At 46.0% G+C, this 144,179-nt stretch overlaps 1 protein-coding gene across 1 annotated transcript; it reads left to right on the top strand.

The window, feature by feature from the left end:
• The first annotated feature begins 67,284 nt into the window (after positions 1-67,284).
• LOC119431986 (ribose-5-phosphate isomerase-like) lies at positions 67,285-117,722 on the top strand. The gene is made up of 8 exons (XM_037699430.2): positions 67,285-67,496; positions 70,204-70,264; positions 72,379-72,434; positions 73,470-73,529; positions 76,902-77,035; positions 92,720-92,861; positions 112,976-113,075; positions 117,393-117,722. The coding sequence occupies exons 1-8, from the start codon at positions 67,434-67,436 to the stop codon at positions 117,482-117,484; spliced, it is 708 nt and encodes a 235-aa protein (XP_037555358.1). The 5' UTR covers positions 67,285-67,433; the 3' UTR covers positions 117,485-117,722.
• Positions 117,723-144,179: the final 26,457 nt, after the last annotated feature.

Here is a 144,179-nt window from a genome sequence, read left to right as displayed (position 1 = left end):
TGAATTGCGGTTTCAGATGATGATAACTCAGCAAAAAAAGTGCTCAGTCACGGTCTGAGTTTGGGGAATAAAGTATGACTTGCAAAATTGACTTCGCAAAATATCGGGTCGGAGTGAAGATGACTCAGCAAAATGTGGTCGTCGTACGTGTCATTGAGATAGCGGCGCTCGGGCTTTCGCCTTCAAGTCGTCTTAGTTGTGACCCCTAGTAATTTTTTAGCTGCACCAAATTTTTTGTAAATTGTCTGTGACATAGCACAATTCTAAACCCTTGATCTAAATTACTCGATGAGGTGGCCATTACTACTACGACAAATAAAAATGCTAAAAAATGATTGACATAATTACGCTAACTTACTTTTTAATTAATTATTTTACTGTACATAATTTAACCTACGAATTGTAGCTAGTGGGCTCGAAAGGCGTATCCACTTAGAATTCTCTGGACTGCACCAGTTTAAACTTTCGTGCTTCAATGCATAAAACAGCGATTTCTTTTAAAAAAGTAACTGGATCGCCAATCCATTTGGTTGGAAACTTTGAGAATTATTATCTCGAAACTGGTGCAGACCTGAGAATTTGTTTGACTAATTTGCTTGAGAATTTGTCCTCAGAATATGTTTGACTTACTTTGTTTCGCCACCATTAGAATGGACTAAATTATTTCAAGTTGCATGTTAAATACATGTAATCGTCAGCTAATGAGGCTGCTGCGGCAATGATCGGAGACATGAAAATAGGTTAATATAATGGGTGATCATTTTTAAGTTCAATGGAATTTTTAAAGATCGCTTGCTTTTTTTAGCGAAATTCTTGTCCTTGAGCTAAATTATTCGAAGAGGCGGATATTACTAGCACGAGAAATCGAAATAGATATTCAGCTAATTATCACAAATTCATTTATTAACTTCTTGATTAGTTACATTACGGCACATATTGCAATTTACGAATTGCAACCGGTGAGCTTGCAAGACGTATCCACTTGAAATTAATTTCCAGGATGACACCAGTTTCGAGATATTATTTCCAAAGTGTGGAACAAAATACTTGGGCGTTCCCGTTACTTTTGTGCTTTAAGGCATAAAAGTGCGTTTTGTTAAAAAAGTAAGTGGAACAAGTGCATTTTTACGGCAAGTTTGATGGCACATATCTCCAAACTGGCGTCATTATGGAAATTCATTACAAGTGGATACGCCTTGCAAGCTCACCGGATACAGTTCGTAAATTGCAATGCGTGCCTTAAATTAATTACTTTAAAAGTTAATTAGTTAATGTTTGTTAATTAGTTTAATATGTGTTGTTTCGATTTCTCGTGCTAGTAATGTCCGCCTCAATGAATAATCCAGGTCAATGACAAGAATTTTGGTATCTGCCACAGGCGATCTTTAAAAATTCAATAAAGCCGAAAAATGATCACACTGTAGAGATTTCTAGTTCTTTGCGGTGCAGTATTAAAAACAGAACGTTGCCATTTTATTCGGACGCTTCTTCCAGCACTATTCAACGCCCTCAGTTTATAGCTGGTCTACGGAAGGTAAAAAAAAAAAGAAAAAAAAAGCAATTGCGCTTTTTATGCTGGCATTGAGATCGGGCCGCCGAGTTCTGAACAGAAGCTTAAGCGATGATGCGTATAGGCCAGAGAACATAACTTTGCGACTCCCTATTGTATTAGTGTGTAATATTCGGCAATGTAGCCCATTTATTCTATAAAGCATCGTTCAATCTGGAACAGCAGAGCTCGCCGAATTCCGTTCGAGTCGACAAAGAAAGCGAAAATACATTACGCCGTATCTTCAGAGTTCCTGGGGTTCCTCGCGGTTACTCCCCGTATCTTCACGCATGTATGTTATGCACTTATTATACATGCGGGCGTGGACTTGCTTGCAAGCTTTCCCTGATGTTCGTAATGATAACGGCGCACGAAATGTTTCTTTCCTGTTTCCCTGAGTAGTGAGAGTGCTCAAGCGAAAGCCGGAACTTCTTTGCAAGACAAAGGGCCGTAAAAGGCGAAAAGACAAAGCAGGCATGCGAATCAAAACAACGCAAAACGTAACGCCGCTCGAAAAGCCTTCTGGCCGCTGATGCAAGGGCGCAAGACACGCACTCACCAGCGAGCACACGGGCGCACTTTTTTTTTTTTTTTTTTTTTTTTTTTTTGCAGCGTTCACTGCTTTTGAGGAAGTGTGTGGATACATTCCTGTTTGATCAACTGCGCGCATCGAAGCAACCCTTATGGCAAGCAGCGGTGTTTTGGGTCGTGTAAGGAAGTGCCCCCGGGTGCTACACGGTTGGCCGAAAGTGGCGTGAACTTAAATACAGAAAAAAATTAGAACTTAAATACAGAAAAAAAAGAATACTTTGTTTAGCGAACGTATTCATACAACTCATGTCGATATTACCACCCCATTGTATCATGTTTATTTCACCCTTTGCGAAACGCCTCCCGGCAGGTCAGGATTTAGGTCAGATGGCCATCGTTGGAAAATTCCACCCAGCAACTCAAATAACCGCGCCCGTGCGCTACTCTTATCACGTGCCTCATATGGTAAATACATAGCGCCCTAAGGACGCACTTATGTTCTTCCAGTTCCGCTACCATCTGCCGTTCACGAAACTCGCTACACAGCAAAGCAGCAAGCAAGCTGGATGCCATTCTCGGCATGGGCAAGAAGTTAGCCCCTTTGTCTCTCCGTTTGTTCAAGTAAAGGCGTCTCCTCCCGCAAATGTGATGCCACAAACAGTAACCAAACTCGTGGTATAGTTCATAAACGTCGACGGAAAACGTATCTTGCTCGTACCTTATAGGGTCGCCACATTCTCAAGCGGCTATATCACCGCATCCCATATCACCTTATCGCTCCCTGCCACTACTAGCGATATCTTGGTCATGGCTTCCCTTCCCAGACATCTGCACCCCGAACGACTAAAGGCCAGACGAGAACAGGCCGTCGCCGACTACTTTCAACGCGTCACGCCTCGCCAGCCCAACAGCATTTTCATTGATACGAGCACTGCGGATGTAGGCTCGGCAATCGCTGCAGCGGACAACCACCCCCAAGAACTACATGCATCTTTTATACCCTTAACCACAGAGCTGCACCACAGAACTCTACGCCATTTCCACAGCCATCACTTACCTACCCTAACAGCAACCCACAGGCCTGTGATTTTCGCAGATTCAATGGATACGTGAAGACACCTTCTGCTCGACGATCTCCCAGCTGCTATCTTATCGCAAATACACAAAAACGTACACTGTCTCGTAGACATTGCGTGGATATCGGACTGTGAAGGGATGACGGCCAGTGAAGGAGCGAATCTGCTCGCTCGCCGAACACTACTCCGGGCATTCAGCATCACACCCACACTTCAGCCCTGTCGCTAAGATCAACGCGTTACTCCACTTAAATTGCCCGCAACAACAAGGCATGCCGCATCCGTCGAACATAAAGAAACATTCTTCCTGTACCCTCATGTCCTACCTCCTATACGAAACCTCATCGCAGAGTGCCAAGTTGAACTGGTTGGTTGAGTAACATCTCGGAAAAAAGAAAAAAAATAAACCCTCAGCGTGGTCACGCAGATTTCCCTTTTTTATGTTTATGATGCATAAAGGATCCGCCGCACTGCCCTCACGGTAGCGGACACTAAACTCCAATACAAAACAGATACATGGGGGTGAAAACAACACAGACCGTGCCAGCGTCTCACAACGTTGACGTGATGAGGAGAGCCGCTACCGGCGTTGCAGGCGTCGGGATGCACGATGCGTCGGAATAGCGCGCGAGATGAGACCCAAGGAAAACCGTCAGCGTTTGCACCTTGAAGTGTACTGACCGTTCCGCTCAGAACACTGTTGCGCACCGCGGTTTGGCATACAGGAACACAGCTGCTCAGCAAGAACGCTAGTGTCCTTGCGCACCGCGCTCGTGCCAGCAGTTGGGGGCAACGCGGTACCCTGGCTTCGCTGCAGAGCCGATTAAGCGGAACGTGAGTCCACTGAGCTTCCTCCTTTTGTAGCGAGAGCTACATTGGCCGTATCCTCGCCGTTTCGCTGTGGTCGGTGGCCGCACCACAAGCTGAGCCGTTGCCTAGCAACCGCCGCAGCTGGCAGCGCCGCTCGCCGCGCCATCTGGCATGAGGTCAGAGGAGAAGTCTGTGAAACCGCGAGATGAGCCGTTGCCTAGCAAGCGCCGGCGTTGCATCGTATATATAGAAGGGGCGGCTCGGTGGGATTCGTCGGCAGATAAGGAAAGTGAGTCGGAGAGACTGAAAGAAGCCAGGCTTCGTCGTCGGAACGAATCCAAGAGGAGGCAGCGAGCCGAGGAGGAGGAAGAACGAGCCGCACGCCTCGAGAAGCGTCGTAAGTACGAAGCGGCCAGGCGAGTGCATTCAGATGAGGATGGTTCGTCGTCTAGTTCAACATCTCGTGCCAGGACCGCGGATCAATGACGGAATGAAACCAGGAGGAGGCAACGAGCTGCGGGGACAGAAGAAGAATGTGCTCGGCGTATCGAACAGAGACGGCAGAGTGATGCAGCTCGGAGAGCGCCGCGCCTAGCCGCCGATACAACGCAGTTGGAGGACGTGAAGGCTCGCTGTGTGACGGACCATGTGATTCGGCTGGCTCAAAGTTCAAGTGCGACGCGCATGTTCCAAACGTACTTTACAGACAATCCGTTTGGATTTGCGTGTGACGTTTGCGAAAGACTTTGACCTCTCGCTACGCACACCCAGGCATAACTGAGTTAAGCCACAGCCAATTTTTTTCCAACCAAGCGCACGGTATACGCGACCTTCTAAGCCTCCACGCTGGGGCCGCGAATGCGCCGTCGATAATTTGACAGAACGGCGGCATGAACGTCCTTCGACTGTTCATATATAATTGCTATCGCAATAAATATAATATACCGACCACCGACTAACTGAAGTTTGTAACCCGGTATCTTTGAACAGTGTAACTCGTGAGTGCTCTTGTAGGCACAGAAAAAAGAACGAAATAATACGCGTACTTCTTCTTTCTGGGGTTTTACGTGCCAAAGCCAACTCTGATTATGAGGCACGCCTTAGTGGAGGGCTCCGGATTAATTTTGACCACCTGGGGTTCTTTAACGTGCACTAAAACGCAAGCACACAGGCATTTTTGCATTTCGCCGATACGCGTACGAATTGCTTAAATTTCATTCCTTTAAAGTTTCTATTTTCGTAGCCAAAGCTTCTTTTTTTTTCATTTATTGCTATCACTGATTCTTTCCTTAATATAACAAAATAACGCCAGAGGCTTTTCGCCGTTTATCGATTTGACAACGTTTGGCAATTCTTTTTCTCTCGTCGTCTCTGTCCTAATAGCCGCCTCTGAGCCCATTAAGTTCTTGATGCAAATGTAGGGTGATAAGTTGGGTGGGGCTGAAGCAAACAAAAGACGAAAGGAATCGTGCCTTGACACGCATGCTGCTATGCACCTCGGTATACAAGGACGAATGAGGCGCTCGTCGAAGGAGTAACGAAAAGCAATAGTCAGCGAAAGCATTCAAGGGGGAAAAAAATGAAGTTCTAAGCATTCACGTTTTGCGCTCTCCTAACTGACTACATTTCGTGGATGGTATACATATAAGGCTGTAGAAAATAAAGCTTTAATGTTCTAAACTGCTATTCGCGCATCACAAGAAGAAAAGAATAGGTGCAAGAAAGGTCAAATAACAAATGAGGTAAAAAAAAATTAGATATGTGTTGACCGACATTTGTGCAAGCAAGTATAGCAGCCAGGTCAGAACATGCAAGCGGATTTATGACGGAAAGGCGGTGATTAGACTAACAGAACATGTTTTCGTACACTGGCCATGTGGCTGGCAATGACAAAATATACATGTATTTGCTACTTAATATAGGAGAGGTGTTGCATCGATGTATAATAAAAGCATTCCGTCTCAAGAGCAGTACTCACTGTCACGGTCCTTTTTTTAATCATGAAATATTACATAAAAACGTTACACGTACTCTGCCTAATAACAGTGTCTCAACACTACGGCACATGTAAAGAGATCATTTTCATTTCATGTGGGCCCTACTATAATTGGAAGTATAATTTTGAAAAAACACCAGCGATAGCTGGAAACTCGCGGTCATACTTCCTTGACATTGCTATAAAACACCACTTGGACATAGATATTGATTTAAAAAAAACTCAATTGTGGGATTTTACGTGCCAAAACTACGATCTGATTATGAGGCACGCCGTAGTGGGGGACTCCGGAATAATTTGGACCACCTGGGGTTCTATAACGTGCACCTAAAACTAAGTACACGGGTGTTTTCGCATTTGCCCCCATCGAAATACGGCCGCCGTGGCCGAGATTCCATCCCGTGATCTCGTGCTTAGCAGCCCAACACCATAGCCACTAAGCAACCACAGCGGGTGACGTATTGTTTGAAATCTGTGTCGTGGCAATATTATCTTTAATTTATCATTCATTCATTCATTTTGCTATAGGACTGAAAGAAATTGAGTCGCCCAAATATTCCACCCCCAACAGAACAGAAAAGAACCACTTCAACATGCGAGCTTAGAAATGCAAAGCGTACCGCTCACTATAATTCGTAGCTGCTTATTAGATAGATGATGATGATTATTGGATTTTATTGGCGCAAGGGCTTATTAGATCGTCTGCCATTATGGCGCAAGCATGCGTTCAGGAAAGTGCTGCCAAGCAAGCTTTGTATTCGTTTGCCTAGTGATTACGTAAAGTCTGGCAAATGTACACACTTCGAGCCATGCTGCTGGTGCCACCGTGGGTGAGCCGCATTTCGCGTTACGTAACTTTTGAGTGCTCGCAAGGCAGCGAGACAGACATTTCAAATGAAATGCTCTTGTGTTTGCTTTCTTTTTCTTGCGCATTCGGTCACGCCTTGTCAAAGAGCCGCGCTTTCATCGGTGGGACTTTGCATTTCGCAGTCGGCCTATAATGTTGCCCGCGGAAGTTCTTACATCCACCTCGCTCCTCACTGAACTTCAGGCGCCGAATAACGCGTTCGAAAGCCGGCTACATCAAAGAAGAGTTCCGTTTTCCATTTTTGTCCCGACGGTCGCGCTCATCAAAAGAAGACGGATGTCCGGCCGCGTTGTGCCGCCGCCACAGTAGCTGAACGGCCGCGCCTCTCTGAGAGCAGACACCGACCTCCTCACCACCTCTCCCCTGCGGTCACCTCAGTGAAACAAGTATCAAACTGAAGCTTAGGAACGGAAGAGAAGGGGATGAGGCGTGCCACGATGCTCCCTCGAGAAAGATAAAGCAGCGATTTTTCTCGCCGCTTCCAGGGACGTAACGAGGCGGAGGAACTGCGGCCGAGCACCCGGAAGCCGTCAACTCAATTCCACGCGTTTCGAGTCTGTTCTGCCTGCAGAAACGGCGCGCTCTATTCGATTAACATGTCGGGTTTCGTGGGCGAAATACCAGACGAACGTCACAGCCTTCGCGTCGTTCTCTGGGCCTACCAGGCGTGCTTAGCCCGAGCTGAGAAATGGACCTTGCACTCCTGTGACGCACGGTGGTCTCGTGAGGCCCCCGAGGCGGCTCCTGTCTATACCAAGCGGTCGGCTTCCGGTTAACTTTAAGTGAGCCCTCGTCCGAGGGCTTTGGTAATCCTATGGTGACTTGTCGAACTCTTCCAAGAGTGGGCAGCTGTCAGATGGCAATAGTTTTCAACGGCGGTCAGTAAATATACAACCAATAAAGTGGTGTGACGAAATTGGGATATGTAGTGACTTGGTCGACAAGCAGGAACGACGAGAAATGATGACGGACAGCCGCATTCTCCAAATAGGTAAGCGTGAACGCAGGCTTTGTGCTGTTGCACTTATACGAAACAAACGAGTTTGGGTAACAGGGAACGCGTAATCCCAGGAGCTTGGGTCGGTATAGGCTAAAAAAGCACTATTTCTAACCTCCATGTCTAAAGCGAGAACGACTTCTCCATGGATCATTGTTTTTATGACCCGCTACATCTGTGATATAGCTCCAGAAATGTGAAAGTAGAAGCGTCAAACGGTGCCAAGCAGTTTCCACGTTCACCTGTGTTTAGAACCCGTTGTTACAACTTTCTCTGTGATACAGGGAATTCTAAGAACTGACCACATGTTGGCGTCGGAAAGGGCATTTAGTCTTGCAGCTCTCGACGTATCTGTGTGTCTATCAGGCGTGCCACAAATACAGTATCCTTACACAACCTCCGTTGTTGCATCGGCTGCTTGCGTGTGGGTATTCTGAACGTTTATTCAAACCTCGAATCACTCGCAGATCACTAACTGTACTGACAAATAATTATAGATAAAGCGTATTTCAAGTGCCGTTACACGTGTGGCATCCCTCCAGAAATGCCTTGTTGCACGTGCGGTCATTCATGGGAGAGCGTAAAATACGTTCTTATAAGCTGTTCTAAATTCGAACAGCAAATAGGTGATTTGAAGGCAACAATGATGACTTTTGATAATCGTTGTTTCAGCACCGAAAAGTTGCTTGGGTCATGGGATAACGCATCATTCCAGCGATCAGCTCTGAAAGCTTCAATAACCTTTTTCACTGAAAGTGACATTGTATGTATGTATTAACACTTTGTATGTCCTGGTGTGTTATTAACAGTGGAGCTATTTAAGGCCGAGGTTGAACCGTGCCGGGCGTTGATCAGTTTTGCGAAGCGCGCGCCAGCCACAGGTGGTCGGTGAGTGGCGAGGATGAGAGAGGGAGAGTGCGCGCCAAGCGACAGGTGGGCGAAGCCAAGGAGAGATAGACGGCGGCGTAGCGGCGGCGCGACGCTTTCCGGGGATCCCTTCCCCCTACTCTGAGGCCTCAGGATTTGGACGCCTGGCGCCTTCCCACTGGTCCCCCCGAGAGACGGCGCCGCATATTCCAGTCGTTACTACAATTTTACAAGAGTAAAAAATGATGAAATATATTTGAACCTCCTCCTTTACCCCTCCCTCCGCCCTGATGGATTCATTTCCTGGGGGCGGAAACTTTTTATGATTATTTTAATAAACGTTTTAACAACCGGGGAGAGATTGTCTCCGGAAGAAGAAGCGGCGCGGCAGGAAAGACGACGGGAAGCTGCTCGAGCACGGGCCCGATGACGACGGGCCGACCCAGAGTTCCGAGCAAGGGAAGCCGAGGCTAAACGGCCGTGAAGATCCGAAGACCCCGAGTTTCGAGTGAGGGAGGCGGCGTCGCGGCAACGGTACGAAGAGACTCACCGGGAAATAAAAGCCGAGCCGAGACCATCACCTCCACTGCTTCATCAGTCTTCGCGACGTTAAGTCAGTGAAGCTGCGCTGATTTTTTTTTATGTCGCAGCATCCTGTGTGGGTTATAGGTTGATTTGTGCGCGTTTTTTTTTTTTTCTATATTGACTGTTGTTATTTGAGCATGTTTAAGAAATGTGCCTTATTGCCGGACCGTCTCTTTGTTTTTTTTTTTTTTTTTTCATATCACCTCTTGTAATCATCGTTTGCTCACTGGAACACTACCGTTTGTGGAGAAGCCTGCGATACAACTGTTGCCAAAATTCCAATGTCGTCAGAATAAATCACCCACTCACTCACACTGCTTTAACCTGATATTGCCGTTGCACAATTGCCGTCACTGCTTTTATTTTCGATACTGTAGCAGCATTGTCGTAGTAAAACTTATCCCAAAGGAGCACTAACGGGTGATACCAAGATAGCCGGGCCAGAAACCAATTTCAACAGAAGCGAACATACATGCCCATCTTGCAAATATATGAGGGTGCGAATATGTTGCTTTAGTTGTTCCAGCGACACCCCTTGTGCAGTTGCTGCTAGAGCACTGCACGGGCCGGATTTATCAGCCCGAGCCCGGCCCGGGCCCGCGTTACAAGGCCCGAGCCCAGCCCGGCCCGGGCGTACATGATCGAGACCAGCCCGGGCCCGGTCCGGGCCCGGGCTTTCATTACTAAGCTTAGCTAGGGCCCGCGTGTGCATGACCAGGCCCGGCCTGTAAGAGAAAAAAAAAAAAACTTTTTTTTTTCTTTTCTTTTTTTTTTTTTTTACTTACAGATTGTACCGTATCTTTCACCCTCACGTTCCGAGGTTTAATCAGCTGCAGTATATAAGCAATAAAAGGCCGAAATCTTTGTTTCTCCCACGGGAACATCAGTAATCCGGCCCATTGCCTGTGCTGCTATTTTTCCGCTGGTGCGCATGCACTTACCTTCATTTGTACGATATGGTTCTATGATGTCATTTAGTATGCAAATATACAGGGTGTTTCATTTTAGCTCAACCAAATTTTAAAAAATTGCCTGTTGCAGATTGCACAATTATATAATTATCCTTGATCTAAACTACTCGATGAGGCGGTCATTACTTCCACGAGAAAACAAAACGAATAATTGAAGAATTAACATAATTACGCTAATTAACTTTTTCATTAATTATTTTATGGCACATCTTTCAATCTACGAATTATAGCCGCTGAGTTCGCAGGCGTATCCTCTTGGAATGAATTCTCAGGACTGAACCAGTTTCGAGATAATCATTTTCAAAGTGTCCGACGAAATCAATCAAATCAATTTATTCTCCAATTTACATGCTGGACGGTCATTTTGGACTAAAAGCTACATACGTAGCTTGACGTGACCCAAAACACCAGGCAAGGCAACAGTACGTCAGTGAACAGTGTGCGCACATGTACATTATTCCACATATATTTCCAGCTGTCATTGGAATTCCTCACGGACGAAATAGCTTTGAACGGAAAAACAGAGAATATTTCCGTCACGGCGAGTTAAGAGAATTGGGGAAATTTTTAACAGAATGCATTTTAAACAACACTACAATAGCAATCATCATCATCATCAGCCTATATAAAATATACAATAGCAATACTAGCTATACAAAACAACGCAACACCAGCTATGCAACATAGCATGAGACTGAATTTTACAAGATTAACATTTGCTAAGATAACGAAACAGGATGTACATTATATACTCAGAGCCATACACGAAGGCAGAAGGCAGAATAATAATCACATCAGATACATTACAAGCTACCAACGTATGGGCTGAGTTCTTTCTTACTGAAATTATCGACATTTTTGTATTTGTTCAAAGTGAATGGTAGGTGATGTATTAGCGACTGATGCTTATAGAGTGTTCTGAAGTATGGAATTGACCATATCTCAGGATTTCTTGTGTTCGCATTAATGCGATGACGCTTTAAGGAGGCTAATTGTTTTATGTAGTTCCAAGCTAATTCTGACATAGATGGCCTAATGGATGGTCAAAACGCCTAATTGAATATTCAACATAATTACGCTAATTAACTTTTTAATTAATTATTTTACGACACATCTTTCAATATTCGAATTATAGCCTCTGAGTTTGCAAGGCGTATCCACTTGGAACGAATTCTCAGGACTGAATCAGTTTCGAGATATTAATTTTCAAAATATCCGACGAAATGCGTGGGTGTTCCAGTTAACTTTTTGAGGAAAACGCTGTTTTATGCATTGAAGAACAGAAGTAACTGGCCTTAGCGCTAAAATAATGCAATAGTATCGACACTGGTAATAGTGCAATCGCAAAAGCGGTAACATGGAAATGGTTTGAGGAGTGGTTCTTCGTATAATTTATTTTTCCTTACGCGGAAACAATGTTTGTTTTTGTGGGGAAAAAATAGCGTAGCTTGCACTGCCGGCGCAATGCTAAAGAGACAGCGGAGCTGATGGGCACCTAGCTAGTCCTGGCTTTTGGGCTAGGCTAAGCACTACCAAGTCATCCCCAGCATTTCCCGTAATTTATTTATAATTGATTGATTATCGATTAGCTATTGATTGGCTTTCGATTGTCTATCGCAAGATATTGGCCACGTATTTGGGCTAGGCTAAGCACTACCAAGTCACCCACAGAATTTTCCGGAATTTATTGGTTATTGATCGATTATCGACTAGCTATTGATTGGCTATCAATTGCCTATCGATGACTGACTAAGTTTAAGTAGTCCCCACCATTCTTAGCTAGAATTATCCAGGCTCAGCTTCGCTAGTTCACAGGTGTATGTGTCATTGCGCTTGGATCCTTTCTACACTGCTACCAGGATCGGCACCCTTTTTTGGATTCAGCAGACACATTGAGCCCGGCTGGAACAGCTCGGCTGTTAAAATGAGAACATCATCTGTTTTAATATTTTCTTCGATAAGATATACAGTCATCCGATAAGATATACAGTCAAGAGAGCGGTGTGAATCAGAGAACGGGGATAACCGATATTTTAGTTGACATTAAGCGGGAAAAATGAAGCTGGGCAGGCCAAGTAATGCGTAGGATGGATAACCGATGGACCATTAGAGCTACAGAATGTATACGAAGAGAAGGGAAGCGCAGTCGAGGACGGCAGAAAACTAGGTGGGGAGATGAAGTTAGAAAATTCGCAGGCGCAAATTGGAATCACCTATTGCAAGACAGGGTTAATGGTAGATCGCAGGGAGAGGCCTTCGTCCTGCAGTGGACATAAATATAGGCTGATGATGATGATGACAGTCATTTTGCACGTGTCACTTCAGCTTGGCACAGAATGCATTGAACCATGCAATGCATAACGGTTGCGTGTGCTCGAAGGCCTACTTAGGTCCTTTAATGAGCGGGCCCGAGTTTGGCCCGGCCCCGTGGCTTCAAGCCCGAGTCCGGCCCGGACCCGCGGCCTCAAGCCCGAGCCCGCCAAAAAAACGCTTCGGACGACCCGGCCCGGGCCCGTGCAGAGCTCTAGTTGCTGCCATGGCGAAGATAAGCTTCCTTGTCGAAACATTGCCTCCAGCGGCAATCCTTGTTCGAACCTAGTTTATCACTTGTAACTTAACATTCTTTTTTTCCCCTTTTTAACCACGACAGCACTTAAAAGCTCGAAACTAAATTTGCAGAGTCTGTCCTTTCCGTTACGCTCACGTCAGCTAGTGTTATTGTGTCGCTGTCAAGCCATCCCCTCATCCTTAGCTTCCCCCCACCATACGGCTATGAAAAACAAAACTTCGACCACCACTGGATGTTAATGGTGGCACAGCTGGGAGCTGGACGCGCTAACCACTGAGCTATATCGCGCAACATTCACGCCGGGTAATTCGTGCGTGCGCCACGCAGACTTTGATAGCGCTCGCGTCAGTGCATGTATACTTCGGAGGGAACAGCAGGCAATCATGTAGCGGACGATCACGACATTTGTCGAATCACAAAAAAAGTTGTTCTTGATAAGATGCTGGTGGCCGCTGCGCGAACCTGCTCATGTCGGAGTACGTCAGTTCAGAACCGGATTAATTGCTGTTATGTTTATTTATTTATTTATTTATTTATTTATTTATTTATTTATTTATTTATTTACTTGGACAAAAGTCAGACTAATGGCCTGCAGCGAGGGTTTGCAGACAGTTCCTGAAGAAAGTGCTCAGCTGCGCAGTAGGCTAGATAATTTTGATGGTAGTGGCGAGGATGTTGCTGCAGGCTGGGGGCTAGCCTGGCGGAGTTGGCCGCCACTCGCTCCATTTGAGTGTCTCTTTCTGCGTCAAATATGTCACTATGAATCGACAAGTTCAGTCTCCTGCATAAATATGAGAAGAGAGTACGGAACATAAGAAAAAATCTTTGGGTTAGCAGCAAGACAAACAGAGATAGACAAGAAAAGGTTACGCTACACTTCGATAAAATTAAAATCAATGATGAGTTATTCGCTTGGGATGAGGAGACGAACACCAGAGTAGCAGTCACAAAAAACTAAGCAAAGCAAGTAACCTCTCACCCTACGAGTCATATGATAACTTTACCGTCATTAATATCAATGCCAGAAGTGTCGTAAACAAGGTGGTCGAACTGGAAGCATTCCTTCTTGAGCATAGTCCTGATGTCGTCACTATCACCGAAACATGGCTTTCCCCACTTATATCAAACAGCGATATCTTTCCACCGGGCTACGTAGTACTACGCAGCGACAGAAGTACACGTGGCGGCGGAGTTGCAATTTTAGTGAAGGATGACATTCAGGTAACGCCCCTACCACAAATCGACGGCGCCGAGGCACTTTGGTGTAAGATTAAGAAGGCGAACTTATCTGCTGCGGTTGGAACATTGTATCGCGCACCTAACTCAGGAGTAGATGGGTTACAAGCTTTGTCCGAATATATGCAAATTCATCTTAAAAACGCAAAACAAATCATTCTTACTGGAGATTACAATCTTCCTGACATAGACTGGAATTCGAATTGCAGTGGGCACACAGAAGTAGCCTCTGCAGAAACACTGCTCGAGATAGCATTCAACTTCGGTTTACGACAGATAATTCGACAACCCACTCGCGTAACTTCCACAAGCTGCAGTGTTCTGGATTTGATATTTATAAGTGACAATGTCCTTTCAGACAGTGCCACGTGGGAAGTATTGGACGGCGTATCAGACCATAAAGCAACTAAATGTTCTATGTTATTGCAGTCACCAAAGCGTAAGGATGAGCGTTTCACGAATGTTTTAGACTGGTCAAATGCTGATGACGTCAGCACTATTGATTTCCTTGAAAACTGTTATTCGGCTTTTCTTAATGATTACCAAAACGATTCAGTTCGAGCAGATGACTTATGGCTATCTTTTAAGAACATTGTTCAAAACTGTTTGACATCATTTGTACCCGTAAGGAAAAAGAGAGTGCATAAAAAGAACCCGTGGATAACCCGTGATATAATACACATGAAACGTCGGGTTACAAGGCTAAGAAAAGCTAAAAATAAGTCTGACGAATCCCACTTAACTGAACTAATCCGCAAGCTCTCCCATTCTCTAAAAGCAAATATAAGAGCAGCTAAAGATAGATACCTTAATGTTACTTTAAATAACTTTATCAAAACGGCTCCTCATAAATTCTGGAGATATTTGAACTCCCGAATTCATAAAGAAAACAACCTACCTCACACTGAAGCTTTAAAGAAAGCGAAAATGTTTAATGACTATTTCAACTCTGTTTTTACCATTGATAATGGTGTTTTACCCCCAATAGGAATTGATGAAGGGACTAGAAGGGAACCAATGGGTGAGATAATTATTACGGAACCAGGGATCTTTTCACTACTTCTTAACATTGACGAGAAAAAATCCAGTGGGCCTGATGGCATTCCGAATACTTTTCTGAAAAGATACGCCGAGTGGATAGCCAAATACCTTTCACTTATTTATCAAAAATCTATGAACACTGGTGAATTACCGCGTGAATGGAAAACTGCTAAGATTATACCGATCCATAAATCTGGAGATGCTACAAATCCCTCTAACTATCGTCCAGTTTCCTTAACTTGTACTGTCTGCAAAATATTTGAACATATCATACTTAAACACATTATGCAGTTCACAGACGACAACAAACTTCTATGTGAAAATCAACATGGGTTTAGAAAAGGCCGGTCAACGACAACGCAACTAATTGAAACAATCCATGACCTCGCAACTTCCATTAATAACCGTGGACAAACTGACGTTATCTTTCTTGATCTATCGAAAGCCTTTGACCGGGTATCGCACACTAAGTTATTCTGGAAACTTGATAACTTATTTGGTAATTGCAAGGTCACAAAATGGATTAAAAATTACCTTTCAGACAGGACCCAGTATACTCACTGCAACGGCTACTCATCCGAACACTCACCTGTTTTATCAGGAGTACCGCAAGGCACAGTACTAGCTCCTATTCTTTTCCTCATTTTTATTAATGAATTAGCTGAGAACTCGGATGTGACAGTCCGCATGTTCGCAGACGATTGCATAATATATAAAGAAGTCAACAATACTACAGACCAAGTTACTCTGAACAATGCACTTAGAAACGTTATGAACTGGTGCCGATCATGGCAGATGAATATTAATCTAGATAAATCTGTCTGTATGACAATATCAAGAAAAAAGCAGCCTCTGTCGTTCACCTATGTAATAGATCAAGTACCGTTAAAAGTCGTTGACCAATACAAGTACCTCGGAGTAATTATTTCCTCAGACTTAAAATGGGATAAACAGGTGTCATATATTTCATGTAAAGCCTTTTCCGCTCTTTGCTCGCTAAAACGGTCACTCCGGACTGCTTCACCAAGTACAAAACTATTAGCATATACATCATTAGTTCGCTCAATTCTTGAATATGGTATTATAGCTTGGTTTCCACACACGAAAAGATGTATTGATAAATTAGAAGCAGTACAAAGAAAAGCAATTAGATTTGTATACAACAAGTATCGACGCCGTGATTCGCCTTCTGAACTCCTTGCAAGAGCAGGTCTTTTTACAATAAACAAACGAGCAAAGCTTCTACGACTCAAGTTCGCATTCCAGCTATTAAATAATGAAGTAAACGGAAATAGCCGCCGACTTCTGTCGTTCTCAGAGACCAGGCCCACTAGAACAAAACATAGTAAACACTTGAAAGAGTATAGATTCCACAATGACACATTTAAGTTCTCATTTTTTCCACGGGCAATAACAGAATGGAATGCACTACCAGAAGACGTCGTTGGTAGCAGTTCAAGTGATATGTTTGTCTCAAGACTAACTAATTATATTTCTCTACTGCCTTAGCTTGAAAGATTAAAAGTATATATCAGTGTTTTTCAAGTGTTTTTCATGCCAGTGATTGTTTGTGAAAAGGTTTCTTTTTTATGTTTACAGTGTTATTATTACCTTTGTGTATATGAATTGCATACATTTATATGACTTGCAGGAAAGTGTCTGTACTGCCTTTATTACTTGTCCACAATATTTGGAATTGTTATTAACAGAAACTGTTTGGTAATGTTATTAACGGAAACTGTTAACCAAGTTTGATACCACTCTCACAGTTGTATTTGTGTCCCGACCCTGCTACAGCCTTACATATAAGGCTAGCAGTATGTATTAAATAAATAAATAAATGCGCGACACTTACTTGGGCACTATCCGCGCTCCTTCCGGGAAAAGTAACTGTTCTGCAAGTTCACGAGGAAACCCCTTCTTCCAATGCTGTCCAGAAGCCTCCTCCTTTTGAAAGAGAAGCACTTTCAGGTCCAAATGATGTGCTCCACTCGCCAACTTCGTTGCAGAGAGAGAGAGAAAGTAAGAAGAGGAAAAGCAGGGAGGTCAACAATACCGGCGTCCAGTTTGCTGCCCTACACTGTGGGTAAGGGAAGCGGGGAATAGAAAATAGAAAAGAGGAAGAGAGTGAGCACTGAGTGCATCTGGGAGGATGCAACAGGAGCACTATAAGCGGTCTCTCAAACCGGTGTACTTCTAGAACTGTACTAGTGCACGGATCGCTTTTTGTGCTAGTGACGTATGTGGCCACGGTCCAAATATATTTGTCTCAGAGGATGATCTCGAGTCCAATCAGTTTAAAGTTGTCCGGCGAGAGAGGCATTGGACGTCGCAGTGAGGACAGATACACAATGCATGCTCGATGGTTTCCTCGCACGTACAGGAGTCGCACGTTGGGCTCTCGGCCATTCCCATACGATAGGAATCAGCGTTCGTAAACGCCACTCCCAGCCAGAAGCGGCACAGCAAGGTTGCTTCGTCGCGCAAGGGGCTAGATGGCATTTGTAGCCGTAGCAAGGAGTACAGCTTATGCAGTCGGCAATGGAAAGTACTTGAACTCCAAAAAGCGCGTGTCTCTTTGCGTGCAAGCAGATTAAGTTCCCTGGCAGCGTCTGTCTTCGCCAGAGTTATTGGACGCGTCTGAGTGTCTTCGTGGCCCAGACCAGGCAGCCCTGTCAGCAAAGTCATTGCCGGTGATGCCACAGTGAGCAAGAATTTTTAAAAATATATATTTTTAATGAAAAAAAAGAAGTCCAGGGGCGTCGTGAGAGTAAGGGGGAACAGAAGTTGAACCCACCCCTCCATGAGTCTCCGATGTGGGACTGTATAAACAAGGGTGGTTGCTTGGGCTAGTTGGTAATTCATGGTAAAAACGACGTACAGCGCGAAGGACAAGGACTGAGAGAGACGACAAACATTGCGGTGTGTTTGTTGTCTCTCTCAGTCCTCTCAGCGCAGTGTTTGTCGTCTCTCTTAGTCCTTGTCCTTCGCGCATTACGTCGTTTTTACCATGTATAAACAATTTCGATGCGCTGCGTATATGGTTGTCCCATGCACGCTGGTGCGAGCATTCACACGAAAATGTCATCAGAGTGCATTTAAGTGTATGTGCTGACAGCATACTTCTCATGAATATGCAAATGATAAAACGCAATGACATTTGCGAGCTCGAAAACGATGACGCCATATGCTCAAATAGCGTAATATGCATTATCATATGCTAAACCTGTCGATAACTTCACATACAACGACAAATTTTTGTGAAAGCATCACGAGGGTAAGCTGATTAAGAGGTTTATTTGTTTGATTTGTTGATAAAAACGGTGTCGGTCGGTATGACCGTGATAAAAAAGAAAACTAGCCCAGTTGTAGATGCAACATAGGGTGTCACGGGTTGCCCAGGCGGTGCTGAGGAAACGCAGGTCAACACAGCCTTCCATACCACGCTTATCACTTTCGGGTAGTACAATTCGCGAGGCCCTGCTGGTGAATGCAAGGCGCCGAGGTACATCTATTCGTCTGAGCTCCGCTGCGGCGGAAATTTTGAAGATATTTGTGCATGGGTAGCAAGCCTTCCGTTGCCAAGGAAGCAAAGCGCTGTGACGAATGCGTGTACTGCGCACGAGAAGTCGCATGCAGACGCAGTTACCGACTCCCTTACGGCGGCTGCAGGAAAGGGGTGATCTCCTCAGAGGCAGCCGCGATATTAACGAAGAAAAGGGCACCGGAGCGAGCCGTAGAGCTCGTATGGGTGCCTGCCCACACAGCGGTAGCCGGCAACGTCATAGCCGATTACCATGCCCGAGCGATGACCCTCCGGGCAGGGCAGGACACCGACACCACCAACCCGGTGCTCACGTACAGAGAGATTACCTCCGACTCCCGAGTATAGGGAGGATCGGCGCACCTTCCCTGAGCCGCACCGCACCCTGAGCAGGGAACAACAAACAATCATCTGGCGCATTCAGGCGGGTTCACTTACCCACCCTGCCCTGATGAATAAATCCTACCGAGAAACCGAAGAGGACATTTGTCCATTTTGCAAAAACAACACAGGCACCCTCGCACACATCCTGATGGAGTGCACGTCACTGAAATCCCCTCAAATCGCTTGTCTTCTCAGCAACGTACATTTTCTGGAACGGTTTACCCGCTGTATGATATTTCGCTTATTTACTTGGGTCGCTTCAGCATCAGGGTGCTTCGCAGTCACCTTCAAATCACAAAACGAGCGAAATTTGTGTTACTATATAGGGGGTCGCGTCTTTTGTGTACATGCCCAGCCAACTTTGTAGACCGCCACCATGTCGCGCCACAGTTAGTTCGAAACTCAAGCCCGTCAGCCACTTAGTGTGTCTCGTAAGCGGGGCGTCAGTGCGAGCGAACGACGGTATATGTATGCTCACGGGGCGAATTCTTTCGGCGACGTGGCGGGAGAGAGAAAGGCCGGAAGTGTGAAAGCGGACCCGCGCTCTTTTGACATTCATTGTTAACGCAGGGTCCCAGGATGGCGTGGGCTCAAAGGGCACACTCCGTTTCAACAAGCCTGTACAGTGCCAGACAAAGCTACGGCCGGGGTGCTAAGTAAGGCACGCAAATACGTGTGCGCAAACGTGCAGTTCCGGCATTTCGCCCGCAATTATGTTGCGGTTACATCGTTGGAGCGCAGTTGTGCCTCTGGCATACCCGTTGTATTACGTCATTAAATTCTAAATAGGTGTTTGCAATCTCGCCGCCACTATAGAACAACACTACAGCAAACCACGCCTATCGTCCGCCATAGTGACGGCGGGTCAAGTGTACGCTGGGCGTCAGCGTCTGTTGAGAAAGTGCAAGCGGGCTAACAACGACCGACGTAAACTTTTTATGAGACGCGGCACAGTTTTCTCGTGTGGTTGCCACAAGCGATTTCCTACTCCCGTACTCAGTCAATGCGAATGTGCGTTGTCGCGCCGCAGCCGCCCTTTTGGCTCCGCAGCAAGGGTTCGATCGTATATACGGAGTCGTATCCACCGTGTTCGAAGTGTGGTCGGATCCTTGCCGCCACTTTGGCGCCGACGGCCGCGTTCAGTTAAAAAGCAGTGAAATTTATACACATAAACTGACAGATGACGTCAACGTGGCCTTGATGGAGGGATTCAAATTAGTGCCGTATCTCAGTTCTACGTCATCACGTGGATTTCCGCAAGAAGTGAACATTACTTGCATAACACAAGTTCACAAGTGTTGTATCATTCTTTATTGTTTCAGTTTCGTTTGTTCAGTGTACATATCGTCATCATCATTAAATATGTTTTGGTATATAAGCGGTCTGTCTGTGACGAATAAAGGTGGGTGTACATACTGCGCTTGCGTGGTCCAGTGTCATGCGTCCGGCCTGAGTCGGACACCACAACAAGTTCTTTATTGCACGAAGGATTATACATTGGGCATTGTACAAATGTGGGACCCCCGTAACCCTCGTAGAAGTTGTAAGGGGGGTCCCTAGACTGGATGATTTTATATAAACATATATGAGCGTGTGAAACAAAAATAAAAATCAGAAAGGAAATAGTGTTATCGACAGTAGAAATCTATTTCGTTGAGTGACGGAAGCACGAAAGAACGAATATTAGTTTAAGGTTTAGTTTTAACAGATCGCAATGTTCAATTGGCTAACTATCAAGTTTCAATTATAAAATGTTGATTATTCACCTCGGAGCGCATGTTGCAATTGCAGAAATGAAGCCGAGTGATAATGGAAGTCGTACACACTTAGCAGAAATCATTTGATGATGATGATGATGATGATGATGATGATGATGATGATGATGATGATGATATGTGGTTTTTTGTAGCGCAAGGGCCAGGTATGGCCAAAAAGCACCATGACTGATAATGATGTGTTAAGCGCTGATTGATTAGTTGCGATGATAAGATGTAACATGGCTGTAAAGTGGCCTAAAATCAATCGCTGTCGTAGAAGCATAAAACGATATATAGTATAAATTATGACAGTGATATGTGGGGTAGTCTATGGGTACAGTACGAATGACAAGTGATCATGAGGCTAAAATGCGAGAATATGGAAATATATCACGTATGCCTCCTTAAGGCCTTTGAGCCCAAAGGCTGGGAGGCAGGTGCTTTTTTTAATGCAGCTACCGCAGCAGAAACCTCTGTGCTACGGATTTCCTGGGGCTATAACATGAAAACTGTGTACTTCTTTTAAAAATTCCAACAAGGATTGATATTTAAAGAGAGGTTCTATACCTAAGTTCATTAGAGGATGAAGTGGAATTTGCTGCCGGTGTGGTAATGAAAAATGCTTTTTCGGATTAGCGTTTAATTCAGGGCATTGCAGCAGGATGTGAAGCACAGTAAGTGGCTCACCACATTTATCACACGTGGGTGGATCACCACCGGACAAGAGGTATGCGTGTGTACTGTGTGTGTGTCCTATCCTAAGTCTGCAAAGTGTTACTTCTGTGCGGCGGTTCTTTGATACCAGCGGCCAGTTGCCAAGATACGGCTTGATAACATGTAGTTTATTTTCTGTTTCTTTATCCCACAACCGCTGCTAATCCCTGAGCTTTTTCTTTAGGGCGGGCTTGAGGTCTATTACAGGGACAGTCGTGGAAGAGTTGGCAACGTTCGCGTGGACGGATGTGGCTAGCTGGTCAGCCAAGACGTTACCTTCAATATCTCGGTGCCCCGGCACCCAGCATACCACGATATGTTGCTTGGACGCATAGGTGGTGCATAGTACTGAGTAAATGGATAGAATTACAGGGTTTTTATATTTTTTGACAGTTTTTAAAGCGTTTACGACGCTCAAAGAGTCTGTGTACATAACTGCCTTTGGGATATTAAATTCTTTAACGTGTTTAACGGCGGCCAATATCGCGTAGGCCTCTGCTGTGAAAATACTTGTGTTAGGGTGCAGAACACCTCACTTCTTGCACATTTTCTTTCTAACTTGTGTTGTTCTATTCGCGTTTTGTACTTTCGGAAGGCTTTAGAGTAGTGTCAGGAGCTAGATATCTGTTCGAAATGTGCACCAAGAAAGTTTGCTTGATCTTCCAGGCTTTCTCCGTGGCTGTTTACTAAAGGCAGGGAATACGTTTGTTGCCCGTTAACTTTCTTCACTCTATTCCAGACTTTTCTCTCATCTGTGTAAGAGTTTATGCTTGATATAAACTTTTCTCAACTCTCTCGTCTTGCTCGTCGACGCGTTCTCCTTGCCTGGGATTTGACATGCTTAATGTTTTCCAGGTTTCCTGCTGTTTGAGAATCGCGAAGCAGCACCCACGCTTTGTTCTGGTTCCTCCGTGCTTGCCTACATGCATCGTTCCACCAGGGAACACGCCGCTTGGAGCCCATGCCGCTCGCTTGAGTAATACATTTACAGGCGGCATCAAGTATAAAAGCTGTAAAATATGTAACAGCATCATCTATGGTTAGACCGGACATCTCAGTCCACGTTATGTAAGTAAGAGTTCGGTACCGTTCCCAATCGGCTGAGTCAACCTTCCACCGAGGGACCTGCGGGGGAAATTGATCTTGTTTCGGCGTACTCAGGATATTGGGAAGTGGTCACTCCTATACGGGCTATTAGGCACATTCCATTTAAAATAGGGCAAAAGCGTCGGTGATAAAATGCTAAGATCTATGGCAGAGTATGACATGTTAGCCAGGTTAAAATGCGTGGGCTCCTTCGTATTCAAGAGACATGATCAAGAGGGAAAAAGCAGCTGTTCAATAAGGCGACCTCGCGCATCACGGCGTGAACCGCCCCACAAGCTACTGTGTGCATTAAAATCACCAAGAATCAGATAGGGCGCTTGGAGCTCATCTATTAATGATTCTAAGTCGCGTCTGTGAAGCTGATAATGTGGTGGCATATACAGCGAGCAGATGGTAATGAGTTTGTTTAAAAGTACGGCTCAAACGGCCACTGCCTCAAGGGCCGTTTGGAGTTTCAAATGCTGACACGCTACACTTCTATTAGCAATGATGGCTACACCACCAGATGATGCGACAGCATCCTCGCGGTCTTTTCGTAAAGTCATGTATTGTCGGAGAAAGTTGGTGTGTTTGGAAGTTAGATGTGTTTCTTGCACACACAGCACTTTACGATTAAACTTACAGAGAATTTCTTGGACGTCATCTAGGTTTCTTAATAGTCCTCTAATATTCCACTGTATAATGTTGTCCATGTTAAAAAGAAAAAAAATTGTGCTGTGTGTCCTCAAAAGCGAGAAGAGTGACTTACTTTACAGAGCCCTTGTTAGGCCCTGTAATTGGTGGTTTGTCTTTTTTGGAGCGGTCAAGAGAGCCTCGCCGCTCCTTCGACGCTACTAGCGCCGTTTGGCTTGGACTAGTGTCCATAGCCTCTTGCGAGGCACTGGACACCCGCTCCAGAGAGCGATGTGTGCATCGCGTATATTTCATCTCGAGCGACGAAGTCTTCGCCCCCACCGGGCCGGAGGTCGACAGGACCCCTGTGGCCTCTGCGGTGCCCTGGCTGCTGCCGGAGCTTGTAGAGGCCACTGATGTGGACACTTTGAGAGATGGCAGGGCAGCGTTGGCTTCTCCCTACCTTAGGGGAGGGTGGCGTTAGCCTCGGCACGCTAGGCGTGGTCCAGGCTGCCGCCAGAGGCCGTTGTGGTGCCGCCCCCCAGTTGCACCACTTCGGCGAAAGATGTTTTCAGCAAGAATAACGAGGAGATGCGTTGAAGTGCTTCACGGAATGTTATACTCTCCTTCACTTTTACAGTAATTATTTCCTTTTCTTTCTTCCAGGCTGGACAAGCTCTGGAGTATGCAGGGTGACTGCCATCGCAGTTCGCACAATGTATGTCGTCATTATTGCAATCATCAGAAGAGTGACCGGTTGCGCCGCACTTTGCGCACATAAGCTGCCCTCGGCAGCTCTGGGATGCGTGACTAAATCTTTGGCATTTGAAGCAGCGTCGCGGGGTCGGAATGTAAGGTCGAACATGAAGTTTTACATAGCCGGTTTCAAGAGTCTCGGGTAATGTAGTTGAACTGAAAGTGAGTATTAAATGCTTTGTTGGGATTTTGTTGTCATTCCGTCTGATTGTGATGTGCTGCACATGGACTACGCCTTGGTCCTTCCATCCATCCAGGAGTTCTTCATTCAATGTCATGAAGTCTTCATCTGATACTACGCCTTTGACTGTGTTCATAGTTCGATGTGCGCTCACAGAAACAGGGATGTTGCCAAAGGCTACGAGGTGTGCGAGTCTGTTGTATTGTTCCTTGTCTTTTAGTTCGAGGAGCAAATCTCCACTTGCCATCTTTGTTACCTTATAACCAGTTCCAATGGTCTCTTTTAGGCACTTGACCACAAGAAATGGTGAAATTGCTCTAGCTTTTGTAGGTGATTGTTCACAGTGAAGGACGTGGAATTTTGGGAAACCTTCTTTGTTTTTGGGTGAGAATAGCGAGGTTGCGTCGGTGCGTGCCTTTTTCGAGGCACGATCGGTTGAGAAAGGGTTCGAGAATCCCATGGAAAGAAATTATTTATTGGGCAACGGCGCCTGCCACCCACCACGGAGCCCAACAAGGGGACGTGGCAGAACATGAAAACAAGTCTGCACAGCGCCCGCAGTATGCCGTTACTATAACCCAATATGGTAAACCCAAGGTAGGACAGCCACACCAGGTTAACCTGGTGGCAGTTCCGCCAGGAAAAGTCGAAGTGAATGGAAAAGATGAGAGGACAGGACAGATTAAAAGCGGAAGGGAAAGACGAAGATGAGGGTAGAGAGAGATAGGAAAAGACGACTATCGGTTCCCCCGGGCGGGTCAGTCCGGGGGTGCCGTCTACGTGAAGCAGAGGCCAAAAGGCCGTGTTGCCTCCGCCGAGGGGCCGTAAAGGTCCAAACACCCGGCATCGGCTCAGCCCCCAGGATCCCCTTTTCCCCAGACACGGCTAAGCCGCGCACGGTTAACGCGGTATGGTCCAACCCTTGTGTGCTCGGGTCCGTCGTGTCGCCCCACACCAAACGTCTTCTGACGCAGACGCTCCTGCGGGGAGAAATCCTTTGAATAACGCCAGTTCCTACATTTCCGTCCCCCAAGGTATGCTAAAACATTCATAGGCATTCGTCTTTCAAGTTCGTTCCCAAGCGCGCAAAGGACGTTTTCTACGAACTTTTAATTCTAATTTATTTCTCAGCACATTTTGGAGAAGAATATGTTCATACTGACAGCTATGACTTTACTCATTCCCGGCTTCAAAGCCGCAGTTTCAACATGTGCTCTAATAGTGACCAATGTGTTAAGTGTTTGGAGTTTTTTTTTTAATTAGCTATCCGAATATTGCTATTTGTACAGGGAACGTACGCTGCTTCATGCAATCCACCTGAAAAAGCGGAATACGGCTATACTCCCCAGGCGGTCTTTAAAAATTTTGCTCGAAGTGATAAACAAAATAACTATTAAGTATATTTTTCAGGCTTGACGCTGTATAAATCTTCTGACAGCCTCAAAGGCTGCCTAGTAGCTGCAGACCAAGGCTCACATGCCAACTGAACTTGGCTAACCGGGGATCTAGTGGCAGGCCAAGCATGGGACGAGTCAGAAAGTAAAAAAAAAATTATGCTGATCCCACGCACTGTTGGAATGTATGTAAGCGAAGCTTTCTGCGCTGTTTGCTTTGACTGACGACAATTAGCGGTGATGTTGACGGCGAATGTTTAATTTCTTCAACGTTTTGTCCAATACAAGAATGGCGAGTTGATGTTAAACGTTACCTTGCGTACACCACTGGTGTTTGTCTGCGTAGTGCACAGAACACACAGGGAGACGTGTTTGCTTGAGGCGTTGCTCTGAGATGGTTGAGCATTGTCATTGACTCACACGACACATCGCATCGTGGTGGAAGTGTTAAACTTTAATTGAATTTATTTATTTATTTATTTATTTATTTATTTATTTATTTATTTATTTATTTATTTATTTATTTATTTATTTATTTATTTATTTGCATACTCTCAGGGCCCGAGGGCATTACATAGAGGAGTGTTCTAACAATAAATTGTTAATCGCAACTTTGAAGGCTGCAGGGTCTTCGGTTGCAGCGACGGAGGCGGGAAGGGGGTTCCAGTCACTGCTTGTTTGCGGCAAAAAACAGGCATGGCAAGTGTTAGTGCGACATAACGGAATTTTAACCTTGAGTTTATGATCGATCCGTGAGATCATGTCATCTGGGGGAGGAAAATGTTGGGTCAGAAGTGTTGGGTTAGTGTAAAAAAAATTTGGAAAGAGGTTTAAGCGGAAGCACTTGCGGTGTGGCTTAAGTGTCGGTAGACCTAAATTAGCTTTCATTGAAAGCAAGAGTAAGAGTAGCAAGAATAATTAGATAGAACATATCGGGCAGCGCGGTTCTGAATGAATTCAAGGGCAGTGATTAATGCGGAGCTAGATGGATCCCAAACAGAGCAAGCATATTGTGTTTTTAATCTAACTAGAGCTGTGTGCAATTTAATCTTTAAATCGGAGGGAATGGATGAAAAATTTCGGCGTGGAAATCCAAGCCTGCGATTAGCGTTGTTAATTACATGTTCAACGTGCATATTCCATGAGAGGTTGTGAGTTATATGTACGCCATGATGGCGGTAACTAATCACGGGGGTTAAAGCAGAGTTATTAAGGGTGTAAGCAAAGTTGTCATTAGCTTTATTGTGACGCATTACTCTTATGACCTTACATTTAGAAGTATTTATTTATTTATTTATTTATTTATTTATTTATTTATTTATTTATTTATTTATTTATTTATTTATTTATTTAAAAATACCTTACAGGCCCAAAGGGCATTGAGTAAGGGGGGTTTACTTAATACAATGAAAGCACAAGCAAAATAGTATAGAACATGGTTACAATGCAAGTGAACATCAAAACGCAACGCAACAGAGTAAATTGCAAAACGTAAAACAAGTTTCCAACGCACATGAAAAAAAAAATGCAGCACAACAGAATACGTTTTCGAAATAAGCACTAAAAGAGCCTTTGAGTGCAAGTGAAGAAAAAAAAACGCAGCACATCGAAAATCAACAAAAGAACTTAAACGACAAGACCATGTTACAGCACTATTTAACAAAAGATATGTACCTCAAACTTGTGGCGAAATGTGCTAAGGTTGTTATCACAGGCGATATCATCTGGAAGATCATTCCACATGCGGATGGCTTGTGGAAATGCGAATGTGTTAAAATCGTTCGTATTGCCAAAGATGCGCGTGGAGCTGAGGCGATTATGTAGCTTGCATGACGTGAAAAGGGGGCGTTCAAGGTGTAACGAGGCTATTTTATTGCTGTAGACGTACTTGTGAAACAGGCATAGTTTCATAAGCCACTTGTCGCACCAGTTAGAAATAGCGTCAATGTCGGATTGCCATATAGAAACGTCCTGTGGGTTATCAATTATACGATAAAGTACGCAATCATCAGCAAAGAGCTTAATGCTAGATATAATACCCACAGGCAAGTCATTAATATAAATAAGAAATAGTAATGGGCCCAAAACCGATCCCTGCGGTACACTTGAAGTAACAAGAACAGTAGGCGAGTCATAATCATTAGCGTGAACGTACTGTAAGCGGTTGGTAAGAAAGCATTGAATCCAGTCAAGGGTATTAGGATCTATATTCAGCTTGATCAGTTTTAAAAGGAGGAGATTGTGAGATACAGTGTCGAAGGCTTTAGCGTCGTCTAGAAAGATGCAATCGGTTATCAAATTTTTTGTCGAAAGCTCCAAAAAGGTCGTTAGTAAAAAAAAAGTTACTGCGTTTCACAAGACAAGCGCTTCGTGAAACCGTGTTGACAAGGGGGAAAAACATATTTGATTCAAGGAAAGATACAAAGTTTGAATAAATGATGTGCTCGAGAAGTGTACATGGTGCACTGGTTAAAGATATTGGCCTGTAGTTTAGGGGAGAATGGGTGTTACCTGATTTGTGAAGTGGAACCACCTTATCAACCTTCCAATCATCTGGCAAAGTAGAAGTCTGTAAAGACTGCGAATAGAGTTCTGCAAGTATAATGGAACAGTAAACTTTTGTATTTTTTAAAAACATCGAATTTATATATTCATTACCAGCAGAGCTGTCATTACCAGCTAAAGGAGCTGTCTTACAGTAAGACGGCTGTGCTACCATTTACCAGAGGATGCCTAAAAGACTTTCAGCTGTGCCTTAAGGGGCAACGTTTAGACATAGTAAAACAACACAAATTTCTGGGGGTTATACTAGACAGACAACTTTCTTGGAATGCTCACATTAAAGCACTCGAAGAACAAATAAACTCAACAATAAATGTTCTTCGCCGCGTAGCAGGCACGACATGGGGAGAGTCGGTTTCTTCTCTACTGAAAGTGCATAATGCACTTATAAAGCAAAAAATAGCTTATTCTTCACCTGTTCTGCATGGAATCTCCCGTTCATCTGAAGAGCGACTTCAACGGTTAATAGCTAGGAGCCTTAGAGTATGCTTAGGTGTTCCCCGAGCAACCTCAAGTTCCTTAGTAATTGCAGAGGCACGTCATCCTCCATTCCCAATTATGAGGACGGTTGAAACCTGTCGACACTACTTTCGCGTTTCAGTGCAGCACAAAAGGCACCCACTAGCAATTACACTTATTGAGAGAGACAGGGCGAACATCAATACTGTGATTCAGGTGCAAAAAAATCTACTACCACACAACGAATTTTGGATCTCAGATATTTCCTACCCTCCATGGCGATTTGTCGCCCCAAAAATTGAACTTTCGGTTGACGGAATTATTCGCAAACGAGACATGTTTATGCTAGCAGCCCAACAACTGGCGCTGTAAAAGATATACTTTCGCTACCCTGGTTATATTCAAGCGTATACAGATGGTTCTTGTCAACCAAATTCTTCTACAGCTGCCTTTGTCGTTCCAGAATGGAACCGAATACAGACGTTTAAACTTTCTCACACGACATCATCAACTACAGCAGAGCTTTTTGCTATATTGTCTGTGTTACGATACATAAACTCAACGCAAAAAGGGAACCAATGGGTCATCCTTTGTGACTCACAAGCAGCTTTGTCGTCACTTCGTGGTGGCATCAGCAATTCCCAAAACATGGCGTTAGTTTATGAGACACTAAAGGAGCTCACAAAGGCAAGTGAAAAATCTCGCACAATACTGTTCCAATGGATACCTGGGCACTGCAATATCCCTGGGAATGTTGCAGCAGACATGGCTGCTAGACAACCGAATATTAATACCGACACACACGGTCTCCCTCTAACGCAAGGAGAATTGCGGCACATACTAAGACAGATCTCAGTCCGCGGTTGCAAAGCGACATGGTTTGATCAGAACTCGAAATCTTCAGATTTATTTCACATTGACCCTGCACTTCAATTCAAAATCCCGTCCACATTAAATACAACCAGAGCCTTCGAAACACTCATTCACCGTCTGCGGCTCGGTACCGCGTACACAAAACATTTTCTCCAAAAAATTTCGAGAGCTGATATAGTCCGGAATGTACTTGTGGCCACGCGGATGAGGATGTACAGCATCTTCTGTTAGAATGTCCGCGACACGATACACACAGACAGCGTTTAGCACGTTATTTAGAGACATTAGACCACAGGCCCTTCAGCCTCAGGAAGATATTAGATCCTTGGCCAACATATTCGTTGCAAAGACGAGCGTTAATGGCCCTCCAAAGATTTCTAGAAGCGAGCAATATTCTCGGAAACAATTGAAAAGAGTGTTTATCTGTGATAAACTCACTCTATGGTCAATTCGACACCTGGGCTCATGTAGTTTCCTTTAAATCGAATCCATGCTATCTTATGTGCCGTAATTTTAGTATAATTAGTGATTTTATCCTTAGTGATTTAGTATAATTAAATAATTTGTGATTTTAGTATAATTAGTGATTATTTTAGTGATTTTAGTATAATTACGTGACCGGGCTTTGTGTTTACTTCAGTGCAGCTATGTGACTGAACTTTGTGTTGCTGTGTTTCTGAGTTGACTTTCAGTATTAGTGTGGTATTAGTGCACTTATGTGACTGGACTTTGTGTTATTGTTATAACACAAAGCCGCGGCGGCGGCGACGGCGGCTGAAAAGTCGAAGAAAGACTCAAGGATAGCTTCGCTTTAAAAATTCTTGTTTTATTGCGTGATGCGTATACAAGTACAAAAATATCTGCAAGCTATAGATAGTACACTGGCAGAGAGTTCGGTGCATCTGTGGAAGCCCCTGGCTATCTAGGCGGGGAAGGCGTCCTATTGGCTATGTACAGGAGATGCTGAACCAGCACGCCAGGAGTGATTTGGAGTTGACATTTAATTTTAATGCGTGTAGGTTCATTCTTTCTTTCTTTTTTTTTCATACCTCTATGTGAAAAGAAGTAGCCCGCGCCAATTAAAGGCGCCAACATCTCCTAAAAACCATATAATAATAATAATAATAATAATAATAATAATAATAATAATAATAATAATAATAATAATAATAATAATAATACCAGCAGAGCTAGACAGCTTTAAATTTTTTATCAGTCGGCACACACCAGACGGCACACAGCTGAATTATGGGGCTGTGTGTGCCAAAACCACAATCGGGTTATGAGACACGCCGTAGTGGCGGACTCCGGATGAAATTTGACACCCTGGAGTTCTTTAACGTGCACCTAAATCTAAGTGCACGAGCCTGTTTGTATTTCGCTCCCGTCGAAATGCGGCTGCCGCGGTCAGCATCGAACCCGCGACCTCGAGCAATGCTATAGCAGCAAAGCTACCGCGGTGGGCACAGAAGTGTTGACGTGCGACCGCTTCCGTAGTGTCACCTATAGGCGTTGCGGTGATTTAATGCGGCCTTGCACCTACACACCCTGCGTCAGTTGTCCGCTTGACAAATATACATGTCGATTTTTCAGATATAGCAGAAACGTACTGTGCCGTACTCTCAGTTTGCCCGCAACTGCTGTCGTGTTTCCTTGCCATTCACGTCACCTTTTCCCTCTCCCGCCCTCTCATCCTGTATAGAACTGCGAGCGAAGAATGGCAAAGCTAGGGTGGCTAGAATTCTAGCCACCCTAGCAAGGTTCTTTTTTACTCGTTTCGTCACTGCGTTGGTTCTAACAAGTTTCTGCCTCCTCTCTACCATTCTATCTATCTCCACTTTGGATAACAACAACGAAAACAAAAAACAATAACAGCAGCAGCAGCAGCGGCGGCGGCGGCGGCGGCGGCGGCGGCGACGGCGGCTGAAAAGTCGAAGAAAGACTACAAGGATAACTTCGCTTTAAAAATTCTTGTTTTATTGCGTGATGCGTATACAAGTACAAAAATATCTGCAAGCTATAGATAGTACACTGGCAGAGAATTCGGTGCAACTCTGGAATCCCCTGGCTCCCTAGGCGGGGAAGGCGTCCTTGTCTGGTTATGTACAGGAGATGCTGAAGCAGCATGCCAGGACTTGATCGCAGCAGTCGAGGCGTCGGGTGTCTGCGGCGAACTCGAGCTGCATGCCCGGAGTTGCCGCGCGCTGCTGCCATGGTGCGTGGAAAAATGCGGCAGCGGAGACGACACCGGCTCCCGTGTTGACTCGTGTGCTCAGGCGAACAGATCGTGGAATAAACTCGAACTGGATTGGCCTTCGTCCAACGAGCACGTATTTTGAAGGCGAGCCCCAACAACAGGACGCTGACAGTCAACATGCTTAGCGAATTCAATAACTTCATATCCGATAATAATTTCCCGAATAAGGGTAGTGCTGACACATTCCTTCCTTTGAAAAGGAACAACTGAGATGCTCTGGAAGGATTGCACCAGGCTCTCTTACCTTACTTGGGGCCGTATTTTGTAAACGTCATTTTCATCTCATTCTATTCGTTTTTAATAACCCTGCCCCCGCTGATTGACGATCCCAACGATAGCCTGGGCGTGGCTTCGTGCGAACCAGTGGCGAAGGGCAAGAAGAAGGGAACATGAAAAGAATTGGTAGAAAAATTATGGACACCGAGGTACATTTATTTACTCTTTCTCTACTGAATTTACTCTACAACGGGGACTATTACTGTGGCACTTGTGCGGAGAGTAGCTCACGAACGAATCACACACTCTCTTGTCTCGATTTGATCGTTTACAACTTTAAAAAAAAATTGTTCCTCCGTACATCCTACACGAGGTCAAATCGTTGATTACCATTAGAGACTTCGTCAAAGCCTTACGGTTCGATAATCTGTTGCGGCAAGGGGCAGATCCAGCTTTTTTCTCAGAGGGTGGTCAGCGAGCAGGGGGAGGGTTGTTAATGATGTTGATAGGATGTTTCAATTTGGAAGAAAAACGCATACTTCATTGACACGGCCTTTGTAGGAAATTCTAAGTGCGAAAAAGAATGCTTTCTTCTTGGTCTGCAGGCAGCTCACAAATACGGACACAAGCAATTTTAGTAATTGTCCGTATTTGTTTCTCTTTAATGCCTAAAGCCCTGATCTTGTCACATCTCCCACCATTTTAAATACCGCCACATTGGCCGACCGCAGCCTTGTATGCTTTTCCAGCTTCTACATGGATAGATACATCCTGTACTTACTTACCCATTAAACTGAGTATGCCGATTGGATGGTTCATTGCAAGGTTGTGGGGACAAAGTCCTTCGGCAATATCCTGCAGTGCTTCGAAAGGCACGGTTCTCGTAGCTGACGAACGAAGAAGATATATACAAAAGTGAAGATATGGTACACCTCAAAACAGCATAAATTGAATATAATATGAAAAAAAAAGGAACAACTGAATAGGCTATTTGCAAAAATATGCCGTGCATGCTCGAGAAACGTATTTTCCAGCCAAAGTACTGTCGACGACCGAGTATTAGAACAAAGTACTGCTTCCGTTCAACGTCCTTTACCACTATCGAACCCCCTCTATTCTGCGGTGCTTCGGCGGTGGATGGCAACAATAGGTTCCTTCTTGGTGGTCAGGTGTGGGTAGGGAAACTATGACGACATTCAAACTTTCGGAGTAATTTTTCGGAAAGCCCTTGTGCTCACGCTTCCTCCCCGGATGTAAACAATTCCAAAAATTCGGTCCGTTTCGATGAGGCATCGAAAAACAGAATACGTAGACCATTTGCAAAATTTGTGAAAGCCTGCTTGCGCAAGGCAATTTTCCAGCCGAAAACACTTGTTCTCTGACTACATTGCTCCCTCTAAGCGCGGTCCTCCCAGAGAGAGAGAGAGTATAAACATATTTAATGTCTAAATGCAGCTTTGGAGAGGCGTCCTCATTCCAGAATGCCTTGAGCTCGGGCCGCGTCCTGGGCCCTCGCAATCAGCCGTTGCTGATCTTCGAGGTCGGAGCTGGCCAAGGCTCTCTCCCAAAGCTCGCTGGTGTGGTAAGGGTTTCGGAGGATTGAGTGGTGCCTCTCTGCAGCCCCCTACTATGTGCCTGAGGGACCCGGGCTCTGCGCAGAAGCAGCATTGCGGAGAGAATTGTGTAGGGGCTATGAGGTGGTTTCTGGTTGGGTGGGGGAATGTGTTAACCTGTAGAGCTCGGAGGAATCGCTCCTGCTCTCTAGGTAGTGACTTGTGTGGGGGTGCATATGTTCTGCGGGTTAGCTTGTAGTGTTGTGTGATGTCTTGGTATGAGACTAGAGGGTGCATACGCTCCGGTTCAGATTCCTCGGCGTCGGCTCGGTGGGTCAAATCTCGAGCCACGTGGTTGGCGACCTCGTTGCCAGGAATGCCGTGATGAGCTGGCGCCCAGATGATTATGACTGATCTGGTTGGCGGCTTTTGATTTATTATCTTGAGCGTAGTGGCATGAATTCTGCCGCTAGCGAAGTTGCGGCACGCCTGTTGGGAGTCGGTAACTATGACTTCAACCTGTGTTTGGGAGAGCGCGAGGGCTATGGCCGCTTCCTCGGCTTGGAGGGGATTGTATCCGGTGAGCGAAATGCTGCTCCGATGTTTTTTGTTGACGATTACGGTGGCTGTTGTGGCTGCGCGTCTGGGGTAAGACCCCGCATCCGTGTAGGCTGTAGAGGGCAAAGTCCCGTATCGCTTGTGTATGGCCCGAGCCCGGGCCTCCCTTCGCTGTGCGTGGTGCACTGGGTCCTCCCAGAAAGCACGTAGTTTCCCCCTGAAACATTTACCACCACCGTACCTCCGCAGAGTAGACAGATGTGACCGGGTTAGATGGTGGTAAAAGCGACTGTTGCAAGCAAAAAATTTATTGTTCTTCTAGTCTGTGGATGATATATAGTTTTTTTTTAAAAACATCCTTTCTCGCGCATGCGCAACATATATATATATATATATATATATATATATATATATATATATTGTCGTTATGTGTCAAGGGCAATTTGACACTCGTAAGTAGGCATGCAGCAGCAACGCACGGGATGTGCCCTATAGTGCACCGACTCGTGCTGCATGATATTGCTGATCCGCCATCATACGAATTCCTCCGCTGCAACGCTGACTAAATTCACTGTTACGTTGCATTCAACTGGTGTTTCGACGAAGAGGTTATGATGTTAAACTCAATTTGTGAACTTTTATGACCATACGGGGAATGGCGTACGCACCTAGCTGCGCATCCGCTTTAACTCACTGTCGGATGTCCAGGTTCTAGACCAAGAGCCGAAGAGAAAAAGATCACTATATTCGACAAAGAGTTTTTCTCCTCTCCCGTAATCAGTACGCGCCTGCCATACGCGTCTTGCAAGGGGATACGCGCGAGTGCCGCACAGGCACACCGTACATGCCAGATATCGGCGAATGCATCTGGGAGGTGGGGGGAAAACACGGGAATTTGCGTGTCTACTTTGAAAATACTTCAACACTCGTTCGTGAACGGTGCCGCCTGCAAATGACCCGCAAATTTCTAGAATCTAATTCGATCTAAAATGATCGGCTCAATTGCCTTTTTATATATACAGTCACATACTGTCCCGCGCTTAAGAGGAGATATCGCTGAGTGAATTGCGCTAATAATCGCTATTGTGGATACTGCAGGCATTGAAAATGGCCTCTCTTTTCTTGCCTCCCCTGGCTATCTATATAATTTTTCCTATTCTGCTCCCCTTATACTGTAACCCTCATTGCTGGCCGATGTTCAGGTGTCGGTCAGCCGTCAGCGAGCCAGTTGAAGTGCAGCCAGCCGAATTACGTACTTCTTTTTGCACAGCCACACTGGACGGACGCGTAGCCAGGTGCGCGGTGCGTGGTGCATCCTGCAGACGGCGTTCGAGCAAAGGGACGTGGTCGGGAATAGCCAAGAAAGTTCCCTTGTTTCTACACAAGAGGATAGGATAAATTTTTGAAAAATGGAGAGGGGGGTCAGGACATCCCGACATACCACCTGGACCCACGCCTGGCTGCGGCGGCCGTATAAGCAGCGTTTATGTAGTACATAAACACTGATTTCCGGCTGCCGCAGCACATTATCGAACTACACGTGCTGCCGTACGACTTTACTATAGTCTCTAATGGTAATAAACGAGTTGACCTCGAGTACAACCTACAGAGGAACTATCCTTTGTTAAGTTGTAAACGATCAAAGCGAGACAAGAGAGTGTGTGATCTTTTCGTAAGCTACTCTCCGCACAACTGCCACAGTAATGGTCCCCATTGTAGAGTAAATTAAGTAGATCAAGAGTGAATAAATGTACCTCGGTGTCCGTAATTTTTCTACCATTTCTTTTCATGTTCCCTTCTTCTTGTCCTTCGCCACTGGTTCGCACGAAGCCACGCCCAGGCTATCGCTGGGATCGTCCAGTGGGCGGGTCAGGGTGATTAAAAACGAATAGAATGGAATGAAATGACGTTTACAAAATACGGCCCCAAGTAAGATAAGAGAGCTTGGTGAAATCCTTCCAGAGCATCCCAGTTGTTCCTTTTCAAAGGAAGGAATGTGTCAGCACTACCCTTATTCGGGAAATTATCGGATATGAAGTTATTGAATTCGCTAAGCATGCTGACTGTCAGCGTCGTGTTGTTGCGGCTTGCTTTCAAATATATACGTGCTCGTTGGACGAAGGCCAATCCCCAGCTCGAGTTTATTCCACGATCTCTTCGCTTGAGCACACGAGTCAACACGGGAGCCGGTGTCGTCTCCGCTGCCGCATTTTTCCACGCACCATGGCAGCAGCGCGCGGCAACTCCGGGCATGCAGCTCGAGTTCGCCGCAGACACCCGACGCCTCGACTGCTGCGATCAAGTCCTGGCATGCTGCTTCAGCATCTCCTGTACATAACCAGACAAGGACGCCTTCTCCGCCTAGGGAGCCAGGGGATTCCAGAGTTGCACCGAATTCTCTCCCAGGATACCATTTATAGTTTGCAGATCTTTTTGTACTTCTTGTATACGCATGTCAGGCGATAAAGTTTATAATCTGTTTCACTCACACGGCCCCGTCGCCATGCAAGACTGAGGACTCACTGAAATCGGGTTGATACATTTTTGTTGACATCTACGTAATGCCCTTTTTTTTTTCGTATTTTCACTGTATTTGAAATGGTGAGTATGCTATCAGGCCTGTTTGTCTCCGACTGCTGAGCGACATGTGAAGCGTGCCCGTGAGCAAAAGCATGTGGAGCACAGATGTCGCGATAGAACTCAACCTATTTGTACAGCCTCCCGCATTTTTAACTATATCGCGCGAGAGCACTATAATACGGTAGTACGTCGTCCTGAAGGGAACATCGCATTAGACGACTCTTGTTCAGGAGAGTGCTTAGTGTACTTGAGTACTTCTGCCGGTCTCGCTGATTATCGCCACTTAAAGGCGCTAAAATGACGCGTGATGGACGCTCGCGCGAAATAGTAAAAAATGCCGGAGGCTGTACTTTATACGCACAGCATAAATTTACGAAAGCACTGCTGTGTTCCAGCGGTCCAGCTTGGTCTTCGATACTCAACTACAGGCTATATACGTATACGTGCCTAATGTATACAAAGAAATTGGGCTTTTTCTCGAAGTCCTTGTTCCGCATACTTTTTCAAACAGCTGTATGCACATGACAAGTGATTGAGCTGTTTAGCCTTTTGCTGTGCTTCGCTAACATTTCCCAGCCACTCTAGATCAGCTCATGGCCCTTTTTGGCGAATGTTGCGATACTTTACAATTAACGGACGAAACTCCAGAAGATGGTGTTTTATGGTTTCTTGATTTGAAGCTAAAATTCACTAAGAATCATGTGTGCTGGGAGTATCATCCAAGGGCATTTAAACCCCCGTTACCTTATCTGTCATTCCATTCGAAACTTGTTATAAGAGCAATAGCTGGGCAGTGCTTAGATAACGCTCTGAAGAAATCCTGTTTTCATTCCATGCATGGCAAGAAGTTTACAAAGGCAAGTGACACGACTTGTGTCAGCAGGGTATCCTGACAGTGTTCTAGTATCTATAGCTGAGGGGAAGTTGAAAAAATAAACAGGAAAGGAAAGATGCTTTCAAGAAGGACATGGATTCCGCACTGTAGTAATTCCGTACATGCACAATACCTCGCACCGCCTAAAGAAGATATGAAGTCAAATCAATGTCAGAGTGGTGCTTTCCGCCTCCGCTAAACTAGAGAAACTTTGCGAAATAAGTAATCCTTTCCAAAAAGAGCCTTGCACTATTAAACATCGTGATCCTTTTTTTTTTATCAGGTGTGGCTCGCGTGGTATATGAAATTCCCTTATCGTGTGGTTCCAGCTATATCGGTCAGACTGCTAGGTGTCTGAAGTGAAAGACTTCTAGAACACAGGAGGAAGGTGGGGAATTACCGTGCTGAGAATCTTTGTGCATTGTCATGAGTATGGAATAAAGAGCAAGAAGCTGTGTAAAATGAAATTATGGGGTTTTACGTGTCAAAACCACGATCTGATTATGAGGCACGCCGTAGTGGGGGAACTTCGGGAAATTTAGACCACCTGGGGTTCTTCAACGTGCACCTAAATCTAAGTACACGAGTGGCAAGATGGGCTTGTTGGTTCATCATAAGGCAGTATTACAGCGCTTAGTGAGGACGAGGACAAAGAAGGAGACGTACGAACACACAGGCGCTACTCACAACAATGAAGTTTATTGCCTTGACCAGAGGGAGAGAGAGAATAAACTTTAATCAAAAGAGCACGCGAGCGTAGGTAGCTCCTCCGCTCTGCAGTGGGTGGTCCCCTCAGTCCAGGAGTCCAGCGGCCTTAGCTGCCCTTCTCGCTCGGTTGACCAGGTTGAGCTGGTCCGTCGAGTCGGAGCTGGACAGCGCTGCCTCCCATTGCCGTGTGGTGGGGTGTGTTATGGGTGTGAGCTGTGGTGTGTTTGCGCAAGCCCATACCATGTGGTAAAGCGTTGCACATTGATCGCAGTGTGGACATTTATAGGAATACAGCGCAGGGTGTATGGCCTGGTAAAGACTCAAATGTGGATATGTGTTTGTTTGGAGTTTTCGCCATGTGACGGCTTTCTCTCGCGTCAGAGCATTATGCGGTGGGGGTAGTGTTCTTCGTGAAAGGCAATAGTGTTGTAGGATGTGCGTGTAAGTTAATGGTATGGGCTCTGGTTGGAACTGCTCGGCGCGGTCGTCTCGCGGCTCCCGGTGTGTATGCGCTCGGGCGTAGGCGTGTGCCTGCTGATTGCCGCGTAAGGACTCATGGCCCGGAGTCCACACGATTTGTATGTATGGTGGCAGCTGGTGCGCTCCGTTCAGAATGCGTTGTGCGGCCCTCGAAATTTTGGCCCTGGAATAATTTCTGCATGCCGTCTGAGAGTCCGTCAGAACTATGACGCAATCCCAGTGCGGTCTCGTCGTGACGGCTAACGCTATCGCTAGTTCCTCTGCCTCCGCAGCGCTCACTCTGGAAACCGACGACGCATTTATTTCTGTCCCGTGATTGTCGACTACGCTGGTGACGAATGCAGTGCTTCTTGCGGTGCTGGCCGCGTCTACGTACAAGACATTGGGGTGGTTTCCATACTTTCTCGCGAGCACCTGCGCTCGGGCTTGTCTCCGTCCGATGTGGAAGTTCGGGTGCATGTTCCTGGGAATCGGTGAGACGTGCATAGTTTCCTGTATTCGTATTGGGATTTTGGTCAGTGCGCTGGTCTTCCGTACGGAGTATCCAAGACGCTCCAAGACGCAGCGTCCCGCTATTGTGCGTAGTAGTCTTTCCTTCTGGCTTACCAGGTGGGCCTCTATGATTTCCAGTGCGTTCTTGTACACCCCTGTCTCCTCGAGGCGAAAAGTAGCCGTTCCGGGTGGGAGTCCGAGCGCTTGCTTATACGCCTTGCGTATCAGCCGGTCGAGTACCTCCAATTCCGCGTTAATGAAATTTAAATATGGTGACGAGTACGCAATGCGGCTGGCTCACAATCAGAGCCTACACTAGTCGGATAAGGTCCTGTTCCTTGAGTCCCCTCTTCCTGCTGGTAATTCGTTGAATCATGCGCAAGATCTGCATGGTCGTGTGTTGTATCTTCTGTATGGCATATCCTCCACCCCCGTCCTTTTGTAAGTGTAAGCCGAGGATCCGAAGTTTGTCTATCTTGGTAATTTCTCTGGGACCTATTCGCAGGTGGATGGTTGGTGCCGGGGCTGTTGATCGTCCTCGTGAGCGCTTCTCGATTATGAGGAGCTCCGATTTCTCCGGCACGCATTAGAGTCTGCATGTCTCCGCGTAGCTTGCTACGACGTCTACTGCCTCCTGTAATGCCTCTTGTTGTTCTCCTATGGACCCTCCGACCGTTCATATCGTGATGTCGTCTGCGTACAAGGCATGTCTTATCCCCGGTATTTTCTCAAGTTGGGCTGGGAGTTTAATCATGGCCACATAGAAAAGTGTCGGCGACAGCACTGCTCCTTGTGGCGTTCCTCTGTTAGGTGTGTCTATTCGCTGTGACCTCACATTTCCCAGCCCTATTGTGGCTGTGCGATCAGTGAGAAAAGCCCTCACGTAGCTGTACGTTCGTCGGCCGCAATTCGTGTCACTGAGATTGGCTAGTATGGCTTCGTGCCCCACGTTGTCAAAGGCTCCCTTTAGGTCTAGTGCGAGGATTGCTTTTGGGCAGCACGGCGTTGCTGCAGTCAGTACTTCCTCTTTGATCTGCAGAAGCACGTCTTGCGTTGACAAGTTGGGCCGAAAACCAAACATCGTGTTCGGGATCAGTTGGCATTCTTCGAGATGCGTCTGTAGCCTGTCTATGATAACACGTTCCATCAATTTACCGAGGCAAGACGTAAGCGAAATTGACCACGCCGAACAATATAGTGCCATGGAAGCCCGTCACCGACCACGTTAGCCACATTGCTCTCGGGGAGCAAGGTGACGACAACACAGGGCGTACAAACAGCAATGAAAACTTAATTGTTCATGTGAAAAAAAGTAAGTTCCTTGTCACTCAACGCTAGGGAAGTCTTACTGATACAGGAGTCACCATGATAGTCTATCTGCTCACTCTCGATTATTAGACTGTGGCCCAAGTTTTGTTTGGTCAGTAATATTGGCTGCATTATTCCAGACGAATAAAAGGGAGGTTGCTTTTGAAACCTCTCCGGCACTGTCGTTTATTTCCATCCTCAATTCAATTCAATTCAATTATGGGGTTTTACGTGCCAAAACCAGTTCTGATTATGAGGCACGCCGTAGTGGGGGACTCCGGAAATTTGGACCACCTGGGGTTCTTTAACGTGCACCTAAATCTAAGTACACGGGTGTTTTCGCATCGCTCACCTTCCTAAGGAACCTACCGGAGCAATTGCCGTCAATAACAGCCTAATTACGATCACATTAAGACATACGCCATTCCTATAGTTTAAGGACGCGCTGGAGCTTCAGCTGAGGCGAGTCGCAAACTCGCCTCAGCCTCAAAAGAAAAATAGCTGCTGGCGTAGCGGTCGAAATGCTGGACACTACTGAATGAACATTCGCGCCAAGCAGCATAAGATCTTGACGTCACTGCCATTTCCGGTTGTGACGTCACTTTTTATTTATTATTATTATTTTTTTTTTTTTTGCTTGCAGTTACTTGTCCCCCCGATACGTAGATGCCGACGGTTGCAACGAGCCGCCATTTTCTTGACATGTGGGCGTCTATGGAAGCTGCGCTACCAGTTTACATATACGTTGGTTGTAGCGTTGTACCTTGTACTGCTGTACTATCATGCTCGCCATGAGCTACAAGGCGCGGGGCAAAGCGATCGCGGGTTGTAGCTCACACTGAGCGCGATAGAACATCGAGTCACATGATAAGCTTTCTCCCCGGTACAATGGAAACAGGACAGCAAGGCAGTAGATAACGAAGGTCGAAGAGTGCACGCTATATTGCGAAGCGCTGATGAGGAGCCGCATCACGATTGTTCACATAGAATGGTGTGTGTTGAACCCTCGCATAAATAGCGCTGCACCTGCTATACAAAAAACTCTGGTCGATCGAAGTGTGGCGCCGACGAGCATGTATGTGTGCTTGCCGCCGCGGCAGCTCAGTGGCAATGCTGTTTCGCTGCCGAGTTCGAGGGGTCGATCCCGGCTGCGGCGGCCGCATTCGATGGGCACGGAATGCAAAAACGTTCGTGTACCGTGCATTCGGCATGCAGTTTAAAAAAACGCAGGTGGCCAAAATTAATCCTCAGCCCCCCACTACAGCGTACCTTCACAATTTAATTAATTAATTAAAAACATTACGCACATTGTCAAAACTAGCTAACAAAACGCGTCAATATCCCTCAATTGCAACCCTTTATATGTATAACTTTTTCTCATTTTACTCCTCTCTGCTATGAAAATACTCAAGCATGGCATCCACCTGTGCAGCATTCGCATTTACCAGAGCTACGATCAAGAATGCCGCTCAGTCGGGCAGTACTCTTTTTCATCCTTTCATTTCCGACGAAACCAGACCATGACGCAACAGGCAGCAAGCAACCGTATTTACGAACTGCTGACTGCACCATTCTTGTTTCTGTTTTTTTAAATTATTATTCATAGGAATAAATTATTAGCTCGCGTAGCAAAATATGATTAACAATAACTGCAGTAATGGAACGTTTTCGTCCACGTGCTGCATGCGTGTCAGTGGAGTCGTGCATTTCGATCCCACTGACTCAAGGGCATGTACTACGTGCTGCCCGCTCGGAAGCCTTCCTTCCGCTAGAAGAGCAGTGGTTTGCATTCTTGCACCGCCATTCTGCCCCTAGAAGTAGAAGGTTGCAGGAATGCACGAGGGAGCATCTGGTGCCCGGGGCTGCCGCACTCGCACATAGAAAGATATATGCACTCCTACCATAACTCCCTGTGGTGCGTTACCATGAAATCGGTATATATATACATATATATAGTTCCTGATAGCCCGAAGCACTCTCAAGTACCCGAACAAGGAATGAGAAAACTCGGAAATGCATTTACAGATGCGCAGGCAGTGCGTTAGCAGCGCCGCTTATTTGTAACATGGGTAAAACGTCACGCTGTCTTACCCGTCGAGGTGGCATAGTAGCTGTGGCGTTGAGCTACTAAGCCCGAGGGCCTGGGGTCGAATCCCGGCCGCGGCGGCCGCATATCGATGGGGCAGAAATGCAAAGACGTCCATTAACTGGGCATTGCGTGCAGATTAGAGAACCCCAGCTGGTCGAATTTATTCTGAAGTCCCCTACTATAGGCGTACTACATATTACATAATCATAGTGTAGTTTGACTCGTAAACCCCCTGAATGTATTGTTCTTTAACGCTGTCTTAAACTGCTTGCCTGCGCTCCTCGCCAGTTTCTGTGCAACCATGCGACCTGAAAACATCGCACATGCTGAAATCTCTCACCGGCCTCGAAGTGCGTCGATATTCAGCATATTCACTCTATCCGCGAGATTGTGAGTGTAATGCCTGCGGTGTCGATGAGACTATAGAACACCTACTATGCTACTGTCCATCTTTTCAAAACGAAAGACATGACCTCTGCAACGTTCTCAATAGGCTAGATAGAAGACCGTTCACTTTGAGCAAGATCTTGGGACCATGGCCTCGAATATCACAGCTGCAAAAGGCCACAAAAGCGCTGCTGCGATTTTTAAAAACTACAGGACTGAGTGACCGTCTATGACCCGGACTGATTGATAATCAGTGATAGAACAGATCTGTTGCTACGTCGGCGATATCAACAGTGGACTTTCTATTCTTCTCTTAATCTCTCTCTCCCCTTTTTCCTTCCCCCAGTGTAGGGTAGCCAACCGGGCTCAGTCCTGGTTAACCTCCCTGCCTTTCATTAAATCATTTTCTCTCTCTCTCTCTTGTGATTTTTTTTGCACCCGTGTATATATACAAAGCTCAGCCCTGGCTGCCTCGAAACTGCAAACCTTCCTCTTTCCGCGGCACTGCAAGGAGCATGACGCTTTGGCAAACTGAAAAGAAATTCAGATATACCACTACGGCTGCATTAAGCAGCCGTAGTAGTTTATCTGAGTACCCTTTAAAGAGCGGGATGTACAAATCATTTTTACACAAACACAGCTGGAATGAGCTCTGGAGTTCGCATTTAAATGTAGGCTCTTATCACGCTAGTCCATTTATAAGAACATATTTTGACGCTGTCCATCCTTTGACACTCAACGGCGTACTCTCCAAGCTAAACTCAACCTGTTAGATAACAGAACGCTCTCGGAAGAGGTGGCATAGTGGCTGTGGCGTTGAGCTACTAAGCCCTTGGGTCCTTGGGCCATGGCCTACGCATTCTTGCATGCAAAAGGCCACAAAAGCCCTTCTACAGTTCATGAAGAATACTGCATTATACGAACGCTTGTGACAGCGGAGATTCTTCTCTGACTGTCTCTGGGAATAACTATTATTTTTCTTTTCTCTCCTTATCTATTCTTCCCCTTTCCCCCTCCCCAAGTGTAGGGTAGCCAACCGGGCACGTCCTTGGTTAACCTTCCTACCTTTCCCTCTTTGTTTCTCTCTCTCTCTCTCTATTTTAACGCTCTAGTGAGGCAACCTCTTAGAAGATACGTGGGCGTGGTCTTGACGTTTTTACACTTCTGATTTATTTGTGCACAAGAATGAGAATGTGCACCTTACATAAAGCTTACCATATCGTAAAAGCATAAATGTACTTTAGGTTATTTTGTATGAATGGCTACACAATGTTTTACAAAAAAAAAAAAAAGTAAGCGACTAACGTACCACGAAAGTACCACTGTGAACTATACTTTATGTTGAGCGAGCTGATTCATGATACACAACGATCAGTGAAATAAGACGGGAACACAAAAGGCCATGTTTATTTGCTTGCTTATTTATTTATAGCATACTGGCAGACCGAACACAGGGCCAAAATAGTAGTGACAAAAATAGATGAATTAGATAAAAGCAGCACAGTGTTCACAAAAAGCCGAAGTAACGAATGAAACAGATAAAGACAGAGATCGCGCTTATTTGCGTCATGACCCTGCCCACGTCATGCCCTTTCCTACATCCACTACTCTACCTCCTCGTCACATGCTTTCCAAAGCCTGTCTCCACCTCACCGTTCCAGAATAAGAAAAAATGAGCGCGAGAGCACTCTAAGATGCAGAGCTCGGTGAGGGCGGTATTGAAAAGCCCCAACTTTCTTTCTGAAGATGCTGACCTCTCTTCCAAGGAAGTCGTTCTTCATCCGGAATGTCAAAGTGTCTTACAAGGTGCAATACTTTTCAAAAGCGACCACTTTTTTTTTTTTCTTCTTTTTTTTTTTTTAACGATTTGAGTAAAGGCGGCCATGGCTCGACCGGGTGCTGTGGCGCGGCGGCTACGGCGTTCTGCTACTGAACAAGACAAGAAGTCGAAGGTTCCAAACCCGGCGGCGACGGCCTCATTCCAAAGAAAGCGGAATGCAAAAGCGCTCATCTACTTCAATTCCTGTGGGTACACATTAATGAACCTCGCGTAGCCAGTAATAATCCGCAAGCACCCCAACTATATACGGCCTCCCTCATAGCCCGTATATAACGCTATGGTTAAACGTATTTAGGAGAGAGCTAACTCTCCTTCTGTCCGTTATCTGTGAAACAATTGTGATTACTTTCACGTTTCCTCCGATTTTTGAGGCGTTGAGGGCAAGGACGTCGCTCACCGGCCCGCAAGTATCTGGCCGCAAAGATTCGCCGCAGCAAGTTTTAAAGTTGAGAGTTTAATGTCCGATGAGGGCGTTACAAAAATCTAGTAATTCCGTCAATTCACTTTTGCCTTTAGCTCTACACACTGTCACAACCTTGAGCCCACCGATACGATGTTTCAATGCAAATGCAGCGCACAGTAATAATAATAATAATAATAATAATAATAATAATAATAATAATAATAATAATAATAATAATAATAATAATAATAATAATAATAATAATAATAATAATAAGCCCAGAAATAGACGCGATGAGTAAGCCGCTCATAAGTGATGATATGCCGTATACCTTCTGCCTCGTTTCCTAACAGAAATGTGTTGCTTATTAAATGAAAAATGAAGAGTTTACCAGCGCACGGTGATGGACATACAGCAACTAGCTCACAGGTTGTCAAAAGTTCACATATTCCAAGCCTGAATGGCAGTAAATTGACAACACTGCTTTGTTAGAAATGCGCGTGGAGCCAGAATAATTCAGTACAAATTAGCGTAGTATAATTATTACACTACGTTTTATACTACAACTGTTTTGCAGCTGCATAAAAAGGCTAGCCGAAAAACAAGATGACTCAGCCGTATAGCAGACAGTAAAAATATTCCACCAATAAATATAACATCATCTTAGACAACGGCTTAACGGACTGTTGTTTTTTGCCGACTGCGGAAAATAACCTTTTCGTATTGCGTCCTTCGCAAGGTAGCGAGCACATTTTACACTGAATTCCCAAGAACGGCTAAAAATTGCAGTGGGTAAAGCATCCTGTTTCTGGACAAAACGAAGAGCAATGTTGAAGGATGTCTGGAACAACGAGACTGAATAAGCACTTATCCACGAGAAATACTAAAACACAAATTTCTTCAAGAGAAGGAGTATACCTAAAAGCAAAATGAAACCAATGAAGACTGCTGCTGCGACCCGTTTCCACGGGGCACAGCTTCCGCCACGGTTGTCACAGCTGACAGCTTCGTGCGAAGCCACCAATCTCTTCGATTCCATATGCGCACGAGTCTGGCTCACATTGCTCCTTGCTGGTACAACGCGCGCGTTCCATGTCGGTCTGCCGGCAGGAACTCTTGCAGAAGGTTCAATGGAGTCGGATGGTATCGATATCACAGTATCCCGCGTGACTTGTTTCGAAGGCACCAATCTCTTCGATTGCGCGTGTGCATGCATTTCGCCCACATTGTTCCTTACACCCATTTTGTCAACGCTCGCGTTCCATCTCGGACTGCCTGTAGGAAAAACTTTGAAAGAAGGCTCACTGGAGGAGTCGCATGGTACGGTTATCACAAATTCCTGCTTGATTTTTCCCATGACCTTTCGGCGATTTTCCCATGTGGCAACGGTTGTCGAAGTTACCGCTCCGGCTGAGGTTCCACTCACATCTCGCCTGACAGGAGAGCGAGCAGGCGGCGCAACGGGTCTGGTTCCAGGTGTCCGTTGTCCAAACGTGGGCTTGGCACGCTTGGCACTTGGAGCGCCGAGTGAAAACGCACCTTGCTCTCCGGAAATTGCCGGGCGTTCGGCAGACTTGATCTTAGCGGTAGCGAGGCGGCTCGAAGTAGCACTGGCCAAATGAGTGCGCGACTCCGGCAGAGCTGTGACAGTTGATTTCCAGGTGATTCCGCAAAGTCCCTCCCGAGTCCTCGTTTCCTCGCGATCAAACTCGAGAACTTTCACGGCTTCATCCTCCCCCGCTGTTAGCGTAAACACACAGAAAGGCCAGATCAAAACCTCCTTGTGCAATGGATAGATTGAGTAGATGCTTATGTCTTTCATTAGATAGGCAGGAATGCCTCGCAACACCAGGAGATGTACACCACGACCAAATTTTGCCGCTTGCCGCGGACACACAGTGGCAGACAGGAATTGAACGAACTGCGCTTCATTCTTAGCGTGAACAAACTTGTCGACGCCTCGAAACACCTCAGGCGCATGAAAGTTGGGCAACAGATTAAACGCCTTGATTAGGAAATACAGGAGACTTTTGAAGGGGAAAGATTGCCAACTTTCTTTCGTAGGCATCGCTGCACGGCAGAGTTGGTTGAAATGACGGCAAATATTTGGCTTTTCCAGCGTGTAGCACATAATGGCCACGAAGTTCTCTTTCTTCATCATATTCCATCGATGCGCAGGATTCTGTTTACGCCTCACCTTGTAGAGGGCATCCGCTTCTTTCCACGCATCTCGGTAGACAGCTCTTGCTGCACGTTCAAAGCTCAGGATCCCTTTCGCTTGGTCGTAATCGAGTCTGGATGCTTCTTCGAAGTAGTAGCGCAGTCCTTCATGCTTCGGTGACTCGCTGTAGTGGCCCATAACGAACGCCCTGCGGCGCTCGCGCGCCAACACGTCCACTAAACCGCGCGTCGACGCCCGCAGCTGTCCAAAGTTTCGTTTTCAGCGCGCGCCGCGTTGCGGCGGCTCTGATATCCACGTATCTTCCCTCGGCCTCTCCATTTCTCTCCGCGTGTTTCTCCTTCCTCCTCCCACGGCAACAGTCGATCCGCATGCCGTTCAGATTGATTCAGGCGCTAGCCGTCGATATTTACAGTCGTCCAGTCAGCGATGCGATAGCTGCGATATGGTATGCAGTAACAGTATTTAACTGAGCTAGTTGGTTCAGAGCTACGACGAGTTTTGAACAGCTGATCTGAAAAAAAAAATGAACTAAGGAATAAACAAACGTCCTTGTCTGTTTTTCAGTTCATCTGTTGAAAACTTGTCTTTGGTGTGTAAGCTACGTTGAGAGGTTTGGCACGCCGCTCCTTTGCTAGCATAATGAGACGGCGCGTAAAGTGAACTACAAATAAGGCGTCCTACTTATTCTTTGAACATAACAAGTGCTAACTAGTATACCCTTCCCGCGCTGCGAATGCTCGATTACTTCATTTGTGCCAATATGTAGCATTTTATTATTTATCTAAAATAAAATTTTCAGATGCAAGTTCAGCGCCTTATCCTGCGGCTGTCAGTATGCTCTCGTCTCTTGATGTGCTTTTAAATTTAAATGAACTAGCCCGCCTTGCCATGTTGGCTCTTTTTTGTAATTTGTGCTTATCTTAACGCGTTGTTTTATTAGTAATGCCATATCAACTAGCCCAGCCACAACCTTTAGTTAATCTCTTCACATATACCCCATGCAGTTGTCTGCTGAGAACAGCATTAGAACGAGTGAGTGAGGTAACTTACCTCTTATAAGTCCCTTCGTATACATGCACCTTCCGTGTAAAGCGTCTCATGTAGCATATCTCTCCTTTAGCTTCGAGAGTTGGCGACTGCTTTTAGTCACTACATAACCTTGGCTCTTAAAAGCACCGTGCACGTGGCGGCGTGCGCAAGACGCGATTATGTGAAGGTGCGGAATCGGCTCTTTCCTGCGCACCTACTGCAGGACGTATACGAGCATTGGAAATATGACATCCGTTCCCCAAGATAGGTTTTTCCCTTGTCAGATCAATACTAAGCTGCAAACAACATATCGCGCTTTGCTCAATCGAATAATTTCTTGGCGAGTGTCCCTGGCGAGACCTGCAGTACAGTTGTGTCCTCGCATTCAAGTGCTGATAGAACATGCCTAGCTGGCGGCACCTCTACCGCCAGATAGATGTGTTTTATCAGCACTTGAATGCGAGGACGCAGCAGAACTGTCATACAGATTACCCTCCTTTCTAATGCCCAATTTCTGGCTCCCAGCGCAGTGTGATCCCCGAGCGGGTTATATCTGACACTGCGAAACGTTCTTAGATTGAGACAAACAAAAGTATCCGCTTCCATTTCATGCAGACTTTCTGCCGGGGTTTTACGAGTTCCTCTATTCGCTGCTTAGAATGCAATAATAATAATAATAATAATAATAATAATAATAATAATAATAATAATAATAATAATAATAATAATAATAATAATAATAATAATAATAATAATAATAATAATAATAATAATAATAATAAAACGCTTATTTGGGCACCAAAAAAGGAACAGCCACGAGGCCTTCGCTTTAGCAGGCTGGTTTAATGTTTTTCTACAGTGCCGTTGATCCTTCGGCCAACCTGAGGAGCATGAATAGGCAAATCATCTCGGTACGTCTTGAAGCTCTCGTGCCGAATCAGATAATCGACATTCGAGTTAATCCCCGTAAGAATGTCCTGGCCATAGACGTCGAGCAACCGCCCACTTTGCATACCTTGCAAACTGTCACGGAGCTTGGCGACATCAGAGTCCGTGCTTACATCCCGCAGGACAGAGGCATGACAACGGGCGTAATATATGATATAGACATCTCTATACCGAATGCTGACCTTCCTGTCCTGGTCAAGCCAGCTGCTGACACTACGGGCAGGCGCGTAGCCAGGGGGGGGGGGGGGGGGGGGGGGCTGATGGGGCTTCAGCCCCCCCCCCCCCCCCGAAATTTTTTCGTGCTGGCATGCACCGCCGACCAAAACTACCACCGACGCCGGCAATCATGTTGGATTTTGTCTACAATGTCCTTTTCACGCTCGAAAAGACATTTCGGCACGAACATTGCGAACTTGGGCTGGATTTCGTGACAACGCCCTTGCACCTGGAGTCACGTAACGCAAGGAGCCCCATCCGAGCACAAACTTTCAACGGCTTTTCGATAGCGAGCGGGCGCGTTGCGGCATCTCGCAGCGGCCGCGGAATAAACGGAGCGCATGGATTTCAATTACGAAACTTTATGGGTATAAAGTTCTCATAAACTTTTGACGCGAAAGGTGCGCTGACATTTCCAAAGGCATGCTTTAAAAGATTTTCAATTCTAGAACTTTATGGGGTTAATGTTCTTATAAACTTGGGCCAACATGCGCGCACTGGTACGCTCGTGTCCAAGCCGTTCCATAAATGGAAGCGCGCGCTCGCAATCTCCCACACACACGAAAATACTAAATATCACCGTGACTGTCAGCTAGAAGCTGATAATTTTCTCCAAACATTTTCAGGAAGCGTGCCCAATGTGATTGATCAGCTGGACCAGGGCAGGCAAAGTCGTTTTTGCGGTCGACAAGGTCTGACTCTCCGTGGCCACAGGGACAGGGGCCCTATGGATTTAAGCAATGCCCCTGCTGAAAATACAGGCATTTTCAGAGTGCTTCTTCGCATGCGAGCTGATTGTGGAGATACATATCTGAAGAACCATTTGGAAAGTTGCCCCAGTATTGCCTCGTATTTAAGCCCAGACGCACAAAACCAAATTATAGAAATTTGTGGTGACATTATCAAAAAAAGCTTAGATTCAAAAGCAGGCTGCTTCTCCATACTTCCTTACAAAACGACGGACATCGCTGGAATGGAACAGCCTACTGTTTCTGCAAGGTACCTAAACAAGTATGCCAACGACATCAAGGGAGTGTTTTAGGTTTTAGCACCGGAATAGATGCCCATCTCTCACTTCGACAGCAGGTTCTATGTAAATGTGTAAATACTGCTGCAGCTTCTAGTCACCCTTCCAGTGACAACTGCCAGCGCAGAGAGAATATTTTGTTAACAAGAGCTTACTAAGTACTTAAAAAAGTACTTGCGCTCAAAAATGTCTGTGGAACGCATGGTTAGGCTGGCGCTTCTATACACCCACAGAGACGTCGGCATCAGCGTGTCCGAAGTCATTGACCGCTTCGCTCAACTTTCCCGCCGAGAGAAGTTTGTCCTTTAGATAGCGAAGCAGCAAAAATCAATGCGAGTAAAAAGCACTGTTCCTTCAGGTCCATAATTTCTTAATTATGAAAACGTATGACCGTTCATTAGCTTTTAAAACCGCAGACATTTTCGCCGTTTATTCTAGCAGTTAGCATCATGATCACAATTATCACGCGAATACAAAAATTACGAGGATACCAATAACCAATTTTGACCGACCTTGCTCATTGAAAGCCCGGCCCACGTGGCGTTCGCCAAAAACACACTCGGATATTGGGTAGTTCAACTTACCGCATCATCTGTGGCCTTCGCTTGTCCTTTTCTTTCATTTTCAGCTACCTGCTTTTATTTCTTTTTTGAAACGAAGGAATACCCTCCTTTAATTTTGGGTGCAGAATTTAACTGCCTGCGTTGTGCAGGCAGTTAAATTACACATTTTCGTACTGATTTATGCATTATTCCTCTATTATTCTACCCACATGGCACTGTCGCGACCGCTGCATGGCCCAAGTACATATCACGATTTCTGCTATCATAGTTATGTTCTTGCCTAGATAATCTGTCTTTCTGTGCGCAACGTTTACTATCTGTGACTGAGCAACATGTTTATTTGTCTTATTTGACGCATTATATACACTGACGTTTGCTTAAATACGTAGATTTATTGGAGACTCATACGTATTCTTAAATATCATATTGCGAGGTCTTGTGTATACAAGCAGTGAATTTTGTTTCCAGCGACTCTTTTTTTGCCCTTTAGCGAGTTGTATCTTCGCATTTGTATATTCCATTCTATCTTCGCATTTCTAATATATATTTTTCAGAACTCCCAGTTTTTATTTGTACTCACTGCTGCGAGTATTATATCGGTGTAATTACATTACACGACGAATTACAGCTGCTCCTGCGCTATCGATTGCAACGAGGGATAGCGCCATTGAGGTTTCTTCCTGGCCGTTGCATATGTAGAAAAATGTAAACAAGGTTCTTGAATGACAAAGATTCATCAAAATATTTGTCCTCAACTTATTCATTTCATAGCCTTTACGTTTTTCATATAAGCTGCATGCACTGCTTTGCTGGTTTCGAACTGATATTGGCCCTTTTCGCGGCGATCCCGTGGGCGCTGCCATATTTGATCACGTGGGGACGCGTCCATTGCTTGCCTCATCTGCCTCCGTTGCCTCCTCGTTTACAATGGAAGTGTATGACGCCGGCGCGGCTTAGAAAACCTCTGTTTTCGGAGATATCATAGACGGCGACTAGGTGGACGACACGAAGCTTTGATCACCTGCAGCTTCAGAGAACATGCAAAAGCGCTTTCGGAGCTGATTAAGCTATGTCCAAACGGCGCAAGCAGTGTATATGGTGCTTCTTCTAAAAGCGGGGCTAAATATGCATTCTAAGCTTTGCGATTATGAATTCAGTCAGGATTAGTGTGTTTTGCTCTTTGTTCTTCATTCGGCAAATATTTTGAAGCAGTGGCTCGTCAGTTTCTGACTCAGTGAAGTTCCTCGGTGCGGCCACTATCTGATTATTTTCTGCCTAATCGCTCGCGGGTGGGCTCAGTTCCGATAGATTTGTTCTTGCTGCGTTCAAGGCTTGAAACGTAGCTGTTTTGTACATTGTAATACCTTGTAGCAAATATATATTACAGCTAGTAACTTGCATACTCTTGTGGACCGTCACGAAACATTCAGCTTCGACCATTGGTGCGCCATAGGTGTAGTCCGTCATTTATTGTGTGTATACAGTGCGCATATATTCAAGTGTGCGTCCATTCACTTATTCTTGATACGTGGGCGATAGAGTGGGTGTAAGTTTTCCTGCTATTTGGACAGATGTGTATAGATAACGTGCGCTAAACTTACTATGACAGTAAGCGGCGCTACTCCCTTTGTCCTTGTTTAACGAGTGGTACTCACTCTTGCCGACGTTCTGGGGATGAAGCCCTTTCTTTGAAGGTTAGCGATACAAGGCTGGCGGATGAGCAAATTTCTGTATCCTCGCGGAAAGCCGTACTTCTCGAAGTTCCGGTAACACGTTCGGACAGTTGCAGCAGCGGTCCGCGAACTTCGCCACACAGATTCGTTCTATTCCTTAACATGCCAGTCACTATTTTTGCAGCCAACTACTGCACACGTCTTCAATCCACATGATTCAATCTAGCATGATTGGAGCACAGTGTGTTAGCGAAAACTCAGTTGCATTTCCGACAGCTGATCGCACAGAAGCAAGGTAGAAGCGGTAATGGTTTCGTATTCGTGCGCGGTCGCTGAGGAGAGGTATGGCGCACCGCCGTGAGTGCCATCTCGTTTCTCTAAAACAAACTGCTCCGCGAAAAGGGTCAATAGTTCTAAAGTTCATGTGATGTTTTCTTTACTTATTAATTAGACAAAAAAACACGTAACCATTGATATCAGTTATTTCTGCCACAATTTTTGGGGCATACGAATATATTCTTTTATGAAAACATACATATTTTAATGGACAGTGCATAGCGTTCAATAATTCGTTTGCAGCATCTAATATACAATGAAATTGGCAATGCAGTTATTATTCATGCATTTGATCCCACGACAAATTCTATAAGGAGGAGGCCGCGCTGCAACCTGAGCCCCCCCCCCCCCCCCCCCCGAACAAAATTTCTGGCTACGCCACTGACTACGGGCATACTGCAAGTTAGCCGAATAGGCAACTCCCGTTGCGTCAAGGTGATCTTCATAGGCGACTGCCTTCCTTCACATGTGAAGGTTGGTCATTTTCGTCATGTCGTTCGAGCTTATATTCCGACACCTCTTCAATGCCACAAGTGCTTGAGAATAGGCCACGTGAGTGGGGTGTGTAACAACAAACCAACTTGCCCGCGTTGCGCCGAACCCCACACAGCAGGGTCTTGCAATGCGACTACCCTAAAATGCAGAAACTGCAATGGAGATCATGATGCCTCATCAAATGACTGTCCACTAATCAAGAAGAAGAAGAGAATCTTGAGGCAAATGGTGAAGGACGGCTCGTCACGAAAGGAAGCGATAACGACTGTTAAAAGACGACGTTCCCGTCGACGGCGCACTTCCAAGAAAGGAAAAAGTACTAGCTGTTTTGCCCCCAGAGCGCTCCTTCACGCCACCGCCACCGCCGCCACCGCCAAGCACCCTACGCCTACATGGTCAGAAGAATACCGAAGCTCAGAAAAAATCTGAAGCTGCTTGGCCTGCTCTACCCCAGGCACACTTCTCAGAGGATCGACAGCATCGACTACCGCCGAGCGCTAATTTGGCAGCAGATAATCAAGCTGCCCAAGATGTCTAGGTCGTTGCTGTTCTGAGATCACTGGTGAGTGTTATCCGCTCCCTTCTGAATACCATGCAAACACCATCCGCTAAATGCACACTGCAAGTCCTGGACTCCCTTGAACCAGTACTTGCGGGTCTACAGTAACAAGATGGCTTGCCATCCACAACCACTGCGACCTTTCCGGGAAGGTCGCAGTGGTTGTCAAGTGCGCTTCCATACTTCAATGGAATGCCAGAGGTCTGCAGTCACGGATGTCAGAATTTCGGCACTATGTTTTTGAGAACAAGTTCCCGGTTATCATCATTTGTGAACCTCATTTTTCAAAAACAATTCGAGTGTCGGGTTACGAGTCATTTGTTTCTTCATCATGGGTTGAACGAAGTCAAGTTGTGTATATTCGCAAGGAGCTCACAGATGTTCGACAAAAAGTGCAGCCTCACGACGACAATCATTACGTATGTCTCCGTGCCAAAAAGAAGAAGGTTTCATTCACACTAATAGGCGCCTACCTATCACCATCACGTCGACTTGATCGACAGAGACTAAACGACATACTCACGAAAACTCCAGGTCCTTGGATAATCATGGGTGAATTTAACGCCCATCATCCACTTTGGGGAATCTTCAGGACTAATCAAGGGGGCACGAGTCTAGTTGATCTCGCTGCCGAGCACGGACTGAGAGTTTTGAACGATGGCAGCCCGACTTATCTCCGAGGAGCGACTTACAGTAGCTGTTTGGACTTGACATTAGTGTCTCATAGTTTACATTCTAAAGTTCAATGGTTCAGAGACATTGAAACTCATGGCAGCGACCATATGCCTACCTACATTAATGTCAGAGGCTTTGGCATTTCTATTTCGCCTATGCTGTCAACACAGACTGACTGTCAAGCATACCGACTTTCGATCGAGGACAAGTGCAGACATGAACATCCCGAGCCCCTTGAAGACATTATCATACAAGCGCTGCAGGCTTCTACGCGGACGTATACACCATCGACAAGACGCACAGATTTCGACCAAGAACTGGAGAGGCTTCGTGCGATCCGCCGGCGGGCCGAGAGACGATATAGGCGTACTAAGTCCATTTATGACTTGAGGGAAGCCCGACGCATTCAGAAGAAAATTCAGCGTGAGATGAACAAACTTCAGGACCGACGATGGAAGAGCTTCTGCGATTCCCTGGATCCTCGCAAACCGTTATCCCCCGTGTGGAGAACTCTTCAGGGTCTTCGATCACTTCCACAACAACATCGTCCCTTCACAGCACTCGCTCTACATCAAAGTCGACCAGAGCTTGAAGTCGCTGGTGATTTTTGTGCAAAGGTTACTGGTGACATCGTTCCACTGATGGGCCTCTCGCTACATGACGTCCCTGTCGCGAGAGATCAAAGTATGGAAGTGCATTTTACTATGGAAGAAATGCAAGCGGCTTTAGCGACGTGCAGGCGGTCGTCATCACCCGGTCCCGATGGGGTGACCTACGCTGCCTTAAGACACTTGGGTTCAACAGCGCAATGCTGTTTGCTGGATATCTTCAATAAATCTTGGCATGACGGCGTAGTCCCCGACGAGTGGTAGTGCAGCCGACTGGTGCCTCTACTGAAGCTTGGAAAGTCTCCGCTGGACCCTACATCATACCGACCGATTGCACTTGCGAGTTGCATCGGTAAGGTCATGGAGAGGATGTTGCTGACACGTCTGGGGTGGTACCTTGAATACTATAACATCTACCCTGATGCTATGGCTGGTTTTCGACGTGGACGGTCTTCAATAGACAACGTCATTGATCTTGTGACCTCCGTGCAGCAACAAAAAGCTATGAAGCGTCTCTCTGTGGCACTCTTCTTAGACGTAAAAGGTGCCTACGACAACGTAACCCACGAAGTCATTCTCCAAGCTCTTGAGGCTGCAGAACTTGGAGGCTCTCAAGGAGATCGGTGTTGGTTTTTACAGAAGATGGCCCGACAAATAGATATATTTCCAGTCGTGGTGTCCCACAAGGCGGAGTGTTGAGTCCGACTCTTTTCAACCTCGTTCTAGTGGGGCTTACCGAAACGCTACCACAGACCGCCAATGTCTCTCTCTACGCAGATGATATTTGCATCTGGGCGTCCGGCGTGACACGGCCACAAGTGCGCGCTAGAATACAGAAAGCAGCAACCCTGACAGTGGCATACCTTCGCCGACAAGGTCTGACAATACCTACGGGAAAATGTGCACTAGTGGCATTTACACGAAAACCGATGTCTTTCTACTCGGTGTGCATCGGGGGCAACTCAATTGCATATAAGAAAACTCACCTGGAGTCCAAACCTCACCTGGAGTCCCCATGTCTCCTACAGAAGAAAAAACTCATTTGTATTGAGAATATGTTTAAGTTCATAGCTGGAAAATCGTGGGGACCATCCGTGCGATCTATGTTACAGCTATACACGGCACTATTTCTCAGATTTCTTCGCTACAGTCTTCCAGTCTTGTCGAACACGTGCAAGACTAATCTCCTTGCACTACAGAGCGTACAAGCCCAAGCACTTCGGACATGTCTTGGCCTCCCGAGATGTTCTTCGACAGCTGCGACGATTGTCATTGCACAGGAGCACCCGATCACCACCCATATCATCGCAGAGACGCTAAGAGAGCACATTCGACACCTTTCACGACTACCATCCCACCATTTAGCCGGTTTTCCAGCGCGACGACCACAGGCTACATACTGCAGTATTGTGACGAGACAACACGAGTCGATACCTTCTGGCTTCAAGCCTGCAAAACGCCCAACATCGGCATTGTGGTGTCTCCGGCAAATTCACGTGTGCCTTTCAGTTCCTGGGATTGCTAAGAAATCAGACCTGTCACCCTTAGCCCTGAAGCAGTTGTCCCTGCTTTGCCTACACGAGTCTTATCTTGACCGAATACATATTTACACGGACGGTTCCACCAATTCCAACAGCTCTACCGGAGCAGTGGTTGTTCCATCGGACGCCGTCTCTTTGCAATTTAAGTACTCTCACAACACAACGTCGACAGCAGCAGAACTTGCGGCTCTTCAAGGTGCAATCCATTACGTGCTCCAGCAACCACCAAATCGTTGGGCCATTTTCTGCGATTTCACGTATCTATAACAATTTCACGTATCTATAAACGTAAGTGGACAGCCTAGTACCATTTAAAACGAGTGCTGAGTAGCTTGACTAAAACTAAGAATGGTGTATTTTCAAAGATGTCGACATTTGCGGAATATAGTTATAACATATTCTCTGAAGTTGAAATACGTTAGTTATTGCACGAGTTATCAACGTACTCCAGACTGTAGGCGCTTAATTTAGAGCACTGCAAGGGCTCGGGCTTACCCGAAAGCCCGGGCCCGGAACGGCCCACGGGCCAGTCCGGGACCTGGTAGAGCAGTTTGTTCACAGGCTCGGGCCGGGCTCGGGCACGGCATGTGCTTTGCTCGGGCACGGCATGTGCGTGGGTTTTTTGACGCGGGCCCGGGCCGGGCTCGGACTTTCTGGTGGTGTGCATGTAACGTGCAGCGAGTTATCCTCGCGCATCTCGACTCTGAAAAACATGTCTTTTTCGGCCTCGAGCCGGGTTCGGGTCGGTTTCGAACCGGGCTCGGGCCGGGCTCGGGCCTAAGGTAAAGGGGTGGCGGGCCGGGCCGGGCGGGTAACATGGATTATTTCCGGGCGCAGGCCGGGCCCGGGTCTCGCCATAAATCTTTTGGTCGGGCTCGGGCGGGCAGCACAACGTAAAAACGGGTCCGGGCCGTTCCCGGGCTGAAAAAATCGGCCCGTGCAGTGCTCTAGTTTAATTATAATAAAATCTACTCTCTCTCTCTCTCTCTCTCTCTCTCTCTCTCTCTGAACGGAAAAAGCGTTATGAGTCTTCTGGGGCTTTAATGGGAGCATAAGAAAGTAAATTGGAGCAACAACCCAATGGGCAATGAAAGTCCGGGGGACATCCACTCGTCCGCCAGTTTTGGACATGTGGATGGATGTCCGTCGGAGATCCACAGAAATCCACCGGATTTACAACGGACGTCCATAGGACGTTTACGCTCAAGAAAATTGGCAGTCAGTCGAACATCCGATGGCTGCCAGAACCGTACGTTCGGACGTTACAGGGACATGCAGAACCATGCACTTGGGCCTTTTCTGTACATCCATCACATCCACAGGAACACAGTTATTGAAACTTTTGCAGCGACGAGGTTCCTAATTCGGGGCGCTTGAACTGTGGGCATTGTTATTTTAACGCGACAGCGTTAAGGGCCCCGCGTCGCAGAAAATCCGGCGTCGGCAACCGGCGTCGGCGTGCGATGTCGGCGGGTGGCGAAGAAAATAATCCCCAACCACCCGACCGCGCAGGCCCTCCACGTGGTGCAAGGTTTTGGTGAACAAAAATTGAATTTATCACAGTGAAATCCGTCAGAAAAATGGTTAAGTACGACTTTACCATTCGGCGTCGGATTCGCCGTCGGATTGTTTACCAATCGGCGTCGGATTGTAATTCGAATGTACGAGAAAACGTAATTATGCTACGAGGAAACTCAAACACAAACCCCTTTTGCAGCATTTCTACCAGACCTACAGCCGCGCGTTCGGGTACATTACTTGAGAAAATGATATCCAGGTGGCGCTCGCATCCTAGGCAGGTCAAATTGGGACTTCGCCTGCTAATTCGTTTTGGACACGCGCGCGCGTCGGGGCAATAGCAAACAATTATTAAAATCGTGTTCTACTCTTAAAGGCGAAGCTTAAGCGTCCTCCTTTTTTTTTATTGTGGAAGCGTGCTATTTTGCCACGAAAAATACTGTGAATTCACGATCGAGACTTTATGCCATGTCCATTGCAGATGTCGCTTGCACCATACGCAGCGCAAAAACTGTTGAGAAATAATCAAATAGATGACGTCCCATGCATGTCCCTCGGTCGTCTGAAGCATGACGTCCGCATAAAATCCAGTGCAGATGTCCTTAGGATGTTCGAGATTAAAAACAAAACGGACGTTCAAGATAACCGGAACACAACGTCCTTGGGTAATCCTGGGGATAATCGGCTCTGGACGTGGACGTCCGGATATGATTCGGATGTCCACCGGATTTTCATGGCCCATTGGGAAGTTGTTCCGCGTAGAATCTTGTGGAGAAATGCAAGGCCTGCTTTAAAAGCAAATGCGTGGTGGCAAGGTTGGAGCAGAACTGCTAGGCTATGGTAGAAATAAGGTGCGTATAGACGAGAAAACCATGACCAGACTGCGCCCCCAATCTGGGAATGCCAAGCAGTGCGGTCGCGCCGTGATGCCGTCTCCGCTTTGTTTACATTGTTTCGCCCGCGCATTCCTTCGCTGCTCGTGCTCACGGCGCTCCGTTTTCGACGGCGGCAGATCGCCTGCTTGCGGAACAGCAATGCAAAGATTGCAATGCGGTTTCAAGAAGGTTGCCGACGCCGACAGCTTTTTTCGTGGTGGCAACATCAAGAATGGGGAGCGTCTGCTTCCACACGCTATGGCGTTGAACAAATTGTGGACGGTGATGTGACAGTGAAAACCAAGTGCGTGTCGCAGGTGTCTCACAAGATCGTATACGACGTAGAGTTAGAGGTATACACCGAGTTCAATAATTTAGTCACTTTTATTTTTCTATGATGCAGTCACATGCGGTCATGCATGCTTGCAGAGATATGCAGAGATGGTGACGATTGCCGTTGGTTTCGTTGTTAGCTGGACGCACACACACGGCTGCTTTCGTCCAGTCTTCAGCAACGTGGCTTTGCTTATAGCTCATTATACCCTCTTAGCGTTAGGTTCAGGCAAATCACAAATTAAGATGTTTTTGGCAAACTGTACACGCCTTTAATATACAGTGATTAGGATATGCTAGTGCCTGTAACTTGTGCTGCCTACTTCTTGTCATATAACATCACTGCATGGCACATACGAACAGAACTGCATTAATATAACGCTAAAGCAGTTTCCTTCCCAGAGTACACAAAAGGCCAGAGCGCACCAGCCAAAACACACATCTGCGCAAAATTAACAATGAAAGTACTACATATATGCGCATAATGCCTTATATCATGCTGTATAAATATTTAATGTATATCATGCCTTATTCAATGCAGATGTTAGAGTCATTGCAACTCATTGCATTAGTGAGCAAGGTATCTTTTCACTGCTCATGAGAAATGGCTCGTATAGACTGCTCCGCGAAATGAACCCAGACCACGGTAACCAGCGATTACCTTGGAACCAGCAGCCCGAGCCCGAGCATTAGCGATGCATGGCTCATCAACGCAAATCTAGTTTCTCGTCGAGCGAATGCCCCCGCCGCAGCTAAAGTAAGCTCGCACCGATGGCCGGCTACTACACGAAACGAAGATTCTTGGCAGGAAGAGTGAAGCAGATGTGCAAGGTGACAGTTACCTTAAAGCTTGCTTGGATATTGTGAACCTAGAAAGCATGGCCAAGCAACAAACATAACGCGGACGTCTCGAGCATCTGCTTTCCGATCTGCCGCTATGACGCACGCGACGACCGCCGCTTGCATTAAATACGGATCGCTACCACACAGTAGAGTTACTGTATATGCTCCCTAGAGCATATACAGTAACTCTACCACACAGAAGATACGCGCGCCCCCTTCCGTTATCTACACAACTAGTAATTTGGGTTGCAGCGTTTGGAAAAGGGAAATAATTCTATTGAGCTTGTCCTTGCCGATTGCGAGTGAACACACAGTATAATCAATTAAATTCGGGGGTTGTACGTGCCAAAACCACGAAATCATTATGAGGCACGCTGTAGTGGGGAATCTCAAGAATAATTTTGACCACCGGGGGTTCTTCACCGCACACACAAAAAAAAAAAAAAAAAGTACACGGTAACAAGCCTGTTCTTGCATTTCGCCCCCATCGAAATGCGGCCGCCGTGGCCGGGAATCAAGCTCGCGTCGTTGAGCTTAGCGGCACACCACGTATGCATTTACCGCTAGCCTAACACGGTGGATGTCACAGCACGATTCAACTACGCGACATGACTAAACTAACGGCCGTGCGCTAAAAAACAGGCATATTACTATTGCGTTTTTGTCGAGCGGCCGTGCTATAGTACGCGAATGGCAAAGTATGCGACTTACTTGACTCCAGTAGCGCACCCAGGATCTCTGCCAGGGGGGTGTTGACAGTTTGCCAATACCATCTAAACAGCGCTAATTTCACTTTCTTCGGGCGAAATTGTCAAAAAATGCGCTTTTTGCGAGTGTGCAGACGATTGCGCGTCTTACATCTTAGTTGCAGTACTCAAATGCGTAAGGAAAGAAAAGGGGTTAAACAAAAGAGGGGGGTTAAGTCGGCCTCAGGGGGGGGGGGGGGGTTACAACCCCCGAATCACCCCCCGTCGGTGCGCCACTGCTTGACTCGGCGCACTGCAGTTATCCATGCAGTGTCTTCTGTCATTCTCGCATCACCTCCCCGGAAATCTGAAGAACTTCACGGGCGGCTTTCGACCTTTCGTGTTTTCGAGGCTCTTGTGGCAATCAACAACACAGCAGTACTGCGTGCCACCTTTCCTGGTTGATGAGGTCGCGCTCTGTATAGCGCTCACGCCGTGTTCTGTAGCGCTCACGCCGTACAGAACACGGGCGCGCGCTGGCACAGCGACGACCTTCGACACTTCCATCGGTCCGCTGGGGGAGCATTCGGCGCTGCTGCCGCGCGGGCAAACTTTAGGTTGCCTCGGCGTGGTAAACAGAGTGCTGGCCCCTTGAATCCTCCCCCCGCCTTTCACTCAAAAAAGATATAACCAATAACTTCGTATCCACAAACCCCGCGTTCTGGTAACACCCCACGCAAATCGAAATTCTAGATAATCTCCTGGCCTATAATACGACGCGATAGCTTATCAGTCCGCTGCACTCAGTGTCCTAAAGATGCTGGATCCTGTCCACCATTTAGGCATCCGCCTCGCGACCGGAGCCTTCAGGCCAAGCCCTGTGCAAAGTCTTTATGTAGAGACAAACGAATGGTCCCTCGATCTTCAAAGGTCGTATACAGGGGCGGATCCAGGTTTTTTCTGAGGGGGGGGGGGGGGGGGGGGGGTCAGCTTCTTTCAATGATGATGATGATGATAGTCGCCTTTCTCATTTACCGAAATTCACCGTTTCTGCTCACGATAAACCCACGTTTTATACGGCAAGAGCAACACCTGTAGCCCACCGTGGTGGCTCAGTCAGCTCAGGCGTCGGGCTGCTGAGCACGAGATTGCGGGATCGCATCCCGGCCGCGGCGGCCGCATTTCGATGGAGGCGAAATGCAAAAACGCCCGTGTGCTTGCGTTGTAGTGCACGTTAAAGAACCCCAGGTGGTCAAAATTAATCAGCCTTCCACTACGGCGTGCCTCATAATCAGAGCTGGTTTTGGCACGTAAAACCCCAGAAAGAGGAAGCAGACCTGTAGCGAAGCCAGGTATCGTTTTCTCCGAGCATATAGGAAAAGGACGTTACCCAATATAGCCATGTGCTTGCCGGCTGTGCCTGATAATGCAAGGTGTTCAAAATTAAGCTTTATGCTTTTCTTAAAATTAGGCACTGGGAGGCACGCGAAGACCACCTGTGCAAATAAGTTATGTGGCCAGGCGGGCACAAAGTGAGATGATAATTATCGCTGTCAGCAGCTCAATTAACTAAAATTGAAGAATTACTTTTGGTCGACTGCAGTGAGTGGGTATGTTTATATTGAAAACTTAGAGGCAGTCGTGTTTCTACACAGTATCAGTCGGAAGAATTATTCTAGCGTGTTCGTTCTCCGAGATATCTGACTCCAAATTCGACGCGAGAGCAGTTTATGCTTTGCGTTGCTGTTGACGGGAGGCATTTTGGACATCTTTAGGGCATTGACATCTTGATGGGTGAAGTGTTTTTATGATATTTGTGCATGACAACACCAAACTTAAAGCGGCAGTGTGAAATATTCGTTAGCATAGCTAAAGAGGTTTCTGTTGTTAATGGTGCAGTTGTTGCTCTTGATTTCAATAAAACTTACAATACTTGGAAATAAGCAATCACTTTATTTGCGCAGCCCAGGCAAGGACCATGCCCGGTCGTCTACTCACCATTACGCACGCGCACTGCCCTCCGGCTTCTCCGCTCGCGCCATTATCTCGGCATGGCAGCTACCGCCATCTTTACAGGCTGCGCGGTCGCGTATTACGACAGCGGTTACGGGTTCTTCGATCTTTTTTTCGCCAGCCGTGAGGGGAAGGGGGACAGTTATTATCTTTGCCAATGCCTCCGCCCCGTTGTCAGACTAAACTCCGCACGAAACAGCCGCGTCACATCAGGCAGGAGCTTTGCGCCGTACCTCATTCTCTTGCATGCGTAATCATGCGAACGACAATTAAAATTTGGAGTTTGATATCTCGGAGCACAGACATGCTAGAAGAATTCTTCGAAGTGAAACTGTGTAGAAACATGACTGCCTCTAACTTTTGAATACAAACATACACACTTACTGCAGTCAATAAAAAGTTCATTATTCAATTTCAGTTAATTCGGCTGCTGACAGCGATAATTATCATCTAACTTTGTGTCCCCCTGGCCACATAACTTATTTGCGCAGGTGGTTTTCACGTGCCTCCCAGTGCCTAATTTTAAGAAAACCATAAAGCTTAATATTGAACACCCGGTATATCCAGCCTGTATTGTTTCTTAAAATAAAATTTTGTATGATGTGTTGCAGGTTCGTTATAAATGCGTAAGCACGGGTCCGTCTTTGGAGTTCTGTTGGGACACCTCGATTTCCTTAAGGAGATTCTTTGTGTTCGGCTGAGATACCTTCGTTTGCATTGGAGCTCCAACGCGGAAACCACTATATACGCTGGTGGTTTACGATATGCGAATGACTGCGTATGAAGACTCACAACGCCATTTACAAGAAGACCGATGTGGCGTAGTAGCTGAGTACGTGAGCCAGCGTCTTCATGTTTTGTTTCCCACGCGACGTCATCCTTTTACACAAGGCGCACATCTGCTCCCGTTTCTCTAACCGCGCGACGCCATCCTAGGCCCTCGCGCTGCCGTTGGCCGCTGACGTCACGTTCGCCAACTTCGCAGCCGCTGCTCGAGGCTTCGCCCCTCTCCGCGAGAACGCCCACTTAGAAAAACGGATCCGGCGGCTTTGAGCCTCCTATGCTTAATGTGCGACAATTAAACTGCGAAGTTACAATGAAAAACTTGTAGCGTACGAACGGTACTGTGCTCGTGCTGGATATTGTCAACGTGTAACTGTGATCGCAATGAGTGCTACAGTTAAAAAAAAAAAAAGTTTCCTATGCGTAGTTCTTATTTTAGCTGTTGTAATTATTTATATATGAACACTTCAGCGAGATACCTCTTTCATTAAGCAGGTTGGTCGCGGAACCGATGACAGCCAATGAGGCAACCGATGACACCACAAGGGGGAACTAAGTTGATCAGGCGCGAAGGCGTTGGCGCGGACGTCGGCGTGCTTGGCAAAAGGGACGTCCCCTCGTTCATTCGACGCCACCGACGGGACGAGTAAGGCACGGCCGGCGCCAGGAGGTCCAAGGTGTTCATGAGAAAAATTAACTACGGCAACTTCGCGACACCACAACCGTAGAGAAAACAGCTAAGCTTGTGAGCGAGCTAGCTTTACTTCTACATGGCTGATATCACTGGTACTCGCGTAAAATACTTTTGAAGAATGCTGGTGGTCATACTTTTTTTTTTTGCGACAGGGCCATCACCCTGTCAGCGAGGGGGCGATGCAGAAATTTGAGGGGGGGTCAGGACATCCGGACATCCCTCCTGGATCCGCGCCTGGTCGTATACACCAGTTTTACGTATTTTCTGAGAGTAAATTCAAACTGTCAACGTCCTAGTTACTCCATCATAAATGATATACGTGTGTCACACTTTTTCATGACCGACCTAGAGCAAGGGAGCCCTTCTCACTGCTGGTGAGGAAACTCCGTTAAGAAATTGCTGTTCCACTCCTTGAGCATTGTTACGATTCACTTTGAGCCGCCATGTCCGGACCACGTGCAACCGCATGGGAAACGGAGTGCCTAACGATCTCGCTCGTCAAGATGAACAGACGTGCCCGTCACGTGGGTCAAAGGAGTGTGCGAAACCTTCCGTACCGCCTTGCGACCAGCTCATGCACCCCGCTGGGGACGTTCACCCCGCTACGGTCACCCACCTTCACTACTTCGTCTGGTTTGCACTGTCCTGCAGTGGGGCAGGATAGGGGGAGAGTGCCCGGATGGTGGAGGGTATAAGAAAGCCAGCAAGCAGCTATGTGGGGAACACTTGTGCTTTGCCCTAGCGTGCTGGTGCATGTACGGTGAACGTTTCTTGTATGTTTTCTTTGGAGCACACCGCTCACCCGTAACCATGTATTAAACTTGTGTTATTTGTTTTTACGTCGACTCGTCTTCCCTGCCGGACCCTCTCCGATGGTCAAACTGGTTCGTGCTCCCAGCAGGCGCTGTTGAAGGTCCATCAAATCCCGACCCGTAACAGCATCGTGTAATGCCTCCGGCAAAGATGTTACCGACATGGCGATGGCAAATTGTAGAATGTGACACGTCGTTCGTTGAGGTCACGAAGCATGCTCCGGAAATACACATCCGAATGCGTTTTCTTGAACTTCAGTCAAAATATACTTTTGCCCGGAATTTTACATAGATGCATCGAAGCCACATGCTGGCGTGTCTTAGGCGGCAGTCGGTCCCTCGATTCTTTTCTGAATCTGATGTCCTGCACCCGGAAACAAGTATATTTACGTCAGAGGCGTTTGTACTAGCTATTATCTGCAGTTAAATATATTAGGAAAATAAATCTTCAAAAATAAGGAAAAAACAGTTATGTTTACTATATACTCTTTAAGCGTCGTAAAAGCATTAATATCATATACGTCTACGGCATATACGCCCAACCAGCGTGTCACAATATGCTGGGTACCTTGCCACAGAGGTATTGAGGGCAATGCTTGCATATGAAACTGCCGCTTCCCTAGCAAGAAAGGGGCAATCCTCCTCTATAGCTGTCCCTGCAACAGATTTGAAGCCTTTCCTGCAGAAAAGCCGTAGGAGCTATTGGCAGCCCATATGCGACACTGAAACACTAAATAAACTCCACGTCACTAAGCCACAGTTAGGGAATTGGCCACCCATTACGAAACTACGAGGAACTGAGGTCATTTTCTGCCGTCTTAGAATTGGCCACACGTATGGTACACAGTCAGGACCGTAGCCAAGGGGGGGGGGGGGGGGGGGGGGGGGCTAGGGGCCCGGCCCTACTCCCCCCCCCCCCCCCCTGAAATTTTGATTCTTACCGAAAATAATTACTGAAAAATAGGTGCTTTCCTCAAATAGTCAAGGCCTTCAGCAAGTGCCCCCCCCCCCCAGAAGAAATTCCTGGCTACGGGCCTGGTACACTCTCTCACCCGTTGACTGGTAATGAATCTCCTATCTGCAGTAAATGTGGCGAGACGCTGACTGTACTTATGTTTTAATAGGGTGCCAGGAACTAGACGCTCAAAAAAATATATAATAAAATTCTTTAGCATATAGACAACACGTTCCCCTACACCCGGCAATGTTTCTTGGCATAGCTCGCTAGATTCGTAGCTCATCCTTTTTCCAGAGGCTGCTGCTGCGATAGCATTTTTGCCGAGCCCTTGCGTTCGAGGGCCCTGTTTAGGCACTAGTGCTACTTTCGCCTACACGTTTTACTACATCTTTCCTTCGTAACAAAACTTTATGGTCATAGCACACATCTCTAGTCTTTGTCCTTATTTTAATACTAATATCTTTCACGCAGTTACAGCGACTGATTGTCACCTGAAACTAATCGACACTGGGCCTCTTCGATTATCCGTCTCTGACAGTCCCGGACTGTCCAAGAAGCTGCATACGCAACGCTCATTGGCTGAAAGCACTGCCTCGGGCAGTCCGGGACTGTCGGGGACAGATAATCGAAGAGGCCCACTATGTGCCGCGTCTTTTGAAATCCGCGCTTTGAATTTATCATCAATCTGGTGACCGCTGGAAGCGGCAGAGGGCGCTAGAGATAATGGTGGTTCTCTTTTCCGATAAAGTTTTAGTTCGAGGGTTAGGGTCTTTAGCTTCTTTAGTGCGTCTAACAAATGCAAGTATTCCTTGTCTTTACGTGACTCACTCACGGGTAGCATATAAGGTACCCATCCGGCTCACGCACAGTTCATCTGTCGAAATGGATCTTGTCGAGAAGGCTAAGGAAGCCGCAGCCCAAAGAGCAGTTGACAACCACATCAAAGTAAGCGAAGCAAACGGTCGCCGGCCGCGCTCTGCGATATTTTGCACGAGGAGTTGCGAAGTTCGTTTGCCTATGCGGTTACGCGGGTTTGACATTCAACTTTCTTGTGTTGCTGCGGCATGAATAACCGTCTACTGCTAGTTAGAATTCACAGCGCACTGTATTTGTCGTTGCACTTTATTTACACTGCAGTTCTTCACCGGCGCGGGTACGCCAATTATTGTATTTGTGTTATATGTTCGACGTTCATGTTGCGCACGTAGACTCACGCTTACTCTGATTATGGGTTAGAACTGTGTCCGTGTTACAGATAAGTGAACAGTTATCTTTAATTAGCAGATCCTCAAGGGATCAAATGACTATGATTGGTAAGCTTATTGATAGCTTCGACCCTATCTTTGTTATGTATTTTTGACCGGTAGGCAACCAGAAATACGAGATGCGTTGACTCGAAGTTGTTTTGCCTTAGTTAACCTTCTACTCAATAGCACGTCTTTGGAAACCTGCTCAGTTACGTGTCTTACCATACAGTGCAATAATATAATTAAGGAAATAAATTTAGACCCTGTAGTGGTTTTTACTGCTAGATTTACCATTAAAAAAAATCGTGCTAAGAGTAGTGCCGCAAACTTTGAAGTTCAGGAAGTAAAACCAAGGTTATTCAACAAGAGCGTATGTAAGAAAGGAACTTAAAAAAAAAAAAGGGCACATGACTACAACATTTTACAACACTGTGACAAACCTGTTATCTATAACAGCGCATTATGCAGTATTTTGGTAGCATTGATTTTGATCAATGTGGCGAATTTTTTCACCAACTAGACAAAACAGTAATGGGGAACAGATAGCATGAAGATTCACTAGCTGTAAGAATGCTCTGTTGTATTATTACATTGCTAGGGTGTGGTAACTAGCAGCAAAATTAACAAGCTTCTTATGCGCTATAAAAATCAGAAAGGCAAAACTGACTTCAGTATTGAAGGATATTGATACCGAAGTACAGCAATATGGTTCTGTCAATTGCTATGTGAAGTAAACCTGCAAAATTGAATGTGCTGATGTGGTTAAGTTGACATGATATAAAATTTTGCCATAATGTACTGATAAGCCTAGCACTGAGCTTTCTGTTAGTTCTCATATTATAAAGAGGGTAATGAAACTTGCCTACTGACCTGTTAGTTTGCATATTGTTGCAAAAGCCGCAATTGTAACTTTAATTGTGAGCAAAGGTTGACTTGAATGATATCATTATTTCAGTACTTTTTCTTTCACACCTTTGTTTTTTTTTTTTCCCCATTTCTTAGTAGCCATGGTGGCTCATTTTTTATGCTTGCGGGCTAGCTGGCCCTTCACTGACCTATTTCCCCTGGTTTGCATCAGATGAACAACACTAAGTGACTCATTCGTTTTCGAAGTGTATTTGAAATAAATTATAATTTGAACGATGCTTCCCATTCACCACACACACCGTCTTCCCAACACCTTAAGATTTAGATGAAAGGGAGGCATTTTTCTTTGCAGAAAATGATCTTGCCATTTTTAAGAGGATACTTTGTAAATGCAGAATTTGACTTTTTATAACTTTTTTTGAAAGGAAGTAAAGCAATGTGCTTACTGTGTTTTTCTTTTCTTTGCTGTCTAAGGAGAGTTAATTGTGAGATTTTATAAGTTCTTTACGGGTGCTTTTTTTTTTAGATTTTTGAATAAAGGCAACATTTGTAAATTGACAGGAGTAAATAAATTAATTACTATACCACTGAAAAGTGTTGTATTCCTTTATAACCTATACAGCTATCTATGCAAGAAATTTGAAAAAGCAAAGGCTTAAAAAACAGTGGATATAATGAATCCCAAAATTGGGGAGCTTTCAAAAATGCACTGCATTCCGCATTTTTCTTATATGAATTCTGCTTTATCAGGGCACTGAATCCTCATTTGCCATACTCTTCATTACTTCTGCTAGCCACATGAAAAGCTTGATTGTCATTGTTACAGTATTCCGCTTCTGCCCTTACATACATGGAAGAGGACTCTTTCTGGAAAAACATTGCGTCTGCCTGGCACCTTTGAATTGTTTTTTTTTTACTGTGAAAATATATATTTTTTTCAGGGATAATTCAGTGCTTTTGACTGGTGTGTGCGCAATATTGTAAAATTATATTATACAATGATAGTATAAAAGAAATTAAAGATGTATAATATGGCCCTGGTATTGAATGCTGGAATTGAAGTTGCATGATAAAAGTTTGAGTTAATTCAAGGGGCTGTTTGAATGTCCCAATGCATAGTTCATTTTGGTACTATGTAACCAGTGGCTGCATGTTGAAAGGATTCTTGCCCTCCAATTATCAATTTCTTATTATTTGTCCTCCCATGTTGCCGATCCCAGTGGTAGTGAGGCTGCTTTGTGCAAGGTGATCACAAAGGCTAAAAGAGTGGAATATAAAAATAATCGTTACAAAATCTGATGGTAGTACCGTACTAGAAATATCTAAAGGGAGGTGGATACATATGGGGTCCTCTGTCATGAAGAGGGCATTAAGGGTAGGGACATCTAAGCACTTAACATTGAAGGAAAAACACAGTGGCTCTTTTGTTGTGCTCATGTATGGGGGATGACAATTCTAAATTTGTTGCTGGAATCTTCTGATGCATGTTGTTGACCACATGCTGTTTCTGTTGATGGCATGTGATCTATATCTTCCAGAACAACTACATTGTGGGTATTGGAAGTGGAAGTACGGTAGTCTATGCGGTTGAGCATCTGGGTACGAAAACTTTTCTTCTTTTCTTATATTGCATGTTTTATAGTTTCCATTTCACAAAGGGCCACTTTAGACTGTATGCGAACTAGACTTTTAATGGCTGTCATATCTTCATTATTCATAAGGATGGGCCTCAGTTCAATAAGTAACATAAGTAAAAATACTTATCACTAAGTCACCATTTTTTGATGAAATGAGGTTAGGAGACATTGTATTAAGTCTAGATAAATTAAGGAATATTCTACTGTACCATGGAAATTTCTCTCAATAGTTAAAATCATATATGACACGCACGCGTGGGCACACAAACAAAGGGGGGGGGGGATTACTACAACTATAGGCCAATTTAAATTCTTTCCTCCTTAACTTGTGTCATAGAAAAAAATTGTGCAAGCATGGCTTCATTCTTTGATAAATTTGACTTGATAAATGCTGCTCAGTTTGGTTCCTGTAGAGGGCTTAGTACAATGAATCTTTTAGAAGACGTTAGTGATTTCCTCTGCGATGAAATTAATAAATGTAAAGTACTTGTTTTAGACATCAGGGCCGGTATTTTGTAGCGATGGCTTTCCGGTGCTAATGCGTTTTTGCGCTTATTGCGCTTTGTCAGTGGTGAGAGCGACGGTCCGCTCGCGTTATCAACGGGATCAGCTGGCCGTGAGCAGTGGATGTTAAGACTAGTATAGAAACAGTCATAAGGCATCGCTACAAAATACCGGCCCTCTGTGTCACTACTGAGCAACTATTGTCTTCTTGGACTGCAGTGTACAACCCTTGATGAATACCTCTGTTGAAGTAGTTGTGCCTCGTGATGTGACCGGGCTCATTGTATCCTCCTCGATTTTCTACAAAAAACTGACTTCTCAGTTGTAGCATAGCTTTTTCTTTGCGAGTGATTACACCTCAGGACTTTTGATTTCCTTTTACTTTTTTTTTTATTCTTTTGTAATTAGTTTGACCTGGGATGATTTTTGTTCTATTTCTACTGCAGTACTCTATTCTTTGTTGTTTTACTTCAGTCTTTGTGATTTGTCATCTTGTTCTTTCTTTCCTCTTTACTTCCCTCTTTCCAATATTCAATTTCTACACTTCCCCCTTTCTATGCCCTCCTTCCCAAAGAGTAGGTAGGTGTTGTGCCCCTTTTGGTGCCAGTTGCCAGTGTGCTTCTTCTCTAATTTCCCTCGCTGTCCATTGTATATATGCTTTGAAACCGAATAATAATAATATTGGCACTGCTTACAATTTACTAGTGACCATTGTAAGAAAAATAGTTTACAAGACCCTGGGAGAGTCATTTATTCAGTATGGTTTGACTATTGTAGATTAGCATCTCCTTATAACTCAGATCATTATGTAGAATACTCAAAAGAATTGTATATTGTATTCTTTTATGGAACTGCTTATCATAGGGAACATGCTCAGCTAAGCATGCTACACCACCATATGCTCATTGTTAAGAAATAACTTATTTTTGAAGTGTTGGCATAAAAATTATTTTTCGCACACTTTTAAAGATCTCGACATAAAAAGTATAACCTGCACTGGGTGGAAAAATATTTTTTCAATAAACAACAAACACACTCAAATATGGTCACGGGTTCCTGAGTGTGCAACTATTCTTTTCATGCTCATTTTTATATGGCCCACTGCAATGCGTTATGTCCATTTATCTGTTTGCTTAAGTTTGCTATGTATACTGGCCTTTCTGCAACATTGCCCTTTTGCAGTAATGTTTTTCAGCTTAGTTTCTGGTTGTCAGTTTTTTGTTAGGATTCACGCATTAGTCTTTACTCAATGTTGCGCTTCCCAGCTGCATAAACAAGCAGCCATGCTTATGCGAGCTGGATAATACATACAATTTACTGTTTCAAATAAATTAATGTTATCATTATAACCAAAATATCACCACATAAAGCACATTTGAGTACATTTAGCAGAATAAAGCAGAAGTGTTCATGCTAGCTTTAGGAAAAATGGCAGAAGAAACGCATGCTAGTTTTAGTGTGGCCAGGCCGTTATGTCCAAGGTCCTATGTTTTCAAGTGTAGCCCTTATCTTTCTTGATGGGTTTGTGAATGCTTCTGTCTGTTGTCTCATAAGTATCTTTTTCTTCACTAGCTCGTAGGGTAAAAGAGCATGGGTGGAAGATATCTTGTGTACCTACATCATTTCAAGTAAGTTATTGTCTAGAGGCAGCAAACTGGTCATAGTTGTTCAGCGGCTATAGCGTTATGCTGCTAAGCATGAAGTCATTAATTTGGTTTTTAGTGCCTGTGACTGCGTTCAAAACACCCTTGTATTGATTTGGTGCACATTTTTGGTAATGTAAGAATGTGATTAGTTAAAATTATCCGGTGCCCTACATTTTGTAGCCCAGGTATAGCTTTAAGACATTGGACACTATGGTGTCCAATGTCTTAAAGCTTTAAGCTGAGTTAAAGCTATACCTTAGCTATACCTATACTACCATAGTGTCCAATATTCTGCTGATATAAAACACAGCATCATCTATGCAACATGTTGATGGATTTTATTTATTGTGGTTTTGACAGCATATATAGAAGACATTGTTAACGGTACCCTTTTTGACATCATATATAGAAGACATTGTTAACTTTACCCTTGGTTGCATAAAGTTTTCACTCGGACAAGACAGCGCCATTGATCTCAGCCCTGCTCGCTGCAGTAACTTGCCTAGCAATTTGATGTCTTACTGTAGTAATGTAGCCCATGCGGACAGCCTTATTTCTTTTTGTTCATGCTGCACACATCACTCGTAAGCTCCTGAATCTGCTAAAAATGTCTGGCCACACTAACTACTTCGAGAGAGTAGCTCATTGAGCACATCTTCAATCACAAGAAATGTTGTGAACATTTCCCATTCTGATAATCATTGGGAAACAAGTCTAGAAAATGCAGAACAGGAACTAGAAATTGTGCTTAAATAATAGGAGGGAAGTCAAATGTTTTTGTGTGATTAGTATGAAAATATTTGCTTTGCTCTCTTTTATGTTGGCCATTGTTTTTTAAGCTTCAATATTAAACTGAATTTCAGTTGGTGGAGCAGCATGCCTTGACCTGTTCGTTGTAGTAGAATGTTGAGTGTTATGCGTAGTTTCATTTTAACAAGGCCGACACCTTTCAAAGCTTTTTCTTATCAAGGTTTAAATGAGCGTTTTGCTGGACACAAAACTGTTTTGTGTTTTTAGGCTAAAGAACTGATTCGGAAACATGGCCTTGTGATGACAGATCTGGAAGAAAGCCCTGAGGTGAGTTTCGTGTGTATACCAACAGAAATGCTACAGAATGCAATCTGCCAAAGCTACAATGTTCTGAGCAAGGCTCTCAAGGTTGCCGAAAGACCGAACAGACAGCCCCCGTGATATGATTTCGCACATTTTTGTGATTTTACTCTAACATACCCCAAGAAAAAATAAAAGCCGCTTGAATACGTAATGCAAGATTTCTCCGAAGTGCAGGAAAAATACATTGACTACACCGAGTTTTACACTGACGGTTCCAAGACAAATGAACGTGTTGTAAGTGCAGTCGTATCGGAACACTGGGTAAATTGTCTTAGGTTGCCACAGTTTGCTTCGGTTTTTACCGCCGAAGTATACGCCATGCTTATGGCTTTGAAAAAAATAGTAACAGGAGATTATAAAAAAGCAGTTGTGTACAAAGATTCTCTCGGTTCACTTAATTCCCTCCATAGAAGAGTGCGAACCTCTTCTCGGCTGCATCCTGAGAATGCTCGGCAAAAGTGAAAAGCATGGTAAAGTAATTTGTCTCTGTTGGGTTCCAAGCCACGTGGGAATCCCGGGAAACGAAAAGGTGGACAAATACGCAGCAATGACAGCGAGTGAAAAACTAACAGAAATAAATCTTCCATTCAAGGACTGTGTCCGGGTGGTCCGTGCTGCGATCACCTCAAAGTGGCAACAAGATTGGGGCTGTCAAGTAAACAACAAGCTACAAATAGTAAAGCCCACACTGCAGGAGTGGAAAACATATCACCAAGAACGTTTCATGGAATTTATTCTATGTCACATTCGCATAGGACACACACATCTCACACATAACTTTTTATTGAAAAATGAAGAACAAGCAGTTTGTAATCAGTGCCAAGTGTCTCTAACTATAAATCACGTTTTAATAACATGTCCGGCATTGGAAGAAAAAAAATATTTTTATGAACTTTACAAAACACTAACACCACTTCATACCTCCCTCCCTGATCCTGGCTGAAAACGCACTAGGCAATGTTCTTAAGTTTTTAGATGAAACAGGTTTCTTAAACAAACTTTAAAGTAATGATCTTTGTTGCTTGAAGCACTTTCATCAAATTATATTTTCATTTGTGCATGGCGCATCATAGCTTTAGTTGCTTTTGTGCCATAAAACTTTACTTAACTAACTTCCAAACATTAACTCTTTGCCGATCATGGGGAAAATAAGTGTTATTTATATGTTATGGCTGATGTTTTTTTTCTGCAGGAACTACTGCATTCAATATTTAATGGAATACATAAACAGAAAGCAAAATGAAGGCACTTTTCACACATAAAAGTTTTATTAATGATGAGATGTATGTCATAAAAAATATATATAAATGGTGAAAATCAAGATTGTGCGGTAAAATTAAAACTAAGTTTGTGAAGACACGCTTGGTATCTACTAAGAAAAAAATGTTATGAGAATTATGAGATACCCAAAATATATTGCGTCTATTAGACATTATCTCCGAAAAAATAAAAATTTTTCATTGGAACAGGTATTCTGCTAAAAAACCTAACTGCAAGTACTACAGCAGCTGCCGATGTTCCAGGCTGTAATGCATCACCTGGCAGCCACCCCTCACTAAGCCAAATTAACAAAATAAAGTTGTTTCCTTCTCCGACGAAAAGTCAGCGTCCTCCGACTCGCTGCTATTCGATGTATCGATAAGATCAGAGGCAGTGGAATCACGATATCTGCGATCTCCCGAACTGCGCACGCAGTTTCCGGAGTCTGACATTTTTTCGTTCTGCTTTCAAGATCGTGAAACTTCAGAGCGCATTTAAAAATCACCACCTCTGGGGAAAAAAGGGAATTGCTTAGAAAACTAAAATATAGTTCTCCTCCTTCACGTCCAATAGCGTAGTATGTCCGTGAGCGGTGAGGAAGGTCTCGAAAGCGGCGTTTCAAACCATCGTTAGAGTGCTAACGATGCCCAATGGGCGCGGTACGGAAAGAGTTAAGGCATGAGAAAGAAGATAGTACCACTTTCCTGTACACTTACTAGCAGTTGTATGACTATGGAAAGAAAGTGCAGTGGTCACAGATGTCAGAATTGTGCCAAGATATGGTTAGAAGCACTCGCATGACTTTTCATCTTTTTCTTTTTTATTAAAGGAAGGTTGACAAACTGAACTTTTTAAAAAACATCAGTGCGCCTTAAATAACTTATATGTTCCTGTTTCTGTGGACCAGTTTTGGTTTTAGTACCCTGGAGGTGGATGGGTCATGATGTCACAGTACTTCTGCTTGCTCCATTCCTGCAATTGCTGCAGCTGCCACATGCGCACGTGGTCAGAAGAAACGTGTGCAGCAGTCTTCTTTATTTTTTTATATTAGTCGCATCATACCTAGCCCTAAATCTAAACAATATTCTCAAACTTCGCTGTTTGTCAGGATATCACGATAATGTTGATGATGGCAGGTCCAGCATTTTTTGAGATGGATTTTAGGGTCAAATTAAAATAGTGTTTCCTAACCTTCATACCTGCCAGGTGTAATCAAAACGTGCGAGAAGTGTGTGGCGGAGTTTCTAACAACTTTGTAAATATAAAATCGTAATTACTGAAAATTTAACTGCTGTAAAATTTTTGATGTAATGATCTTAGTGTTGATACTTCTAGATGGCTATTCTGCCATAAGAACCTCATAGTCATTCAATCTTCCTGGATCACATGCCTGGAAATACCTCTCACTCAAATAGGCCTACAATGTGGCTATGCAGCTGCATGTTAATTCATGTGCTACATATGAGGCCATATCATGCTGTGCCATAGCTTGTAGCATTTCATCTACTTTGTGGCTATAAATCAACAATGCAGCTGACCCATTTGCTTGTCAACTTGACAAGCCCTCAGTGGACTTTGCACTTTTGTTTGCATTATGGGATAGATTGAGGGCTGAATTTAGTGGCAGCAAAGAGAAATTTGCAAGGCAAATTTATCTTTGTTAGTTAATTCCTCCAATTCTTAATTAAGCGTATACTTGCAGTCAAGAAGTTTTGCACCCTAGGTAATAAGCCAAATCTCTCTAAGTACATCAAAACTTAATGTCCAATGGGTCAAATAATGTGGTGTGATAAGTAGTTTCTGTGGCTATTGCTACTACTTCTTTACAGAAGTACTACAGATCTTTATACTGTATACTACAGTATACAGATCTGTATCTAAGCAGAACTGTGTACAGGCTGTACATACTTATCATTCTGAGATATTGTTATTGGTACCATTCTGTGTACACTACCAGAGGTGCAGATATATACCATGCCCGTGCCACACTCTGCCTGTGGTGAAAATTTCGCTTTGTCACTAATTCCTAGGAGCAATGTCCATGAGCTTTTCTCATATTACCTCTCTTAATTTCAGTTGAATGTGGCAATTGATGGCGCCGATGAAGTAGATGCTAAGCTGACTCTAATCAAAGGCGGAGGTGGATGCCTTACCCAGGAGAAGATTATTGCATCCTGTGCCAAAGAGTTTGTTGTTGTGGCTGACTACAGGTGAGGATCAACTTCGTAGTTCCACACAGTGTTCACTGCTGTTGTAGTGTCAGTGAACATACTAGTGTTTCTTTTCATATCATATTTTGAAAAAAAACTGTGCGTAAAGTCAGCATTGGTAATGTACTATCGACCAAAAAAGCTTACGGCTTACGGACCAAGGGATCTGACAAAAAGCTGAATACCTCCGCAGCCTCAAAACGCAGCCTGGTATTCCCATTTCCAGCCTCTACTGGTATATGTGAACACCATTCTGTTGTACGGTTTTACTGGCTACTTTTAAAGGCTGCTCAGATATTTAGCATTTTCTGAGATCCCGTGGTCTGTAAACTTTTTTGGTCGATCGTACATATTGATAAGGCAAACACTGGCTTGCCAACATTGGTTTAGGCTTTTAATTATTTATGCTTCTTTGATAATAGTGTGCTTGTATAGCTAGTTTACGTATTTTAAAGGGGTCCTGAACCACCCCTTGGGCTTGGTGAAAAAACATAGTTTGTGGGTAGCATACGCTGCTGTGAACATCTTGGCCAAGTTTGGCAGTCGTGTGCGGTGCGTGGAACTCGTAAGTGGAGCGCGAAGTCACCTTTTTCTCAAGCACTTTCTTCTCAACAGAAGCCATGTTCCTCACTTTTTTCTGGATGCTTTATTTCATCATGAAGTGTCCAGAAAACGCGGCTGCTATTGTCAAGTAGCTGACATCAATCATGAGGGGGGTTTGGATTTATTTAGATCAGTGCACTTCTTCCTAATGTTACTGTGTGTATTTATTGGCAAAATTTAATAAATAGGCTGAAGTGAAAATCTGCTTTCGAATTTTGATAGTAATTACGTACTTCCGGAAGCAGCCGACTGTAGTCTGCTCACGCTCGGCCGCGGCCGCTCGCGTAGGAATTAAACTTTGGCCACCCTGCTTATCGGTGTCGTAGCCATTGGTTCCCGCTAATTTTGACTAGCTTTGAACGCTCAACTAGCCTCGAACCACGCGAAACTTAAGTCAGACCACACACAGACTTGCCAGTGTGCGCTCACTTCTGGCCACTTCTGGTTGGACACCTTGGCAGACTTATTGATAGCGCTTCAAAATGCGAAGTTGGAGTTAATCTGTCGGTCAAGCTGGCGAAGGACAACACTGGTCCGCACCACATTAGCACGGTCAGACTGGAGCATTGAGCGTGAGCATGAACCCAAGCCCTGTCGCGCACATCATAAACGCTGCTCATATGCACTACAATCTTCTATGCAGCGTAGATACCGCGGCTGCCGCGGGGTGCCACGACGTGTCCACGGGCTAAGTGCGCTGCGGCTCACTGAGGACAACCATGTTTGGATTACATTTGGCATGTCGTAGGCACCAAAATCGGAAGTAGTGACGTCTACGTTTACATCCAAAATCAAACTTGCACTGTGCGCCATGGTGACGTTCAGTAGGCAGAGAATTGTGGGTACACCCTGCTCCTTCGTAGCCTTTGCAGTGCAAATCATTAAAGAATGAGTGGAAGCACTGCAAACGCTGTGTTTAATTGCCAGTAACTCCGATTCTGCTGAACGCATTGAAGTACTTTTTGAGGCAAATAATTTCTGAAATAGCCTATTTTAACTTGAAATGCATTTCTACACTTCGATAAAAAGCAGTTCAGGGCCCCTTTAAACTGTTTCTCTTTTCCGTAAATTTTCTACTATAGCTGGTGCTCTTGCAAAAATATTTTAAGGCTCTCTGTGATCTTCTGTGCCTGCTTATCCTTGTTTGTGGCACAAGATTTGAGTAGGAGGTGGCATCAAGCCTGTTATCATTCCAGAGCGTTGCTTGGAGAGACTTCCAAGCACAACAACTGAGCCCCTGTTGCTTGGAAGTTTATTTGTAAGAGCCAACTGCACTCAATGTGCATCAGGATATGTGCTTTTTATTTGCTTTAAAAAGACATTTAGTCTTCTCACCTCCCACAAAAAAGAAAAGCAGCTTTGTGCTGACGGAACTGCTACGAAGGGTGCTTCTTTGATTTCGTCTCTGAATAAGCATTTGTGATCAAAGTCGGGCCCCTTTGTGTAGCTAGACAATTTTATCTAAAGGATGTTGGTTCATGACAATGTGTTGTTTGCCACTCGTAACTTGCAGTCACATTATTTCTGGAAGCTGTGATTAAGGAACACTCCTGAAAACACTGATAGCCTTTGTGCGTTAATCTGTGTCATATAATCCACTGCAAGGCAAACATTACCTGCAAGGCCAATGGGTGTTGTCTCGAGTCTATAGCTCAAAGGGACACAAAAAAATATTAAGGTTAGCTGGATAGGCAGGCTACAATTCTAGAATGACAGATTGATTACTTTAGCCAATAGCAGATGATTGGAATACCAGAAAACAATTTAAAAATAAAAGTGATGCCACTTTGATGCCATTCCAGCTCCATGCAACATAGTAGATTGTGGTAGCTTCCAGCCAGTGTGTTATAGTACACACAAATGAGATGAAAATCAAGCTGGCAGTCTCTGCAGATCCTTTACTACATAAAAAGACCCACATATGTGCAAATACTACTACAGATTCCATGGCTTCACACTGCAATCATTGGTACTGCAGCTCAAGGGATGAATTCAGAGGTAAAAGCTAGCGTTCAATAAACCATTCAGAGAGATACCTGAACAACTAGTCTACCGTTCTAGCCTAACTTAGTGTCTTGATTTGGTGTCGTCATATGCTGCTGCTTGTTGTGAAGGTAGAAGTAACAGCATAGCAGATGACCGTGCGAGCCGAAGAGAGTGTCAAAATGTTGTGATATCCTGCTTCCACATGGCCACATACTGCGTCACGATGTTTCAGCACAGTAGAAACAAAAACGATACTGGTTGTAGAAAAGATATTATATTATGTAGGGCGCTGTGAAGCGTGAAAGTATTTTCTTGTGTACCGTATTTACACGATTGTAAGTCGACTCGAATGTAGGTCGACCCCCCCAAAATTGCATGTCTCAAAAAAAAATGGGGGGGGGGGGGGGGGGAGAGAAAAACCACGCGAGTGCATTTCACACAAGAGAAATTTATTGATGGGGTTGCTAAGACTACTCATCGTCACTAGAGTTGACCTCACTGGTACTGCTGCAGTCATAGCTGCTGCGGTCCCAAAGCACGTCGTCGTCAAAAGTGAATCCACACTTCGCGAACGACCGCACCACGACATCGCGCGGTACAGCCCCTCACGCAGAGAGGACCCACACGCACACAGTGGCCAGAGAGGCCAAATTTTCTCGCGCTGAAGCCGCCACTGCCGCACCACACGTTCACTGACTCCAGACTTGCGTCCCGCTGCGCAGTTGTTAGCTTCCTCAACATGGAGGATAGCAGCCCGTTTGAACGCTGCTGAGAACGAGCGCCGAAAGTTCTTGGCACTCATCACAGGCACGACGATTCAGCACAACAGCAGAAGTGACAGATGCGAGCGGCCGTCGAAAACAATCGTATCTCAAAGAAAAGCTCTTCCGCCAACTACTAATACCCCCCAAACGACGGCTCTTCCGCCAACTACCAGTACTCCCTAACGGCGGCTCTTCCGCCAGCTACCAATACCCCCCAAACGGGGGCTCTTCCGCCATCTACCAATACCCCCTAAACGGCAGCTCTTCCATGATCGATGCTCCCACAAGAGCCGTGCGCTCGTGGTGCGCGCAATCAAAATGTATGCAATACAGTAAATTATTACGCTACGCTTCTACCGTAACCATAAAAACGTAGGTGCAAAGTTGTAACCACGCCGTAGCGCCCCTGATATCTCGTTTCTATTGCCGTTACTAGCGGTACACGGTTTGGTTTCGATTCTAAGTCGACCCCCCAACATTGGATTGCCAAATTTGAAAAAATGGGTCGACCTACAATCGTGTAAATACGGTATTTAAAGGTACCAAACTTTCATTTAAAGAGAGAAAAATAATTATTGTGACAGTAGCCCTTCAAATTAAAGCCACATGATCTAAAAAGACACTTGTCAGATTACTCTGTGGTAGCTGGATCGAATTTGGTTAGCAGTTCACCGTCTCAATTCATTTGGTAACCAAGAGTCATAACTAGGGTTCTGTGTTTTTTGGATTAATTCGATAAAACCCACTTTTGATGTGTTCAAAGTAGAAAACTAAAGTAGATATGGCATTACAGCTCTAAAACAAAGTAGAATCTAATGCACACCTGATTTTTTAACAAAAACAAGAAATATGTAGCATGTGTCCAATTCTGGCAATAAGAAAAAAGATGAAACAAGTGAAGTACCTTCACAGGCTAGAAATTTTTACACCTAATGTACCTTTATCAACAGTTTAGCCAGCACTTTATCTTTGTCTATGAACCACGTGTTCTCTGTGTGGTCCATTGTGTGTTTGATATTCTTGATTTGTCAAACATCTCCACAACATTCACAAACGGGATGGTGGTGCACGAGGCTAATCACTTCACTATTTGGTCCTGCGATGCATGCAATTTTCCGGAGCACTGAAAACACACGATGCGACTTGTTGCCGCTAGCTTAGCATCTAAAATAACTTGTCTATTGAATGAGGTTTTGTAATCGAAAACTGAAAGTGGCACGTCATTGTTATCACGCTACACGAGAACTACGGATCTACTTCTGTCGCCATCTTGTGATGGCAATGGCGACGACACAGATGATACTGGCTGGGCTGGCTCTGATGATAGACTATTGCAAACTCTGTGACGTGGTTTTGGTTTTGTATCCAATTGCACTGCACAAGCAATTCTCAGGCCAATTTTTTTAGGGAAAGAAGGCACGCATTAGAATTGGGTAAATAGTGTAATCTTTCGTTGTGAGCTACTGTTGTCGCTTGAAAATCTTCCTTGGGCATGCCGCAAATAGCATTCACTGTCCACAATGCTCCACCAGGACAGACACTGTTGCTAAAGGAGTCACTATTGGGGGGAGGGGTCACCATTGGGACCAGGCACATGCGTGCTGACCAAGTTTTAATGATCCAGTGAAGGCCAATTTTACGATCGAAATAACGAAAGTTTGGGCCCATAGAAATGTATGGGTGCCGGCCGAGATCTGTTGGAATCTGTTTCTAGTCCGTGGCCATCTTTAGGGCTTGGGTGAAACTAAAAGGTGAATAATTCTAAAAAGGCAGATAGACTCTGAATTTAATTCCATTGGAAAAAAAAAAAGCTCCGATAAGCTGATGTTTGCTGAAAAAGTAAACTTGGAGCAACACTCTCATTTGCCATCAAATAAACTACAAAAATGCAGAACTCTAGTAATAACAATGTGTACGACGAGGACAAGTGCTGACTCCCAACTGAACTTCCAACTCTTCCAAAGAACACATACACACATATATATATATATATATATATATATATATATATACCCCCGTACACGTGATCACAACCAAAACTGCCCATGCATAATGACACTGTTCGATGAATGCCTGGATCCGCTAAAACTTGTGCATGAGCTTCCAAATAGAGGTTTCTTGAAGTTTTTCGATTGAAGACTGTTTTCGCATGGCCACGTCTGCTGGAGGTATGAGCCTTGCACATAAAAGCCCTTTTTGCCATTTGGGTTGGTGCATAGCAAGCTGGTAAGTGCGGTATTGTTCACTTATGTTTGTAGAACGTCTTAAGTAAATCTTGTCTCCACTCGATGCAGGAGAGCAGGTTGTTCGTTTAAGGGCAGCAGATTATCCCCTCCATCTTCTTGTTTGTTTCTAAGACGCTGCGCAAGAAGTCAAAAAACTGTTACACAAGTCCTGAAGCACAATGAAATCTGTGATAAAAGATGGCAGTTATCCCGTACGTACAATGTATCTTGCATAAGCTTAAAAAGATAGGGCAGAGGGCGGGAGTTTCTGTTGTCTTTTCAGCCCTGCGCAAACCTTCTTAGTTCTGCAATAGAACAAGTCCTGTGAACAAAAATAAAGCACAGAAAGAAGATTGATGAATGCTCAATGGGTGTGGCATATGACATACCCCTCTCATGTGGACTAAGGTACAAGGGGCAAACAGGCAGATGCCTGAATGTGAGACTGCAGGAATATAGCCTCAAAGTGCAGAAAGGGAAAGAGGAATTTCTTGAATTACCGTACGTTCCGGTCTATAAATCGCACTTTTGTATAAGTCACACCCCCTCAAAATGGCAGTCTTTCTGGGGGGGGGAGGGGGGGGCAAAGTGTGCAACCATAGAGGTGCGACGGTGAGCCATATCGCGCACAAGGGAGGAAAGCGGGAAGGCAGTGCGAGGAGGAGGGGCTTGCAGTGGTGCTCCAACTGCGCCATTTTGCTACAGTTCTACTCGTCAGCGCCTTGCTGCGCCCACCGAAGTGCAAATTGCACCAAAACGCCACCTTTGCCTTGGGCACTACGCGGACATCGCAGTAGTGTAGCCGATCTGTCCGTTTGTGGACAGACCCACGGCTAAGCATTCTGAGCATCGGCGATGCGGACTTCGCGACCAAGCTTCGCACACGGAATCCTCAATCGCACACGCAGTTTAGCCTTTCAGCACTCGATGTTTCTGAATCCGTGACTAAGCACATCGAGCGTCGACTCCTCGAGCCCGCGGCTAAGCATTTCGCGCATCAGCACTTGAGACTGCGCGAGTAAGCACATCGAGCGTCGACTCCTCAAACCCGCGGCTAGTCAATGTTGCACAACATTGTTTTTCTGCATTTCTAGTCGCTTTTGTATCGTGCCTGATTGCAAAAAAAGTGCTATTTACATAGGCAAATAAACTCTGTTTGCAACGTTTTCTGCTCTGGGCACGTGAGCTAAATGGCTGCATCAGTCTGTCTTGCTGGTGTCCATTTGCTCTAAAAAAGTACTTAAAAATTGGGTAGCTGCACCAAATGACATGCACTTGCTTTTCTCCTGCTCCAACTGATTCAAAACGCAAAACTTTGTGCCACAGAACTGCTACCGAATGCTAATGTGGCTGCTCCTAAATTGCTACAAAACTGCTTTTTTTTCTGCTCCAAAAATTGCTCCAATTCTTCAACTGCCTGGATTACCACTGGGCTTGTACTCTGGTAGCAACTGCATAGTTTGCACAGTGGCGCACGCCCTATCTTGCAAGCGATCTACAGATGCGACGACTTCGGGGTCGGTCGATTCGCAGTCGGCCTGCTGCCCGGCAACTCGATCATGAGAAAATGCCGGTACCTTCATAGCGCGCACACAACCCGTAGAAACTGCCAGAGGAGGTCAACCCAGCACGCTTTGTGTGGCCATAGCATCCAATCCAACTATGACGGCAGTTTTTTCGGGGAGGAAAAAAAAAAAACGTATATAAGTCGTTCTATAAGATGCACCGACGAAAAATTCTGAAAAAAAAAACGCGTTATACACCGGAAAATACGGTACATTGTAATCAATGCAACTGCGCACTGGTATTTGAAAAGACGGAAATTATAGCTAGACACGCATGTGACAATACTAGGATCATCATTGAAGCTGTGGCTATTGCAAAAGGAAACTGCTTTAGTAAACCATCCGTCACTGTGACTGATAAGGAACTTTTATTTCTAGATTTAGCTGTACGCAGCGTGCCGTCTTAGGCTTGTGCTTTTTCCAAGATTCTAATCTTTTCGTTTAGCCATTATGCACCGGCAGCTTTGGTTGTGATCACCTGTACCAGGGTATATGTGTGTTCTTTGTAATAAAGTTCCGTTGGAAGTCAGCGCTTGTCCTCGTCGTTCCTTTATCGTCTTTTTTTAGTCGCGCTCCGAACATCTTAATGCAATAACAACTAGCCCAGTTTCGCACCTTGCTCGAGTTGTAACATGGCTGCTGTCATGATTAGCCGGCAGTACAAGAGGAAGTACTATAAGGGAATGCGGAACCTGTTTGTCCATTTATCAACTAAGTGGCTCCAGTTGTCTTTTACTATATTCTACTGCAAGTTCATTTACGTTTTCTGTAGTGTTTAACACCCGACGCCTTTGAAAGGGGTAACTACGTCCTCATTTAACGTTGGATGGGTACTTCAACATGCTAACAAAACATGTTCAATAGTATCTGCAATATTTCCGCATCCTACAATTGAAGTCATCGTAGGTAAATTCTCTCCTATAATGTTGTATTCTTAGGATCTGATACCCTGAGCTGGCTTCGTACGTGAGTGCTCAAAGCTTTCAATTATCATAAAGCTTCTGTATTCATTTTATTCTTTGCTGTTTGATATTTAATTCCATAAGTGGCTTTCTGTTCATTGTGGCTATCCAGCATACTGTTTCACCACCTATGACCTAACACATCCTAGTATTCCTAAAGTTCGCAAGTTTCTGTTATTACATAGTACGTTATGAAGCATTGTTTATTAAAATCACAAGTGCTGACCCCACCGTTAAGGCAGTATTTACTGGTTAGGTGATTCCATGGCTCATTTTCACCATTGTGAGTCGAAGTTTCTTTCATGTTTTTCCGCTACCCTCTCACGAAAAAGCAAAACGCTACAGTAAAGCATGTGCTGTTGCTGAACGTGGGCAGGTGGCGAGATCTCCCCATTTCTGAAAATTAGCATTGAAAATGTCAGCATGGCTAATGATAGTTGGCATGCTGTCTTAGATGGGACAGCTGCTGTTATCTGATCTACTGTTTCTTTGCTTGACAGGACAAAGCACAAGTAAACTGCGTATTTTGCAAAAATATCATCAGTAGTAAATGCAGCTTCAGCTTGAAATTAAGCCTTTACCTTAAGAGCCCTTTGAACATTCATGCAAACCTTCTATGCCATGTCATTCAGGCCCCCTTTACTGCCACATAAAAACAGCCTGTAGTGTGTATTGCTTATAAATAAGCATTACTGTTAGGTTCTTGGAACACATGCAAACCTTTTCAGTGCATAATCTGAAGCTTGATGTGGGGTGATTAAGAAACTATACTTATAAACAAACACAGCAAAATTAGATGCTGACTCAGTTTAGGTTTGGCCCACTTATCAGTGCCCCGTAGTGATTTTAAGGGCGGCATGGCCAAATCGCAGTTTGTGTAGCATGTTTGCAGTGATCTCATGCTGTGATCTGAGCTTTGTGCGCTTGGTGGTGAATAAATAAAAATAAAGTTCTGCAAGCCCCATTGACTACTGCGAAATGGCGATATAAGTACTTGGTTAGAATGCCATACCTGCCAACTCTTCCGAATTTTCCGTAAAATGTACGAATTTGGACCCGTCTTACGATTTTACGAATGTCGGCTCAATTTTTACGGAAAAGTGGTTATATTCACGAAATAGTTTTTAAAATTTTTAATAATTTCACACCGTTGCTGGTGGGTAGGGGCGCCACTTACGTAGGGGCGCATAGAGATGGAGGTATGTGCCGTAATCTTTATTGTCTGCAGAGTAAGGAGATTTTTCAATCTGTGACGTTGCCTTCGTCATCGGATTGTTGGACTACCTGACGACGGCTGGAAGTCACTGGTTGTCGTTGCTCTCAACATAGAGGTCCACCTGTACGTAAGTGGCGCCCCCAGAGACGACGGCGATTTTGGGTCGATGCGGCAGGCACAGTTTCGGTATGGGAGGCTGTGGCTAGTCGCCTTGCCTGTCACCTTCGCTAGGCTTTTTTCGCGAGTACAGTAAAAGCTCATTAATTCGGACACGTCCTTTGGTCTCGGCAGGCGTTTGCATTATTTAATGCAATGAAACTCTCGTTAATTCGGACGTATTTGGCCACACATCGGTTAATTCGGACAACTCTTGGTGCTCGGCGAGTGCGGAGCGCCGCAAATGTGCGACACAAACGAGCTATAACTAGAGTGTACTCTACCATAACGGCATTAGCGTCCACCGAAACGAAGCGACAGAGTTCAAATCGTACGGGAATGACAGCAACGCCAGGACGCTTCGTGCCTATTTGAGCCTTTAAAGCTTTTATTCTTGCGTTTGCCGGCGCGCATAGCATCGCGTTGGCCGCGTGCCTTCAAAACTGTGTAGGCGCCATCCGTGATCGCGTTGATAGCGGCCGCGGTTTCATCCACAGCGGTTGCGGCAAAAAGTAGTTTCGTTTTCACTAGTACACTCCAGTTTTCACTCAGTGTCCGTGCCGTCAGGGAATGGAATACGAACTCCTTGAAAAGACAAAAAAAAAAAGAAAGAAATTTGAGCCATTCCACGCCGCCGCGCGTTGTTTTCCATCCTTCTCCGCATCGCCAGCCTCGTGCGCCTCTGTCCCGTTGCCCTTCCGCCCCTCCGAACACGAATGGTCCGCGCCCATAGCTCTAAGCCACGCCACTCTCCGAAACATGAATGGACCGCGCCAAAACAACGTTAGCGTCCACCGAAACGAAGCGATGGGAGTACTGAAATGACAACAACGCCGGAAGGCTTCGTGCCTAACTTGCGTTTACCGCCCCACATAGCACCGCGTTGGCCGTGTGCCTTCATGACTGCGTAGTTACCAACCATGATCGTCTCGATAGCTGCCGCGATTCCGTCCGCTGCGGTTGTGGCAAACAGTAGTTTCGTTTTGACTCGGTACGCACGTCGGCCGCATGCCTCCATAACTCGGTAGTCGCCATGCATGATCGCGTCGATATCGACAGCGGTTTCGTCCGCAGTTGCAGCAAACGGTAGTTTCGGTTTGACTATGCGTGCGTCGGCCGCGCGCCTTCAGAACCGCAAGGTCGCCGTGCATGATCACGTTGACAGCGGTTGCGGTAAGCAATAGTTTCGTTTTTACTCAGTGTAAAGCTGTCGAGGATGAAGAGAGAGAGATTGCGGTTGTGAAGAGGAAGAGGCGCACCGTCTACATCGCGATGGGCGGCGACCCGGCGACATTGGCGAAAAAATAAACGGGATGTGCGCGCGCTAGTGAAAAGCCCGTCTCAGATGAAGACGCGCGCCGCGGCCGCAATGTGAAGGAAGTCGCGAAACCTTCGCCGCTGCGAGCTCTAATCAGTCGCGAGATGAGAATTGCAGCTTCCGCATTGCGTTTATGCAAAATAGAAACAGAATTTGCTGATTCATACTGCAAATAAGAGCGTGTTGACGTAGTAAGCATTTGTTTATTGTTTTCTTGATACCCTCGATAATTCGACATTCGGTTAATTCGGACATTTGTTTCGGTCCCGTGAAATCCGAATTAACGAACTTTTACTGTATGACCTGTTTTCTGGGCCTCGCTTTTTTTGTGCGACGTGCTGCTGCATCGGGCGCAGTGCGACTCCGGCACTCCGGTGTTTTGTAGCCGTAGAGGCTGCGAAGTGTGATGGCGTGCTCGAAGCCTCGTCAATACTAGATACTATCAGTACTTCCAAGTGTGTTTGAAGTCGTACTCCTCGGCAGAATTCCCGTGCACGCCCCCCCCTCCCCCCCCCCCCCCCCGGTCGCGAGTTTACGAATTTGAAAGTCTTGAGGTTGGCAGGTATGGAATGCCGAAAAAACAAAAGTGGTACTTGTCAATAGAGGAAATACGAAGGAACAAATTCTGTTGGCAGGAGTTAAAAGGTTGGCAAGCAACTATTGTAAACTTCCAGTGGCCCGTACAGGGGAACTGTATGCTAATTAACTAATGTATTGAAATATCTTAAAGGGGCCATGAACCACCCCTCGGGCTTGGTGAAAAAACATAGACCGCAGATAGCGTACACAGCTGTCAACATCTCGGCCAAGTTTTGCAGTCGTGCGCGGTGTGTGGAGCTCGCAAGCAGAGTGCGAAGTCACCTTTCTCTCAAACGTTCTCTTTTAAACGGAAGACTGCTCCTCGCTTTTTTCTGGATGCTTTACTTCGTAAAATAGCAGATTCCCATACGCAGCTGCTATTGGCCAATTGCTGATTCTAATCAAGAAGGGTGTTTGGATCAGTGTGCTTCTTCCTTCTGTTACTGTCGATATTTATTCACAATGTTTAATAAACAGGCTGAAGTAAGCAAAAATGTGCTTTCAAATTTCGATAATAATTACGTACTTCCTGGAAGAAGCCAAATAGCGTCTGCTCACGCTCGGCCGCGGCCGCCCGCATAGGAATTAAACTTTAGCCACCCTGCATATCGGTGTCATAGCCGTTAAGTCTCGCTAATTTTTACTAGTTTTGAACTCTCAACTAGCCTCAAACCACGCGAAACCTTAAGGGCTCCTCACCGAGCCACATAGAAAATTTCGATTATACGCTGGAAGTTGTTACGTGTCCTCTAGGGAGCATTCTGCTGCAAGAATATTTAAGATTGGTTCATTAATAGCCGAGATAGAAATATTTCAGTGCCGCAAACCCATGATTTCAGGAGGCGAGCTTCACCATCAACATAGAAACTCCCTCCACTTGCCTCTGCAAGCAAAATTCCTTCGCGGCGTTCTCCCGTGCCGGAGCTCGAGGATAACAGGGCATTACGTCACGGGCCCCGCCTTCTTTTTTTTTTTTGCCTCGCTTTCTTGCTGTGCGGCGCACTTCCACTGACAGTGCCGTGCATGAGCTGTTGTATTTGCCTTGTTTCACGCAGCGCACGATTTTGTGGACTGTGCACGAGAACACCTGTCTAGCAGTATAAGTCAGTGCTATACGAACACTGAGGCACACACAAGTGGATCACGGAACATGATTGCGTGCTGGAACGCGGTAGAAAATGAGTTTCATTGTCTGTGCGTGCTACTGCATGACGTGGGCACAAGCAGGCAAAACGGAACTGTACATCTCTCTTGCTGCAGTGCAAAGTCAAACCAAACACGGACACTCGGTTTGTGTTATTTATTATTTCTCTAAGCAGTCCCGACCAAAATCCCATTGACTTCCATGTATTGAGTTCCCCTTGTTACGTCACCAATCTGTAATGTTCCTGCATCTTACGTTGCATTTCAATGTGGCAGTCACGTAAATGTAGCGGTGCAGCCAGCTTGTACGTTGCAATAAGTGACGGGTGCGTTGCAACAAGCGACTGGCACGTTGCAGATACAGAGAGGCTGCACGTGCACTCTATCTTGAAAGCGATCTGCGATGTGTACAAAGTGCGTGCCTGCGCGGGCCTCATCGTCAAAGCGATCTGCAATGTTGACAAAGTGTGCCTAATGCTGGTAGCTTTGTATGCGCTGTGCTTTCGACGTTTGTTCAGCGAGAGACGGCACGAAGGTCAATTCACTTGCTGCTGCCGCCGCGCTTCCTTACTCCAGTGTTTTGGTAGCGAGTTTCTGCGGTTTCATCGAGTGAGGTATGTTCATATTTTTTTCGTGTTCAGCTTTTTGGCCGTCGGAGCTGCTGCCGTGTTCATCGTTGCTGCAGCAGTCCTCTTCTACTTTCTCACTGGTCGAAGCATCAGCTAGGCTGTGATGTGGTCCTGTCCGCGTGACGTAGATGGTTGCTTGGCGACTATGGATCTCGCCCAGGCTGTGCCGGTCACTTCGCTGGCTCGGTTGCCGCCTCCGCTGCTGTTGCTCACACATTCTTGTGATCCGCAGCGGCGCGGCAATGCGTTCGGAACAGCCAATTTTTTTCGTATTGTGCGCAATGTATTTATGCCAGTGAATGTTACGAATTCATATCACACTGAACTTCGTACCAGCCGTGATCGTATCACCGGGACTTTACTGTATGTCAGCCCTCCGGCTTGGGGTGCCCACAAGGAAAAGGGCAAAATTTCAGTTCTTTCTGTGGCGCGTAGCAACGTAATACTTAGCAGACACGATCGTTAGTGTGCATTGCATTGTCACGGGGATTCACAAGTACACGGGAGAGACAATATTTACAGGCTGCTGCTACCAAAGAATGGCTGACAGCATCTCACAAGGCATGTCCCGTCTTCTTCCTCTTCGCGTAGCACAGCGGTCCTCTAATGGCAGGCATATGCGCAATGCCTCGTAACAGTATGTACTGCACTTGTCAGCTCAATATAGCCAGATGTGGCGAGGGGCCCTTTAAGGTCAGACCACACGCACGCTTGCCAGCGCACGCTCACTCCTGGCTGCTCCTGTTTAGAAGCCTTGGCAGACTTAATAGGGCTTCAAAAATGCGCAAGTTGGATGTGGCTACTATCCGTCGGTGAAGCTGGTGAAGGACAAAGCCGATCTGCACCACGTAGCACGGTCAGACTGGTGCATATTAGTGCGAAATGCGAAAACACCCGTGTACTTAGATTTAGGTGCACGTTAAAGAACCCCAGGTGGTCCAAATTTCCGGAGTCCCCCACTGCGGCGTGCCTCATAATCAGAACTGGTTTTGGCACGTAAAACCCCATAATTTAATTTTTTTTTGGTGCATATTAGGGAGCACGTACTGAAGCACTGTCGTGCATAAAGCAAACGCTGTGCATACACACTACAGTTGCATGTAGTTGCGGTCTGCTATGTAGCGTAGATACCGCGTGGTGCCACGATGCCACGGGTGTTTCGAAATGCGAAAACACCCGTGTACTTAGATTTAGGTGCACGTTAAAGAACCCCAGGTGGTCCAAATTTCCGGAGTCCCCCACTGCGGCGTGCCTCATAATCAGAACTGGTTTTGGCACGTAAAACCCCATAATTTAATTTTTTTTTTGGTGCATATTAGTGAGCACGTACTGAAGCACTGTCGTGCATAAAGCAAACGCTGTGCATACACACTACAGTTGCATGTAGTTGCGGTCTGCTATGTAGCGTAGATACCGCGTGGTGCCACGATGAGTCCACTGGCTAAGTGCACTGCAGCTTGCCGAGGACAACCGCGTTCGGCTTAGGTTCACCGTGTCGTAGGTGCCAAAATCTTAAGTAGTGGCATCTACGTTAACATTCAAAATCAAATTTGGACTGTGTGCCACGGTGACATTAAATAGGCGGAGTGTTGTGGGCACACCTGGCTCCACTGTAGCCTTGGCAGTGCAACGCATTGAAGGAGCGGAAGCACCGTCAAGGGTGTGTTTGATTACCAATAACTCCGCTTCTGCTGAAAGTATCGAAGTACTTCTTGTGGCAAAGTATTTCTGAAATAGCCTATTTTAACCTCAGATACCTTTCTCCACTTCAATAAAAAGCGGTTCAGGGCGCCTTTAAGATACTAATGACAAGTTTTTTGGGGTACAATTAATCTGCTAGTATCTTGTACCTGTTTCACCATACAATTTCAATGTATATTTGTCTAATCTTTACATGAGTCAGTATCCTTATTGAAGTGCTACATTTTTCACTACATTACTAAGCGTCTTCTGTGAAAATTTGTGATTGATTGATTGGTAACTGCAGATATCCATAGGGCATCTTTTCGGCATTCTTTGTAGATATTCTGTATATTTGGGAGATTTCCCTCATTATCCGAAATACAATTATAAAACATTTGACATTGTCCGCTCTTCTGCTATGCTCTTTGCTGAAGTTAGGAAATGCTGCTTGGGTGTTGCCTGTGCTCAATGGCACAGTCGTGCTAGAAAGTAAAAATTTGTTTTGACTGTGAGGTTTAAAAAATGAAACCGCTCATTTTATATTTTAGGTACATTTACTGTGGCGTAGCATTTCTTAATTTTTTCGTTAAGGCACAGAATGAGATGCAAATTTATATTTGCCGGTTAGTGTGTACTACCGTTTAGTGCGTGTTGTGTCCTGTTCCTGTCACATACGTATTAACGAGGTTACACTGCAATAATGAATACTCCGTGAGTCATTGCATGCAGCAGTGATCACATTTAATTTCCTGGCTACTGTTGCTGGCTGATGTCACTGAATAATTTTATACAAATATTGCTTTGCCGTGCATGAGATGTATGATAAATCACATGCACACCATTATTTTCGTGCAGGAAAGATTCCTCGACCCTTGGCGAGAACTGGAAGAAGGGCATTCCTGTCGAGGTGATACCAATGTCCTATGTCCCTGTGCAGAGGAAAATAGAAAAGCTGCTTGGACATAAGGCAGAATTGCGGCAGGCAGCTAGAAAATGTGTAAGTAAACGCTGGAACATCTACAAAGAACAGATACTGCTTTTTAAAGCGATGCACAAATGAGGATATGTACAGTCGAACTTGGTTACAGTAGGCCCTGATATACCCGTATGAAATATCCAAAGTACAGCATTCCGCAAAAAAGTCGAGACCATTTGGCTGTTGCTATATACAGCAGACTGATATGGTGTTCTTAACTGTTCATTTTTTGCATTAAATGAAGGTCCACGACCTTCATTTAAGTCATGTCGTAGCAGGACATTGTGATGTTTTGGCACTTACTCCAGCTTCCTCGGTGGTCTGTTACGCTGCTACATTGGGCTGTGCAATGAGTGGAAACATCAGCTTCGGCTCAAGGTCAACTCTGGAATCTGTTTTTAGCCATAGATTTATAGGTGTCCTCTCAAACACACAGTTGGTCATTCCCAAGGTGGTGTGTTGTGGAAGAGTGTCAGTTGTTTCAACCAATGAAAATGTCTCCACAAGCTCGGCACTGCTCACAATGGCAATATTGTTCTCAAAAGTGAAAAACAACCTTGCTGTGCAGGGTAGCTTTAGTATCTTGGGAAAATGCTGCCCACACTTGTGAAGCACCCCACTGTGGTTAGTCACCAGAGGTGGGCAAATGACCCATCCTGTACGCCTCCTCCCTGGAACCGTGCCTTGAAAGTGAGTGTTGTCCTTCGCAGCTTCCGAAGTCTGCACATTGCGGTCACTCGCTTATCTCGAAGGCCATATTGTCGCGGTTGGACTGGAGTGTGCAGTGCCGTTCGCCCAGTTTAGTCATGCTTCCGTGCTTTGGTACTTCGCATGCCCTCTTTTTACCTTGATCAGGGGTTCGAAGCGTTTATTGCAACAGTTTATTTTAAAAACATTCGTTATATCCTGAAGCAGTTTCAATAGGCAGGGTCGGAAAATCGGCAAATGCACTGAAATGTGGTCATTATAACCGACAGATAGTTACAGTACTTATTCGATTATAAGGCAGTCATGATTATAACGTGAGGGTAGTTTGGGGACCCAAGAAAAATAACTTAATGCACACTAATATAAGGCGACATAGAGTAGCCGACGGATTTTTCAGACTCGGCAGGGATTGCCTGAAATGCTGAATTACTAACGCAGCCAAAACTCAAAATGGCGACCATGAAATAAGGGGGAAGGGAGCTTCACCACGCAGAGTGCGAGTTACCTGAAAATTTTGCCATTAGGTGTGGCTTCACGGCATAGCAGTGCGCGCTGCCGTAAAGCCACACCGTAAGAAGAAATTCGCAATGCCATGAAGCCACACTTAAAGGGACACTAAAGAGAAACAGGAAGTTCAGCTGGAATAAAAGAGGGACCTTCAGGAATGCATGCCGTTTTTGTTGGGTGCAAAAATATGAGCTATTAGCGGAGAAATTCGTAAACAAAGACCAAATATCTCTTCCTCAATTTCTCTCACCCTAGATTTGGCGCTGAAGCCGTGTCGTCACAGATTGCATTGCTCTCAGCGAATCAGAATGCGCCATGATACGTCACCGCTTGCGTAAACGGCCGAGGCGCTGGGCTGGATGCATCATGGCTGCATGCATGGTCGCTGCGTTTGCGTTCGTCGCGATGGATACCGTAGCTGCCGCTGAACCTTGCAACGAAGAGCTCGCCAGGAAAGCAGGACTGCATTTCAGCGATATTCAGTGAAATGGAGCGCGAAATGATCCTCTGTGCTCTAGCGGTAGGTGTTTCCGCGTGCGATGGCGGTGAGCCACCGGCCGCGCCGGCGGAATGCAGAGCTTCGTTTTCGTCGATGGGAGGCGAAGCGTCCGGTCCGCCAGGCGACGGTGTTTCCGACAGAACAAGCGTAGAAAGTTGTGCACGTACTCGGTATGGTTATTTTGTGGCTTTATTTAATGACATTCAGCACTCACCGAGCCGCCAGTTTGCTGCTGCAGCCCCACCGGTAGAAGGTTTGATGAAGGCCGCATTGAGGGAACAGCTGCTCGAGAAAGGACTGGCCTCTGGGGCACGCCAAGATACTTTCCGAGGGCAAGATTATACACATAATCCGAGGGCGAGAAATGCAGAGAGCACACCATCGGTTTCTCTGGCTCTTTTGCCGTTTTATCATCGGCAGAGCACTGAGCCATTGCGAACGCCGGAGAGCCGGGGCTCTCCGAGCGACGCCACATCAAAGGACACAATCGAGTCAACACTGCCGCTGCCCCTGATCAAGCGCCTTGGGCCATTTATACAGCCCTCAACACTACACACACGAGGCATTTTCTGGCTGTTTCCCGCGAAGTCAACGTTTTTCGAGCCACGCAACATGCAACCAAACACCGTAGAGCGGAACAGGCGCGCGCGACGATGCATTGACCAAAAACGAAACTACGAAACTATCACGGCCGCATGTTTCGCCATGCCATTTTTTTCTTATTTATTTAATTTTGTGCTAAACTTGTACTTCCTCGCTTGAAACGGTTTAAAAAGTTGGAAAATGCTGTTTATGTACGTTTAAGGTGTATTTCATTTTGCATTTTATTAACAGCGATAAATCGCTCTCGACCAATCGCGACCGGCCTGCGTTTGTAATCTCCGACGTCACATCACGTAGTGCGGGAATTTCGAAGGGGCGTCAGCACCTATTCTTCAGTTTTTCGCTATTTTCTCGCTTATTAAACATCTGTTTGCAGTAAGAATGGTATGGCTGTGATCGTGAAAGGATAATCTACCATTTAAGCTCAACTTCCGTTTTCTCTTTAGTGTCCCTTTAAAGGCAAAATTCGCGTATAAGGCGGGGGGTGACTTTGAGGTTAAGGATTCTATGAAAAAAACCTCGCCTTATATTCGAGTAAATACGGTATACCTGGGATTGTTTTAAATGGGTTCTGTTCTAGAACTGAGCTGTAATCAGTGCTGGCATACTAATTTCGAGTTCTCTTTAATGAGAATAGACTGTACTGTATATCTTTATTTCTATGTACCTAATTTAGCTGATAGCTTGCTACATTCTTTTCTGCAATACTAGGAGACTCTCGAGCATTGCAGCAGTGTTTTCTGGCCAAAAATTTGTAAGCATTAAACTATGTGTAAACTTTTCTGGTATTCGATTAGAAATGTTTTATTCGGTATCCGCGCACCCTTGCATATTATTACTTTATTTATTTATTTATTTCAATACCCTAAAGGCCCTTGTGGGCATAAAATAGGTGGGAATTTCAGGTGAGTGCATAAATCTCGTTTGTAAACAATATAAATCGAACACAAGAAAACTCGCTACAAGACAAGAAAAAAAGAAACAGCGAGTGAATTTATATAAATATAAAAAAAATGAACCAAATACATTGAAAATGAGTGCAGAACATTTTGTTAAATAGCCATTAAAACACTGATCACAAATACATTGGAAAGAACACTGCATACATATTGCGTACAAAGACCATATATGAAACGAAGACAGGCAGATACAGGTTAGCAATGTTTTTCGCTTTGTAAATAGTCCAGCAGCGCTGAGTGAAATGTTGAAGGATCTGATATCCCGGCGATGCTGGACGGCAGGTAGTTCCATTTGTTCACACAGAATGCCAAAGGCGAATTTTGGTACTTCTTCGTTCGGGTGAAAATGGGCGATACTTTGTGCACGTGATCGAGACGGCTTTGCGATTGGGTGGACGTTGTGTTACGGTGGTTAAGTGAGTGAAAAAAAGTAAAAAAGTTACACCATCTTCCCGTAGGGGAACCCTGAGTAGTATGCGAAGCAGCCATGGGGTCGACTCAAGGTAGTTCTAGGAGCTGTATAAACTTGGACATGCAGCAGCACCAGCAACGCGCAGAGCTGTTGTCGACGCCGTCGGCGTTTTGCCCGCGTTTGCACCGAACGCGCGCGGCGTTGGTGACTGTTGCCGGTGCCTCTGGGGCACTTACCGTTGCGCCTCTAACCTAAGCTGCTTCGCATTATCGCGCACGGTGCCGCAGGAGTTGCCATTCGTTGCGCAATCCAGAGAGGAGAGGAGAGGAGGAATGCCGAGAGGAGAGATGAGACAAGGAGAGGAGAGGAGCGGTAGGAGAGGGAGATGAGACAAGGAGAGGAGGGGGAAGAGGATGCGCATGCGCAGTAGGGGTGCGGACGGCGGATGGAGGGAGGGAGGGAGTGACATAGCCCCGACCATAAGATGCTTCACGTCTAAAAACCATAGTCGAGTATGTCGCCTGCGCATGACAAGCATAGCTAGATTAAGTTCTACTTTTAGTGATTAAACGCTTATGAAATGTGAATAGGATGATGTGACAAATCATGCGGCTTTGTTCTGTACCATTTCAAGCATGTTAGTAAGACCTATGGGATAAGGATGCCATATGATGAAGCATGTTCTAGAGAGGGCCAAATCAATGAAGTGAAAGCGTGCAGGCTTGTATCTTTATTAGTAGAATGCAAGCATTGTTTAAGGAGGCCGAGCTTCTTGAAAGCCTTATTAGTAATAGTCTTATTAGCCCAGCTTAAATCGGAAGTACAGTAAAAGCTCGATGATACGAATCTCACGGGGTCACGAAAAATATTCGTATTAGCCGAAATTCGTATCATCGAAACAAAAATAGAGGAGAAGGGTTCACTGCCATTTTATCCGCGTGGCTGAGACGTCGGCACTAGTGTGTGCTAGAATACGGTTGTCTAGAACACTCTAGTCGGCACGTACACGCTTGTTCCGGCGCGATGCAGAAACGGCGACCTTGCAATTTGAGAGAGAAGGAAATTTCTGCCGCGGGTTCTTTTTTTTTCTTTTTTCCCCGTTCCTACGCGCGCGGCATTGAGGGGTCTCTCCTGAGCTTTTGCTCTATGGCGGTGTCGGAGCAATGCCGGTTGGAGGCGACGCCGTGTGATTTGGCGCGCTGCTAAGAGCATTGTCGATGCGCGGTATGTTCGAAATAAGCGTGTTCGAATTCGCTTGCTTCGCGTTGACGTTGAACGAAAGCACGTTTTTCATGATAGTCTCGCTGTGCAACAATTGTGCTCAGTGTTGACGTTGCGAGGCCTAGCTCCTTAGCCAACTCCGTCCGCTTCCTCTTGGGATCCTCATCGACCTTTCGAAGAATGTCTAATTTATCTTTAAAGGAGAGTGCTTTCCGCTTGCGAGACATAGCTCGCTGCGACTAGGCAAAATGGCGCAAACAGGAAGAACGCGGCCCGAAGCACAGCAGCCACTCCATCTGACGGCTCGCAGAAAAGGAGGAAAAGTACAAAAGCACCAAAAGCGCCACCGCTTCAAACTCTTCGCGCCCAGTCGCGGAGTCCGCGCTGTCCGGCGCCACGCCTCCGCACCAAAAGAGAAGGAGAGAAAGCGTGTGACTGCGCGCTGTTCTCTTTCGCGGCCGTCGGTGGGGCGGTGTTTATTCGTATCAACCGACGCAGGCTGAAAATCGATGCGTAACAAACGTTCTCTAGCACGTTGCATAGTAATGGGGCTCGGCCGGGACCACAGAAAAATTTGTATCATCCGGAAATTCGTATTAGCCGTGATCGTATCATCGAGCTTTTACTGTAAGTATGACGCCCGGCTACTTAAATGACGTGACTTTTTCGATTACTGTGTCATTTGTTTTATAAGAGTTAGAGCATGCAGAAGAAATGTTAGTAAATGTTAAGTGCTCGGTTTTTTTCGACATTGTAATTTCCATTTGCCAATTACTGCACCATTTCTTTAACCTTGAGAGATCAGACTGTAGTTCTGCGACGTTGGCTGTGCAAGTTATTTTCTTGTAAATTACACAGTCATCCGCGAAAAGACGGATTGACGAACTTATGTTAGATGCTATGTCATTAATCTATACTAAAAAGAGAAGAGGACCCAGCACATTCCCTTGGGGCACCTCAGATGTTACTCGTGTCGGATTAGATACCGTATTTACTCGAATCTAGGCCGACCCCGATTCTAAGCCGACCCCCGAAAGTCCGAAGCCAGAAAAAGAAAAGCTTAACTCGAATGTAGGCCGAACAAAAAAAGCAAGGACAGCGTTCAGAAAATGAAAACAGCATTTATTGAATCTGAACGTGCAGAGCTCATTCAACGTTGTCGTCGCTGCTAGCCTCGTCGCTATGTTACTTGTGGCTATCATCTTCAAACAGTGCTCTATCTTCGGTACCCTCAAGCACATTAGATATGCTGCACTTTTTAAAGAAACGCACGATCAAAGTACCTGGGATGTCATCCCATGCTGCAGCTATCCAGCCCGCCAGCTGTGATGGCGATTCACGTTTGATGTGGCCTGTTGCCGTTAGCATGTGGTCTTCGCCAGTCAACCAGTCCGTGTACTATTTCCGCAGACTATCCTTGAAAGGTTTGTTGATGCAGACATCAAGTGGCTGCAACTGGCCCATCATGCCGTCCGGTATGACAGCGAGGTCCTTGTTCGCTTGGGCGAGCTGAGCCTTCACGTTGTCGGTCAAGTGCTCACGGTAAGAGTCGAGGATAAGGAGCGAGTTCTTCGTCAAAAGGGCTCCTGGACGCCGTCGCCACACAATCTTAACCCACTCTTCCACCATCGCACCCGTCATCCAGCCGTTCTCATTTGCCCGCACAATCACATTTCTTGGGAAAGCTTCTCGAGCAGGCAGTGTCTTCCTTTTAAATATCATATAAGGAGGGAGTTCATCTCCATCAGCTGTGCAGTACAGCATCACAGTTGCGCGCTGCTTCTCGTAGCCCGCAGAGCACACCTTCACCTCCTTGGCACCCTTTTCATTCACGGTGTACGCCACTGGCATGTCAAAATAAACAGCTGTCTGGTCGGCATTCCCGATTTGCCCAAGGTTGGAGCCTGTTGCTTCTGTCTTTCGCAGCACGTAGCACTGAAAAGCTATCAGCTTTTCTTCAAAATCGCTTGGCAGCTTCTTGGTGATTGAAGTGCGACGTCGGAGGCTGAAGCCGAAGCGCTTCATGAATTTCTGAAGCCAGCCCCGGCTGGCTTTGAAATCCTTTGGCGTTGGGCCTCGCTCGCTTGAAAGTTCCCTCGCTTTCGCTTGAAGCACTTCTGTTGATACTGGAAGGGCAGCTGCTCTCTGCGTTCGAACAAAGTCTGCCGAAACTGTCTCCACTTTGTGGTGACAGCCTTTCTTTGGTCTGGTGAATGCCATCCTCGTTGCGGCGCATGCAAAAAGCGTCTGTCGTCCCCTCCAACGACAGAAGTTTTTGTCATCGACGCCAAAGTCCCGCCTGGCTTGAAGGTTCGACGATGCCTCTGCGGCTATCGCAACTTTTCGCTTGAAAGCGGCACTATAGGGGCATCTCCTGCTTGGTGCCATCGCGATAACACCACGCCGCACACCGATAGCTCTGATACGACACAGGTCAAAATGGCGACGTCGCTTGTGTACGGTTGGCTACTGGCGCGGCTAGTAGCGGCTGCAATACTGACTTTTCTAGATGGCGCTAGCTATGCACCGTATTTAACGGTTTCAATGAAAAACTGGCGCGTTTTTTAAAATCCTTGAATCTAAGCCAACCCTAGAGTTTGGAATATGATTATTTGAAAAAAAAACTATCGGCCTAGATTCGAATAAATATGGTATGTAATTGTTAAAAAAAATCACTGCCTTAGAAGAAAATTCTGGTATTTCTGCATGGACTTGGTCAATGGCATTGCTAAGATCTGCGAACTCTGAATTGCTGTCGGGGGGTTCGATAACAAGCGCCAATGAAACAGGCGACGTGACTAATGTGGCATGAGGACCAGACTGTTTCGAGAGGAGAGTCTACTGGAATAGGAGAGGGATGGTATAATTCGTTAATCGCAATAACTACACCACCACCTCGGCAACCGATTCAGTCTTTTCTGTCTTTACGGAAGATGATGAATGACAATGTTAACGGAAACTCGCTGCTGGCGACGTCTGCCGAAAGCCATGTTTCGGTACCAATAATGATTTCTGCAGAACACGTATGCACGATGGCTTTCAAAATGTCAGTCTTATGGTATATGCTACGGAAGTTGGCCAATAACATCAAAAATGAGTCTATAGGTGCAGCTGAACCTCATTCGACAGATCGTTCAGGGCCTGAAGTTTGAACTACCGCACCCCTGGCGGAGTCGAAGTGGTAAATCTTGCCTTGCAGAGGCAATTTGTTAAAGCGCACAGAGAATCGTGCGTTGTCTGTGCGATTGCTCTTGGCAAACTCCTGCAGCTTTTTCCGTACAAACTGAACACTCGGCGAAAAATCTTCACGCCAAACTTTTGGTGACTCCAGGCTTTTAAGCTTGTATGAGTTGGGCAGGGCATCTATTTTAGATTTAAAGTTGAGAAACTTAACAATGATTGGACGCTGAAAACTGGGATGACGTTGGCCGAAGTGGTGTGCCCATTCAATATCGCCAACTGTAATTTTGAGGTGATTAGGGAACAGATTCTTGACGATTTGTTCTGTTTCTATGTAACCTTTGTGATCGCCTTCAGGAAGGCCTTAGATGATAAGGTAATTTCTCCTCATTCTATTGTTCATGTCGTCAACCACTTCAAATAACTGTTTACTTGTCTTGCATATATTCGATTTAAATTCATTCACAGATTCGATGACAGCGTTGAAGTTGTCTTTAAACTGTTGTCTTTAAACCGGAGTCTTCAAGGCGCTCACATGCAGTTTGATATCATTCATGCTTTTCGTTGTTTCGTCGTGGCATTCTTTTTTGAGGGTGAGCACATCCCCCGTGTCGCATATATGTAAACAGGGATAATGTGCTAAGAGAATGCAGTGCTGATGCTGCTCTGCATTGTGGAACGCTAGCTGTGGCGTTGAGTTCTAGGGCCCAGATTACCTTCCATGTCCCCCGCACAAAGCAAAAGCAAGGCGAGGCAGTAGGTGCAATGAAGGCCTAGGGCAAAATGTGTTTATTACGGTTAATTTAACACAAACGAGCATGGCTGAAAATTCCAGGTGCGGTGCACGCAAAAAACATGTCGATTTGAGCACGATAAGTACACAGGTCAACACCCATTGTTACACAAGGAGCAAAAAGTGCGGGGATATATTATTCATATATAAATATGATGTATGCTGTTCTTGATTCAGTACTTGCTGGCCTTGAGTGAACGAAAGTTTTTCTTTTGTAGTAGCCAAGTTTACGTACGACTATGGTGCATCACATCGCATTTCCCCCACGTCGCATATGCGTAAAAAGAGATAATGTGCTAGGAAGAAAATGCAGTGTGCTGATGCTGCTCTGCATTGCGGAACGTTAGCTGTGGTGTTGAGAAGACGTTTACCTAAATAAGTTATGTTCAGTGAAGGATGGCAAATTGGGCTAGTTAGTATTCTAATAATTTTCTTGCAAGGATGTATAATGCAAAGTAGTAAAGGGCAGGACGACAACAAATAAGGACGAAAGGCTCTGCAGGTTTAGGATATGGACACAGAAATCCTCAAAATGCGTGATAATGTATTTCAACAAGGGCTTGTCAGATACGGAAAACCCTCTTGTGAAGCATGCCCATATACACTGCTATTTGTGCTTTTTTTATTTCTAAGTGCAGAGAAAGTAACAAGGAATCATCAAACACGTCTCTGTTTTAAAGCGAATAGTAGCTATCTCTGGCTCTTTCGGCCGTTTTTGTGGTTGGTTGGTGGTTCATGGTCAGTTGATGGTCAGTGGACAGACTTGGCAAGGAAAACGTTTGCCTGCTCTCGCTCTCATTTGCTCATGTCGTCTGCTTACTCTTTCTCTCTCTCTCTCTCATTCTTTCATTCATTTGGGCCATTCAGTCACGTTGACAATCATTGTCAGTGGTTTCTGCACAATTTTTGGTTTATGTGATTTCTTTTAAAACTATAAATAATGCCTGCCAACGTGGATTTGTATAGATGAGTTAGCCACATGGCTGGCGAGCAGCTCTCTTTATCGTTGCATGTTGTGAGTGGTTTCGTTTGTTTAAAGGGACACTAAAGGCAAATACAAAGTCAAGCTAAAGTGATGGATTAAGTATCCTTAAGGCGTCAATATTATCGCGAACAGAGCCTTAGTAATCGAGAAATTGAGGTAAATGCAGGACACAATTAGAGATTCCCCCAGGACATTCAGGTACTTGTCCGATGACGAAGGCACTCCTCATTTATATTCTGTCGCTAATACTGAACCACTCGTTATAAAAACATCATTGTACTTTAAGATGAAAGAAAATGTTACTTCACCAGTTCTATTTCATTTGTAGAAAAAAGAACTCATTGACATTACACCGTTGACGACGACACGGGCGGTAGAAAAGTTTGGTTTTTGCTGACTGCGCCGCCCGCGCTTTCGTGTTTCAGTAGTTCAGTTATTGCGTAGTGCTGCGCTGGTTTTGCTGGCTCGCGAAACTCGCACAAACTGCAAGTAGCAGAGAATTCCACTTTCATGTGGTCACAGAATAAAGAAGCGATGTCGCGAGGTGTCGGAACGGTCGACGCCGCTTGACCAATAGCAGCTGCAGCGGCGCATTGTACCGCCGTCTATCGGGCACCGTTTTACTCACCGACGGCAGCAAAGGGCGGTGATGGCGTATGCAACGTCACCACTCCCTGGTTGTCGTGGTGGCAGATTTGAATTGCCATAAAGGTATTCGGACCTTCAGATGCAATTTTCTCGTAAACTAAGTCTTTTCTTTGCACGAAACAAGCGTTACTACGTTTGTGGAATGGTATTTAAACAGTCCACGTCGACTTAGTATTTGCCTTTAGTGTCCCTTTAACTCTTTCTCTACCATGGAGAAAATAGGTGTTTTTTGTATGTTATGGCATATGTTTTTTTCTGACGGAACTACTGCACTCAATATTTAATGTAATACATAAGCAGAAAGCAAAATGAATGCACTTTTCACGCATGTTTTATTGACGAGATGTATATCATAAAAAAAATATAAATTGGTAAAATCAAGATTGTTCAATTTTATCGCACAAAGTTTGTGAAGACACGCTTGGGTATCTACTAAGGAAAAAATGTTACGAAAATTATGAGTTATACAAAATGTATTGCCGTCTATTAGGCGCTATCTCCGAAAAAAATACAAATTTTCCATTGAACAGGTATTTCGCTACAAAACTTTAGCTGCAAAACTTCAGTTCGGCGTGCCGGGCTGTGGCCGCCAATGTTCTGGGCTAGTTTGCGTCGTCGTCGCTTTAAGACTCAAAGTCAGAAGAAAAGTTAGCGTCCTCTGACTCGCTGCTATTCGATGTATCGATAAGATCAGCCGCAGACGCAGCGGAATTGCGATATCGGCGATCTCCCGAAGCACGCTTTCCGGAGCTGGACATTTTTGCATTCTGCTTTGACGATCGTGAAACTTCGGAGTGCGTTTAAAAATCGCCACCTGGCCGGGAAAAAAAAGCGAACTGCTTAGAAAAAACAGTTTCTCCTCTTTCACATCCGATGGCGCAATGTGTCTGTGAGCAGCGCGGAAGGTCTCGAAAGCGGCATTTCAAACCATCGATAGCGGGCGGCCATTCTTTAGTTCTTTTTTGACGATCGCAAAACTTCGGAGCGCGTTTAAAAATCACCGCCTCGTGGTAAAAAAGTGAACTGCTTAGAAACCTAAGATGTAGTTCTCCTCCTTCACGTCCGATAGTGCAGTATGTCCGTGAGCGACGCGGAAGGTCTCGCAAGCGGCGTTTCAAACAATCGATAGAGGGCTAACCATGCCCAATGGGCACGGTACGAAAAGAGTTAAATAGAACGTTTGTCAAAAAGGGAACCATTGCTTGCGTTATTCGTTTGTGGAAGTTACCCGGAAAATTCTGAACTTTAGGCTGCCGCACAATCAAAATCCTGATTTCTCCCTGTTTTATTGTGATAGCAATTATGTGGATACTCCAAGCGCATTTTTGCCGTCGCCGTTGTCGTGATCTTCCATGTGGCGATAAAATCGTCGACATGCGTTGTGTGTGCGAGGGTGAGCCAGCAACCGCAGCTCAATCTCGCGCATGCGAGAGAGGAAGGTGGCCGAAAGAGCGCACTCTTCGTTCACTTGAGGGGCAAGGGGAGGAGGCGACGGAGACGGTAGGGGTCGAGGGTGCTTTCTGCTCTTGCGGCTGCTACTGACGGAGCTACTGCGCGGGCACCTTATCTTGAAAGCGATCTGCTATGTGGCCGAAGTGTGCGCCGCGGCGACCTCATCTTCAAAGCGATCTGTGATGGGTACAAAGTGCAAAAGTGCATGCGCCGAGTGCCGGTAGCTTCGTATGCGCTGTGCTTTCGACGTTTAGTTGGCGTTGAAGCGAGACAGCGCGAAGGTCAATTTGCCCGCTGTTGCGGGCGCGCTTTCTCATTCCATCGTTTTAAACAGTTTCCGCGGTCATCGAGCGAGATGTGTTCATGTTTACCTGCGCGCGCGTGACACCGTGCTTGTTTATTCAGTTAGTAAGCGAATATTTTCAACTCTATACGGCCGATAAAACTACTATCCTTACTTCGTATAGCTGTCTACTAATTTGCTATCGCAATCGATGCTTGACGAAACTGTGACTTTTTTTTTTCTTTTTCATAACACCCAATTTTTACCCCTCAAATTTTAAAAAGCACTAGACCCGATAAGAGGACCCTAATTATTTGCAATGTCAATTAATTCTGAACTTTAGGCTGCCGGACAATCAAAATCCTGATTTCGCCCTGTTTTTACAGCGTAAGGTTCCAATAGCCGTTTCATTCCAATAGCCGTTTCGGTTCGCGATGGTGCCGCCGGCGGCGGTGTACACCGTCGTAACCGCTATCGCCGGAAATGCAAAAAAAGTACCAGACTCCTCCCGCCAAGATCGAACCCGCGCCCACTGCGTGGGAGCGAGATACTCTACCACTGAGCCACGCAAGCGCTTGTTATCGGGCAGCGGAAAAAGGCCCTAAAACGCTCCCAAGCGCGCAGGGGCAGATGACCCGAGCCTCCGCCAGTATGGTGGCGCCATCTAGTTAAGGTGCCAGCAAACGCAGCGTGCCCGACATGTAAGTTGTAGTTGTAAGGCTTGATCGGGCTCAGCAGACTGCTGTGCAGAGGGCATTACAAGCCACAGTTCGCTGTCAACGCCAGGCGGACAGTTCAGATCGTTCTTGTCAAAACGAGGCGAACAGACTGCCGCGAAGACCCTGTTGTGCGTGGTGCCCAAATTGGAGCTACTCTTGAGCCGCTCCACCAGCTTACGCTGTGACTATGCCGCGTGTGCCGGCAGGCCTGTGACTTTTTTTTTCTTTTTCATAACACCCAATTTTTACCCCTCAAATTTTCAAAAGCATTAGACCCGATAAGAGGACCCTAATTATTTGCAATCTTAAATGGCTTGTTTATGAACTTCCACTCTGAGACTACAGTGTAGACCGCTTATAATGTAAGTCGCCGGAGTCGCGAATATCTGCACTATAAGCGGTACCGCACTATAACCAAAGCAACAGTTTTCAAGGCCCGCACATATGCAAAGCATGTGCACCGAGCCGCCACGCGTATGCGACAGTCAAGGAATGCAGCTAGAACGTTTGCATTCAATTTACAGTCGAATCTCGTTAATTCGAACCAACTCGTGCGGCGGCGCCTCCGACCGGCATTGCTCCGGCACCGCCATAGAGTAAAAGCTTAGGAGAGACCCCTTAATGTCATGCGCGAACAAAAAAAAACAAAATGCTGCGGAAATTTTATCTCTCAAATGGCAAGGTCGCCGATTCTGCGTTGCGCTGAAACATGCGTGTACGTGCCGACGTCTCAGCCACGCTACCGTAGCCACGCGTAGAAAATGTCAGTGAACCCTTCTTTCTCCTTTATGCTTCCTCTACTTTCTAGTCACGTGCTGACCTTGCACGCTCAGTGGCGCTGTCCCAGGCCAGCCAACGAAACTGCCCACGCCGGCAAACGCCCGCTTCCCGATGACGGTAGAAAACAAAACTTCGGGGAGCTGGCGCCGGGCCGGCTGGAGCGGCGGCGCCTGCACGACGGCAGGCGGGTGCGCACGGTGACAGTCAAAAGTGAGGGAGCTACGAGGGAGGGCGAGGGGAGCCACCGAAGCGGCGGAGTAGCCGAGGCGAAATCCGCTTCCCTGCCGCCCTCCTCCCTCACATTCCACGGTCTCCGCATGCGCCCTTCGCCGTGCTGTGCTGGCGCCGCCCCCTCCCTGAAGTTTCGTTTACTGCCGTTATCGTGAAGCTGGCGTTGGCAGTTTCGTGGCCCTCGCTCGCTATGTGTGCCGTGATATTTCACGACTTGCACTCAAGATTCTGGTTTCAACCTCACTGGCTGTTTGTTCGCACCACGTGCCCTTCTCCTCCACTTTGTCTCTCTTTCTTCCTCGAGCACTCCTTGGGGCGCTCGTTTGAGGGGAGCGTTCGCCGTCTCCGCTGACTTCCGTACTCCCAGGCAGCCGCACTGTAGCTGGTATTTCGTTTCCCGCAACTGCACTATAAGCGATATGTGTATACATGGAGTGCTATGGGAAAATTAACGGGAGTCTGAAAAGACCGCACTGTATCCGGTCCTGCACTATAAGCGGTTACGTTATAACTGGTCTATACTGTATATGCTTTGTAAGCATTCCTTGCATTGTTGACCACTGCGATTATGTGGCTTTGTTGCCTTCTCTTCACACCATTACTCAGCCTCCATTTCTCTATGCATTCAGCTTCTTGTTGTTGAGTGGTTTCTTCCTTGTGCTGTTCTTGTGCTGCTTCTCTGTGTTGAACAGATTCTTGGTCTAACTTCGTAGGGTTAGCAGTAGCCACAATAGCTAAATTGTGAGGTTTTACTGAAAGCTGTGCCATGGATGCAGTGTGCCTGTGGCTGTGTGTCTCTGACAGCCGGCAGGCAACAAAAATGTATCTCGCCAGCACACCCTTTAAACACAAACGCTGAAAGAATGGTGCCGTGGTGTAATACTGCTAGGCTGTATCTGGGACTGAAATATTTTTGCTTGTTCTGTGCAGTGGTGGTTAAGTGTAAACATAGCGTAGAATGTAAGGGGCATGTTACATTAATGAAAAGTGGCGCTGTATCTTGTCTTAGTGCACACGATAATACAAAGCACTTTTGTTTTAGGATATTAGTACAACCTCGTTGATGCGGTCCCATTACGTTTGATTTCCTGGTGCCAACGTTCATGTTCTAGAACACAGAAAGTGACCCTATACAGTTACACTTCTTTTTTACCAGTTCTTACGTCTTCGGAGAACATGATCTTTCTGCACCAATGTTCAGTACACCGCCAAACTGTGATCATAGGATACATTTTCCTGCCACTAGATCAAATGTAAACAAGAAAAGTCGCAGTTTCACCTGAAAGGCAAAGCAGAGATTGCAATAGCAAATTACTAGACAGCAATACGAAGTGAGAATATTAGATTTATTGGCTGTGTAAGCTTGTAAACATTCGCTGTGGGGATGCGCGACTCTCACGCGTCCCCTGATGTTGTTTTCCCCACATGGCTCCTGTCTCCTGTAATCCGGCTTCACCGCGTGGCATTACAGCGGCAACGTATTACGAGAGATGGCGCTAGTGTTGTTTGCTAATGCCACCTAGCGGCGGGGTTACTTTGGTGCAAAAGGAAGAAGGCGCTGCCTCATCGGGTTGGGGTCGGTGAGCGATGCGGACATTCCGTGCGTGCGCCGATCCACGCTTCGCAAGACCGTCTCGCGAGGCTAGGAGCAGGACACCGGAATTGACGAACACGGATCCTTCGAATCCGTGACTGTACACGCGAACGACTAGGCGATGGTTTCTAGCATGGGGCGAACATATTCGCTCGCTTTTCGGTCGCGGTGATTCGGACTTACTCGATTTGTTGCGCACCCATGTCAATGTTCTATGGGTAGTAATTCGGCTAGCATGCATTAGGGTATGAAAGGTGCAATAAATGTCCTTTTGATTGTTTGCACTATTGTGTTGTCGTTCCTTTCTCTCAAGAGCACGTGTGAGATCCCACATCCCTTACTAACTAACAAGCCTGGTGTCACGCGTGCAGGCAAACTTGAACTCATCTCGCTCGACCACAGACACTCGGTCAAAACACTGGAGTGAGGAAGAGTGGCAGCAGCATTGAGTGAATTGACCTTCATGCTGCCCCTAGCTTCAATGCGAACTGAGTGGTGTGAATAAAGTGCACACGAAACCATCAGACCTCTATGCACCTAGACTACTGTCCACAGATCGCTTTCAAAATAGGACTCGCGCGATACGCGGGTCATATCGGCCGCGCGATACGCCGCCGAAGTAGAACCCCCCCCCTCTTGCCCCCATTGCCGAACTGCGATCGTATGATAGGTTTTCCCTCCACTAGATCCCATGCAAATGAGAAAAGGCGCGAGGCACGTGCGATCGACAACAGTAGAGGCCTGCAGCAGCAGCTTCCCCACAGTACTCACCCACCCGTCTTACGAGAGTATGTGCGCACGCACTCGGTTTCCTATTCTGGTATCGGCATATTTCATCCCCAGTCGTCACATGCCGCATTCGCAGTTATCGCCATCAATTGCGATGAGCATCTTCACCTATCCCTTCCAAAGCGCGTGTGATGTAGTGCTGTTGGAAGCGCACTGCACACATTTAACGGGTGATAGCCCAAATGCGCTGCCGTTCCATGCTGCAGGGGTTCACTCAGGCGGCATCATAGGCATTGTATTCCCGCATTGCCCACAAGCTCGATTTTGTTTTTGTTTTCCAAAGGAAAACGACAACACGCGATTTAACGACAACGGTTGCTCGGGCGCCACCAGCTCCACGCGCATCGGCGTTTGTCTCATGCCGCAACGATTTGCGCTGAGTAGGCACATCAAAACTTCCCACTAAAATGCCCTGCTCAAAAAAGCTGCTGACCTAGGCCGAATTCAAGGAACGAAAACTTAAGCTTTTCTGAGGCCGCAAAAACTGTCTCGGTGACATTGAATGCATGTTTTCCCAGTTAGTACATTTTTTCTTGACTTTTTTTTTTCCCAAAATGTATGAATGAGGTTCTACTGTATGCACTTGTGATTGACTCTAATTCAATTGTGCTGTCTGTCAGTGCCTTTATGGGTGTCTTTTCTTCTGTTACATAGTAGCTCAAAGTCTGTGCTACAATATTTCGGTGCTGCATTGCCAAACACATGCGGAACTAATCTCTGTAAAATACAAAGCATACATGTTCAAGTACTTTAGCGTTGTCTTGGCCTTCATTGATGTGCTTCAGCAGTAAGACTGGCCTTTGCCCGCAACCACCTTTTGTCTACACACATAGCCATTGAAATACTAGAATTCACGTAAGGCACTTTCCTCTCATCTGACCTCACCACTTAGCCAGAGTGCTAGCATGGGCTGTGTGGTCTCCACGCAGTATTGTTTCAGCATTGTTGCTGTTGCTGTTTCTGTTGCCGTTCTGCAGTATTGTTGCTACTCATTATGCTTCTTGTCAAGTTTCACACCCACAACTCGACCGCCAACTCCTTTGTGGTGGCACAGACAACCTACCGTATACCTTGATGTTCCTGGCATTTACTTGAAGGCAAACTTCTCATGGTTAGCTTTGAAGAAAGTCACTTTGCTTTACTTATATGAATACTCTCCCAATGTACACATACAAGTTCTGCCACTGCAAACAGTTTGTCCGTTGCTCCATCAAGGTTGGCATTGGTGAAGGAAGAGTGAAGGGGGAGTAATTTCCTATCGCAGATTCCATGATTGTCTTGGTCAGAACGGATACCTGAACTATTCTTAGACAAAGAGCCTCAGCTTCACTGACATGATGGGAAACGGCATATTCAGAATGACGTAGCCAATGACCAGTCCCTGGGCCACACGAAACTTTTAGTTGGTTAGCATTTATTTTAAGAACTAATGCATAATGATAAAGGGGGAAAAAAAAAGGAATGTACAGAAGCCAGTGTACACCTGTTCTTTGCTCATTTCTCATTTTGCGCTCTTTCTATGAGCAATGAAACTTACTCTTGAGCTATACTTCTGTGGCACTGTGCCATTATGACAAAAGGTCGTGGAGTGTTTTTTTGATATGAGCAGTTTCCTGCTCCATATGTTCAGTATTTATTGCTCATGGTCTCTCTGACAGTCTTCAGCAAGCAGTATCACATTCTAGCAAAATTTACTCATCTGAGTGTGATCAGTGCACTTGTTGAAACACAGTGAACATAGTGCACTTTGTTGGATAGCAGAAAAGACACTTCTTTTGTTGGGCATGCAAAAGAATATTTTTCCACTCTAACACTTTTGCACTTATTCTTTTCCACATGGGCTGCATTATCTGTATCACACAGGATATTTCGCAGGGTGCAGATGGCACTTGTGCTGAACGCTGGCATGATCTTTGAGCAAGAAATTTTCAAGTAAATGTATTTGCAGTTTATAGCGTAAAGGTCACTAGGAAAGTCTTGCTACCGTCAACGTTCAATTTCTTGGACTCCCTATGCACTGCGAAAACATAAGAAATATACAGCAGTCTGAAAAAAAAAAGAAAAAAAATTTGGCGGTCGTGCTTTCAATCAATGTCATTTTGGACCTGTGGTCACTGCAAAAAGTCAGAAAAATTGGACGGTGAAGGGTTTCAGCGTCCAAAATTTCAGACGTCCTTGTACATTGCATCTGTGAGGTACATGGTGGTGCCGATGAGATGTATGAATTATAAGGCATGTCCAAAAAATTGGTCATTGACGTATATGACTTTATTTATTATGGTCGCTTAAAATACTTTCCACTACAGTCAATGCACTTCTGCATCCTTCAGAACCAGTCATCACACCAGCCCTGCCATGTTCTCGGGGTAGCTGAGCTGAAGCCCTTGGAAGGTCCTTCTCATTTGAAATCTTTCCTTTCGGCCTGTTCTTTACAAGAGGCAAAGTTATATGGAGTGAGCTATTGACTTTATGGGGGATGCTCCACCAGATTCAACCCAGTAAATACATACTAAACAATCTATGCAACCTCTAGAGCAGTGTGCAGCTGCTTTGTGATAGTGCAGGAGACTGATGTCTAGCGTTGAACGTGGACAGATGTTTTCAAGTGCAGTATAAGCAACTATGGGCACACATTTCTTGGTATATCGTTTCAACTGTCTTCTGTGGGTCTAGCACCACATGCTCCATAATACCCTTGACACTAAAGAAAAAAAAAAACTTCGCCGCATCCGCGGCGGGTGCCCAGACCCACTAAAAAGACGTGGGACTCAAATCTGATTGATTTGATGATAAAGTTTACGTTCTTCTTCTCTTCACAGATCTTCATTTTTGCACAGGTACAGATGTGGGTTCATCTTCACAAACCCAGACTTTGTTGTGGGCTTTAGTGGGCACATCATAAAAGTACAGTCAGTTTCCATCACCTGTTATTATGCTTTTCAAATTGCAAGAAGCTTCATTTTGGAACTTCTTGAGCAAATGCCTTGCAGCACCGTGAAACATGTTGCGCCATTTGCTCGTCGGTCAAGGCACGAGGCATCAAATGAGAAATAGACTTAACTCACTTGAAGGTGTTCATGGAGAATAGAATGAATTGCCTGTGCAGAAATATTCAAAAGTCGCCTCTATTTTGCAGATGGGTCACGCACCTGTCTGCCTGTAGTATTTTCCAAACAGTGGCGATGTTCTCCTCTGTGATAGACGAAACTGGGCATCCTTAGCTTCGTGCATATTTAACATTGAAATTCTCTCTTTGGAACTGCCGATACCATCTGAATGTTGTCCTGCAGTGAGAGCAGTCATAACCCAAGCACAGGAGTAATTTCTTCCTGAAACTTATCCACACTCAAACCACAAGCAATGTTGTAGCTCAAAACTGCCCGGTATTCAAATTTCGACCATGACGACATTGCGAGCACTTTGCATTCCCAGAGCTAACAAGGCATGTGCAAAATGCCTGTGCTACTAGCCATAACATAAATTAGGACATATCTCAGTACGTGTGAACTTGCAATGACGTGTGACCGTTGGCTATGTTGTATTGCAAAATTTTCTTAGTGACCTTTGTGTGTAATGATCATTTTTGCGTTAGCTCTTTCTGCGAGCGTATATAGGCAGACATGAAATGTATTGTCAGGCAAGTAAAGTATAGAACTAGCATTGTTGCTTCATGTTATTCAAGTGCAGTGAATTCAGTTTATCACTTTATGCTAACTGGGTGATTTACTGTCAAAGTTACAACTTTGTTTTCTTTTCTTTTGTCTTTGTGAAGGGACCAGTTGTAACCGACAATGGAAATTTCATACTTGACTGCAAGTTTACCCCACAGAAGGACTGGTCAGCTGTTAACACTACTCTGAAGATGATTCCTGGTAAGTTGCACCTGCTTCATATTGCTACAAGGCAGAAATAGCGAAGCGTAGGTGTGTTTACAAGTATATTACAAGTTGCAGCAGCACTGCGTACAGAAAATGGCTGCCCCAACCAGCCGCACTATCTTGCCAAATTGTCTTCTTTGTTTAAAGACACACCGTGCCCCACTGCTCCATAACATCACGCCCCGGTCGGAAAGCCGCCGTCTCGGCGCTAGTGATTATGGGGCAGAAATCTCTGTGAAGTAAGGTTTCAACCTAGACATGTGGACGACATCGGTGGGCACAGGCGCAGACGATGAACGAGTCTAGAGGGGATACTTCTTAATTTACATCGCCAAGCTGGCGCAGAATCTTGTAAGGCCCTGTGGAGCGCGGGAGAAGTTTTTCAGGCAGGCCAATGTGGCGGCATCGTGTCCAGAGAAGAATTAGAGACCCAGGAGAGAAATGAACGTCCCGGTAGTGGCTGTCATACCGCGTCTTCTGTGCAACCTGTGAGGCAGTGAGCCAGGAGCGGGCAATGTGGTGAGCTGTGTGAGCCTGTGCGAAGATGTCGCAGGCATACTCAGTTGGAATGTTAGTCGCGGGTCAAAGGAACGTGTCGAAGGGCAAAGTTGGGTGGTGGCCGAACAGCAGATAAAATGGAGAAAACCCAGCGGTCTCGTGATGGGACGAATTATATGCAAAGGTCATGTAGAGTAACGTGTCATCCCAGTCACTGTGTTCCGGAGAAATGTACATGGATAGCATCTGCGTCAACGTCCGGTTGAGCCACTCAGTTAGTCCATTGGTCTGCTGGTGATAGGTGGTGGTTAGTCTGTGCATTGCAGAACACGAACAAAGAATGTCTTCGACAACGCGGGACTAGAAGGTGCGGCCGCGATTAGTGAGCAGCTGCCTCGGTGCACTGTGATGTAGTATGACGTCATACAGAAGGAAATCCGCAACGTCCGTAGCGCAGCTCGTGTGCAATGGTCGCGTAATGTAGAGCACTGCACAGGCCTGATTTGTCGGCCCGGCCCGGGCCAGCAAAACAGGCCCGTGTAGTGCTCTACATTACACGAGCATTGCAGACGAGCTGCGCTACGGACGTTGCGTATTGGCCGGGCCCGGGCCTGCTTTATGAAGCCCGAGCCCAGCCCGGGCCCGTGATACCAAGCTTGGGCCCGGCCCAGGCCCGGGTGTTGATTACTAAGCTTAGCCAGGGAACGAGTGTGCGTGACCAGGCTTGGCCCGGGCACGCTGAAGTAAATTTGTTGATGATTAGGATTATCATTCATGCCTTGCCCTTTGTAGCAGGCGATCAGGCATAAGATCCGATGTGTACATGCATTGAAATGTTGCTTTACCCGCAGTGGTAGCTTATTGGTTAAGCTGTCTTAGCGCTTATCGGTATTGGCCATGAAGCAAAAAAAAAAAAAAAAAGGTCACTTTTGCCAGAAAGGATTGATGGTGATAGCGAAGAGACAACTACACTAAGTAAGGTTTTTTGTTTTATCGGGGTCACACGCGCTCAGGCAAACATTAACAGATCTCACTCGATAACCACGAACTCGCAGTCGCAACGCGAGCTAGCGCTTCGCACTGTGTCTTGGAAACGAGAGCGTCGAAGGGCAAAGTTGGGATTAGAAAATATTCGAACTTACGAATATTCGCACACCCCTAATTAATAATGTAGTTGGGGCTTAAAACTAGAAATTGTTTCATGACTGCATTCTTCCAGTTATGGGAATAAAAACTTGCAGATGTATGTAATGTTAGGTTCTTATTTCGAATATGAGTTTCTCATTTGGTTCTATTGTGAAGTAAGTTTCCTTTAATTTTCTGGAAAGACAGATTTCACGTAACAGGGTATCATTGGCTTCAGCATGATTAAAAACAATCCAGTAGACAAAACGTTATTGCTCTGTTTACTCTAGAACAGGGGTTCTCAAGCATGTTCGTTTCGGGGAACCCTGCTAAGCTCCATGAAGCGCCAAGGAACCCATCCCCCCCCCCCCCCCCCCCGCATTAACCGAATTAAAATTTCCTAATTAAACTAATGTCGAATTATCCAGAGTATCAAGAAAACAAATGAATGCTTACTACTTCAACGCGCTTTTATTTACTGAATGCATCACCAAATCTTGTTCCTGTTTTGCACAAAAGCAGTGAGGAAGCTGACATTCTTGTCATCTCATGACTGATTAATTGCTAGCAGCGGCGAAGGCCTCGCAACATCCTTCACAGCGCGGCCGCGGTGCGCGTCTTATCTGCAGACACGCTTTTCACTACCGCGCGCACATCCGGTTATTTTTTCGCTAGGGAGCTGGTCGCCAACAAATCGTCCGTCCATCGCGATGTAGCCGGTGCTCTTAATCTTTTACTTAATCTTAAATCTTAATCTTAAACATTTTTGCACTGAGTCAAAGCGCAACTACTGCTTGCCGCAACCGCTGCTGACGAAACCGCGGCCTTTATTGACGCAATCATAGACGGTGACCTTGCGGTTCAGAAGGCAGGCGGCCGACACACTCACCAAGTCAAAACGAAAGTACCATTTGCTGCAACAAGTATGAACGAATCCGCAGTCGCTATCGACGCGATCATGGATGGCCTGCTGTAAATGTTGCTTGATCGCTCCGTCGCTGCCCGTTGTCGTCCAGATCGTAATATCATCCGCGTATAGCATATCTCACATGTGCCGTAACTGGGAGTCTATTGTATCGAGCCCAGCTTTCGACGGAATCGTTTGTGTCATGCGCTCGGATCTCCCGCCGCAGTTAGTCGGTCCGTTGGTCTATGTCTTTGATGTCTGCCACCTGTTGCTTGTCACGATCTTTGCGTAGTTGATTCCAGTTGGTGATCTTCATTTGGCGACCGGCATTGTGTTCCTGCGGGCCGTCTTCTGCTGTTATGGAAATGATGTAGTGATCGCTTCCCAAGTCTTGCATGGTGTTTGTCCAAGTGACTTGGCGTGTGTTGCACGTAAAACTAAGGTCCGGTGTCGTGTCGGTGCTGACGCTGTTGCCCTGCCTTGTTGGTGCCGCGGGGTCGGTGACGAGCTCGAGTCCGGCGTATTGTTGCGTGAAACTGCGACAATTTTTTTTATTCCTCCGACGTATACGTCAGTGCGCACGCTATCAGCACCTACCCTATCTACAAATGGGAGAAATGTGCATGTTGGTAAGCTACAGCCTCCGAGATTCAAGTGCGAAAGCTTAGGCGCGGTGTCCGTTTTCAAAGGTGCTACAAGCTGCTTGCGGATTTATTGCGCAGTTCACACACTGCCGTTACGCGCTGTGATGTGCTTTTTGACACTCGGGCGTGGGTAATGGAAGTTCTGTGGATCAAGCACACCTCTTGTTCGCCGTTTTAGCCACTTAATTGGCAAGTGCAGGACCACGGAAAATTTATCAGTGGCTCGCGGAACCCACTTTGAGAACCCATGCTCTAGAACAAGAGTTGAGAGACTTCTGAGCTTATATACTTGGAAGAGAGTTCTTCTGGAACCACTTTTGTCCTAGGGTAAACGCCAGGGTAGACAGAGCAATAAGGTTGGTTTTGCTGGATTTTTTACGATTGTGTAGATGCTATTGATACCCTGCCCTGGTGGAATCTGAAGAACCAGTTTTTTGTGAGATATTCCAGAAAATTAAGTAAACTTGCATAAAATAATATAAGTAATTGAGATATATCAAAATGTACTTTATATCCAAAATAAGTACATAAAGTTATGTAGTCTCATTAAGATTTGTTCGTCCTATCAGAAGTTCATGTCAACAGAATTGATCTGCAAAACTAAAGATCTATTATTCCTGGTGCACCCAAATATCCATGACGCAACATAAATGAAATAGCATTGAAACCAAAAGGGAGATGTAAGCGACATTTATTTGATTGACATAATGGAAAACATTGCTTGTTGTACACTTCACCAATAAGTTCAGTCGGCTTCCATTAATTCGACCCTGAGAGCACCGGCGTTGATCAAATTATCCGGTGGGTCGGATTAAACAAGATGCATATGCATAAAAAAATGTGGCCAGGCGCAGCCACAGGAGAGTCCCAAGTGAAGAAGAGGCAGCTGGCACTTGACTTCCATATATAGTGAGCTTAGTTGGGCATAGTGTCAAATTTGTGTGTCCGTTGTTCGCTTTTCTGCCCATCTTTGGTTTTGCTGTTATCTGTGCAGTTATTCCTTGAAGTCCTTGAATGCAATGTTTGCAGTAATGGTAAAACTGTTGGAACTCGTTGCTTTTTGCTGGTCATTACTGTGCGAATTAAGTCCTGCTTACTCGTATTAATGTCTTTTTTTTTTTTTTTTTACACTTGCAGGTGTTGTTGAAACAGGTCTTTTTGTTGGAATGGCACACAAGGCCTACTATGGGTTAAACGACGGCTCAGTGAATGAGAAGAAAGCTGCTTGAGCTGGTTTTTCTGACTCGCTATATTTTTGTATTCATATACCAATTTGAAAATTGTACAGTGCATAGGCTAAGCTTCGAACAGACTTTGGCAGTGCAATGCTATATTGGCTGGCTAGTCAACTTATTAACAACTTGGAAGTTGCAATTTGTAAGATGGCTGGTGACAAAGGCCACTGGTAATTTTACTCTTTTCAAGGGATCATTTTCCTCCTCTTAAGTGTAGAATAAATGCATTTTTTATGTATTGATGTTGCTTTCATTCCTCACACTCATGCTAAAATTTATGCATGTGGTTCCCATTCCAAGATTAAGTTACTGGTTTGTGTTTATTTTATTTGTTTGCATTTATGCGCATTACTGAAAACAAGTGATAGTGTGATGAAAATGTATATTCATTAAGGTGGCGGTCCTACTCCGGCGGCACGCGCTAGGCATTTTAGTCATTGTTTGCGGACGCACTGTGCTTCCTGCGCTCATTGGAAAAATGTGAACTTTATTTCGTTGGAAAGCTTACTTTGTGCGCTTTCCAATGATACCTAGTATTATTGCCTAGCCTGAAGTGTCACCTAACGGCAGTCAAAACAGTGGGAGCAAAAAACGGCGTTTTTGCTGTACTAGTCTCCGCTGTACTGCCATTCCGACTAAACTGTTCAACATAACAAAATGAAATTTGCTGTGTCTTTAAATGAAATGTCATACAAGGTTTCTATGAAGAGAAATTGCGTGTAAAGCAATTAGAAATTTATATAGGCGCCAATAAAAATGGGCAAAACTACAAAAGTTTATGAATGAATATCTTTTTTCCTTTTAAATTCAGGACAACAATATTTAGTGGTTTTCTAGGCTACAGTGTACTTATCATATATGCAAAGTTGTTTTGTGTTCTAATGAACAGTTTGTGAGGTATAATTACGTACCTTTGGCAATTTATGACTATACTTGGTCACGCATTACCGGCGACGGGACAAAACTATTGCAGCTGAAACTCTGAAATTTTCAATAATCAAGCAGCAAGCCCTTATCTCAATTTCTATGAAGAGAAAATTGGCTTATGTTAATTAGGGAATCTACAGGGGAGTAGTGAATTTAGCTAATTTATCTGCTTACCAGGTCCGTGCAAATTGACATTCTTTTTCATGTAAACGCTAATTCACAACAATTGTTGCACATTACTATAACCATACAGTGGCATGTAATTACTAGCACTCACGAGTTTTACTAAGCAGTGCTTGAAACAGAAGATTTTAAATAATAAATCTCACAGGCGATTTTTGGTGGTGGTGCCATCTGTGCAAAAAAATATCAAGCTGTTTCACGTCAGTTCCAACGTTTGTCAAATGTGGCGCCACTAAACATTACAAAGCGGGCAAAACGCGGAGGGAATTCTTTCTCCAGGTTTGAGTGTTTGGCTCAGTCTAGTCACGGCGCCTCCCCCACTTCCTTCAAGCACACGTGTCTGCAACCACGCCTTCAATGTAGTCGTACACGAGTTCACTAACTTGTGGCTGCGGGGAGAAAAATAAAGAAAGAAAGAAAAAAAGAAAGAAAGAAAGAAAGCGCCGTGCACGGTAGATCATGAGTGCATGCCAAATCGCTAGCAGGTTAGGCCATTGTGCCAAGGAGAATTGCAAATTGCCCTCGCCCCCTCTATTTTGCAGGCTCCTAGGACGATATCGGGAAACTTGCTTTCCCCACGTGGCGAGGTGCGATGTGTGTGGAAGGGTACTGTGTTTGACTATTGTACACGACGCCGGTGGAACGATAGGATTAGCAGCAAACCATGAGCGAGCCTTACAGACTGCAGCGAAAAGTGCTGATGGGTGCGGGACCTGCTGCATTCCAAGCCGCGTGCTACTAAACAAATGTCGTGTTCCGACGCCCAGTGAAGTTTTGAAACACGTGATTTCCAGTAGGTGCTTTTCTCGTTGAAAGATATATCGTATTTATCCGCCTAATCATCGCACTCGCATAGTGGTCCCACCCCCACTTACTTTTTTGAGTGATCATCGTACCCTTGAAAATCACTGTAGTGACTGCAGTTTGTTTGTTGTGGTGACACGGCAGCCGACCGAGCAGTTTTCCGCCATTGCATGCACAACAGTGTGCACAACAGAATACAATCTCACATGCGCTCGAAAGTCTCCGACTTCAGCAGACAAAAGTTGAGAGAGAGAGAGAGATAAATGAAAGCATGGACAGCGCGAAAAAGGCAGACAACACGTGCACAATTTACACTATATAGATTGATGACTGTTATAAGAAGTACTTCTCGCAAATAATTTGTTTATGCAGTCCCTGCTTGTGTAGATCCTGTGATCTTATGCCATAGGCTAATGTGAGGACTTGGTATTGAACGCCTGTGTCACGAAAACGGCTGTCGGCGAAACATGCACAACTGCTGAGGGCTGCGCGAAAGGCTGTGCGCGAGTGCTTGCGATGGCCATCGTAATCATAACGCTGGCGCGATGAGCGCTAGCAGCGGTGAGCGCGTGTGAATTTCCTAAAGCAAACGTTCTGTGCAACCGCTTCATTTACCATTCCACTGCACTGCGGCTCTGGAACTCGAATGACGTGATCTCCAAAACTATTTGCGCGGAATTTAGCGGGTGCGCCACCGAACCCGTGACCGCGCCGTAATTTCTACCCCAATAAATCAGCCTAGCCACTTGTACTATGCTGTCTATTTGATAGGGGTCCTGGAATAATAACTTTCGTCACCGAATCGAATACAGTCAAAGAAAAGTCTAATCGAATAATGACTATGCGATTCGAAAACCGAATTGAACAGTACATCATTTGATTCGACCAAAGTAATGAATATTCGCACACCCCTACTAGTATTTCCTTTCCGGAAAACTTATCTCCACTGTGCACCTGCAACTTAAAATTTATAGCTGCTTTTATATAGACACAACGGGAAATCTTGTGCGGCACTGAAAGTACAAGCATGCATCGAGTTCTGCACCAGAACTACATACTTAGCTTGTGCACATCACGTTGCGCATCTTTGTGAATGCACCCTGTGAGGAAGAAATTCCAAACTAGTAAAAAAAAATTCAGAGCCCTTCCACTACTGTGAAGATGGAAGCCCGCGAAGCTGTGACAATGGTGGGTCTGCTGTAGTGAATGTTGCTATAGTGAATTCATATATTATAATTATTGGCAACATTGAGCGTCCTCGGCATGTTCGTCAAAAAGCAAGAAAACCAGCATCTTGTTTTCGCCCGGCGCGATGGTCAAGTAGTGCATTTGCTGCGCCAAGTCCGCCCACGATACGCTCCGCATCGCGGGCCCGATCTTCTGCCGAGGCCTTGGCGCGACGCCGACGAGATCTCTGCCGCTCCTGCTCTCGGAGGCTCATACCCCCCTATCCAACGCGGGTATGAGCCACACGTGATTTCTTTCATACCTTCCTTCTTCCCCTCTTTCCTTGCCAATTTTGGCATATACCAAGTGAACGAGACGACACAAAATAGTTGCCTACTTCCGGTGTACACGGACGCGGAACCAAGCTGTTCGCTGTAACAGCTAGGTTACATAGAAGCGACTCATAGAAGCGGTTACATAGAAGCGGCATATAGAAGCGACTGTGTTACAGCTTCGCTGTAACACAGTCGCTTGTATGTGCCGTCTCGGTGGGCCTCTTGCAAAAGCTGGGCCGGTATTTTGTAGCGATGCCTTTCCGGTAATTATGCCTTTTCGCGCTTTGTCAGTGGTCAGCGCGATGGTCCGCTCGCGTTATCAACGGGATCAGCCGGCCGGGAGCGGTGGATGATAAGACTGGTATAGAATAAGTCATAAGGCATCGCTACAAACTACGGGTCCGAAGCTAGTGTTCGGATGTCCGTTCCCTATGCGTGCAGTCACGAAATACGCAGTAGCTGTCGGAGAGCAACGCCGCCCCCTTCCCCCCCTCCCCCTTTTCCAACCCCGCAGGGCAATTCGCGCAACGGCAGGCGGCTTCCTCTTAGCTTCCCTCTTTTGCGGGCGCCAGATTGAGCCGTGATCGTCGGCTCCCCTCGCGCGCTCTCACTTTCTATGCTGTATGTGCGAGTGAAAGCTAAATATTTCGTTTACCCCTACTATTTTACCGCCACCTCTCCTCCACTGCTTACCGCTGTTCAGGCGTCAGCAGACTACAGTCCCGTTTTCATGAATGCGAAAGTGGCGCATCGCATTTCCAAGCGCATTTGGGAAAGACGATGCGACGCCATTTACATGAAACGCAGAGAACGTAGCGCCACATGAATGACTAGAGTGGCTAGAGCCGTGGAGAGAGCGCAGTGGCCACTGTCGGGTCGGTGACAAGGGGCACGGTGGTGTTTAGAGGCCCCCCTAGGCTCTCGCTTGCTTCTCGGTAGCGTCTTCACGGTTGTCATCGAAAGTATTGTTATAGGCGCCCTCGCCTCCGTTCTCCCCTCTCAGTAGTGTCGCCTCTCAGTAGCTTCACGGTTGTCATCGAAGGTCTTGATAGGCGCCCTGCGTTTACATGCTCCGCGAGAGTCGACTAGCGCCCGTAAATCTACCCTCGCCTGGCGCATTGCATTACCGCTGTTTACATGAATGCGATGCGCTAGAAATGCGATGCGACACTGTCGCATTCATGTAAGCGGGGCTTACGCTAGACAGTTACTGCGGTCCGTAGCAATTTCCTTCCCTGTCCTTTATTTATCTTTATAGGCACAACGCAACAGTGACCATTCCAAGACTAGAGCCTTCGTTTAGCGGGTCCGTACTTTGAAGTATGCTAAAGAAATACACTTGGAAGAGAAAGAAACAAAGCTTGTTGACGATCAACGACACTCGAGGTTCTGCAGTGAGCACTGGTCTGCAGGCCATCTGCCGGCTTTCGAAGCAGCGGCCCGTGCTCACCTGACGGCTACGTCACAAGTGGCAGTGACCAACCACTAATAGCCACCATCATCGGGATTGACGATTTTACAAAGTTTGAGCAAACTATTGTTGAAAGTATCAGTGGGGAGAAAGCCACCACGCGCAGCAACAAAACAACAATGGTGCGAGGGACAACTCGTGAAAAGAAGGGGGGAGGGGGACTTTTCCTCAATTCGGCGAATCACCTGTCGCCGCGTCGCAAGAGGGCCATCCCGGGGCATGCTGCGGCGGCGAAGAGCAGATTTTTTTTTTTTTCGCTTTTTCCAAACATGACTGAGTGGCGTCGCCTGGTGGGAGAATCTGAACTACACGCAAGATGGCGACAGTGATACCTCCACCTTAAGGCAAGTAAGTACAAGTGCCTGCAGTATCCCTTGCTTGCATTTGTCCATGGGATACTGCGCTGTCAGTTATAGGAGGCATGTTATGAGCATTTTATAAAATTTGTATAGTGAAACCTCAATTTTATGAACTTCAAATCAACAGTGTTCTCCAGATTAACGAAGGTTAAAAAAAATCCCCAGCCAAAAGCCTATTGTTTTAGGTAAAAATATTTCCGCACTACGAATTCTAAAACACTGAATATTTCAAAATAATGAGCATAATTGTATCTATTCGTTGTGTGAGTAGACCTCGAAATAATAAATTTTAACCCGAAATATTGCGCACATTTACTAAACTCTGAAAAATTATGGGTGTCAGTAGTACCACCACCGGCCTCGACAGCAGCAGTTCTGCCTTTATAGCTGTGGTTCCAAATCTGTTCCGGTTTATCAACATTACCTGCAGTAATGGTGGCTCGTAGAAACACAAATTGGTACTGCAAAGACTGAGATCGCACCCATTGCAATGCTCATAGTTATGACAATCTTGTAGGATTGAGGAAAAAAAACTTGCTGCCAAAAGGCATATTTGCTTAAAATTCCTCCTTAACCAAAGAGTGATCAAGAAGTCGATGAGAAAACAAGGAAAGTGATAAAATTCATGACTAGTTCAGGGCATGGGCAACGTTTCGTGCCAATGCGCAGCATGTACACTCTGCACTTTACTGATAGGCACTGCCGTCTGTGGTCTGAAAAAAATGCACCGCTGCATGGTTATTGGGGCACAAACGGGAATCACGGCATCATGATCACTGTTGCACTGCAGCATGGCATTTCATCCCACCACTGATGATACATGCTGGGAATGGTGGCATACAATGTCATTGTCGGTAGCTGTCGATACAGGGTACGGACATACGGCCAGGCGCACACTTGCTGTGAAGTCTGTGCGAGCTTTGCACGCACGAGGTGGAGACGACTTCACATTAATGTGTCTTCTCACTCCTATCGTGTGCAGCTTTTGTTTTTGTCTCGGCAAAAACGCATTTCTGGATGTACTGCTTGCAAATGTAAGATTCTTTTTGTTGAACATAGTTTTTAGTGCCATTTTGTGTTTTTTACAATAGGACGGTACGTTGGGCATGTTGGTATTCCATACTGAAACCATTCACAGCGTGAAACGAGAACAAACAGAAAAGATAACAGACAAGCACAGTGTGTTGTGTGTTCTTGTCATTTCGCGCTGTGAATGGTTTCAATTTGATGCGATATTTCAAAGTAACATAATTTTTGGCAGTCCCATGAGATTCGTTATGCTGAGATATCACTGTACATTGATCTTGTTGCAGAAGCTGCAGTTTATGGCTAGACCTCCCATGGAGTTTCTGTTGCACATCATTGATGGGAATGAAATTGCCAGTTTCTGTATCGCTTTCAGAGATTTACATAAATGGCAGCACATGGGGGGAAATAAAGCATCTGATTTCTTGACTTGATTATTGTAGACAGCAGTTATGAGCCCCCGACTTCTTGATAATATTCAGAGATTGTTCTACTATTGTATTGAGAAGGACACCGAGGCACTCTTGGCTACCAGAAGAGTTCCTGGAGTAAACTCCTGGACAGCACTAAGAGATGCCCTGCAGTTTGAAGGATCATGTAGCTTGCATGCAGCAGTAGATTCATGCTGTCCATAGTGTCATTCATTGGCAAGCAGAACAAGCAAGATGCCAGCAAGAGCCCCCTGTGAGGTGGCCTTTATTGAGCTTGCGCGACTTTACTCCTGGCACTTTTTTTTTCTTGTACATTTGCTTTTGAAGACTGATGGGGTTGCAATCAGAACGCTGGTGGTTAGAAAAAAGTCGCAGTTTCGCCCGAAAGGTGAAGCATTTGCGATAGCAAATTAGTATGACAGCTATACGGAGTAAGGGTAGTAGTTTTATCGGCCTCATAAACTTGAACAGATTCGATTACTAGCTGAATTAACAAGTATGTTGTCGGCGCGCACAAGCAAGCATGAACACATCACACTCAAAACGCTGGCGTGAGCAGCGCGCACAAAGGTAGTAGCCGTCTACAGATCGCTTTCAAGATACGACTCGCGCGCCGAAGTAAAAGTACGCAGTTGCTGGCAGAGTAGAAGCCGCACCCCCTCCCTCCCGCGCTGCCTTTTCGCTTTCCTCTTTTCGTGCGCGAAATTGAGTCGCCAGTTCTTGCGCCCGGTCGATAAATGCGAAGGTGGTGCCGGGGCATAATGGCGCCACCTCTCCCTCCCATCCCCCCACGGCCTTTCGCGCGACGAAAACGTAGCTCCTCATATTGGCTAAGCCTTTAGCGCAATTAAAAAAAGACAGGGACGTGACAGAGACAGGACAGCGCGAAAACGTAGCGTTTGCCCTCTGCCGTGCTTTTGCTCTCCGTGAAAGCGTGCGACCCTCGCGCGCTTTCACCCGCATGTACAGCATACGGCGCGCGGCGTCGATAGACTTTATACGTAACCTCATGGCAACGACGGCGACGCCAGAAATCGGCCTTGAGTGCACTGGCACCAATGTTGTAGCGGCACGGCCCAATCAACGCTGCGAGATCAAACATGGGCACCTTCATCAGCATTGGCTTAGCCGGGGGGGAGTCTACCTTCCCCGCTTTCCCACAGAACAAGGTTTCGTGGGCTCCGAGAGAACGACATGAATTAAAGGGAGAGCTTGAAGGTTAGAGCAAGGCGAGAGCTAGTGGCGGTCCGAATGGGGAGGAGGTTGTCATGGGGGCGATACCCTCTCCCAGCATGGAACATTGCGGCCCCACTCATGGCGCGCCTCTATCTCATTACGGAACGGATCATGTTATCCATAATTACTGAGGGGGGACCAGTGCTAAAAATACCGCACACAGGTAAAGATGGGACGAGCGCGTTCATGAAACTTGGGGCATCGTTCCCACCATGCCTGCGTGTGGTCGAAGCGCTTCTCATTTCTAGTACGTAACCGAATCGTCGACCACGCTGCGCGGAAGAAAACATTCCGAAAAAAAAATATTGTGAGTTGCTTGTCTAGGAAACGCATGGTAAGCACCCCCTCCCCCCTTTTTTTTTCTTCTTTTACAGCGTAAGCTGTTATGGGCTCATTCCAATAGCCGTTTCGGGTCGCGATGATGCTGCCGCCGGAAATGCGAAAAAAGTACCCGATTCCCGCCGGGATCGAACACGCGCCTGCTGCGTGGGAGCCAGACACTCTACCACTGAGCCACGCAAGCGCTTGCTATCGGGCAGCGGAAAATGCCCTATAATGCAATCGCGCAGGGGCAGACGACCCGAGCCTCCGCCAGTATATGGTGGCGCATCTAGCCTCTAGGTAAGGTGTCTGCAAACGCAGCGTGCGCAGACGACGAGATGCGATTCAGACGAGGTGCGCAATCAACGCGATCCCGAGCTGACGAGCCTCCGCCAATATGGTGGCGCCATCTAGTTAAGGTGCCTGCAAACACAGCGTGCCCGACATGTAAGTTGCAGTTGTAAGGCTTGATCGGGCTCACCAGACTGCTGTGCAGAGAGCATTACAAGCCGCAGCTCGCCGTCGACGCCGAGCGGACAGTTCAGATCGTTCTCGTCAAAACGAGGCGAACAGACTGCCGCAAAGACTGTTGTTGTGCGTGGTGCCCAAGTTGGAGCTACTCTTGAGCCGCTCCACCAGCTTACGCTGTGACTGTGCTGCGTGTGCCGCGCAGGCCTGTGACTTTTCTTTCCCTTGTCTCTGACTTTCATTATGTTGATAAACTTGAGAAGAGCTTGCTTTTAGGCTATAGTTTGTACACGCTGTTGAGAATGAAAATAGGGCAAGGAACGCGACAAGAAAAATCTACAGAACGCTGATTTGCGCACGGTAAAATATATCAAGGACGGGGGTGCTGGGCCAGTGAAGCTAAGAAACCGTCACAACAAACAGGTGGGTGGGCAGAAAGGTGAATGGTTTCGTTGTTCGCGCAGAAACAAATATTGAAATGCTAGGGGCCGTCGTGCCAAGCAACAGTCCGGTGAATGTTAAAGAGTATAAAAGTGACTAACGGAAAAGAATTTTAAGAAAGGGAGTGGGGTGATGGATACGGATAAGGGGGAAGGGGGTAGGCGCATAAAATGCGTCAAGTTGGCGGAAAATTATGGACATAGATCGAGCTTCTCGTCATTGCCCGATCGCTCAACACCAGACGGCCATGGCCAGTCGCCTAGCTGAGGCTCACCTACCCCTTCGTAACACGTGCTGCTTGCTGCGGAGAGCCCATTCTAATTAAACGTCTCGGCAATTTGCTGAATAGATGGGTGCCGGGAGACACGACACTTTCAAATCTCGCGGGGCTACTAGCCCTTATTTTACTGCGAACTACGGATGCCGTCATTTTCACAAGGGCTTCTAAACAGGAAGCAACCCTGCTTCGGACTGTCTGCCTAATTCGCGAGTGTGATCAAATAACCATATGCGTCGCGTGATTACCACGATCGCAATGTTCCTTCCAAACATCTCTTCAAACAAGTCGGTCAGCTGGTCATCGAAAGTGAGTGAAACTTGCATCATATGATAGTATCGAAGTTCTAGCGCAAAGCTTCGTTCCTCTATTTTTAAATCTAGAATAATATAGCATGTCCACAACGCCGAAAGCGCGATTGAGTGATAGTCGACTTGCAAAATACCCGCCCTATTCCGTACGTAGCCGTACCACTCACTAGAAGATCTGGGCTGCAACAAGTCTGGCCTGCAAACAAGAAGACACACGACAGTGCGCTGTCTTGTTTTTGTTTGGCCCCGTTTTTAGCGCTAAACTGTTCGTTTTTCTAAGCCATGTAGCAGCTAGGTCATCGACATACATTATATAAATGCATGGAGGAAGGAAAAAAACTAGGAGGGAGCGTCACGTGACAATCTTGAAGCCTAGTCATAAAAAATTTAGAGGAATGGGATGATGGGAAATAGGCCCTCACGTCAGTAGCGCACCCAGGATCTCTGCCAGGGGGGGGGGGGTTGACAGTTTGCCAATACCATCTAAACAGCACTAATTTCGATTTCTCCACGGGAAATTGTCCAAAAAATGCGCTTTTTGCGAGTGTGCAGACGATTGCGCGTCTTACATCTTAGTTGCAGTACTCAAATGCGTAAGGAAAGAAAAGGGGTTAAACAAAGGGGGGGTTAAGTCGGCCTCAGGGGGGGGTTACAACCCCCGAATCCCCCCCCCGTCGGTGCGCCACTGCCTCACGTGATAGGCAAGCGGTAGATTTTACTCGGCTCGCTTCGGTGGCTTCGGTTTCGTCTGCTGCGGGGGTTTCGGAATATGCGCACATACTCGGTGTGGCAAACGCGCGCCGAGGTTAGTGAAGGAATTCGAGTGTGTGAAGCAGTTGAGTCTCGCCGCCTAATTAGCAGACAGGCGCCAAGGCTCTTGCGAACGAAGGCGTCGGTTAACCGGCATTGCGCCGAACAACCCGGGAGGACCACCTCAAGGACGACTGGTTGCGTTTCGGTGCGGTTTCAGGGAAACGAGGGAACCTTTCGCCCTGCAAACGTGTGAAGGCAACCAAGCCGCCCTTCCGACGACGATTCGTTGCGTTTGACGACGTCTTCTGGGAAACAATGATGCCTTTCGCCCCCGCAAAATGTGCACGCGATTAAGCGAGCGTACAGGGTCCGAAGACTGTCCCTACGGGAAAAAAATGCGTCCCGTCTTGTGCCCAAGGATGGACTCGCGAGCCGGAGACTCCGAACATATTTAGGGCCGTGCCGGCCCGTAGCGCAGTCGACACTGTTGTTCGAGATCTGCTCAAAGTCTTCGGCCTCTTAGCAGACCGGCGAGAACTCCCGTCAGCAGTAGGCGCACCTGCGTGATGAAGTGTTTTGTGCCAGGATGCCCTAATCGAACAGAAAATCGGCGCGATGGCCTGTCCTTCCATAGGTAAGCACAATGAACGTTTCTTTTATTTATGAAAATGAAACTGCAATATTCGCGATCGTTAGTGACTATACGTGCTCGTGTGAATTATAACTGACAAAATAGTGGTGTAATACTATTCAAGCCATTTTTTTTTCAACTTTGTCATAATTCCCACTAAGTGTTAAACATTTATTTCTCTTTAACACTTTCGTGACCGCGCCTATTCCCGTCGACAGTATGTTGTCGATGGTACAAGTTGAATTTTCGCGCCTCTCCGAGCGCTCCGGACAGCTAGCGCCATCGAGCGGGTTAAAAGAGAGACTATTTTATCGGTTTCGGTTTTGTGTTTCTCTTTTCCACCGCGCGGGGATTTTTAAAGCGCCTGCATAGTCGGGGTGACGAGCGCTCGTCGTTTGGCATCTACGTCGCGCGCGTCCGCTCCATGGAAACGGCGAGTTTCGACGGTTTCCGACGCATCTGGGCTCGAATTTGCGGATGATCGCAGCAGCACAGACTCGGAAGACGACTTCGATTTGTCGGACTTCATTACGGACGAAGAAAGTGCGGCAAACCGCCCCGGAACATCGACGGGTATCCGCCGTTCAGTTTTGCTTTCTTCTCGGACCGTGTTATTGCTGCCGCGTATTGACGTAAGGATTTCCGGCGTGTTCTAAAGGTCACAGTTCTTATCTGCAAGATGTAAACGTCGTTCGGACGGGATAATTTACCGGCGGACGCGCAGAGAGTCGAGTTTTGTCCACGAAGACGCCCGGGAGTGCACCTTGGAATCGCGCTCCGAAGTGCTGTGTGTACCCGTGTGCCTCAAGAACTTTTGTAGATACAGAGCTTATATTTGCAGGCTGATTTCATATATCTCTTTTCTTGAAAATGTATATTTCGATTTTTTTAAATATTTTTTTTGTGCAAAGCAGCATTGATGTTTTTATCGGTCTTTCTCGTTCTTGATGCGATTTTCTTGTTTTGATAATTTTTTTCGTAGTATTTTTAATAAATATGCTGTTTGAAATTAATACCGTTGGAAAGATAATTTCTTCTTCTACAATTTGATACCATACACTTCAACATCAATCATTTCCTGTGGCAGGAAAAAAAATAATAGCCAGACTACCCGAAAACTACCGATTTTCCCGCGGTCACGAAAGTGTTAAAGTACTTTTATCAGCTAGCATACACTCCTAAAAAGGTACGATGTGAAACTATTTATTGTCGAAGAATTACATTTCCTGCTATAAAAAGTATTATATATTGACTGAATTTTGTATGTATTTCTTGTGGCTGAAAACAATCAAAATTGCAATAAAACTAATTAATTGAAGAAACCATGAACGATTAGTCTTCACATAACATACCAAGTTTTGCAATAGTTGCCAAGAACAATAATTTTGTAGAGAATATTCTGCTCGTAATAACTCGGCTTGTACGTGAGTGCAAAGTTCAAACATCATGTTGCAAAGTTCAATCACTCCCCATGTAGAGGCTAAATATCATTTTCTTTTTTTTTTCTGAAGATATGATGTTGGTTGACATATTTTAAACAACAGGTAAATAACAGTTGAGATGAAATAACACAGTTTTACTTTAAATTACAGGAGTGAACATCATTTTCATTCATTTATTAGTAGTACCCTGAAGGCCTGGAGGCATTACAGAGGTGGCATTACATTACATTATGTATGTGTTACAGCTATATCTTTGATATTTTGTGTGAAACATGCACTGCAAAGTTACTACAGCTCCATTTCCCCCGAGATTCAATTAGCTGTATGTGTATTTTACAAGCACACTTAGATCAAAGATAGTTTTCTACACAAGGGGATGCGGTGTGTAGGGAAAGCATGCGCAGATCATGCGAGGTCTTTTGCATGACTCTGCAAAGGTTGTGTGAATGCATTCCACAGCAAATGTTATTGTTGGACCTTAAAAATATCTGGTGGGTTATTCTTTAACTGCAGACGCTTGCAAAGGACGATGCCACAGCAATGAGTCAACCTTAAAGTGAAGCAGCTACATCCACGGGAACATAACGGCATCAAGTTGAGCCAGTAAGTTGATGCACAGCTGTATGCAGCCATAATGCATGTTTCCAGTTTGATCGTACCTTTTTCATGACTGTGGTAGATGTCCCCCACCATTCCTGAAGTGAAATATGCTTTTCTTATATTCAGGCAGGTCTCTCTCAAGCCACAATGGATATGGACATCTCTGAGGGCTTGTCTGATTGATGTGCTAGCAGAGGGTACTGCTACATCTGCTAGCGCGTCCTTCACTGATTCAGACATCGCTGATGAGCCTTCCGAAATCCAACATGTCCTGGCATGTTTGATTGTTATAATGATCACAGAGCTTGCTTAAGACATTTTCTCACATGTGTGCCTTGGTTGATTCATGTTCTGATCTGCTTTGCAAAAATCTGGTGTTTCCCTTTAATATATATTTTGGATTTCACCTTTAAAGTAATTATTTGAGTTTCAAAAATGCATATGAGACTGTCATACAGCTTTTTGTAAGATGTTTTCGACAGATTTAAAAGATCTATTAGTAATGCTCAGAATGAAGAGAAAGATAGAACTGTTCAATCTATCATTGGCTACATTACAGCCCTTTTTTGACACAGGTGACAAGCATACTGCGTTCAAATTTCATTGTCAACACTGGCAAAAGCAAGTGCTAATGAATGAAAGCCATATATGCTACATCATAATCTCATTTTAGTCAATCTAGGATAAGTACAAGATAAGGAAAATAAAACAAACTGCAGCAAAGCAGTGTTATGTAAGATCAAAAACCACTTCTCTTTCAGTAAAGTTGGAATAAGGAAAACACACTCCTTCTCTGAATTATACCTCAGCCATGTCCTCTCATTACACACATAATTAACACCCTTGCTAGGCTCCAACATTTACAACAGTAATAAAATCTATAACATGCCAACTGTGCTGGTAAGCTTTATCAACATTTTTTGGGACAGTAGATAAAAAATACAGTATATAGCCACAGCCACTGATCTCCCTAACAATGTCCTGCTTGCTGGTCATTATTGTGCTTAAATTTTAAATGAAGCCAATGGTGTCGCTATTAGTCCCAGGTTTTAGCTTCAATGTGCATCTGGTGTTTCATTTGCACGGTCAGCAATTTCAAGTTATGTTGCAGTAAGCAGTCCCTCCTCATTGCACTTGGTGTATTTTGTCCAGTCTCCCAGTCCAAGGCCCTCCAGGACGCTCAAGGGTGAAGCTTCTGCAGCACTGCCTACACACAACCCAGCGACACCTCGAACAGCAAGGCATACTATGGCGAGGATAATACTCGACCACTACAATTTTTACATACTTGTTTCCTTAGGTAGCTGCAAGTGAAGTGGCATATATTTTCGTGGCAACTGTTTAATAGCTCAAGCATAATAATTGTCACTCAGTGAACTGCACTTGGACACTAACATTTATGATCATGCTAACCATCTAATTAAATACTGAAACATTCATATTCATCCGCAGCGGTATGAGTTTCCTCAGGGTTTGCATTAAACACCAATTATCGGCCAATAATCCTTTTTCAATTTTCCTTTTCCATTCAAATGACACAATAACTAGAAGACCAACAGGTTTTTCACAATTTTCTATGCTCTTTATATGTTCGATCAGTCACAATGAGCCGTGATATATGAGCTCAGTATATTTTGCCCACTCAAACTAAAAGGCTTCTTTAAATCATCTCTCATTGAACTATGCTACATTGGCCTCTTCTGTGTTAGTTGTTTTGTACTTCTACCTTTCCTGCCTGGGCCCAGATGGGCCTGCAGTATTTAGGAAATAAATAAGCAAACAAAATTAAGTGGCACTAGCAAGCTCGTGTGGATGGTAGTTTTATGCCCCCACAGTTTTTAAGTTCACAAAAGTGTAAACGGAAACCGTCGTGAGCAATGTAATGACCTAAAATTAAGCATTATATTCTTCATAGCTTGCACAAGAGTGTATGCCACAACAATTAATTTGTTCTGCGTACGTGCTTTGTGTCATGTTGGTCGCTCATGCACCTGTTACAGCGCGTGATATTTTGCAGCCACATCCAGCAGAAGACGCACCTGAAAAGGCCTTTCTGAGGCATGAAGTATGGTGTTACACAATTACAAACTGCGACCAAGAAGAAGATGAAGACTCTACGGCAATCCCATCAACAGCTTTTTCAAAAGGTTGCTCATCTCAAAAATGTCATAGAAGATTTATCTGACAATCACATTCTAGGAAATGAGGATGTTGCCATATTGCATAGTCTTGGTGGGGCAAAAAAAGACTTGCTCATGCGTCAACTGCCACATAAGTCTGGTGCCAGCAATGTCACTCGCTTACTCGCCAGAGCTCAGGCCATTTGCACTGACTTTGCATTTTTATTCCCCTAGAGCATACAGATATGTACGAGCTGTTTTCAACACATGCCTCCCGCATCCAAAGACACTGTGTAAATGATATCAATCCATTGATAGGGCTGCTGACTTTTCAAAAGAGGCAATGACTGCATTGGCTATCAAGGTAAAGCACGGCTCTCCACATTATGCAATCTGGTTGTGGATGAGATGGCCATTCAAAGAAGAAGTGTGGGATGGGAAAAGCTTCCATGAATATGTTGACATGGGCATTGATGTCAATGATGACAGCTTTCCAGTTGCCTAAGATGCATTTGTTTTAATGCTTGTTGCAATCAATGGCAGATGGAAGCTGCAGATTGGCTACTTTCTAGTGCATGGCCTTGGTGGTGAGCAGAGGCGCAATTTGGTGCTGCAAGCTGCTAGCTTCACTCACGAAAAAGGTGCACACATTGTGAGTTTGACCTGTGATGGCGCTGCAGCGAATTTGTCATTGCTGCACAGCCTTGGCTGCAAGATGGACCTGACTGAGCTGGATGCTTCTTTTCCACATCCAGTGACAAAAAAAGCTTTCCTTTACCATGTTGGATCCCTGTCACATGTTGAAGCTACTGCGGCACACCCTGTTTGATAAAAAGGCTATTGTGATACGAACAAACAGTTCATATTGTTGAAACACATTGATGAGCTGCATGAAATCCAGTACACAGAGGGCCTACATTTGGCAAACAAACTTAGACAAGCACATATTACCTGGAAAAGCCAGCCCATGAAAGTCTCATTGTTGGCTCAAACGTTTAGTCAATCGGTAGCACATGCTCTTGGTGACTGCAGACAGTGCAGAGCTCAAAAAAATTCAACATTTTCGAATTCCTTGCCAACAGAAGAGTTTATCAGACATGTAAACAATGCATTTGACATTTTAAATTCAAGACATCCAAGGCAAGAAGAATAGAAAGGACCGCTGTGTCCTGAAAATGTGGCTCCTGTCACTGCGTATGTCAAAGAACTTATGGCCTACTTTTGCTCGCTTAGGGAGTCCGCAGCTGGCAAACTAATGACAGGGACCAACCAAAAGACAGGCTTCATTTGCTTTGTGGTGTGCTTAGACAACCGTCCATACAACCACTTGGTTACAGAAAATGGCCTATCTTCCGACTTCCAAGCTCAGTCAGGACCACCTTGAGTTACTTTTTTGCTGCGATAAAATCATTTGGGGGCTGCAATGACAACCCAACAGCAAAGCAGTTTACAGCAGCATTGAAGCATCTGATAGTTCGTAATGAGGTCAAGGACATTGATGGCGGAAATTGCTTTCTATTGGAACACATCGAAATTCTCTTTGTACGCTCCTCTGAAAAAACCATACTCCATCGATGTAATTAACCTCACTGCCCCTCAGAGAAGCCCTGCAGCCAGTGAACCACTCACAGAAGCAATTTTACAGGATCATGGTTACTCTGCTGACCCAGGCGATGTGTCTGAGCTTGGGTGCCTGCGGCTCGCAGTACTGGAAAAATTGCTACACAAGTTTTCTCGTGGGTGAATTATGTTCATGATGGCCCACACAATTAATCCACAAGTGCAAATGAATGCTGCCATTTTTCCCTTGCCGCTATGTATTCAGTTTTCATGCCGTTTCACACTAGCAGAGGAAGAAGGGTCCTCCTGGCAGTATTTGATTCTAGGACATAATTATGCTGTGGGGCTATACTCGCATTTGGAAACAGCTGAATAAACGCTAGATAATGCACAAATCCCGTCCACTTGCTTTATAACGAAAATTGATCCCCGAGGCGCGTTTCAACAGCGTCGTCGCACCACAGAATCTTGAAAAATAGTACACGTAAATCTGAATAAACGGCGATTACTTCGGCGTTTAGAATGCAGGCTAATGCTATTTATTTCTCTCAAAATGAAACACGCCCACCAGAGCCTTTTATTAAGCGAAAATGCGACAAAAAAGTGTCCTTCAAAACATCTCGTTTCTTCCTAGGTGCAAGACAGCGTGACAAAAATTATTTCTCTCAAAATAAAACACGCACACCAGCCTTTTATTAAGCGAAAATGCGACAAAAAAAAAAGTACCTCAAGACATCTCATTTCTTTCTAGGTGCAAGACAGCGGGACGAAAAATTAGCAAGATAATACGCACCACAGCTTAAGGTGCACAACGGCTGATTTGACGAAACTTGAGTACGTAGGAAAAATAGACCACACTCGGGCGTCTGGACGGGTTTCGAGCCGCGAGCGCTGGCAACTCCACTAACCGCGGTGGTAAGCGCAAGTGACGCCTTGAAAATTTTCGGTCTTCATGAGTCAGACGCCCCAGTATTGCTCCACGTTTCAAGGCATCGCATTTGAAGCGAAGAACGACGCGCGCAGTAGCAGAAAACCACCACCCGCATACGGGCCTCCAAGCCAGTGACGGCAGGCGCCACTAAAAGTTACCACGTACCAAACAATCACGAATGTTCCGGCAACCTTGTGGGCCTTTTCCGCCCCATAAGGCACCGCGCACGGGGCCCCTGAGAGAGGGAGGGGTGGCTTCAGAGGAGGTTGGCTTGCCGAGGCTAGCGGAATCACGTGACGCTCCCTCCTAGTATTTTTTACCTCCATGTATAAATGCATCAATTCGTAAACGAAATTTTATATTTCTTTATTATCATTTAAAAAAATAGCATAAGAATGATAGCATAATTTGATGCGAAGTGGCTGCACGCTTTAGCAATGAAAAACGTTTGTCAGAATTAAGTTAAGCAAAGTGGTTCGGTAATGCAAAAACCTGCATCCTCATTGTCAAATCATTCTTATCCGGAGAGGGCTAGAAGTTTCTTTGCATGGTGTCCGACCTCCACAAACACACACACACACATTATATATATATATATATATATATATATATATATATATATATATATATATATCATCATTCATAGGAAGCCAACAAACAGACACCAAGGAGAAATTACTTGTACTTACTAAGCGAATTAAAGAAATGATAAATTAATAGAAATTACAGTGGATGAAAAAACAACTTGCCGCAGGTGTGGAACGATCCCACGTCTTCGCATTATGCGTGCGATGCTTTTACTATTGAGCTATCGCGACGCCGTTTGTGGAGTCTCACATGTGCTCTTGGGACAAAGGAACGACAACACAGTAGTGCAAACAATAAAAAGGGCATTTATTGCACCTTTCATACACTAATGCACACTAGCCGAATTACAACCAATAGAACATTCACACGGGCGCGCGACAAATCAAGGAAGTCCGACTCACCGCGACCCGATAGCGAGCGAATACGTTCGCCCCATGCTATGACACCATCGCCTAGTCGTTCACGTGTACAGTCACGCGAACGGTGGCGCGCTCGAACGATCCGTGTTCGTCCATACCGGTGTCGTGCTCTTAGCCTCACGCGACGGTCGCGCGAAGCCTGGCATCCAACGTGGGGCCTCTAGGGGCATCGGACGATAATATTAACTGTTTTGCTCGGTTCGAGATGTTTCAACCGAAGCGTAGTCCTAGCGTGGATTTTGATCGCTAGTGTCGGCGGCGTGCTTTCTTGAGCGAGGCGACGGTTGCTGTAGCGTGTTTGAACTTTTCAACATGCTTCGCGAGTGTTTCGAAGTACACTCGTCAGTACGAGAGCCACGTGGTCTGCATCCTGGGAGAGCGAGGCCTAGCGCCCGCGGAGCATTGGCAAGCCTGAAGCGAGTGAGTACGGAAGCCTCGTGGGTGGTCCGAATTTCTTATGTAAATAGCTTCTTCTATCTCTTTGACTTGGGATCGGCGGCCAACACGCACGAACGCTTCGCGCGTGCGCCGGCCCGCTTCGCGCGACCGTCGCGCGAGGCTAAGAGCACGACACCGGTATGGACGAACACGGATCGTTCGAGCGCGCCACCGTTCGCGTGACTGTACACGTGAACGACTAGGCGATGGTGTCATAGCATGGGGCGAACGTATTCGCTCGCTATCGGGTCGCGGTGAGTCGGACTTCTTGATTTGTCGCGCGCCCGTGTGAATGTTCTATTGGTTGTAATTCGGCTAGTGTGTATTAGCGTAAGAAAGGTGCAATAAATGCCCTTTTGATTGTTTGCACTACTGTGTTGTTGTTCCTTTGTCCCAAGGGCACATGTGAGACCCCACACGTTTTCCCATGCACTTCCTGGGGTATTTATGTCTTGCAACTAGAATTAACCCTGGGAGCGTTAGCCAGCGTCATCACTCACAAACATTGTTGGCGGATGTGGAACATTCTTTATGCTGCAGGCATCACGAGTACGTGATCTTTTTGGGTGAAGGCAACTGGTCAATAAACCCGCATATGCTACCTGAAGGTATCAATGTTGCCGGATTCGAGACCCTCGTTATGTAATGAACGAGAAGAAAGGGAACCGAGGGGCGCGATTTTAATAATCATATCATAGGAAGCCAACAAACATAGACACCAAGGACAACACACGGGAAATTACTTGTTCTTACTAATTAAGCGAATTGAAGAAATGATAAATAATAGAAATTAAAGTGGATGAAAAAAACAACTTGCCACTGCATGCACACATCGGTGCTCCATGCATATCACGACGCACCCAGTCTCTTAATTCGCTTGTACGACAGGCTTTGGCATGCGTTGACAAGCGCTTGCACATTGAGTGCATCTCCATAAACCACAAGACATGACATTTTGGCCGCGCTATTATAATGTTGCTTTCAACAGATCGAAAAGCGCAGACGAGCTCTCGAAACAAAGAAACGCAGCTTTACGCTCTCTCCTTCCAAATTAACGCTACAAAAGATAGCCTCTAATAGCATAAATAATACGTGCTACTTACGAGTAAATGTGGACGTCCGTAGGAGGTGAAAATCCGCTGGCCGGAAATGTCAATTTATCGCGAACAAGAAGCGCAGCGCCATAGAAACCGTGCGAAGCTGCGCCGACCAAGCAGCCACTGAACGTCTCTTCCTGCCAAAAGCTCCCCCGAACAGCCACCTTCTACGCGCCTGCCTCTTGCCGGTTCCTCCACGTGAATGCTGCCTGAACCGACTGCCACAGACGGTTGAGGCGACCTCCTTCTCTGTTCTTTCGCTCCCCACTCCCCCCCTCCCACGTCGGAAGTCGACGCCGACTAGGCGGCGACTTCTATTCGATGGGCGTCGACTAGGCGGCGGGCGGGGGCATCCTATATGATCGGCCAGCAGCGTCGGGCCAGCGTGAAGCCGACGTCTCTGGCCAGTCAAAACTTTCGTGCTCGGCGTTATGCAGCCCTACGCATCCGTGCCAGCATCCGTGACCAAGCCAGCGCCGACGGGGTCGGCAACATAAATCGGCCTTTTTACGGCCCAAGCTCTTCAAGCCGACATGATCGGCTCCCAGCGATCTGCCGAGCGCCACCCGATGGTCGGCCCTCGGCCAATTTTGCTTGGGCAGTGATCTTTCTTTTATTGCGATAGCGATTATATGGACACTCCAAAGCAGATTTCTGCCGTCGGCGTCGCCGTCGCCGTGAGGTTCCGTATGACGTCAATGGAGATGAAATCGTCGCCGCGCGCCGAACGCTGTATGTGCGAGTGAAAGGGCACGAGGGACGCGCGCTTTCACGAAGAGTGAACCCACGGCGGAGAACAAAGTATATTGTATTTTCTAGTATATGGGCGACCTTGGCGCATAAAACTTGGTACTGTGAGTCTGGTCGAGTTAGAATGCAACATAGTCCTTGTTTTCTGCGAGCTCTATGCAGCAACTTCAGGGATGCGTTGCAGCCAGTCTTGTGTTCTTAACGTCTTTTCTGGTTTACCAAGCCTCCGCAGACGGCAATGTTGGCCCTTTTACAATATAACAAGTAAGTTATCAGTACAGTTTAACTTAATATTGTTGCACAAAAACGTAATTTACAAATATTTACAGGCGAGTAGCACAGGCGTAGCAGCAACCAGCCAATATGTAGATGTAGATGTAGAGCCTTGGAATTACTGGCCCAGCCAAGATGGCGAGGCCGGCACCGAAGAAGAGGAGGTAGAGGTTACTCCCAGCCAAGATGGCGAGGAGTAACCTCTACCTCCTCTTCTTCGGTGCCGGCCTAATGCTGACCTCTGCTACGGTGCCGGTCTTCTTTTTCTGTCTCGCGGCATTACCCCCGGGCGAAAACACGCGCACCATCCGGGCAGGTCAGAGTGCAGCATCAGCGGACGGGTGATACGGCTTTAGCCGGGCAACATAACTACGTCAGTCTGGACCGGCGCAGATGATAACATTGGCTGTGCCGGTGCAATCTCATACGTGACGTCGGTAACTTGGCGCAGAACGCAATAAGGACCATGATAGCGTGGTAGAAGCTTCGCTGAGAGACCAACGTGTCGAGTTGGCGACCATAGGAACACTAAGGATCCAGGAGCGTAATACACATCCTTGTGACGGCAATCGTAACTGTTCTTCTGTGAGACCTGCGACATCTGGAGGTGGTCGCGCGCGATATGACGCGCAGCGTGCGCCCTTTCGATGGTATCTTGTGCGTACTCCGATGGTTGTCATGGAGCGGCTGGTAGTAAAGTATCCATGGGTAGTGTTGGTTCCCGGCCAAAAAGACGATAAAACGGTGAACAAGCCGCCGTATCGTGGCGTGACGAATTATAGGCAAATGTAACAAAGGGTAATGTAGCATCCCAGTCGCGGTGGTCGGCGGAAACGTACTTGGAGAGCATGTCGGTTATGGTGCGATTCAGGCGTTCGGTGAGGCCGTTTGTCTGAGGGTGATAGGCGGTGGTGACTTTGTGTTTTGTGGAAAATGAGCGTAGAAGGTCATCGATGACACGGGACAAGAAGTAAGTACCGGGATTGGTGAGCAGTTGACGAGGCGCTCCGTGATGCAGAATAACATCGTGGAGGAGGAAGTCGGCAATATCGGTAGCACAGCTGGTCGGAAGTGCGCGCGTAATAGCGTAACGCGTGGCATGGTCCGTCGCGACAGCGACCCATTTGTTCTCTGACGCTGATGTAGGGAAAGGTCCGGGCAAATCTAAAGCCCTTATATATAAAAAGTGGCGTCACGCTTTGAAGAATGCCGCCGCCTCCTCGCACACCCTGTCCGAGGCCGACGCCGCGTCGGTATTGGCCTAATGGCATCACGTGGACCGTCGCGCCGCCGGGCGCTTGCTGCGTTTGTTTACGATCACGCTCCATCGCCATTTTCGCCCGAGAAGCGTCTACCGACTGGCGAAGAGCACAACGATAGCTGCGCACAGTCGGCGATCGTCGAATCTGATCAGCGGCGAAAGATAAACAAGTGCACGTGTTTCAAGCGGTGTAGGCGGCGCAACGGTTGAAAAAGGAGCGCGAAAGAGAGGAGAAACGAGAAGGTGGGAAGGCGGAGGAGGAGAGTGTCGCTACTTTTTATATATATAAGCAAGTCGAGGCAAGAACGGCTCTACTGGGACATCGATAGGCTGAAGAAGGCCGGCGGGAAGCGTCGGTGGTCTCTTGCGTCGCTGGCAGAGTTCGCAGTGGCCAACATACTTCTTTACGGAGCGATAAAGCCCAGGCCAAAAGAAACGACGCCGCACGCGATCATAAGTGCGCGTTACACCAAGATGACCTGCTGTAGGTTCGTCGTGAAGTTGCTGAAGGACAGTAGTACGCATGTGGGAGGGTATCACCAGCAAGCGCTCAGGGCTTTCGGGGCATACACTGTGGCGGTATAAAGTTCCATCATGTAAGGTAAACATCCGGAGTGACTCGTCAAAGGCCCCGGAACTGAGACGGTTGATGATGGAACGTAACGCCGGATCACACCGCTGTTCATCGCCGAAATATATACTGAGATATAGAAAGGACACAGGCATCGGTGTCAGGGTTGGTGCTGTCGGGTGGATCCACGGGATAACTGGACAGGCAGTCCGCGAACTGATGTAATTGGCCAGACTTGTGGATGACGGAAAACGAGTACTCTTGTAATCGCAAAGCCCAGCGTCCGAGACGGCCTGTAGGATCTTTCAGCGAGGAAAGCCAGCAGAGCGCATGGTGGTCAGTGACTACCGTGAATGGGCGGCAAAAGAGGTACGGCCGAAATTTGGAAATTGCCCAAACAAGAGCAATACATTCACGCTCGGTAATTGAGTAATTGCGTTCTGGGGCAGAGAGCAGGCGGCTGGCGCATACGCTATGTCGCAGTCACGACCATGCTTGCGCTGGGCAAGGACGGGAGCGATTCCGTACCCACTGGCATCCGTCCGAACTTCCGTAGGAGCCGATGGGTCGAAGTCCGCCAACAAAGGAGAAGTCGTCAGAAGGGGGATAAGCGCAGAAAATGCATAAGCTTCTAGATGGCCCCAGACGAAAGGCGTATCTTTCTTGAGAAGGTCGGTGAGCGGACAGGCGATGTCAGAGAAATTTTGGCAAAGCGACGAAAGTATGAACATAAGCCAATGAAGGAGCGAACGTCTTTGGTTGAGCAAGGTGCAGGGAAATGCTTCACGGCGCGAACTTTTTCTGGGTCAGGTCGGATTCCTACACCATTAACAAGGTGGCCGAGCACTGTTATTTCGCGGTGACCAAAATGACACTTGGATGAGTTAAGCTGAAGAGCGGCGCTGCGGAACACTTGGAGGATGGCGGACAGGCGCTGAATATGGCTGTCAAATGTCGTTGAGAAAACAATAACGTCATCTAGGTAACATTAGCATGCAGGGCCGGTATTTTGTAGCGATGCCTTTAAAGTAATAATGCCTTTTCGCGCTTATCGCGCTTTCTCAGTGGTCAGAGCGACGGGCCGCTCGCGTTATCAACGTTGATATCGTGAGCGGACCGGCGCTCTGACCACTGACAAAGCGCGATAAGCGCGAAAAGGCATTATTACTTTAAAGGCATCGCTACAAAATACCGGCCCAGGTCGACCATTTGAAGCCACGAAGGAGCGAATCCATCATGCGCTCAAATGTGGCGGGCGCATTGCATAGACCGAATGGCATAACTTTAAATTGGTATACCCCGTCAGGTGCCACAAAAGCGGTCTTCTCGCGGTCCATAGGATCTACGGCAACCTGCCAATAGCCACACCGCAGGTCGATGGACGAAAGATAACTCGCGCCGTGCAGGCAATCGAGGGCGCGTCATCTATGCGTGGCAACGGATATACGTCCTTCTATAGTGATCTTGTTAAGGTGTCTGTAATCGACACAGAAACGCCAGGTGCCGTCTTTTTTCTTGACGAGCACAACTAGGGATGCCCATGGGCTAGACGAGGGTTCTATAATGTCTTTTGCCGCGATCTTGTCGACTTCGATCTGTTTTTATAATCGCCCGTTCAGCAGCAGAAACGCGATACGGACGGCAATGAATAGGGTTTGTGTCGCCTGTGTCGATTCGGTGCATGACAACTGTTGTCTGGCCAAGTGGGCGGTTGTCGAAGTCAAAAACGTCCCGGTACGACGCTATCACATGGCAGAGCTCATCAGCCTGCGCAGGTGAAAGGTCCGCGGCTGTCATTTTGTTGAATTCACTGGTGGGCAAGCTGGTAGATCCTGCTGAGCACGTCGGACTCAAAGGCGCCTCAGATGTTAGCGTGGAGATTTGACAGTCGTTGAGGGATGCCAACGTTGCAAGCGCAATTCCGGATGGTAGAACACGGGCGGATAAGCCAAAGTTGAGCACAGGCAGATAAGCTTTGTTGTTGACAATTTCGACAACCGTGTGGAGTAGGGTCACATTGTGTGCCAAGACAACGTCAGTAATAGGGGATGCAACGTAATCCCCGTCAGCGACAGCACGAGAGGGCGTCAAAAGAACATAAGTAGTGGATTGGGCGGTAAACGCACGAACTATAGAGAACACAGTTGCGTAGGTTTAGCAGGAAGAGTCTCGGGGGCAGAAGGGAGTTCAAGTTGCAGGACACCGGTGCCGCAGTCGACGAGGGCTGAATGTGCCGACAAAAAGTCAGTGCCCTAGATCACGTCGTATGGGCACTGCTCAAGCACAAGAAACTGAGCGCTCGTTCTATGGCCAGTTATAGTAACGCGGGCAGAAAACGTTCCAACAACAGTAGGTGTGCTTCCATCGGCCACTCTCACTGTACGTAGCACGGCGGGTCTCAGGACTTTCTTGAGCTTCTCACGAAGACTAGAGCTCGTCACCGATCTGTGCACCAGTGTCGATAAGGGCCGTAACAGTAACACCGTCGAGTTGGGCTTCGAGCAAATTAGAGCGGGTAGGAACAGTCAGACGAGGATTTCGAGGCCGGGGATCGAGAATGCAGCGTCACCTCCGGGCGCTGCACTCGTTAGTTTTCCGATGCGTAGCGTCCAGAATTGGCAGGCGACGGGAAACGGCGGGCTTGCGGCAAAGGGAATCGGCGGGTTTACGGCGAGCGAGATCGCGCGGCGATGGTGACCTGCTATACACGTTGGTGCGAGTGTCGACGTCGGGCGTGTCAGTCGGTGGAGAGCGCGACGATGTTACACGGGAGTAGCCTTCAGGACGAGGGTTCCGGGTGCTCCAGCCAGTCGGCGACATCTGACGGCTCCAGCAGTGTCACGCAATATGCCCAACTCGAGAGCACTCGAAACATATTGGGCGATCATCCGGCGTCCTTAGCTCAGCGGGATTGCGGTATCGCGAGTAAAAGGGCTGGTTCCGCGGCGCAACTGGTGGAACTGGTGGTGTGACTGGTGCGACTGGTGGCACGCGAACAGTGCAGACAGAGGAGAGTCCCAAATTCGCGACCTTCTGTCGAACCACGGCTTGAATCAATTAAACCATAGGCTGGTTGGCAGTCGAGACATCGGGCACGAGAGGGGCTGGTGACATTGCTTCTAGTTCACGACGAGCGATCCGTGTCAAAGTGTTCGAAACCGGCGATTATAACGTAGGTAATGGTTCCTCACATGACGACGATGCGGCAGTGTTGGGGAGTCTGGTGAATTGCTGAGCGATACGGCGGGATTTGGCTCGTTCGAATCGCCGACAATCTGTCACAATAGCATCCACGGTGGCGCAGTTCCTGAATACTAAGAGGTTGAATGCGTCATTGGCGATTCCGTTGAGTATGTGTCCGATCTTGTCCGCTTCGGACATGTTACCGTCAACTTTACGGCAAAGCGCTAGAATATCCTGAATATACAAAATATATGATTCAGTAGATGACTGCGCGCGAGAGCCATGTTCTTTTTTAGCGGCGAGTTGACGACCCAA

The sequence above is a fragment of the Dermacentor silvarum genome, chromosome 1, assembly GCF_013339745.2.
Source record: "Dermacentor silvarum isolate Dsil-2018 chromosome 1, BIME_Dsil_1.4, whole genome shotgun sequence".
In the NCBI taxonomy this organism is placed as follows: Eukaryota; Metazoa; Arthropoda; class Arachnida; order Ixodida; family Ixodidae; genus Dermacentor; species Dermacentor silvarum.
This window is presented reverse-complemented; position numbering and strand designations above follow the sequence as displayed.

What these genes read in the sequence shown, in the direction of transcription:
- LOC119431986 (XM_037699430.2), top strand. Translation starts at nt 67,434, where the DNA reads ATGGATCTTGTCGAGAAGGCTAAGGAAGCCGCAGCCCAAAGAGCAGTT. An exon ending in GGCAGGCAGCTAGAAAATGT is followed by an intron (nt 92,862 to 112,975) that starts GTAAGTAAACGC and finishes GTCTTTGTGAAG; the next exon opens with GGACCAGTTGTAACCGACAA. An exon ending in TACTCTGAAGATGATTCCTG is followed by an intron (nt 113,076 to 117,392) that starts GTAAGTTGCACC and finishes TTACACTTGCAG; the next exon opens with GTGTTGTTGAAACAGGTCTT.